General features: G+C 32.3%; 16 protein-coding genes across 17 annotated transcripts; 6 read left to right on the forward strand and 10 right to left on the reverse strand.

The window, feature by feature from the left end:
• Window positions 1-5,787: 5,787 nt before the first annotated feature.
• LOC122600840 (protein BREVIS RADIX-like) lies at window positions 5,788-13,367 on the forward strand. Its single transcript, XM_043773615.1, has 7 exons — window positions 5,788-5,824; window positions 5,979-6,038; window positions 8,153-8,325; window positions 11,351-11,703; window positions 11,892-12,021; window positions 12,437-12,762; window positions 12,952-13,367. Exons 3-7 carry the CDS (start codon window positions 8,215-8,217, stop codon window positions 13,028-13,030), a joined length of 999 nt encoding a protein of 332 aa, XP_043629550.1. The 5' UTR covers window positions 5,788-5,824; window positions 5,979-6,038; window positions 8,153-8,214; the 3' UTR covers window positions 13,031-13,367.
• A 1,213-nt stretch (window positions 13,368-14,580) lies between these two features.
• On the reverse strand, window positions 14,581-15,825 carry LOC122601698 (F-box protein At3g07870-like). Its single transcript, XM_043774438.1, has one exon. The coding sequence runs from the start codon at window positions 15,823-15,825 to the stop codon at window positions 14,581-14,583; it is 1,245 nt and encodes a 414-aa protein (XP_043630373.1).
• An 806-nt stretch (window positions 15,826-16,631) lies between these two features.
• LOC122602432 (cyclin-dependent kinase F-4) lies at window positions 16,632-23,037 on the reverse strand. Its single transcript, XM_043775114.1, has 17 exons — window positions 22,919-23,037; window positions 21,629-22,024; window positions 20,997-21,529; window positions 20,832-20,910; window positions 20,680-20,748; window positions 20,376-20,604; window positions 20,163-20,265; window positions 19,992-20,044; window positions 19,821-19,887; window positions 18,966-19,074; window positions 18,636-18,701; window positions 18,467-18,535; window positions 18,303-18,369; window positions 18,101-18,226; window positions 17,852-17,883; window positions 17,660-17,735; window positions 16,632-17,046 (listed from the first exon to the last, which is right to left on the reverse strand). Exons 3-17 carry the CDS (start codon window positions 21,002-21,004, stop codon window positions 16,856-16,858), a joined length of 1,344 nt encoding a protein of 447 aa, XP_043631049.1. The 5' UTR covers window positions 21,005-21,529; window positions 21,629-22,024; window positions 22,919-23,037; the 3' UTR covers window positions 16,632-16,855.
• An 8,417-nt stretch (window positions 23,038-31,454) lies between these two features.
• LOC122599135 (probable methyltransferase PMT21) lies at window positions 31,455-35,942 on the reverse strand. Of its 2 annotated transcripts, none has more exons than XM_043771592.1 (8): window positions 35,743-35,942; window positions 34,274-34,581; window positions 33,728-33,876; window positions 33,438-33,633; window positions 33,105-33,315; window positions 32,318-32,993; window positions 31,944-32,021; window positions 31,455-31,844 (listed from the first exon to the last, which is right to left on the reverse strand). In XM_043771592.1, the coding sequence occupies exons 2-8, from the start codon at window positions 34,556-34,558 to the stop codon at window positions 31,628-31,630; spliced, it is 1,812 nt and encodes a 603-aa protein (XP_043627527.1). In that variant the 5' UTR covers window positions 34,559-34,581; window positions 35,743-35,942; the 3' UTR covers window positions 31,455-31,627. The 2 variants fall into 2 exon arrangements, with proteins under 2 accessions (XP_043627527.1, XP_043627526.1); XM_043771591.1 differs by having other exon boundaries at window positions 34,274-34,588.
• Window positions 35,943-39,561: 3,619 nt separating this feature from the next.
• On the reverse strand, window positions 39,562-40,967 carry LOC122601699 (glutathione S-transferase T3-like). The gene is made up of 2 exons (XM_043774439.1): window positions 40,733-40,967; window positions 39,562-40,391 (listed from the first exon to the last, which is right to left on the reverse strand). Exons 1-2 carry the CDS (start codon window positions 40,965-40,967, stop codon window positions 40,129-40,131), a joined length of 498 nt encoding a protein of 165 aa, XP_043630374.1. The 3' UTR covers window positions 39,562-40,128.
• A 13,253-nt stretch (window positions 40,968-54,220) lies between these two features.
• LOC122600455 lies at window positions 54,221-56,211 on the reverse strand. Its single transcript, XM_043773167.1, has 2 exons — window positions 56,019-56,211; window positions 54,221-55,888 (listed from the first exon to the last, which is right to left on the reverse strand). Exons 1-2 carry the CDS (start codon window positions 56,125-56,127, stop codon window positions 54,360-54,362), a joined length of 1,638 nt encoding a protein of 545 aa, XP_043629102.1. The 5' UTR covers window positions 56,128-56,211; the 3' UTR covers window positions 54,221-54,359.
• A 2,521-nt stretch (window positions 56,212-58,732) lies between these two features.
• LOC122600737 lies at window positions 58,733-61,015 on the forward strand. Its single transcript, XM_043773491.1, has 2 exons — window positions 58,733-59,058; window positions 59,779-61,015. The coding sequence occupies exon 2, from the start codon at window positions 60,203-60,205 to the stop codon at window positions 60,689-60,691; it is 489 nt and encodes a 162-aa protein (XP_043629426.1). The 5' UTR covers window positions 58,733-59,058; window positions 59,779-60,202; the 3' UTR covers window positions 60,692-61,015.
• An 11,695-nt stretch (window positions 61,016-72,710) lies between these two features.
• On the reverse strand, window positions 72,711-74,762 carry LOC122600565. The gene is made up of 2 exons (XM_043773301.1): window positions 74,672-74,762; window positions 72,711-74,352 (listed from the first exon to the last, which is right to left on the reverse strand). Exons 1-2 carry the CDS (start codon window positions 74,760-74,762, stop codon window positions 72,842-72,844), a joined length of 1,602 nt encoding a protein of 533 aa, XP_043629236.1. The 3' UTR covers window positions 72,711-72,841.
• A 10,173-nt stretch (window positions 74,763-84,935) lies between these two features.
• Window positions 84,936-90,184, forward strand: LOC122601700. Its single transcript, XM_043774440.1, has 9 exons — window positions 84,936-84,966; window positions 85,800-85,853; window positions 86,606-86,650; window positions 86,755-86,802; window positions 89,358-89,399; window positions 89,607-89,657; window positions 89,756-89,812; window positions 89,901-89,964; window positions 90,088-90,184. Exons 1-9 carry the CDS (start codon window positions 84,936-84,938, stop codon window positions 90,125-90,127), a joined length of 432 nt encoding a protein of 143 aa, XP_043630375.1. The 3' UTR covers window positions 90,128-90,184.
• Window positions 90,185-100,898: 10,714 nt separating this feature from the next.
• LOC122601701 (replication protein A 70 kDa DNA-binding subunit A-like) lies at window positions 100,899-105,981 on the forward strand. Its single transcript, XM_043774442.1, has 3 exons — window positions 100,899-101,185; window positions 102,291-104,743; window positions 105,518-105,981. The coding sequence occupies exons 1-2, from the start codon at window positions 100,899-100,901 to the stop codon at window positions 104,710-104,712; spliced, it is 2,709 nt and encodes a 902-aa protein (XP_043630377.1). The 3' UTR covers window positions 104,713-104,743; window positions 105,518-105,981.
• A 1,128-nt stretch (window positions 105,982-107,109) lies between these two features.
• LOC122602156 lies at window positions 107,110-111,776 on the forward strand. Its single transcript, XM_043774880.1, has 5 exons — window positions 107,110-107,423; window positions 109,898-110,028; window positions 110,295-110,417; window positions 110,525-110,652; window positions 111,284-111,776. The coding sequence occupies exons 1-5, from the start codon at window positions 107,222-107,224 to the stop codon at window positions 111,582-111,584; spliced, it is 885 nt and encodes a 294-aa protein (XP_043630815.1). The 5' UTR covers window positions 107,110-107,221; the 3' UTR covers window positions 111,585-111,776.
• Window positions 111,777-113,648: 1,872 nt separating this feature from the next.
• On the forward strand, window positions 113,649-117,582 carry LOC122600451 (basic leucine zipper 9). The gene is made up of 6 exons (XM_043773163.1): window positions 113,649-113,982; window positions 114,741-114,858; window positions 115,449-115,587; window positions 115,907-115,982; window positions 116,168-116,293; window positions 117,085-117,582. The coding sequence occupies exons 1-6, from the start codon at window positions 113,782-113,784 to the stop codon at window positions 117,361-117,363; spliced, it is 939 nt and encodes a 312-aa protein (XP_043629098.1). The 5' UTR covers window positions 113,649-113,781; the 3' UTR covers window positions 117,364-117,582.
• A 423-nt stretch (window positions 117,583-118,005) lies between these two features.
• LOC122600447 (beta-lactamase domain-containing protein 2-like) lies at window positions 118,006-120,588 on the reverse strand. Its single transcript, XM_043773159.1, has 6 exons — window positions 120,287-120,588; window positions 119,953-120,110; window positions 119,595-119,667; window positions 119,215-119,412; window positions 118,934-119,027; window positions 118,006-118,821 (listed from the first exon to the last, which is right to left on the reverse strand). Exons 1-6 carry the CDS (start codon window positions 120,413-120,415, stop codon window positions 118,169-118,171), a joined length of 1,305 nt encoding a protein of 434 aa, XP_043629094.1. The 5' UTR covers window positions 120,416-120,588; the 3' UTR covers window positions 118,006-118,168.
• A 208-nt stretch (window positions 120,589-120,796) lies between these two features.
• LOC122600446 lies at window positions 120,797-123,952 on the reverse strand. Its single transcript, XM_043773158.1, has 6 exons — window positions 123,768-123,952; window positions 123,500-123,657; window positions 122,766-122,838; window positions 122,160-122,357; window positions 121,735-121,828; window positions 120,797-121,636 (listed from the first exon to the last, which is right to left on the reverse strand). The coding sequence occupies exons 1-6, from the start codon at window positions 123,879-123,881 to the stop codon at window positions 120,960-120,962; spliced, it is 1,314 nt and encodes a 437-aa protein (XP_043629093.1). The 5' UTR covers window positions 123,882-123,952; the 3' UTR covers window positions 120,797-120,959.
• A 646-nt stretch (window positions 123,953-124,598) lies between these two features.
• LOC122600448 lies at window positions 124,599-127,346 on the reverse strand. Its single transcript, XM_043773160.1, has 6 exons — window positions 127,168-127,346; window positions 126,820-126,977; window positions 126,412-126,484; window positions 125,862-126,056; window positions 125,447-125,540; window positions 124,599-125,347 (listed from the first exon to the last, which is right to left on the reverse strand). The coding sequence occupies exons 1-6, from the start codon at window positions 127,300-127,302 to the stop codon at window positions 124,701-124,703; spliced, it is 1,302 nt and encodes a 433-aa protein (XP_043629095.1). The 5' UTR covers window positions 127,303-127,346; the 3' UTR covers window positions 124,599-124,700.
• Window positions 127,347-130,707: 3,361 nt separating this feature from the next.
• On the reverse strand, window positions 130,708-133,608 carry LOC122600449. The gene is made up of 6 exons (XM_043773161.1): window positions 133,410-133,608; window positions 132,992-133,149; window positions 132,521-132,593; window positions 131,973-132,167; window positions 131,592-131,685; window positions 130,708-131,489 (listed from the first exon to the last, which is right to left on the reverse strand). Exons 1-6 carry the CDS (start codon window positions 133,536-133,538, stop codon window positions 130,843-130,845), a joined length of 1,296 nt encoding a protein of 431 aa, XP_043629096.1. The 5' UTR covers window positions 133,539-133,608; the 3' UTR covers window positions 130,708-130,842.
• Between the last annotated feature and the right edge of the window lie 7,033 nt (window positions 133,609-140,641).

Raw genomic sequence — 140,641 nt, forward strand, 5'->3', positions numbered from 1 at the left:
TCGTGAATCGATATTGTGGACCCTAACACAAAAGTTAACCTAAGTTTACAAATGAACTATTAGTTACAGAGTTTTGATATATAAAGTATTAGAGCTTTAATTACAGTTAATAGAACGATTATACATTTATCATAACATTTAAAGGTAAACTTTTGATATAAAAAATATAAATTTTTTATGCATATTAACTAGAATTTTAGTGTTATATCTAGCATTTTTCCTTACTAATATTGTATTATTAGATTATTAGGCCGGTCCTTATAGCACGTTAGTCGCGCGTCCGACGCAGTGGTGGTGCAAGACGTTAGTAGCAGCAAGGGCGTCTAGCCCGCGTCTGGGAGGTGTGTTCCAAACTTGGACGTGTGAAAGTGGTGCTCTGTGGGTCCCGGTCGAGTGTGGACGTTGCATTTTAAAAAAAACATTTTTTTTTGAAATTTTGTAGCCGTTGCTAGGCTGCTCCTCCCATTTTTTTTTTGTTTTCCTATTTAAACAACACCACTTCACCACCATTTCTTCACATTTCACTTCTATCTTCCAAATTCTTACTCAAAAACACATATTTCTCTCTACATTTCATCAATTAAAATGCGTAGGAGAAACAAAAATCTTACAAAGCAAAACCAAAACACAAACCAATACCAACAAACCATGGATGATTTTGACTCGCTTCTAGGTTTGGGACCCCTTCCACCAGTGGGATCTCCCCCCTCCATGTCGTCGTCTAATATGGCGGGGACCTTTAGTAGCTTTGGTGAAATGACTTAACCCGAAATACATCAAATTATAGTTAGAAAAATACGGCAATTTTTCGCGAAAAATCAAAATATTCCAAATCAAGAAATGACACTTGTAATGTTCTTAAAATGATGTAAATAAACTACTATGCAAGTTTCAGGACTCGAAAAGGTCAAACGAAGGCTCGAGAAAAATCAAGGTTCGAGGTCAGTGGAGCATGACCTTTGCACAGGGCAAGAGCCGTGCTCTGTGACACAGAGGTCGTGCTCACTGTTGTACACCAAAAACATTCCTTTTGACATTTTTCAACATTTTGACTCAATTCCAAACTCTTCATAACCTTTTACTCATACAAATAAGACTTAATCCCATTACTAAACATTTCAAAATCTTTCAAATGTTCATGAAGGAGTTTTACATCGTAAAAGAGGTCGCTAACCCTTTATATGACCAACTAAAAGATCACCCAATATATTTGAATACAAGGACCATATGACCAACTGAAATTTTTGCAGAAATACACATGACCAATTTTAATAACAACATCTCAAATGTACCAAGAGCCATTAGTCCAAAGAAGTCACTATGGGTTATAGCCACAAACCAATTTTTCCGCAATTAGCTAACTTTTCCAACTTTCATAATCAACTTTAATCTTCAAAGCACAATCTAGTTTCCAAGTTCCTGGACAACCTATTAAAAGGGTAAACAACTAAAAAGTAATCAAAGCTTAGTGAATAATCTTGCATACGTTTATACACACGAAAAAGGGCAAAAACACACAAAGGACTATCACATATAGCCAATGGCATCGTCATACCATCACTTGCATACTCACCTTTGCGCTAACAAGACATACATGGGTCCATATACACTAAACAATATTCTCAAGAGGTTCTTAGGCCTCAAAGGTTCTTAGGCCTTATATCAACACAATCAATATCTCATACATATCATATCAATAACTCGGGATTATTAGGCCCCATATCCACTCAATCAATATCTCATTCATATCGTATCAATAACTCGGGATTTTTAGGCCCCATATCAACTCAATTAATATCTCATACATATCATATAGCCTCTACTTAGACTTAACGCCAAATCGATTATCACACACGGAATCCACCATCGCATATATAAACGTATGCAAGAATACTCACCTCCTTCGCGACAACCAAATCATGATGACCACAAGAACACAAATTACAAGCTTTCAACCTAGCAATAATCACAATGCATATTTGGTCATTTAAAACAATCACAATAAACACAAGGCCAACATGCCATGGTTTACTATCTTTACTAGCATCTCAATGTCCAACCCAACTTTTACGAAATTCACATTGACATTAAGTTTCTATGAGCATCTCTAATCTCAATATTCATATCAATGTGGCTAAAACTTTTTTTATACTAAAAATAATCATTTCAATATCTCATCAACATGGACATACAACATTTTACTCAAAATCATTATTTCCATCTTTGGACCATAAAAGTCTACAACCATATTATCACTAAAATCATTAGCTTAACTCAATGATAACAAAGTTATAAGAATGAAAAATGGGAACAATGACAACAACCAAGTATGGTCTCTAACTAACCAAATTATTAGAGCTCACAAGAAAAATATGTTTTCACTTAAAAATCCCCAATTTTAATCAAATTACATGAACCCTAATTTGAATTAAAATAATATAGCTCATTTTTATGAAAAAGCCTCAAATTTCAATTCTTTCAAGAACCCTAAAATCAAATAACAAATTAAATTGGAAATGGGTAAAATACCTTTAATCTTTGAGAGATTTCACAACATAGAATATGCAATAACAACTTGGTTTTCTTCATTTTTCTCTAATTTTTGTCACACACAAACATACCCACAAAATCTATCAAATTGAAATTTTCTTACTTGATTGTTATTAATATTATTATCACTTAAGGTTTCTTTGATTTAGATATAAACAAGAACATAATCACTAATGAAGAACTTATGAAGATGAAGTAGGTAGAAGAAGAAAGTAGAAAAGCAAATGGAAAGAATGGCTCATCAAGGAAAAAGAGGGAGCCTGGCATTTTCTTCTTATGCCACGACATTTCTCAAATTAAGTGGGTATTATACCGGATAGGCACTAAAGTTCCAACTAGTTGAATCATGTATCTCAAATTTAGTTACTAGAAACTTATTTTAATGTCAAAACTATAATAAAGTTTAATTTTCATTGGCCTTAAAAATTCGGGATGTTACATTTGGTGCGATGAACCAATCGGTTACGAGCTTGTTAGGTACGCCATCGATTAACGAACAGTTTCAGCAGTTCCTGTTGCTGCAACAGTTTAACCAGTTTCAAGTTGCGGGTGGGTCCTACCAGAGACCTGTAGGTGAGACTTCTTCACAACCGGCACGAACTAGTGTCGCATCTGCAGAGGAAGAAGAAACTCAAGAAGTTCCTGCACCGCCTAGGCGCGTGACAAAAAAAGGGGTGGCTGCAGCGGAGAAGGCGAAGTGGTCCATAGACGAGGCGGTTTTGTTGTCTAGAGTGTGGACACATGCGTCAGAAGACTCAATTGTTGGAATTAGCCAAGATAAGACAATGTTTTGGCGTAAAGTGATCGAATGGTACAACCAAGACCCCCAGCCGGAGAACGAAACTGTAGATGCAGATTCGTTGTGACAATCGCAACATAGATTTGATTATCGTTTATGTTTTAGGAACTATGTTTGTAATCGTTTAAATAAGAACTTGTGTTGATATTTAATGATTACAGTTGAACTTCAATATTATATCTGTTTATGTTTTGTATTGTGTTTGTCTGTTATATAATGTTTTGCAGGTACAAGAACATAGAATCAAGGTTTATAAGTGTTGTAGAACACTTGAACGATGATTGGATGTTATGTACGAGCTAAACGAAGCAAAACAAAGAGTCAAGGGTCGTCCCTCGTGCTGACGTCATCAGCATGTAGGAACAACCTCGTGCTGACGTCAGCACGAGGTAAGTCGATTGACTTATTGTTTCGGGCCTAATCTGCGATTAAGGCCTAAGCCCATACGATCCAATACTTAACTAGTATAAATACAAGACCTAATCTACGAAATTAGGTTAATGATTTACGAATTCTTGATAGTTATTCACGAATTTACGAGCTAAGGTTATTTGTTCCTTCGTGTGTTTTTCTACACGACCCAATTCGTAGACCACCGAGTCGTAATGTTAGCCTGAAAATGTCAAGTAGTTCGGATGCCACTTCTAGCCGTGGTGGTTCGAGTGGGTCAGAACAAGCCTTGAACACGCTTGATCGAATGCTCTTGTTGCAAGAAGAGCAGATGAGAAAAATTGATGAGGATAGGAAGAAAATAGAGGAGGAGCGGAAGCTGAGAGCGGATGGTCGCTTTCGCAAGCAAGTCAGGGCCGCTTTTGCACTTCTGCAGCAGCCAATACCCACCGGCATAGATGAAAACGAGTTGGAGTAGATAAGGGCTACGCGTAAAAATCTCATGGATAAGTACGGGTCGTATTTTAAGGATATCTACGTTTAGTTTGTATTTTTAGTTTAGTATGTTTTAATTCTTAGGTTTATGTGTTTAATGTTTTATTTTTAAGTTTTGTAATGTTTTTTTAATAATAAAATGTGTTTTAATTATAATAAAATGTGTTTGTTTAATTTTGTGAAATATAAAAATGAAATAATATAATAATGGATGAATAGTGCTAGAAGTGGGGTTATAAGGCCTCTCCCTAAAGCACTTCATCCTTACCCTCTTCCACACTGTCACGTCAGTTTTTATACTCTCTTCATCCACCTCTTCCACAATCACTCCCGATAACCCATCTTCCACACTTTTTTTTTATTTTATATTTACACAAAACTAAAAACTACTTAATTTTATTAAAAATTAAACATTACAACTAAATTAAAAAAACATTACAATTAAACATTACCACTAAAAATAAAACACATAACACACTTAAAAATAAAATATTGCAAGGAAAAATAAAACATTACGATTATTAAAAAAAAAAACTACTCGTCGGCGGCGGTCTGGTTGTCCTCGTCCTCTTCCGGGTCGTGGTGAAAGATTTTGTTGATATTGTGAATAGAATGAAAGGAATTGTGGAGAAAATGAAAGAAGTAGTGAAGAAAGGTGTGAAGAAGGAGAGTGAAAGGTAGTATATATATATATGTAAAAATAAAAAAAATAAAAAAAACTAGCCGTTTCCTTTGAAAACTTTTGAAAAAATCTTTTTTTTTTAGTTTACGTTAAGCATGGACCCCACATTTCCTCGTCTTCACACATCGATGGATCGAATTGGTTTGAATTATTCGCGGTCTACGAGCGTGCTCCCTAAGGCTTCAACAACGAAGAGCCATCGACAAAGCCCTTAGGGAGGGCCTAAGGAGGAGTGTGTCTTGGTGTGTCTAGAAGAGATGAATAGTGTTAGAAATTGATAGAAGTAGTATCCTATAAAGATAGGCCTTAAAAGTAGGATTAGAAGTAGGATTAATGCCTTAATGGGAGTAATTATATTACTCACTCTAAAAAAAAAAAAAAAATCGAAAAAAAGCACTCGTAACTCCTTAATGGTAAAGAGAGGTATCTCTTAATTATATCACTCTCTCAAAAGAAAAGAAAATACTTACAGTTTCCATCCGTCAACAAACGGAAGTAAAGCACACGCCGTTAAATAATTAATAATATTAAAAACTTCTTGTTCTTTCTTTTCTTTTATTTTTTCATTTATTTATTACTATACAGTATTTCCTTTCTCCTATATAAATACCAGAAGCAGTTCTGTTATCTTGTCTCTTTCGCTATTTTTGGTTCCTTGGCTTGACAACATATTCTTAACGTACAACCTCCCTCCCTCCCTCCCTCCTATCCTATATATATATATATATATATATATATTGTACCACCCCCTATATTCTTTCAAACAAACAAAATACTCACATATCGCCGCCGGAGCTTCACCGGACAACGGTTCTCCGGCCGTGTTTCATTTCCTTTATTTATAAAAAGTCACCTAATAAGAATGTGACACCATTTTGCTTATTTTTGGAAATAGCTACTCTTTCTTGGTAAGTTTTATCTCTACTTTAATTGTATATTAGTTGTCATTCATAAATCATACTCGTAATAAATAATATTTTTTGTACTTTTATAAAGATTTTGAGGTAATTTGTTTATTTTTGCGGTTCTCATTTTGAGTTGTTAATTAATGTGTATTTGCAGGTGCACTTTAATTTGTGATAAACTAAAGGGATTATTTCTCCCAAGACTATATTTCCAAAGGTAATTTTATTTGTATATTATATGCATGATTTTTTTTACGTGATAGAGTGGTCTTGCTGCAACGATCCATTAAGATTCTAATTACGCAACCACTCAAATTGTTAAGATTCTAATTACGCAACCACTCAAATTTTTGAAAGAAAAAGTGACGTAATTGTTTTAAGTGATATAGTGCCTTTGTTGAGATTCTATATCGACAAGTTTTGTTTTGTTTTTATAAAACAAAGTTATGCATGTTTTTTTTTTCTTTCCATTTTGTCTCTTTATAAAATCATCCAGAAACATTTTTCAGTGTTTTAGAATATTTCCAGACACTAATAAAGCGATTGAACATTATGTCTTTCTTTTCTTAAAGAAAACAACCAGAAATAAATATTTTGTTAATAGAAATCATTCTATTTCAAGTGTGTATATATATATATAATACTATATTGTTTTACTCTCTGTCATAAGTCATCAAGTGATGTTGATGCTGCAGACAAAAGCAAGATCAGGTGATCTTCTAGATTAATAATAAAATATGAAATAATAATATATTTTAAGAGGAATAATTATGTCAAAATGATATATACTTCAGCATTTTGCAAAAAAAATAATATAAATGTCTTTTTCCTATCTGCAAAAAGATGAATGAAGAAGGAATTGAAGCTTGATATTATTTGTTTGTATTTAAAAAATTGAGTAAAGTAGAAAAAACAAAGAAAGCAATATTTTCTGATCCCGGAGAGACCTCGCTCTGCACTTTCTCTTTATTTATTTATTCCCTCCTTTCCTTTGTCCCAAGAAAAATCTTGTCTTGGAATTTTCCAAACCATTTTGTTTGTTTTTTTCAATATAAAACTTTTCATTAGTTTTAAATAATTTGTGAAGTATTGAACTTTCAATCTTATGGCTATTTTAGTATCCGTTTAGAGTTTATTTTTGGAAGGTAACAAATTAAATAACCAATTTGAATAAATATTTAAACATAAAAAAAGAAGATAAAACTAAACATTTTTATATTTTCTTTCTTTTTTTCTTCTTCCTACTTTTCCTAACAAGTGTTTAATTTGTTAAGATATGCATATAGTGTGATAAATTATTGTTATGAAGTTATTATGTACCCTTTTTTTTTTCATTTACGTAACGCATCTATGATATTTATGATAATACAATTTTGTGATAGACAAAGTTGATTTGTATGCTTTCGATTGATGTTATTTAGGCTTTTCACAAGACGCAATGTGACACTCTTTTATTGCAAATAGTACTACGAAAAATGAACATTGATTTCATCTCGTACAATTATTTTATATCCTTGAAAAATATTTTGGCTTCTAAGAAAAATGTGGTCCATGTTCTTATACAACCAAGGTTTCATTTTTTTACCCAAATGGATCAAATTTGTATAGTTTTTGAATATATTCTGTCCCCTTTTAATAAAAGAAATCTTGTGGGCACATCCAAAGTGTACATGCGTAATTAAGTGTAACTCTTGATTTCGCAATACTACAAGAGACGTTCATTCTTTCTTTTTCTTGATAAAACTTTTTACTTGTGTTATTCTTAAGCCATATAATATTGCTTGAATTTTGGGAATCATGTGGGCCCTTATGAATGTTCTATAGTGTAGGATGATACTATAATGCTTTCTATCTCTTGTTATTCCTAATACTAATATTGTTAACTTGTTATCATATAACAAATGTACATGAATAAAGAAAGAAGATTTTTCCTAGAGAGATGTTGAGGAGGAATCTCATCATAATAAAATATTGTAGCAAATATTATCTCCATTAAATATCCCACAATTATGTAATTGAAATTACCATTAAAACTACAAACTACAATAAATGGTATTAAATTACAAAAAACACACTAATATCATTCCAGTTAATGCTCACCATTTTGTATTAAAATGGTGATTGTGTTTCAAGTTTAGCTTAAATTTAGTTCTAGTCCAAAATTTTCTTTATGAAAGGCAAAGTGTGCACATTATCGTTATGCACTATATAGTACATTATACATAATTATTAAATTGTATAGTTTTTGGTATTCTTTTAATGATAAGCTTCTAAGTTTGTCAATACCGTCAAAGGCAGTAAAGTTTGATTCTTTGTATTTTTGGTATGCAGGGAATTATCAATTAAGTAAAAAAAGAAACATCGTATTTTAATTTGTGAAGTAAAAAGAAGAAATGTTGACGTGTATAACATGTTCGAAACAACAAATAGAAGATGGAGGTGAGGAAGTGGCCGCGCGTGGGACTCCAAGTAATAAAGAAGCCGTCAAAAGCATAACGGCGCAGGTTAGTTTCAACCCCTTCAATCTTTCTCTATCCTACACACGCTTTTAATTTTGCGACCAACGAATAATGTCCAGCTACTCGAGAAGTCGAGATAACCCAATAGCAAATGACAACCCCAAAACGTCTATGAGACAACTAGCCCAAGTCTACCAAAAAGCGTCAACAAAGAAAAATCCCACAAAATGTGTATGATATGTGTATTAAAATTTGTCTTCATTCTATATACATATGTACATAGTTTAAGTTTAGTTTGGTTTGGGTTGTCTTAATTGGTTTATTACTAGCAGTAGTCTATATGCTTTTTCTTCTTTGTGGCGCCTTTTTTCTTGCTTTGTGAAACAAAACAAAATCTTGCTCAGACCATGCTTATTATGACATTTATTGGTACCCACCTAAAAAAAAAGAATATATGTAGAATGTATATGGCTGGTTTTGGGAAGTATTTTGAGAATTTAATTTGTTTCTATTTTGTATCAAGGTTTTCATGGCTATTTATTTTGATTCATTGCATGAGATAAGAGTTGGAGCAGTCTAATTGAACTTGAGGATTAGTGACTTTACTTATTGTGTGAATTTATATGTTTTGTGTTAGGCAATTTGTACGGATCTAGATGGGGTTTATGGTTAAAGCGTCGAATCTTTTTTTTGTTGTTAGAAACTAATTTATTTGTGGTATTATTGTGTTGTCTCTAGTAATCCACATACTATTGCATTCCAGGCAATACAACAATCGTGTTGTATGATTATTGTACTAGTTTTTTATCAAGGTAAAAATAATGTGCCAAGATCTCTTAGTAAGAAACTAATAATGATGAATGGTTATCAAGTACATCATGTACTAATACTTTTTGTCACCATAATCATTATTCATTAGAATCTTAAGTATAATTCACTGTGTTCCTGGTTAATCCATGTAACTATTTAGCATTATTCTAGTTCTAATTTTACTAACCTATTGTTTCTTAGTAGAAAGCTATTACCATATATCTAGTGTATTATTTGAAATAGGTCCCCATACCTTTTTCCACTCTCAAAGTAAACAACTTAATTTAATATGGGGATCTGTTCAACAATGTGTTCTCTAAAAAATTGTAATTATAACTGCTACTCTAACTTAGGCTTTCTATATTTAGTTTGAAATAAATATTTTCTTAACAACAGTTATTAACATGAATGCCCAAAATTGACATACAAAATTAAATAAATGTTTGAACTGCCCAAGAAAGTTGGTAGGTTAGTTTCTCTTTTCTGAATCTTCTTTCATGTCTTGAAGATTACTTTGCCTCTTTTTTTTTTTTTCACTTTATTACAAGATTTTTTTACAGTGGTTGTTGCAACAGGCGGCTAGCTACATTAAATTTTGATCATTCTGTAGACTTTCATATACTTATTGATGCTATCTACACACCACAGGCTAATGGACAATTTAACATTCAAAACTTCAATACTTACCTTGTCATGATAAAGTGTTTAATCATTTATGGACATTTAAAAACTTTTAACTGCCTTAGTTAGAAATGTTTCTTGACCATAGTTACATATATGTCTATTTAGAGTTTAAAGGATGTATAATAATCAAGATGGACATAATGTATCATAATGTGATTTATGGCTCACACTCTTTTAATCATTTCAAGCATGATCTTATTACTCTCTTAAGTTGATGTTGGGACCGATACGTAGCCCACCATAATTCCTAATATATAAGTAAGCACATATGGCGTGGCGTTTACTGTTTAATCTGTGTTGGCGATAGAGAAATGACCCATAAGCGTATATACCGATATTTGTTTCTTACATTTTCTAACATAGAATTGTGTTTGTATCAAACACTTGATAGTATTTTTGTTGAATAGATTTGAGTTTTTGACATGTCCTACTGTCAAAAAGATAATTACATTGTGCACAAATCATAAATATAGCTAGCATATAGGGAAGAGTACTTAACAAATCTTGTAACATGATTCCTATTATCATAGTCTACTAAATATACCAAAATCTTTACACTTTATGTACTATGCTTATGAATTGAGATTCTTTGTTCCTTTTATTACATCAAAATTTCTACATGAATACTCATAGAGATATGAAAAGAATCTCAAATAATATCAAAAAGTGGATGTGTAGGTTAGGAGTGGTTTGGTCTACAGAGAATGCAAAAAACAAAGACCAGAGTATGATAGGTAGAGTGAATGATGGCTTGAAAACTTATTCCAATCACACCATGCAAAAGTGTATTTATCTATATGAAAGTATATATATAGATCTTAAGAAAAGACAGGACACCCATGTTGGGAAAAGTGATACACAAGTGTCCTATTTTGGGACCTACCCTTGAATTTTTGTCTATTTCACTCTTACCCCCTCAATCTAATGGGGATTCAAATTCTCCATATTTGGTATTGAATCTGTTAAAAGTTTTGTTAATGGAGTATGTTCATGCTTAATGTCACAATTAGCTAGTGATTTGAAGTTATGAACCAACATACTTCACGGTAAGTTGCCAAGTTCACGCATAAGCACGTCTTGCGAGTTTTGTTTTATCTGTTTTGTAAAGATTAAATGATGCTATTTGCTTTATAGCAAAGATATAACAGAAATTTCCTTTAAGTTGAACTATATTACCATGCTTAGGTACTTTATATGTTTAGCAAATATTATATTGTGTTATTCTGCTTTAAGTAGTCACTAAATAAAGAAGAAAGACAAAAGTGAGGCATACAAGTGACGACTTAAACATTTGGCTTTATAGTTTAATCCTTCATTGTTAAGGTAGATATCACTAGGATTATAACTTTATTAACTTGGCCTAAACTTAGATAACCATGTCGACTTAAACCGGAAATATTACAAAAATTAAAGGAAAAGTTTGCAGAATGTCTTGCTGTGCTATATTTTGAATCTATATAAAAGATAATGTTGTTATGGATAATTCTCAAACCAATCATGTAATGGAATTTAAAACTGTGTTAAGCATTTAAGTACTCCATAAGTTTGTTCTCCTGATTCACATTATAATGTGTAGATCAAAGATGTATTAAAAGTTTCGGGTACGTCAAAGGGGAAGCCACCTATAGCACCTAGCAGCTTTAAGAAAGGGCAGAGAGGTTACCCAGACTTTGAGACGATCTCTGATGGGGTACGCTACCCTAGCTATATGCAACCTGGAAGCTCTAGTTCTACTCCTGCTTGGGATTTCACTAGCAATGATCCTAATCATACAAGTGGAGGATATGAGCCCCCGAGACAATCTGGTCATTTGGTGTTGGAGGATGAAGATGAGCCCAAAGAATGGATGGCTCAGGTTGAACCTGGTGTACAAATTACTTTTGTTTCCTTATCTAATGGTGGAAATGACCTAAAACGGATTCGGTTCAAGTAAGACTTTATATCCGACTTTGTCTTATATTAGTAAAGTATATATGTAATATAGTAAAAAACTCATGACAACTTGTTAAGAGGCGGTTTTTTTGGGGGGTTATATTTGTTATCATTTTACTCATGCTTATTGTTACCATAACTGAATTTACTTCACACTGAACTTATGCTGACTTATTATATGAAAGCCGAGAGATGTTCAATAAATGGCAAGCTCAGAGGTGGTGGGGTGAGAACTATGATCGGATAATGGAGCTTTACAATGTCCAGAAGTTCAACTGTCAAGCTTTAAACACGCCATCTCGGTCTGAGGATGGGGTAATCTACTTTCCTTCCACCATTCTTCTTCCATTACCATATAAGTGGTATTACGGTGGACAAATGGGTTGGGTAACTTGTTAAATACTCAGATTAACCTGAAAGAAAATGGTGTGTCAAAGCATTATAAAAACTATTTTAATTAAAATATAAGCTAGCTTCTTAAATATCATTATCTAAGAGGTTGTGTGCATTAAAGTACTTCCTATATGAGTTTCGGTCTATTTGACCCACATCTTTATTAGCTTAATCTTTTTTTTTTTTTGTTAAACTTGGCTCGATAGAGAAAAAATTGACCCGATTTGACCCCTTCATAAATAAATGGGTCAAGACTAGAGATTGCACCTCTAATGTGGATTTATTGTAAAACTTTTCGTGCTGTAAGTTAAAAGAGATATATTTACAAAATATACAGAGAGATTCTACCTACTCGAGGCTTGGTGATGCAAGAGAAAGCCCAATGATGACCCCATCAATAAACAAAGACTGGAATAGGAACTATGGAGGCAATCAACATTACAATGTGGGTCCCAGTGCTTACGGGGCTGGTGTGCCCAAGGGTGAAATGTCATCTATGGAGGCATCAAGAACCACAACATCATCTAGAGATGAGGCATCGATTTCAGTTAGCAATGCTAGTGATATAGATTCTGAGTGGATAGAGCAAGATGAGCCAGGTGTTTATATAACCATCAGACAGTTAACAGACGGCACTAGAGAGCTCCGCCGTGTCAGATTTAGGTAATTATTTCCACTTTACAGTTTGGGCAATTTCTGGGCTGCTCTACTTGTTTGATATGTTTCCTATTGTGCTAACTTTTTTTTGTTTAAATACTTTATCTAATTGACCCGTTATACATAGTACATAACTGGTACTGGTATGTAAAAGTGTTGATAAACACTGTAACTGGATTTCTTGTTTCTATGCAGTCGTGAAAAGTTTGGAGAAGTGCATGCCAAACAATGGTGGGAACAAAACAGGGAGAGAATACAAACCCAATACCTTTAGTTCAACTATTAACAGTCTAAAATAGTAAGATCGTCGCCAAGTTATGGAAAGCTTCAACATTATATACAACCATTGTTAACTAGTCATACAGTTATCGGTTTCTAGAGGGTCAAAAGTATTAGAGAAAAGTATGAGGGATTTGTACATCCCTTTTGGATGTCTGTGATGTGGATTTTTTTATTTATTGTGTTTCGACATTGGCAAGCTGCAATTTGCTATGTTGTATTTATTCTTTATGATGAGAGACTAGTGTTTGTTGATGTTGATTGGGAAATGGTACAGAAGCCAAAACAGTTTAAAACTTAGATTTTTTGCAATTTTGAGAAACTTTTGGTAATAGTTTTGTTTTAATGAAGCCCGGCTGTGTGAGTTTTCTGCTCAGAAAAGATATCGTGTTACTCACCATTTTCACTCAGAGTGAAACAAAAAAAAATGTAACATGATTAAATTTGCTTGGTGAGTTAGGATGAGGTTGTCTTTAAAGGAAAGTATGAGCTCAATAACTCTACAGAATATTTATTTATTTATACATTTTATCGAAATCTGACAATGATTCTGCAAGTGCTTGTTCTCATCATCCCCGGATGACATAAAAAAAAATAGCTATCAACGTTTGTAGAGTGTTCTGTATACTCCTTTTGTGAGAGTTTGGATCGTAATTGGTGATTTAAAATGGTGGTTTGTGCAGAAATTTATCCAAGTTTCTAAATAACAGTGTTTATCTGATGTAAAATAAAGGCTAGTCAAGTCATTACACAATATTTGTGTAATGTAGAATAAACAGAGAAAGGCTGTCCAAATTATGAGCAATTAGAATCGGCTTCCAAGTTAGATGTAAGTTCTGTGTGGTTTGTGATTAGTCCGGTTATTATCATATGCCTTGTATATCTACTCAGACAATAATAACGATAGTCCGGTTAGTACTTGAAATGCCGTTGAGATCATTAACACATCCCTTCAACTCAGCTTATTCCTGTATCATTCTGCTTGAAAAAAAATACTTTCTTGTAAACCTAAATTTATTTTTACTGTGTCTTAGTTGTCACTGTATGATCCAAGCAACTTGTTGGATCGCAGTGTTTAATACATAACCGCATTAGAAAAAAAAGGTACATGTTGCAGCTTGGTCTTATTGACCCGAAGGATGCTACTCAGGTTGTAATGGTCCTAATATAGATAGCACATCATCTGGTGTAACATTATTAACAAAAAACCGACTATGAAGAAAACATATATACTATACTTCTTAAGCAAAGTGAGCATGGCAACTGGAAAAGAGTAGATGCACAAATACTAAACATAACGATTAAAGGTTAACTAAGAAATAGTGCATAATCATTACAATGAAGTAACATTCAACATAACTAATGATAAACATGGATCTCATAGTTAACAAAAGCATAGAGCCATTTGTAAAGAGTTTGAAACTTTCTTAACTTTTAATATGCATGAAACTTGTACTCGAATCTCCAGAATTTTGCTTGCACCTTACCGAAGTCCTCTATTCAAATGCATACTTTGCAATGTGGTCATTATCTTGGTCCTATATCTCAATGACCATGCAAAAGTAGTGTTTCCTTGTAAGAATTGACATAAAAGGTACGACGCAATCCATAAACTCCGATGTAACTGATGCTTTCTGATTTTGGCTCATAGATAGCAAGTGCACGTTCATGTCTATAATAATCTTCCTTGTCATTATCCACTTCAATTATGGGTGCACCACTCTTGCGGAATCCAAGTGTTGAATGTATCGGTGCGTTAATGGAGTATAGCTTATCAAAAGATCTAGTACAACCATGGCCTCTCATCATCCATACATTATAATCTTCTCGACCGAACTCACTATTGAGCTTATAAACAAGAACAGCAAGAGACTCCCTTAGGTTAAATAGCGAAAAATGAGTATCCGGGTTGTGGAGAGCTAAACAATCAGGGAGGTTAACTTTGGTGAATTCTTCACTTGTCAAATCAAATGACATGATTACACTTGCTCCAACGTCCGTATTATTAATCCTATCAACGGCATCCCAATAAATAAACCTGCCTACAACTGCTTTATAATATCCAAACTGAATCGATTTATGAGGAAGGTTGTTACTTAACGGACTTCTCCAAGTCCCTCCCGAACTTAACGCAAATACCTCAACTTGGGTGCTAGCATCATTAACATCTTGTAATTCACTAAAATCATAAACATAAGTAATCTTAACAAGCTTAGGGTCAAAATCCCGAGGACAAACGCCGAAACCGACAACAGTCATATAGTACCGTTCGCATTCGTTAAGTACCGGAATCGCAAAGGTTTTTCTAATAAAGGGATTCCAAATAATAGCAGTATCATTTTCAGGTTCATACAAGCAAAACAAGCCATGACAACTACCGAGTATTTCGGAATCATACCTATATATCGATCTACGACTAAATTCGTCAACTAAATCAGGAACGAACACGCGACTAATGTCCTTTTGATGACGTGGGAAAGTGACGTCGTCATCATCATCATCAAGAATGGAATAATATTTAACAGGTGTGTAATTGCAATGATCACAATGTTGAGAAATAGGAATATCACCTGTGCAATCTTTGCAGTTTGAGCAATCGAGTGTCTTTATAAGTAGATGATGACGATTGTGTGCCTGATGATGACGTAGGGTATGAGCCTTGACAAACTTGTTGCTATCGATCACAGACTTCCATGCTTTTGAGACCGATCTGTACCGAATCAATGATTTTGTATCTGGAATTCTTTGGATGATTTCGGTTTGGACTTCAAATGGGATGTTGTCTGACATTCTTTTGGGGGCGGCTGTTCAGTGCTTCGGGGAGCAGGGTTTGGTTTTTTTTACTTGGATTATTCATTCATTTGTAACTGAAATAAGAAATTACGTTGGGCTGGGCTGGGCTGGGCTGGGCTGGGCTGGACTGGACTGGACTGGGATTAATTATTACTCTTTTTATATTCTTATTCATAAGTATATTTTAATATTTGAGTTTCACTTTTTTTTTCTACAGATAGATACTGACTTTTGAAAATTATAAGTTATGGCCACCACAAAACCACAATTATCCATGGACTTGATGAAATGAAAATTTGAGTACATTCGAACACTTTTTTTTTTTTTTGTTAATATCTAGTCGAACGTTTTTTTTTTTTTTCATCTATAGGTATCCGACTTCATCATCAAGATAGTAGCATTGTCAATCTGAGTGATAATTTATTTAGTTTTAGTACATTTGCTATATTTTTATTAAAGCCTCATATCATCATTTATTATTACTCTTTTTTTAATTAAAGCCTCATATCTAATATCTTCATTCATTTATATTGAACTGTTGCAATTTCGCATTTGTATATTAAAGTCTTGAATCCTTATGGATTTTCAACCGTTTCAAAAAATTAAAAACTCCCTATGCATTAGCATCTTTTAGCATAGTTGACAATCACCCCTATTATGGCATAGAAACTCCCTATGACATAACACAACATTAAGAAAGCATATGGGTCTCTCTGTGTGCAGAAAACAACTATTATTATTTGTAAACAAATATATAAAATTTATTCTTGATTGAGCACATTATTGAAAGTTGCCATAAAAAATAACGAATAAAAACCCCACTTAATGATATAGAAATAAGACTGACAAGACAAACACAAAACACTTCTTTCCAGACCCCTCTCCCTACAGGTGAGGGATAAGGCCAGTTACGATTTACTAACACTAGTACAAGAACTTTCTCACAAGCAGAAACACAAAATGTAGTAAAGTATATTGTGTGTGTTAACATGTTTTGGTAGATTTGAGGCAGCCATATGCTGGAATGTCATCCTGCCACCTTGCTGCTATAGACTTGAGACCTTCCAGCAAACAAGTCTGATCTACCATTCGCCACTCCAGCTTTCATTGGTGGTGGATTAATCTGCTTGGGTGCACTTCTTCCCGTACCAATTGAAATATTTCCCAATCTTTCAGCTGTATCGCCAATCCCCCTTCCCTTTCCCATATACATTCCTCCTGATACATTAAACACATTATTTGGCATATGGATTCAAACACTAACATTCAAATAATAGATATAAAAAAGAGGGCAGGACTATATCTCTTAGATAAAGTCATGTTGAACAAAAACAGTTCTATCACAAATTTCATGTAGATGTGGCAAACAAGGGCGAGACTAAAGATCTTCTACCTGAAAGTGATAATAATAGATATAAAAAAGAACATGACACGAATCAACCTATTCTAAGTAAACAAACCAAAATCCACACATTTGTGGAAAGTTTCCACTGCTATATGTGCACCTAGATACTACTTAAATCGACTATTCTAAAGTAAATGGACTGAAATCACCAGACTACATATGAACAAGGGCTTGTGGAAATGTTGGGAAACTCTAGCACTTTACACCGTCAAGTATACTACGTTACACTTATATAAACTACTTAATCAGATTTAACTATAGAAAATAACAAAAATGAAGGCATACAAAGTTTCACCTTGAAATCCGATTCAACCATAAATCAGCAAGTTATTGTTCTTAAGATTCAAGTTGATATAACAAAGGATCATTAACACACATGGGGAAAATATGTTTGCCACAGTGCTAATAAAATGAAGACATCCTTACTTGGAGTGTTTTTAATAGGTGGCTGGTATTTTGGTTGTCTGACAGGAGTTTTATTTGCCTTTTCATTTGCTCCGTCCTAAAACAAAAATTAATAAAGGAAGAAATTAAAAACAAGATCAATACAAACAAAGAATACATACTGGCTGAGAACCTGAGGTAATATTTCAGGTAGTAACTGGTAATCAGACTCACCTGTCGATTCATTTCCAATCTACGTTGCACGCCTGCAATATATTTCAAACAGTATGTGAGAATAAATGAAGATTGAAGACCAACTAACACTCTAATTATGTACAACAAGACCATATCCATTTGACATGTGTTCCCATTAAATTAACTATTTTGATTTACCCATCTGCCAGTTAGAAATCAAGCACACTGCCCATCCATAGATAAGTCAAAATTGCCACTTCTAACAGTTGCTAACTTAGAAATATGTACCTGTGCTTAGTGATGCATGCACTTTGGCAGATGAAGTAACATTGCTAACTGGCTTTGAGTTCGGCAAAGACCCGGTATATTTCTTGGCACATTTCTGTTCCACAATCCTTCTCCCACTTAAACCAGCTGCAATTATACTAAATTAATCACTATAATGTTCAACATGACACTGAAAAACAAGGTATCAGGCAAATCAACAGACCAGATGGAGGAGGCGTCCTAGCAATAGTAGTTTTGGGGCGAAGAGAGGGTGGAACATAATAACAGTTCTGCAGAGTTCAAGAACAAGAAGTGAGTAATCTTCAAGTATAATTTAATCCTTTAAAACAGTTCCTGAGGGATCTATTGTGATTTGGGGATTTCTACCTGAAAAAAAGGATGCTGAAGAGCTTCTGAGGCTGTTGGCCTCTTACATGGATCCCAAGAACAAAGCGACTACATAGAACAATAAAAGTAACAAACTTTAGCCCCAAACACAGTTATGCTACATGTTGAAAACTTGTAATAGTACTGAAGCATAGAAAAAAACTCTTACTGCAATCAGATTAACTGCATCCTTGCTTGCAGAAGGTATCAATGAAGAAAGATTTACGCCAGCAAGCTGCAAATGATATTAGGAGAGAATTAAAAATCCTGGAAATTATGGTCACAATATGAAACGTCTAAAGATCACATTAGTTGAGCAGCATGAAGGAACCAACTTTTTGATTCATTTCAAAAATCAGAAAAAACCAAATACTTGATTTAGTATTACAAAAAGACATGTCTAACAAAGAAAAGAAATACAAAAAAAGAATAAATTATGAAAATTACAGAATCCTACATGTCCAGGGAGATCCTGATTGCTTGAGAAAGGAGAAATTACCTCTGGAAACTTATAACTAATATTGCTTGCAAGATCAAGTCCCTCGGCCCATGAGTTTTCTGTTGGGCTCCCGATCACACTGCAAACTTTATAAATTTCATCTGCTTCACTACAGATGCAAAAAGGATAATAAGACATATTATCATATAATATTTTAATCAACATACTGTTCATTACACAGTTCTTTTCAACTCTAATTTAGCAAATAATACAATCAGATTAGGGAACCACGGGCTTGCTTCCAGACTTGCAATGAATACACTAAAAAGTTTATTTAAAGATGTGCTTATGTTGTTTATGCTGGTATGTACAAAATATTACACAAAAAAAACATTTGTAGTTACAAGTAACTCTTTAGGGTACACTCGTAAGTCCAACTTACAATAAACGACATAAGACAGCAATCATGATTAGTATGACATGTTTCGGCTTAAACATTATAAGACAACTATGTGACTACTCAAATAGTTATATTTGAACACACTACAGACTATAATACTATAGTTTTAGTAAATAACTGACTCGGTACAACTTCATGAATTGGTATATAAAATCTCAATCAGTATATGCATTGACGACTAGTCAAAAAAAAAAAAGCAGAGCACGATAATTGGCTGAGAATAAAATGTCCTTGAGGTCATACTTGGTAGTCTAAAAGATACATGAATTATGCCAAGAGAACATTATATAAATTTAGGGATTCCCCTTTCTTGAGCCCCTATGTTTTGGAACTCCTAACCTAAAATCATTTACAAGGAAATGACACCAGCAAAAAATCTATGAACCGTTGCTTTTACAATGATGACAAGATTTGCACAAACTTAATGAACTAGAAGTGAAGAACTGGCAACACACCTTGAACCTGGGAAAAGTGGCCGGAGAGTAAATAATTCAGCCATAATGGCTCCCATTGCCCACATGTCTGAGATTGGAAGAACAATAACAAGCTAAGTTCCACATAAAGTCAATTACATTCTAAGATATACTCATATAAGACCTATATGATACATCCACAGATCCACTCACCAACTGCAGAACCATATGTTGGTGATTGGAGAAGAACCTCAGGAGCACGGTACCTGTAAAATTACATTTCAGCAACTAATCACCACAAAGCTTGTTGGCAGAAAATGAAGACTGCATAAATGTATTAGAGGTAAACAGTAAGATATACGGGATAAAGAGAAGATAACTCACCAGCGTGTTGAAACATACTCAGTATATGGGGGTTGTGAAATGATCTCACGAGCAAGACCAAAATCAGCTATTTTTATTACATCTTTGGAGACAAGAAAGTTCTCTGCAGCAGAAACAGAAAATAAAGCATTCAGCACAGAAACATACTAAAGAACACTTAGAATGCATCCACTTATGAGCTCCAAAAATGAGTAACAGATGTGTATTAATCACCTGGCTTAAGGTCACGATGGAAGTAACCACGCTGATGCATATATGCAAGGCCTTGAAACACTTGAAAGCACCAGTTTCTAATTTCTGTTTCCAAGAAAAGCTTCACTCTATCTTTCATAAGTTGGTAGAGACTGCATTCCATGTACTCAAACACGAAATATAAGATGTCATTTTCTCTGATGACCTCCTTGAGCTTCACAATATTCGGATGATTCATCTTACGCAATGACTGCCAAGAGAGCATAATGTTAATTCATTTTCATAAAAAGCATCCGAAAATGAGATAAAAAAAAAGTGTAGTTACCTTGACTTCTCTCAAATTTATGCATTCTTCCCATGAATAATACTTTCTCTTCATTTTCTTAATTGCAACCTATAAAAGCAACAAATCAACTTTAAGAAACAGTCACTCATACATTAGACAAATGTTTCCGCGTTGAGTAATGAAAGACTTACCACTTCACCATTCTGCCTATTTAAAGCTCTCCAAACCACCCCAAAGCTTCCATTACCAACTTCCTTAATTACCTTGTATCTGCACAAATACAAACTTAATGGCTTAATCATGATTTCAAAGTTCAAATCATTAATGAGCTAAATCACAAATAAGAGTCAGCTCACCTATCCATTTTGGGTAAGCAACTGCTTGTAACACCTTATTTACGAAGAAGGGACAAAAACACAGAAGATGAAACCACAAACTTAATCTCTGAAAAAACTATAAGACCTAAATATAATAAACTATTGCCGGGCTCTTCTAGCAGGATATACCCTCAACTTTCTTGATGCATGAGTAATAGAAGGGTATGCTTCTGATAGACAGGCTTCACAGCCTTATTCATTAAAAACACTGGATCAATGACACCCAGACATTGAAAAGGCAAACAAAGCAAAACGAACTGAGAACTGCAGGGCATCTTGATGCTTATTTGAGTATAAGATTTGTAGCCAAAAAGAAAGCCTCCAGAAACTATCTCGGACTTGAAATGGTACCTCCTTTATCCTATCGATTCTGTTGCAAAATCTTTCAGCCAACACTTTTATGTAAATCTAACCGGTATCCTTAAGAAGAGGAAAATCCTTGCTAATGACATAATCTTATCCAGTAATTAACAGCGTATACATAACTCATTATTTACAAACAACCTTCGGCCCTGCACTAAGAAAGCATAGATGAGCGTAGGAACTTAAGTCAACCAAAAAGGAATAAAAAAAATATGTGAAAACATACAGAGACAGTATTAAACCCTAACCTCATATGGTCTTGGATACTTTTTGGGGGCAACTAATGTATAAGCAACGCATCGGTGTTGTTGAAGGAGGACATTAATAGAAACAAGATGAACACTTTCTTATTTAAGCAAGAGAATTCGAGTATGTATCTTGCTTAATAAAGAAATTAGCTAACTTGTCAAAGTTTACTAAAAGATCCAACACCTATCTTATTAAAAACTTGCATCACACCCGCTTGAACGATAGTTTACAGGATACTCACTAGGTGCAGTTAACAAAGGAAAAAAGAAGAAAACGTCCAGGGATGAGAGAACGCCAATCAAGCACTTTGTGGAGGGAGAAAGACTGATTTTCGAAACAATCTGACCAGGGGCATGCTTGATCCATGTCTCAGATGGAAATAAAACCTTTACAAACTGCCAACAAAAAAAAAGATAGCAGTTAGGTTCATCTAAACTTACAAAGACATACGCACAGCTATAAATAAAGAGCAGAGTATCGTCCAACCATACACACCGACTTTCAACTTGTAAAAAATAAACTGATAAGTTTCATAACTACCTCAAAGTTAACATTTTGACGCATATTGATTTATCTTTAAGACGTTACAAACCAAAAATTGATGAGCAAGTAACTATAACAGGCAAAAGAAGTACATGTGTTTTGCTAAAGTGAAGTCCCATTTGAGTTGATCAAGTAAGTCTTCGAGATCACTTAAAAAAGACATGTCGAGAGAGTGTATTGATTTCGCAAAAGATCACTATTAAAGACAATTATACCTAACCGGGCTCCAAAACGAAATCCTAGCACCATAACGTAATGAAAAGAAAAATGATCCAAAATATGTAGAGAATCATGATTTCCATTATTGTTGTCTAGCAAATCTATAAGTGAAAAATAAATTACCTAATTTCGATACGTCATTACCTAACTTATCATCACATCATCCCATTCAACAAATCTTGAATAAAAAATTTTAAAAGATAATACACATAATTCCTAACAATTCCAGCTGTAAATCATATCTAATAACAAACTTTTATCATAATAAAAATAAAAAAAAAACAATTAATACACAAAGTTCCTAATAAATCCAGCTGTAAATCTAATCAAATCAAATCAAATCACAAAAAATTAATAATAACAACTATCAATTAATACAACCAGTTCCTAATAAATCCATCTGTAAATCAAATCACACAAATTTAATAATTAAAAGCAAAGCGACCAAAAAAAATCCAGATCTGAAACAGAAAAAGGAACTGAACGAATATTAATCAGATTGAAAACGGTGAGATATAGATATAGACCTGAAAGGAAAACGGCATAGAAGGTAAAGGTAGCCACAGAGGCGATTGAAATATATATATATAGATAGATAGATATAATAGATAGATATAGATGAGAAGAAGAAGAGACTTGTCTCACCCCCACCGTCTCTTTCTTTGTGTTTTGTTTTTGTGTAATAAATAAGTGTGTCATGTAAATGTAATGTAAGTATTTGTCTTCTTTGGATTGTTTGTTGACGAAGCAAATATAATGATAACCTAATTATTGTACTTATTTTTTTATGAAGGAAATAAAATAATTGTTTATAGTTTCTTATTTTTGAGATCCTTTACTTATTGTTTGGGTTTTCAAGCAAATACAAGTAAACTAAATACCAAAATTTTTTTAACAAAATGCGGTGGTGGTCGTGGCGGCAACGGTGTGGTGGTAGGAGAGACTATTGATGGCGAAAACGGCGTCGATTGGTATAGATACTTCATGTAAAGAGCTAATAGAGACATTTTAAATAACAAATTATTGATAAGATAATTTAATTATTAGTGTTTAGGAGTTATTGAATGTGAAAATATTTTAATAAGTGTTAAGGAATATTACATATTTTACAACATTTCAAAAAATAAAATGTTATTTTCTCTATAATATAGTATAGATAATTAAAAAAAAAACCATTTATTTTTATGAACATTGTTAATGAAAACAAATTCAAAAGTTTTTTTTATTTTGTCATGTTCAAGTTTGCCTATGTATTACTTTAATTTATCAAAAACTTTTTTGTGTATACGTTGAAAATATGCTTTTGTTTAAAAGGATGGTCATTCTGAAGTCTCTCATCTCATAAGTTATTCGACCCAATTACATTCACTCATTCAAAAGATTTTTCTTTTAAATAAGTCTTTTTTTTCACAACATATTGATCCGTCAAAATCGAAAAAATCACTTTTTTTGTTGGATGCATCATTTTGATGAATATGCATCCATGATGGATGCACAAAACAAAAAACGTGATTTTTTTATTTTTACAGATCAATATGTTGCTAAACACTTAAATAATGATAATTAGTTATGCATATGTTACTTTTATGGACTTTAATGCATCAAAGTGATGTTTTTAAGTGTTCTCACCGTTCTTATTTTAAAAGTGTTCTCACCGGAGTGTTACCCTATATATATTCATATATATATAGGGACAGACAAATAAGAACACTGAAAAACTACATTTGATGCATTAAAAGTCTATAAAACTAACATATGCATAACTAATTATCATTATTAAAGTATTTATCAACACACTGGTCTGTCAAAATCGAGAAAATCATGTTTTTGGTTTAGTGCATCTATCTTAGATGCATATTCATCAAAATGATGCATCCAACAAAAAAACGTGATTTTTTGGATTTTTACGGATCAATGTGTTGTTAAACACTTAAATAATGATGATTAGTTATGCACTATGTTAGTTTTATGGACTTTCAATGCATCGAAATGATGTTTTTAAGTGTTCTCACCGTTCTTATTTTAAGAGTATTATTACCGGAGTGTTATATATATATGGGACCCTTATTATGAAAACCCATTTTTTTGTAAGAACTCTTAAATTATGTATTGGATCACATGTTTTTTTTTCCTTCACATGTGAAACGTTATAAAAATATATGTTGCAGAAGAAAGTTTTTTCAAAACCTTATAAAAACCCATTTGTTAACATGTGAGCAGGGTCGGCCCTGATTCCGAGCGAAGAGGGCGACAGCCCGGAGCATCAAGAAAATCGAAAAAATTGCGGGCATCAATTTTCAGTCGAAGTTATGGTTATATTAGATTTATTAGGCATCAAAACTTTAACATATAAGATTCATTTAGACATAAAATTGAAAAAAGCAGTCTACGAGCTTTAATGGCAAAGAGAATTGCAGGCCAGTTTAGTGCGAGAAAGACAAAGGCAATATGATGCCATTTTTCTTTCATTCTTAACTTGTAACCTTGTATTTTTTGAATACGTTAAAATTAACCCTTTACATTTAACAGATTTTCCATTTTAACCTTAATGTTATACTCTTTTAATATGTTTTTGAAATAAAATATGTTGTCATCTATACTTAGTTTTAAAAATCAAATGTATTAAGGTAAATTATATTTGCATATAAGACTATAAGTAGTAATTATAAAATAAAATGGAAATTTTTTTTCATACAAAGCAGTAATTACAATAATGCTATCTTCCAATCAAACTCTATAAATTCATCTTAAATCTTTATTTAACAAAGTATTTACATTTAAAAACATATTAGATACACATAAATCATAGTAAAAGTACATATATAAATTTGTACTACATAATACATACATAGAATGAATATGTTTTCTTGTTATACATTCACATATATACTTTTGTGAGAACCTTTAAAAATTACTCGTATATGAAAACTCTAAATTTTTTTTTGTCTTATATGAAATCAATAATGGATTTTAAAAAGTGTGTAAATATGTTATTCTGTAATTCGATATTTTGTAATATAGTAATATATATTAACTTGATATGACTATCAAATTTATGTTTGTGATTATGAGTCGATCGAATCATGCATCAATCCATTTTGGTTTTATTTCTGTATGGGCATATTTTGCATGCCTAGCCCTGAAAATTCAGGACCGAGACTGTACATATACATATACAGTATATAGTATAATGTTCAATTAATGAATTAATATTCAGTATTGTTTAGTGTTGCATGTAATGTCTAATATCGATTTGGACAGATCTACCATTTAGTGTCGTAATTTTTTTCATTTTGAACAGCGAGATAATAGTTAGTATTTAACATTCGAGACATAATTATGATATGCAATTGGTGAGTATGAGTAGCTTGAACCACCCAGGACCCCCCCCCCCCCCCACACACACACAATAATCCACTCCGAAAAATGTAGGAAGTGTTCGCCGCCGTTTTCGTCGTTTTTGCCGCCATCATCGGTCCAGGCATGTGACTAGTATTTTGCTGGTTTATACTATCACTATTTCTCTAATAATAATTAACGGTAAGTTTGCAAGTTAAGGTCCACTATATGTGAATGTTAGCATGACCGGTAGATATTTGTTCCAAGAAAACTATCCAAAATTTGTTTCGAATAAACGTTACGGTAGGTGTTCCCCACATGGCCACATCCAGCTTCGATTTGGCAAAAAAGGACAAAGACAAACAATAATACAGTACATGACTAGTGATAATAAACATCTAATTCATAAACAAAATATCATAACAATATGACATCCGGATTAATCAAAAAAAATTATATTAAATAAAAGATAGTACAATGAGTTCAACATTTTATAAATTAGTTTATTAGGCGCCTTCAAATCCTCCCTTGAAGATTATTTGTTTTGGTTATTAATTAATTTATGATGTCATAACTATATTTTACTTAACTTATTGCAATTTATGTTTTTGGTATTCATGATATCATAATTTTTTTGAATAAATTTGTTTATTATTTTTTTAAAATTCTAATGATCCGTACATGATGTTTTACAATTCCGTCATCTAAACAATTGTATCATAACATATTTTTAAAGTTATCAACGTATTATGCAGGTTAATAAGCTAGCATGATTACTAAAAAAATTTAGTTAAATGCACATGTAATATTCATATGATTTTAAGAAGATAATATATATATAAATTAATAAAAAGAATGTGATGACATCTATCTTTTTTACTTGTATTTTTTTAAGGAATTTTCGAGTTGAAATTGTAGACTTTATCGTGCGTAGGTATTAAACAAATATATCTATAACGCTATAAGTATGAGGCCTGAAGCTTTTTGAGTTGCATAAGGTATCTATACTCCATTATACTTGTTAAAATTCTTTTTTTTTTTTTGTAAAGTTAATTTTGATTCAGACGTGTTGAAGACAATTTTAACCAGCAATGGCTAGACCTCCAACCTCCTCATCATGAAAAATACCTTGAAATAAGAAACCCCTAATTCGAACCCGAAACCTGAAGGAAAAACTTGAGGCTCACATAGTGAATTTAGAGGATACATCTGACCACTAATTAATTGTTTCCATTTTAATTATTAATTATCTAATAATATGCAAGAGTTAGGTAAAGGTCATGTTGATGGTTAATTGGTTATGCTGTGTGAATTATTTTTCAGATTAAAATTTGTTAGGTCATGCTTTTCTACTTACTATTTTTGTAAGGATAAACTTTTTTCTACTTTGTCATTTAAAAAAAAAAAACAAAAACAAAAAACCAAAAATATGAAGATTATCTTTTGATTCACTAGAAATTCCCGATTTGTGTTTTTATTTTGCATACTACCACTAAGCTAACCTTGTGGATATCTAATATTTTTAAACTCCTTTATAAAGTGAACTCCTCTTAATCTTTCATAAAAGTCTTTAATCTAACTAATTTATCTCTCAACAATTAGTTATATTTTTCCATTTCACCTAATATAATACCTTTAATGAAAACAATTTACAACACAATCACTCAACTCATGAAATAATTACACCATACTATTTTACATCAATTATTTTTTCACTAATAAGCCCATCACCATCGTCGACGTTACCACCTGTCGCCGATACCACCAAAGCATTGTTGTTACCATTATTGACGTCGTATCGTGCGTGTATATATCTGGCTAAAAAGTAAAATTAAAAGACACACATATTTTTAACTTTTTATACATTTAATTTGAACTTGAGATAAGCGAATGATGAAATACCTAATAATTGGGTGGCCCGTCACAAACCAAAATCATCAAAAATCCATGAACCCCACGTTACCTAATTACAACCCAACATTTACAACGACAACACCAAAAAAAACTTTCCACTTCCTTTATGTGTTATGACTATTTTCTTTATCAAATAATTTGACACACCTATTTTTTAATTAATACGGAGTATAGAATACTGTATGTAATATTTAATAAAAAAAATCAAAAAATGGTCACAAAAATATTTTTATTAAAATTATATACATCTTAGTTGAAAACTCATTCGCATCAAATAACTAAAACTAGTACATTACCCAATATACTCTGTATCAAAAATATAGTGTATTACCAATTTTTTTAGTTGATGTAAGTAAATTGTACTAATAAAAAGGTCTTATTTTAAACTGAACGTGTTAGGCCTTATACGTGGTTAATACATTATACATGTAAGTATGTAACTGATTTTCCAAAAGTAAATTTCAAGAAGTTAAAAGCACTGTCACACTTACGGGTTGTTAATACATGTAACCAATTTTATTAAATATTAACTAGTAGAATTTCCATACAAAAGAACTAGTAGTATTTCATTTACATCACACTAACATAGTACCCGCGCAATGCGGCGGCGGTGACGGCGACGACGGTCTAGTGACATCGGTGACGGGTGATGATGACATCGACAATTGTTGTCGAGTAATGTAACTATGTAAGTTGATGTAATGTTCATAGTGGAAATATTTTAAAATATAAGGACTTAAATTATAAAATAGCAAGATAAGGTTCTAAAGTGTAAAGTAATTCATTAAGAGCAAATTTGGTAATCTCTAATAACCCTTTTCATAGAGGGTGTTTATTTAGGATAATTTAGTACTTTTGCATCTAACTATTTTCTAACACTTCTCTAAAGTTGGGGGTTGATAATTATTATAAAGGAATATAGATAAAACCTCTAGTGAAAGCTAACTTTTTTTAGTTACTTTATGAAATAGCTAATCCTATATTATATATATATATATGTATATATATATATATATGAGAACTCTCAGATTATGTATTAGATCATATGTTTTTTTGTTCATTAACATGTGAAATGATATAAAAAGTATGTTGTAAAAGAAATTTTTTAAAAAAACTTTTAAAATAGCCTTTTGTGAAATTATGATTGAATATGTTCACGTTTTCACTCACATTAATATGTATCAATGTATGTATTACTTTTCAGTAAAAATTCACATGAATTATAAGATCCATTTGATCTAGCTTTAACAAGACGGCCCAACATCCAAAAACACACTTAAATTTGTAAGTTATCCATGGGTGAAGATTCGGGCAATGGAAATTTTATTGACGTTGTTAAAAATTAAAATGGAAGAGATATTTATGTAAGTAAATAACTAAACATATAGTTTTGGTTGTGTATAATACTTTGGGTATGATCTTTTTATTGAAATTTGTCATTAGTTTGTAAGTTATACCGAAACAAAATGTAATTTAACATGTTTTTATCTTAAAATCAGATAACCTCAAAATTATTAGATATTATAGATCCTTATTAACAATCCCAATAATGTATCTTTCCAAGGAAAACCTTTTTCAAATTATGATGTTTCTTAATATCTCTTTAAGACTTCTCCCAAGCACACGCATACACATGCATGACGCGCTACCATCACTACCACTACTCACAAGATTTTCACATTTAATCGTTGTTTTTAAAAAGATCCCGTTACAAGTACTCTGCTAGTTTAATTTATAAGTTTCTTTAGTTACAACTAGTTCAATCTACTACCTAAAAAATAGTTAATTGCGTTCACTAACTTAAAACTTTTATATAGGTAATATTTACACGGTAAAACTTTTTATTCTCACACAAAAAATTGAACGTGTTTTGGGTGACATTTAACCCCTTGCAAGTTGCGAGTGATCTCGTCTCTCCCATCCCAATCCTTAGAGAAGATTGGGCTGTCGGTTAAAATGGACATACTGGGCCAAATCAATTTACTCACGTGATACAAAGGAACAAAACGTGATCTGTATCATCCAAAGGCACACATCTTTTGATTTTTATTTTCTTTGTTTTGTTTCTTAATTTTTTAACGACAATTTATCATATTCTTACTTCTAATTACATGAATGCCTTGAATACAACTAAGAGCTTCTGAAAAGCCACTAATAAACTAGGGAAAATGATCCGTACTGCAGACTTTACCTAAACTTAGGTACTGCCACATTAAAAAAAGTTACATATTAAACCTTTGAATTTAATAAACATACATAACCCCCCTTGAATTTTACATAAACTTCCCCTGAATTTTACATAGTCACCCTCTGCTTTACCTAAGATAGGTACTGCATGCTTTACCTAACCTTTCCTCAATAAACTATCCTTACAAATGTGAAAAGTGACACTCAAAAACCCAATTTTCAAGCTCAAAGATCATACTAAACCCCATTGACATCATTTGAATTTTTGTGGGAACTAATCAAAGCTTGTTCTAATACAACATGACTCTATTGCTATGAGGGCCTAATTTCTTGTAATCATAAATAAGTAATTGATCATGGTCCCAGTAACAAGTTTAGAAACGACAATTTATATATTGTTTCCCAGTAACAAGTTCAAGAAACGACAATTTATATATTGTTTATAAACTACATGAATGCGTGAGATACAATCAAGGGCTTCTGAAAAACTACCGTTAAATCATCCCTACAAATATGAAAAGTGAGACTCAAATCCAGTTCTCAAGCTCAAAGATCACACCAAATCCCGTTGACATCTTTTGAATATTTGTGGGAACTAATCTTAGCTTGTTTTTATTATGTATTACAATGAGGGCCTAAATCTTGTGATCATAAACACTCGTAAGTAGTTGATCATGGTCCCAACAACAAGTTCTAGAGATGACAATTCAAGGGTTCTACAAGGTTGGAGCAGACAAATTACATGAGAATCGTGGGCCATCTTCTTGTCTTATTGCTGGGACCATTAAGCCCAACAAAACATTGGTTAGGACAAGCCATGAGCCATCTCCGAGTAAAATGTAGCTAGTAGAAATTCTTGGTATTGTGACTTATGAATGTAAATTGCATATGATACAACTACAGCCAGCCGTAGCAACCTACCAGCATATAGTCTTATTCACTTACTCTAGCTAGTTATCACTCATTGAAAGTTGTATAAACAACTTGCCAAAATAGTGTGTTGAGCACTTGAGCCCCTCGGACTATCGTCACACTGCCATGTCATCAAAAACGTTCTTACGTCTTTCACCACCCCATATCAATGTGTGGATCACACCCTACATTAGTACATTACCCACCTTTCCTCATCCATCACTCGGCTTCATGGGGGATAACCATAACCATGTGCCATTGCACTACCTACGGTATGGTTCACACGCCCACCAGGCCACCACACATGTGGTAGCACGTTACATGCTATAACTCCAAAAGAATGATGATACCCCAGGTGTGTTTAAAGTGACAGATCCTTGATGTGGATCAGTTTATAGGTGTATGTTTGCCAAACCTTATTGTTACTAAAGTTATTTCTTACCTTTTGCAAAGAGAATTATACACTAATCAAATATAAAATGGAAAAATATATAGTCTCCTGGCCAATGCTACAAAATACAGACCAATCATAATTTGTATCTCAAAACAATATGCTATAAGGTTTTACATCTTGCAAGTAGTATAATTTATGCTATAAAAGTTTTACATTACTCGGATATAAATGTGTGCCTTACATTTGTTTCAGCAGCTTTAACAGAATACAACAATAAGAAAATTAAATAAATTTAAAATATTGTTACAACAAAACTATTAAGCAACTATTTCTTTCTCCTGATGTTCATCAAAAGATTATACGTATCGAAAATAAAAATCAAATGATTTTTGTGTTTCAAGATATCGAAAACTTACACTTGTTACGTATGCCCGTTGCAATTAAATCAAATTTATCTTAAGATGAAAAAATAAAGTCGCTTTTTGGACTACTATGAACTCTGCTTTGAGTACCAAAGTTTCTTCTGGCAAATCAAAACCTTCTCGGTCTCTATATCGTACTCTGTGGCTTCTTTTCGACAACCCCATTTCATTCCCTTAGCTAATGTGGCAATTGCATCTACATAATAGCTCGATTCTCTAATGATAGCATATCCGTTTGGTCTTAATATTCGGTCCATTTCCAATAGTACATGTTTTATCTCACACCTACACGAAAAAGTCAAAGTCAATCATGGCAAAAGAGCTATATAAACTTTGACTGAAATCGATATAGTTGAAGAACATAAGCAGGAATCAATAGCTTACCTATGGCTTTCGGTTGTGAAAAGGCCATCCACATGAAGAAGATCATATGTTCTAGGATATGTTGAGAACGCTTCACACCTAAGAAAGGCGCAAACGGGTTAGTTCACATAGAAACAAACAAAGTTGTAAGATTTTTTTTACAGGATGTAGTAATTTCAACCCATTTACTTATGACTGAATTCACTTATATGACTGAGTTGAATTATATGTTTATTTAAGAAGGAAAAGGGTTAAAATGGGCCAACAGATGACCCAAATTAACTTGATAAAATCCTCTGTTTATGTTTTGAGATATGTAAGAAAAAAGTGTTACCAGTCAACCCAACCCACCAGCTACACCTGTTGTGTCACCTTTAAACTCAGTGTGAACTTACCAATCTTGGAAAGTTCCGATGAGACCCCTATCAAATACCACCGGAAGTGTATTGGGGGCATATGAAGAGACGACATTCATAACCCAAAGTGGATCCTCAACTAAAGCTGCAGCGAAACCACCATAAATTGTATTCATATCCATAACATTTCTGATTTTGTTGGTTCCAAGAGCCGGAAGCAGCTTTTTGTAGTGCTTCACTCTACTCTTCCACTTTGTATCATCGTGTTTAAATGCACCATCACTTCCACCACGAACATCAGCTACCCGTTCTGGAGCCACATGCAACCTTTCGGGCCATTTTGCAATTGACTTTAAGCTAGATTTCTTGTTTTTCGGGTCTGGGACCACAACACAAGGTCTCAATGGGGTATACCAGCCTGAATCAGACTCGGTTCCATCATCACATTTTGGTGGGTAGTTGTCAGGAGTATCAAGCTGTTTATAGCAGCTGTTGTCTGAGGACTTTTGCCACACAGCAATATCGTCTTTCTTGTTGTATAACTTAAAGCACATTGAAGTTAGAAGTTCTTGTAACTTCTCGTAGTCAGATTTTTGTTCTTCGACTGTTGTGTTCCACCCTCTCCAACGGTTCTCATAGTTTACTGGAGGGCCAGATAGGACCCAAAAGCCACCTGGACGAAGGATTCTGTGTACTTCAAGAAGGTAAATTCCACCTGAAAACATTTAATCGGGCATTTTATTAACATAAAGAAGGCATCATATAAGCTTCTAGAATAAGTGCAGAGCAAATCTACGTATCAAAAGTTTTCGTTTTAAGAAAGTACCGAATTCAGTCCATGGGATAAGGCATCTGGAGCAATGAGCCATATCAAATGAATTTGAAGGGAATGGAAGACGTTGAGTTGATATGATTCCAAGAATGGCAGGAATTCCACGTTCTAATGCAAACTGAACTTGCGCCTCGTGGTTATCTCTAGGAGCTAGAGAAACGGTAAGAATTCCACGATCAAGCAAGTCACCTCCCCAACTAGCAACCTAGAGATCAAAAGATTCAAGATTTTAGTCCAAAGTCAATTAAAAATAAAAAAATTCTTTGATCTGATCAACATTTCAGATTGGACTAGTCCTGGTGAATATAATGTATTCAATAAACTCACCCCACAACCAGTATCAATGGCAGTACGAACAGTGCCATCTTTCATTCCCGGAATCAAATTTTGCATTAGATCAACATAAGCGCTAACGCCATTAGGAAACATAGTACCACCACCAGGGAAGTAAAATTTCTCCCCTTCTTTCCTTAACCAATGCTGGTTAGATTTTTGTTTGTTGATCCAGTCATATGGGACGTTCCTAAGAATACATTTAAGTTAAACTCCGTATTAATCAAATGTTTATGAACAAGACTACATTTTGATCAAATTTTAGCTAAAAATTGAATCTTTACCTGTACCAACATTCGTTTTTGCTCTTTGGCCATCTGATTGGCTCCTTGTAGCCATCAGGAGGTGGCACCAGGCACTCTTTTCTATCAAAAGCTGGTGGACAGTGACGTTCCATGAATGTAAGCCTGTGTCGTCCGTATTTCATCCATCTCTGTTGAGGGAAACCATAAATCAATTGCTGTCAAGCAACTAACTAGATTCATAAAATTTGACAAGTTTGACCCATTTCACTATGAATGGGTGATTTGGGTTCTAAATAACTCAAAAGGGTCGAATAAAAAAACTAGTTAGGGAATGGGTCAAAATTTGTTAAAGATAACTAAAAAAGAACAGTTCAAAATCTATTTAAAAATTTGCTAATAGGGAACGAGTCAAGCCTCAATCGGCTTGATACTCCTCCAAATGTCTCCTTCAAACTGATCCAAACTTTTAAATCATTTTTAAAAAATGATTATTGTAAGAATATAATCTTTAACATAATAGTTTAGAGTAAAAAATGTTTAACGAGTCAACCCAGCCCGATCTGACCAGATGCAATCATGCAATACCTTAGGATCCGTGCAGGGCGTGTAGTCTTGCATATCAGCACTGCATTGCGGGAACGAAACAGATTTCACTTGCACCGGAGTAGAAGCGGTCTTTTGGGGAGATTCAACTGATTTCACAACTTCCCCAGTACCCATGAATCCATTGTTGTTAGAACAAAAGATCCCACCAAGATAAAACGAAAACCCGCATAAAACAACAAACATAATCCCCATTGGCACAACCTTTGAACTTTTATCATTTGGCCTCGCGGGCTTATCATGCTTATTATCATCCTTTTGCTTCATTTTCGCTTTCTAGTTTTCAAAATCTGTCAACTAAAACAACCTTAAAACGTGAGAAAATGACAAATGCGGGATCCACATAATCAAACCCTTGAGATCTTTTTCTCGGACCGACAAACATCAACAACATTATAAAGTATAAACATGTGATATGTAAGATATTAACTTGGATCTAATCAAGATCCAAACTTTAACTAATATAAGAAATACCCACAAACATTACTCTTAGTTTCATCATTCAAATCAAACATATGTATGCTCTAAATGTAAGGTTACTTCAAAAGTAGAAAGATAGACTAGAATTATACTTTAGACAAACATAGATTGCTAGATCCCAAAGCTTACTAAAAATAGAAACTGTTTTCTTGAATTCAAGTACGGATCTAGCTAGTGGAAGTATTAATATTAGTAGCTAAATTAGACTGAAGTGAAGTCATGAAATCAATGTAGATTGTAGACCTTATGGCAAAATAAATAAACAAATAAAGTTAAAATTAAACGGGTCAAAAAATTCAAGATCTGGTGGCAATTACTCCACTACTATCAACTTGTTAATTAGCAAATGTCAAAGTCAGAATCACCTTTATGAAACAAATCACATGAAATTTGGACCCTAAATTTAAGGTCAATAAAAAAAATAATCTTGAGGGACCTATGTATTTATGTGCACTAATATTGATTTAAGATTGGAGTATAACATAAGAAACTTAGTATTATATATTCTTACCAACCAGTGCAATAAGCAATAGTTAGATTGAGACTGTTTTGGTCTTTTGCAATGATTCTTTGATTAGAATAGCACTCAATGAGCTGCTACTTTATTTTCATGAAAAAAAAGTTGGATCTTGAAGATCACTCAAGTTAAAGAAAAAGCATATAATTCCAAATAAAACACATCAAAATGTTGTCAAAGTTTAGCTAGAAATCATGAATTCAAGTCAAAAGTTATTGCTTTTATTCCAAGATCCAAAAAAAAAAGTACTAATGAACTTCACATTATATATCCATTAAATCTTAGTCATATAAACAAGAAAAATGAAGTGACCCATTTCACTAAATCAGATCTACTCAATACAAAAATGTAAACCAACATGACTAATTATCATAAAGATTTGTGCTTTTTTATTTTTTGTTAGATCTTACAAGAACCATTAAAACAGAGCAAAAAACAGGGGATGAGTAAGTACCTGACTAAATGTCAATAAGTTTCCAAGATATTCGGGACAGATTAGTACACCAAGCACAAGCAAAAGGATTTCAGTGTTCAGAAATAAGATCCAATGAGAATGAATATATATGATGACAAATCTCAGTGAAAGAAAGAGAAAGGAGAGAAGGATGTGAGTGGGGGGGTGAGAAGATAATCTCTGACCTCACACACAAATATGCATCCCTACATGCATGTATATATATATACACGAGATATATGAGATGTGTGTGTATATATATATACGATATATGATATGATTACCTTAAAAAGTTACTGGTTTTACACCTTCTGCTTGGCTGTCCTTATTTTTCCTAGATTTCCCACTTCTATTTTGTTTTTTGTTTTTCTTTTTTCGTTTTTATACTATTGCTATTGTTATTTTAGAAAGTACTCCGTAAATATTTATGGGTTCAATGTTCTTTCTTTTTCTCTCTTTATGTTTGTGCTGTGTGTCTTTAAGGGCTTATCTAGGATTTTTCTGTAGTTGAGAATAAACTTTTATCTTACTTGATGTAACAACTCCACATGTGAAAAATTCTTTTTATTTTCTATTTTTAGAAAGAAAATATAGTACAATTACTGGTAGATTTTGAAGCTATACTATTGCATATTTGACATTTTACTTTAATTGAATGGGGTTTGCTAAATACAACCCTTAAGGCTGTGTTTAAAGTGCATAAATTATTTGTACATTTATCATGAAAATCAGGGGACAGACTTTTAATATGGAAAGTATAAATTTTTTATGCACATTTCCCTACTTGAATCCATCTTCTTTATATGTTTTTTTTAACGGCAAATGAAACTTTCATCAAATGCCAATAACTCCTTGACACCCCTTAGCAAGTCGCTAAGGCAACCACATAACACTTGTACCACAACAAAGTTACACCATTTTTTTATTTAGTATTATTCTTAAAGGTCTAGATTAAACTACGCTAATTATTACAGAGTATCTTCTTATCTGTTAAAAGGTTTTTTATGTATCAATGAACGATAAACAATGATGTCAATTTAATGACCAATTTAAAGTTACAAAGTTTGTCTTATATAGTTATATCCATTAAATCTATTTAAAATATTCATATATCACACTTTTATAGTCATATTATCGAACGTGTTTCAAAATATTGTACAATACAATATTTTAAAATATGTTTAGAGATATACGGTTAAAAGAATGATGTATGGATCATCAGCATAAACTTAGAGCTTCTCGTAACTAGCGAACTGGTGTGGCAATTTACATAGTCCAACTTTTAGTAAAAAAATATCTTAGTATAAAAAAGAAAATTATTTAAGCAAGTTGGACATAAAATTTGGAAATATTCACCGAATCTTGAGAAATTAGAATTGCCTTGTATCAATGAGGCAATATTTTGTACCTAGGAAAGATATATAGTTGATAAATATTAAGAAAATACCCATGCACATTAAAATTGTCAACTCTTTCAAATATTATAATCAAGTGTTTATTTAAAGAATTTGTATCCTAGTACGCTTTAGGTAACAATGAAAGAATTTATTTACTATTATTCATTCATTAAATATGTTCGAGGTATTTTTGAAGAGACGCACCGTTGATATGATGTTATTTTCTCATGAAACTTCATATACCAGTAGAAACAATAAACAATAAACATAAATATATATGCCGGTATTAAGTTGTTCTAAGCTGCTATAGTTTTTAAGAAGTCATACATAAAAATGTATGTAAAGTGTGCAAATTTATAAACATGTATATTTATAGTTGTTCGAAGTTTTATCTCCTATAATTCATTTTTGGCTTCATATTTTGATGTGAGCAAAATATTATAAGGACCGAAAGTAATGGTTTAATATTCATAATTATTTTTTATTTTTTATATTTGGAGTTAAGTTTATAAAAGAAATAATGTTGTTAAACTCAAATTTGCCACTATGATATACACTACCCACAATTAATTATTATCATGAATGAATGCAGAATGAGAAAATTATATATGGCGATGGAAGTTAAATGTCATGATAGGATAAGAATTTTAAAGTTTAAATTTTCTCCATATGCATGTATGCGGAAAATATATAAAGGTTTATGTTATGCACTTATGTAGCGGCAATTACATTAATGCATAGCTATAAAAATATCAAACATTTACATTGTTGTTTAAAGAGTGTGGGACCATTCCCATCACGTCGACGAACACCCTGCCAACGTTTGCGGCATACCGACGAAATTTAATTTTGGATTCTAGCTTTTCACTAGATAGAAATCTTGTAATATAAATAATTCAATGTTAATAAAATACAGAAAATGATAATAACAACCCTAAATTTATCATTAATAACTTATTACATACTAGGCTTATGCCCGTGCAATGCAACAACGGTGGAGTAGTAATGGCGGAGATGATGGTGGAGGCGTTAGTGCGGACGGTGATGGGGGCGACCAGAGGGGGAAAAAATTCTGAGGGGTCAAAGTTAAAAAATTTATAAAATATAAATCTAAAAAGGGGCAAAATGTTAAAAACCTATAAGAAAATTTTTAAAATACATGAAAAATTTAAAAATACATAACAAAATTTAAATTTTGAAGGGGTATTAGCCACCCTTGCCCCCCCTTTAGGCACGCCTCTGGGGCGACGATGGTGGTGAATGTAAAAGTAATTGATGTTAATGGTAGTATTGTAGTTATTTTAAGTGTTGGGATAATGTAAATTATTTCATTAAGGGTTTTATAGGTGTATTAGATAAAAATGTTTAAATTAATGAATAAAGGAGAAAGATATTTTGAGTTTTTCAAAGACGAAAAATTTAAAGAAAAAAATGAGTGATTTATTTTATTAGATAATATAGATATAAAAACCAATACATTATACATAAAAACTTATCCCTTGAACTTTTGCATAAAAAAAATACAATTTTAATACACCCAGTGCAAATTAAAACCCATAAAACATAATTGTGGTCTATATCACAACTAATTCCTAAAAAGTAGCTTTAAGTCATGACCCGATCGAAGTGATAAGAATTCCACTTAAAATGTTAAAAGTGTGATAATAATTCAGAATCAACAAATCTATAATTGCAACAACCCAACAATCAATAACAATTGCACATGTTTGATGTTTGTGTTATCGCTTTCTTTTTCATGCTAGTCTACTCTTTTTTAAATCTCATGGATATGACCGAGTGGTCACACAAGAGCTAGCATATTTGGGATAACAAACCAACATTATTGTTAAATGTGATTTAGACGGTTGAGATTGACTGCTAGCTAGCTAGTACACAATTAATGAACTCAATTACATTAAGATTAAAATTTGTTTGCTATGAAAGTTAAATAAATATAAAAGGTAAAATTTTAACAAACTGATTCATAGTTAGTCTCCTTTAAACAAGAAAAAATAAATACTAAGTAAAATATATGGTTAATTTATGGATGTTGACATGTTGTTATTGCCAGTCTCCTTTAAACAAGAAAAGAAAAATTAATTAATATGCTTTGATCAAGGTATCCATATCATCGTTTTAGGCTATTAGGAGTAAGGGGTTCTCAAGAACCCCAAAACTAGCATTTTTCTTGCCATGTAAGATGTCACCATGGAGCCTTCAAAACTTTGGAGCAAGGGGTTTTCAAGAAACCCCACTTTTTATTTTTTTATTTATTTATTTTACTTTGACTTGTCATTTTTGTAATTTATGTACATTAAACCCCCCATAATTTTAACTTGTTTACTTGGTAAATAAACTTAAAATGATTAACAGACTAAAAAAAAAAAAGTAACCAAACTAAATAAAATACTAATAACCATTACATAATAAACTAAAAAACTAAAAAAGCAAACAAAGTACGTAACATAATAAACTAAAAACACTACTTCCTAAGGTTGGAACGAATCTCGTCTTTCCAAGCCTCAATCGCAACTCGGTCGGCTTCGGGAAGGTTCGAAGTGTCAATCGCCAAAGTTGCCAAATCTTCATTACGTTGCCTATGTTTTCTCACTTCAAGCTTTTCCTTTTGAATAACTAGCTGAACCTTATTAAACTCGGTCCGTTCTTTCCCGACTCCTATCAAACCCTCCAACTTATCGGTCAAATCACCAAAATCGGTGGTATACTTTCCACCACCACCGGACGAAGACGCCTTTCCTTTCTTTTTAGTCACGTCCCGACCCGTAGGTCGTGTGTACCGCACCTCCCTAGTGTCACCCTCTCCCTCGACCTCATTTAAATCAATATGAATTCTCGCTTCCGATCCCGAACTATGAGCACTCGGAGAATCGGAAGCGGAAGTCTTGGACACTTTACTCGACGCACCTTGAGTGGTTAGAGGATCCCAATCGCGAATCATATGGAACTTCGAAGTGTCCTTTAAGTACACTCATTCTTCCATGTAATTGAAAGGCGCCCCCATATCCGCTTTGTATTCGGCCAAGGCATTCGATTGGATGTCGGCTTCGGTAACTCCACTAACATGCCGATTAGTCCAATGAGTGTAAATCGCATGAAACTTAGAAATTTGCAAACGCAATTTCCTAAACTTGGAATTGATGGAATCTTGCATACGGTACTCGCCTTTGTTCATGATGCGATGGAAAATTTCTCTAATCTGGGACCAATACTTTGTCTCCCGTTGATAATTAGCTACAAAACAAATAAAAAAGTTTTAGTTTAGTATATATATTTTTTAATAAATAGAAAACAGTTTTGTTAAAAACAAAAAAAAACAGTTTTAAAAAATAAAAAACATAAAAACAACAGTCTTTTTAAAAAAGAAAGAAAAAAACAGTTTTTTATAAAAAAATTTTAAAAACGAGCTATTTAAAAAAAAACCACATTTTAAAATAAAAAAAAACGAACAAGTTAAAAAAACAGAATCTTTTTTTTTTATAAAAAAATTTCGTACAGTAGGTTAAAAAAAAGTACAGTAGGTTAAAAAAAACAGAAATTTAAAAAAAAAATTTAAAACCGGCAGGAAATTTTACCAACTAGGGGATCCTCGGTCACCTCTAGCCACGCTCTCGCCAACGCCATTTGTTCTTCCCTTGACCAATTAATTTGATTCGGCTTTTCCTGCGGCTCATCGGGATTCTTATTTGCATGAGATCGTTTCTTTCTTGTTGGAGCCGGATCCGGGATTGGAACTTGGGTTTCTTGAACCGTTTCAAAATCCGGTGGAGGTTGTGTCGAAAGAGGAGTTTCCAGTGGAGTCGACACCATTCTTTGAGAATCTATATACATATACCGTAAATATATATACATACATATATATTTATAAATAAACCAAAAAAATTATATATATATCTTTATATATAAACCGAAAATATATATATATTGATATATAAACCCAAAAAAAAAATATATATCTATATATATAAACCGAAATAAAAAAAATTCTATATGTACCAAACATGTTCCCGGTGAAGACAGAACGGCTGCCCATCTGAAATTTTGGCTCGATGAACCAACCCATGGGGTGAATCCGGAACACATAGGAGCACCCATATTCATATTAGCTACCATATTAATAAACCCGGGATTATTATGAAGATTTCAGGTCGTTAATGTCGGGTGTAGATGTCGGATTTGTCGGCGTTTGTGGCCGAAAATTGGGGTTATTGTAGTATGGATACATACTTTTTTTAGATCTTGTGATTGTTATATAATTTTGTAGAAAGAAAGTAGAAGAAGGATATTTGGAGAAGAAGAAAAAGTGGGATTTGAAGAAGATGAATGAGAAAGATGGAAAAAGGAGAGAAAAGAAGGGTTAAAAAGGATTAAAAAAAAAAGAAAAAAGGTTTTGGGTATTAATTTGGTCAAACAAGCCGTTGCATTGCCTTGAGACTCTCAAACTCACCCCGTCCTTCTCGTGCCGTTCTCTTCCTCTTTTCTTCCAAAAACGCCACCCGGGGCAATGTAGACGGGGTTTTCGCGGGGTTCCCAGGGGTTCTCAAGAAAAAAGTGTAGAAGAAACTCTTTGCTCTGATAGCCTTAGAAGCCTTTGCGTTAGGTACCTCAAGATATTACGGAGTATCTTAAAAGTTTCAGTAGAAAAAGAAAATTCTTTTGTTGAGGATTGGCCACCAAGGTTTTGACAACTCAACTTATACGAAGTTGTTGTGGGGTTCTATTATTTATTATTAATGTCCCAAATGTTTAATTTGATTTTTATTTTGATTCAATAACTATTGGTTTTCTCTTGCATATCGATCATGCTGGGAAAAAGTATAAGTCATGTAATCATGACTCGAGAGTAGAGGCCGGGTAAGTCTTTGTAATAAATGAAAGTACAAAAAAATATCCACCATTGTTTTGTGTTAAAGCAAAAGGTGCGGGGAGGAATTTTTAACACGTGTCGATATATATGATTGTTAAAGTTGTTCCTACAGACGTTACTGTAAGAAAATGTCACTTATTTTATACGTACGGAGTATATATTTTACACAAAGGCATAAAAATAAGGTGCAAGTCGTTTTAGTGTTTTGCAAAATGTATGTCAACGATATGTCAATTGACACATACATATGTTACAACTACCACTATATATGTTTAAAGAAAATTGACAAAATGTTTGAGTGTAGAAGAAAATTATAAAAGTCCGGCAATGTGAATTGCGGTTGTTAAGGTGGGATTAGTGGAGGAGCAATAATCCAATCCAACTAGTACGTAATAAAAGAAATAATTACTTTTTGGTAAATTTGGGGTTTCACAAATTACTTCACATCTCAAGAGGAGGTAAATGGTTTTTCACGTAACAATAATACATTGATTTCATGTATATTCCACGCAACTTCTACTTTTTATCGGTTAAAAACATCATTATTGGGAAAATTAAACACTTAAATAATCCAAAAAAGCATAAATCTCTATCAAGTACTACAAATACCTAAAATAACGAACACGTGACTCATGCTTAATTTCTTGGTCTGATTGATCCTTTAAGTGAAGGATTACATCCAATTTTTACCTTTTTATCAACCTTTCTATTTTTATTCTTTTTTATTTTTATCAATCTTTTTGTTTTTAAAATCATTTACTCTATTTACTAACCAATCATCAATAGATGGATTAGTATATAGTGGAGTTTGAGAGGTATTTGGTTTAAATCCTGGTGTGAGCAAAATGCTCACAGGAATAGAGACAAAGGTTTTTTCCCATAATGGGTTTCCTCTGGAATTGGAGTTGGATATATGAAGAGGCATGCCGCTGAGCCCAAATTTATCGTTAAAAAAAAAATTTACTCTATTAACTACTTGAAATTAAACATGAAAAAGTACAGCATAAAACCACAAAGTGACATAAATTAATTGCTAAATTTGATCTTTTAAATTGTTCTCAAGCTCTATTTTCGTTGAAAGTAACTTTAAAGGATCCTTATTCTTCTTTTATATGAATGATATTTGGGTTGTGATCATTTAAAAACTAAAATTTTTGTAAAAACTAAAAAACTGGCAAAAACACACTGTCATCTGAACTTAATACAATGTGTTTTAGTTTCAAATCACAGTATGTTTGACCAGTTATTTTCTGGTTTTTACACGCTATCAAAAACACACTTTGATTTGAAACTTAACACAATGTGTTTTAGAAAACACATTGTGTTAATTAGGTTTAGACCACAATATGTTTTGACTAATTTTCACAAAAATTTTTGTTTTCAAATAAACATTTTTCATGGATATATACATGTCTTTCTATACAAAACAACAGCAATACCTAATTGCTGTCAAAAATAGAATCATGAAAAAGATGAGATGTAAAAAGTTATACTAATAAAGTTAATTAATGATATTTTTTATGGTTGTCAGTATTATTTATTTGAATGCATTAAAATTTATATTTTATTTATAAAAAATTTTAAAAAAATAGTTATTTATAAATAAAAATTTAGTTATTCTGCTAAATAATAACAATCTTTAAAATTGTCATCAATATTTTCTTTTATAGCTTAATATTAATATGATGATGCACATACAAGATGAAATTAATAAAACGTACTGATCACTTGAAGAAGATACGATCTAAATTCTTAGTCAACGAGTCATCAAGTAGTGAAAAGCTTTACTTAAATTTGAAAATTAATCTGGCTAGTAAACTGTGTTTTGATTATTCTATAGATACTTTAGAATTTAATTAACATTGTAAGAGGGTCTGTAATAATTGATAACATGTCCCTGGAAAGGGAATATCACATGGGGTTAAATGCCACGAGCCACAACTTTATCCCTTTCTATGAACAATTAAATTGATTAAAATTAGATTAATATTTAATATATATTAAACTCATCCTTTTCCTTCATAATCAAGTATTTTAAGTTTTTCACTAAATTTTTAGATGTAGAAAATTAGGACAAGTTTTGGATCACCGACACCACCGTCATAATGACTATTCTTTTGTTTTTTTTTTATGCTTTCTTCATTCTTACAAATTACAACTAGATTTCAAATTGGATATATTTCCAAATTTTACACCCCGAATTTTCAATCTGGTTGTATGGTGAACGTGAAACTCGGATAAGAATCATCGGCTTCAAGATGATATATCATATATGATACCATATGAAAGATAATATGTAAATAAAAAATAATCACTCACGTTTAACTGTTTAAGTGACTTTATTTACTAAGGGTATGTTTGGTACAAAAACTTGGAGCTGGGGCTGTAGTTAAGGGCTTAAGGTTAGAGCTTGAGGTTTGGGCTAGGGGCTGGGGCTTTTTTTTCAACTCTCTTTCTGCGAGCTTTTATTTTAAAGACCTTTTGGGGCTTTTTGGAGTTTTTTGGGCTGGGGCTTTTGATTTCTTATGTATTACCAAACAGGACTATAACTTTTAAAGGAGCTTATTTTTAAAAGCTAAGGGCTTTTAAGCCCTTAAAAGCCCCTAAAATCTCCTTGCCAAACAGACCCTAAGTATAACTAAAAATCCGGTAAAAACGTTTAGGCTCAATCGTTATTATATACACAATCATAGAAAAACAAAGTAATTTGAGCAAATCGATCTAGTTACAAATAATGTACAATAAGATACTGAATAATTTTAATAACACGAGAGAAAAAACAAATCATGATCACAATCAAGATTGGTGGCATCTATTTCTTAATGCTACTTATCTAAAAACATCAATATCATACATCATGTTTTCTGGCATCTATTTGTTAATATTACATATCATACAACACTAAAAAGTATATTTGGTAATATATAACTAAATTTGTTAATATTAAATATCATACAACACTAAAAAATATATTTGGTGACATACGACTAAATGTCACTTTTATTGAAGCACTCCAATGAAACCATAGTTATCGTGTTTATACCTTATAAGTTTCATGAAAAATTATTTATATTGATTATGACAGTTAATACCCATGCTTAAATGATCAACTATATATTATAACTATATATTATAAGTTAGGGATAAGTATCCTGGAATGTAACAAACTTTGGACGAATGTCTATAATAGGAAATAACTAAAGTTATATGTATTGTATGTAAACAACTCAAAAAAATGTTTATTGTATGTAAGAAAACATACGTAACAACCATATAAAGGTGTCACTTGTTAGCATTTAATTGGTTGAATACATTTTCTTACATACAATAAACATTTTTTTGAGTTGTTTACATACAATACACACAACTTTAGTTTTTTTCTACTATAGACATTCGTTCAAAGTTTATTACATTATAAGATACTTATCCCTATAAGTTATAGGACATTTTATTTTATAAACTTCTATATTACGCAGTATTAGATAGACTGGATCTTCTTTAAAAATCAATCATGTAATGTACTATACTTCAGTTCAACTATATATCACCCGGTATGTAGATTGATCTTTACAATCTTGATATACATATTGCATTTCTCGATTTCACTTTAATAAATTATTTTTATTTTTAAGAAAAGATTGAATGCGACATGGTTAAGATGACGTCACGATATCACATGGGAGTAAGTGGCACCGAAATCAAGGCTGAGAACATAAAGTCAAAATGACAAAAGTATATGGCGACGGTGCTGTAACGAACGCGTTATTAATCCGTGTCTTATGATCGATGTAAATAAATAAATAAATAAATACACTTTTTAACCCATACTTCGTTACATTACAATTCACTTATTGTTACCTTACTAACCACTAGTTAAACCCTAGTGCTTAGGGTATCTTCTAAATCCACCATGTGAGGTGAGTTTACCCAAGGTCTCAAGTTCGAGTCTTGGGGTTCTCATCTCAAATGAATTTTTCAAGAAAGGGTTGGAGGTCTAGAAAATCTCTAGTTAAAATTGTCTCTAATACGTCTGAATCGAAACTCACTTTAAAAAAACAACCTTATTATAACTTGTTTTATTAATAAATCACTGCCACACTTTGTAATTTTAAGGCTTTTCTGAAACTCTTTTTATTATCATACATAAACCTCTTTGATTAAATTGCATACCTTTCAACCGAAACAATATTTAATCCCTAATTTATTTGATTAGATCGGGTAATGTTGAATGTAAACCTTAGTGAGAGTATTGAAATGAGTTTTCATTTCATTTCATTGTTTCATATTTTTATTTATGGGTACCCAATGAATGTAAGAAACATTGTCACAAGACGAGCGGATTAAAACTCTATACTAAGTATGTAACTATTATTTTGTTTTTGTTGCGAATTGAATCATTTTCAACCAGTCAAACAATATCACTAAATTAAAGGAAATGATTAATTCTCCTAATTAAATAGTCTAAAAATCAAACTAACCATGAGATGATGACATGTGAAAAAATCAGAAGAAAATATTAAAAAAAAAAATTAATGGATACCACATGTCACCTTCTTATAGTTTTAGGAGGATTTTTAGGTTAAGTATTAAGAGAATTTATCATTTTTTAAATTAATTATCACTCTCAAAAATAGTGATTGCCTTCACCCAGCTGTAATCGTACTTTACTTGTATCCTTATTGATAACGTATCCACCCAGTCGATAGCACGCAGAGTACACCCAGGATGATCTAATCTTCGATAAACAAAGGAAAAGATATGTTATTATCACCAATGCTAACATTTAATGGAAGAGATGAGACCATATCACATTATTCTCGTGGAGGTTAAGTCACAAACCCCTTATAAAAAAGGGAGGACGTGATCGACCAAGAGGACACGAAAAACACATACACATTTGGCGTAGAAGAGGCTCTACCTTACCGTAAGGAATCGCCAGATTATAACCACATTCAACCCCATTCACTCGTTCTAGGAGTCCGGATTGGTGTACAAACACTTATTAAATCTCTTGATGTGATCATTCACTTTATTAGTAAAATTAAGTTAAATTTTAGAAGATCTCAATTCATATATGACATACATATTTAATAACATCTCATCTACTAAAATTGCACGTCCATGGTACATTTTTACTAATCCGAAGCATAGTTGAGTTGATACGCTACTAAGCATCACTTGTGAGTTGTGACACCTCCAAATTAAAATGGAAAATGATTAATGTGACTAATTTGTATGCTTAAAAATATGCCTAATAAAGAGATCAAGGCATGTGGCAAGATCAAAGGTAAAAATGATGATAGAGAATGAGTGAAAAACATGTATCATGGAATAGACCTTTTTTTAGAAATATCAGTTAGGGATATATATCATTATCCAAAATCAATTAAAATACATAGTTGGCTAAAAGATCTGTTGCAAGAACATATATATTTTCAACCAAAGTACCTTAAAATAAATCCCATATAAGAACTATTTATGCAAGTGATTATTTGGAAAATTTTCATATATGTCATTGGTAAGTCACAAAATATCATATTTGCTCAATTAAATTTTGAAATATCATATATGTCATTTCTAATTTATCAATATATCAAATATGTCATTATTGAATAATAAAATATCATATATGACATTCATAATCTATCAATATATCAAATATGTCATTTAAATATATCTAATATGCCCGATTAAACTAATTTAGCCAAAATTAAAACATAAAAAATCTTTAAAACTATTAATAAAATACTTAGAAATGACAGTTACACACATTTTTTTCTCTTTGCTTTTATAATTCAATTCATGTTTTTTCCTCTAACCGTGTAAATTTAATTCAATGTTACCAACATAATTAGTTTTATTGATATTCTTAAATCCGTTATTCTATTCAATTCATAATATATAGTTAAGTGTTGCAATCTTGGTTTGTAAGTGACTTAACTATCTGATGCTTTTATTTTTGCACAAGTAATTAGCTCCATAACATTTGATGCAATAAAAACTCATGAATTAAAGAAAAAGAGAATAAGTGCAATTTAATTTTTAATGATAAATTTGAAATATTCAACATACTTCACTGATATGTTACATATATCGAAAATAATGACTCCATATATAATATTTAAAAATGTATTTGGGCACATATGATATATTTTACTTAATAATGACATATTTGATATTTAATGTATTATAAATGACATATATGATATTTTAAAATTTAATTGGACAAATATGATATTTTGACATATATGAAATTTTCTCATTATCTATTGTTAGAAACTTTTATCAAAAAAGAACAGAATCATATATGTTCATCAATTTTTGGAATTAAGTGTGACCGACAACTTTTGGTTATTATGGAGTAAATATAGATAGAGTATTTACATGTAAAGGCTTAGTCAAAATAAAATAATATTCGTACATTTTTTAATTTGATACTTCATGCCTTAAATAGATGTACTTTACGATTCGTTTGTTCTATCAACATTTGCTTGCCACTCATTTGAAGAAAATATTTGAACGCTACAAAGTACAAACATCACAACATCTCTAATCTGTATGAATTCAAATATGATGACCCGTCTTTGTTTGATACCATGCATTACATTACATCTAATCAAATTTAGTCTGAAAATGATAATTCTTGTGTGAAGTTGTTATAGTCAAATTTAATGTTTGAAAAAGAAAAAGTTACGGCAATTTTATATCAAATAGAATCAAATTAAATAATTGGCATGGTATTGCTACTTATCAAAGGGTCGAAGTCTTGATATATATCCAACCCCACACCAAGTGCATATATATGTCTTCATTTAATGTATACCAACAATACAAAACCTATGACAATGTTTGTCTGTACAAATGGTATTATAGTTCATTCTTTTAGGTGATTTTGAAGATTGAAGATTCATTATGAAGTTCAATTATTACCCAGTTTTTCTATTATTATTTTTCTTTTTTGTAAAGTTTCATCAAGAAATACAATGATTGATAAATTTATATGACCTTATGCATATTTACCTTCTTTTTAACGGCTAAATGAGATCGCCAACGAACCACTAGTCCATCCAGTTGACTTCACTCCCCACAAAAGAAAAATCATAGTGAGAGAAAACCTAACGACCCAACATGCAACTTTAATATTTTGTCGCATGTAGCTAGAACACATATATACTTGTGATCTTTTTATATTATTTAAGTTAGTAGGTATCTCACCTCAACCACTTGAAATGTAAATTATTAGTTAAACTACAAATTACTTAATAAACTGGATAGAGATCTTTTAAAATTATTTTTAATTTCATAAGTGAAGTTAAGAATATCTTGACATTTAGATTAAAATCAAATGTCAAGGTTCAAATATGGTTTTTGAATCTTAACCTTTGATTTTAATCGAATAGTCCAAATGACAACTTTATCTGTGAAGTTAAGTTTTAACAATAGAGGATCTCAATCCATAATTTATTACCTAATGATCCTCAACACGACTCAGTCGCTCAGAGCCTCAGACCAGCCCCATTAAGTCCTTTATGCCCTTTTACCAAACTCAATAAGTCATGCTTTAAGTCTTATTGACTTATTTTTTTCTTTACCTTTTACAAAGAATTATTAACTGTTACTATTACTCTAAGAATCAAGATAAACCAACATTTTGTTTTGTAATATATTTCTTTGTATCAAATATGTTTAGTAAAAGTGTTTAAAGCTTGTTAAAATTATATTATCCAAAAGGATATTCTTACAATAATGTTTCTATACCAGATAAATTCAAACATCATCATCGAACAACACATTTCCATTAAGTAACATTATGTATATTGTCATGTATAACTTCATAGTCAGTCATTTAAGAAATTAGTCATTTATCCGCCTATGAAAGCAAAAATTACTTACTTGATAAGTAATTTACTTAAATCAGTATCCTAGAATGTAACAAACTTTGGACAAATACCTATAGTGTGAAATAACTAAAGTTGTGTTCATTGTATGTAATGATCTTTAAATTATGTCTATTGTATGTAAAAAAAGGTATCTGACCAATCAAAAACTAACAAGTGGCAACTATATATGGTTGTCACGTATGCCTTTTTACATACGATAGAGTATAGACATAATTTAAAGATGATCATACAATTAACACAACTTTAGTTATTTCACACTATAAACATTCTCAAAAGTTTGTTACATTCCATAATACTAATCCCTATTTAAATAACCTATATTACTAAGTACTAACACTTTTAATTAAATGTAAGTATTTCCCGGGAAACTTAAACAAATGTTACACTCATTTAGATTTTTTGATAGGAGTACTTATAATACTACAAATCCCAAGCCCAATGGTTCATTTTAAACAATAAACAAAGTCCAGCCCAATGGACCGAAGTTTAAGATTTTTCACTTTACTCCCACTATGAGAGTGTTTGGATACGTTTTGAAATGATTATTTGATTATTGTATTTGTAAAAAACAAATAATTTAAAAAAATGTTTGGATGAAAAAGTAATTATCTGCTATGAAAATGCAGTTTTTGAGAAACACGTACCTACATGTTTTTCCTAAACGCAAAATTTCTTTTGAAAACTCATAATCTGTTTTGAAAATGCAAAGCCAAACACCCCTGATATGTGAAGCCAAGTGTACCTTTATCAGGTTAAATTATCAAAGGGACTATTATATTGAAATGTAAACAACTTTATGTATGAATTGTCATAGTATGTATTGAACTTCAATAATGTGTAGTGTATGTAATAACCTTTTAGATCTTTTGCATTGTAGGTACTCGCATATACGTGGCAACCATATAGGTTGCCACTTGTAAGTTTTTTTATTGGTCGGATACATACAATGCACATGATTTGAAAGTTCATTAGATACAATACACATGATTGAAGATTGATACACACTATGACAATTTGTGGAAAGTTGACTGCGTTCTGTAATACTAATCCCATTATTAGAAAGGGATAAGTGCGTCATAATGTAGATAACTAAGATCGATCGAAAAGTTATAGTGTGCACGAACTTTTAAAAACCTCTATTGTATGCACAAACTTTGTAAAAATGTTTAAATCATGTAACTATGACTGACCAATTAAAAACTTACACCTGACAGCTCATATGAGGTGCCACGTATACTATGTTACATGATTTAAACATTTTGACAAAGTTTGTGCATACAATAGAAGTTTCTAAGAGTTCGTGCATACTATAACTTTTCGGTCATAGTTACATACATTTCGGTGCACTTATCCCTATTAGAAAACAATATAGATTTTTTTCTTGAAACGACAATCACCGTGTAACGACATAGTTGGGCGAAATTAATGGGGTTTGAATAAAATTTAAAAGTAGAAGAGTGATTGTTTTGGATATGGATGGTTGAAATTAGAAGTTACAAAGTTTATATGTAAGGAAAAATTGTATTTGTTTCTAAAAAACCAAAACATCCCCCCGTTATAATAATACGGACTAAAAGATGTATAACATCGAAAGGGGTGTTTTCTTGGACATATGTTTTTTCTAGTTTCACTCTAAGGTGAAAATGCTTGAAGGTCTCAAATCTCAATATCAAATTATAGGAGAAAAAAAATTACCCCTTATCACCACATAGGTTTATCGTGATGATTCCAAATCACCCGCAAGACGGTAGGTTGACCTGAGATTAGCTGAATTCGGAAAATGGGTCATATACCTAGGTTAAAACACAATTGGAAAAGAGGAAGCCAAGTAGAGTTTGGTTTGTTTAATCAACACTATTAAACTAAAAACGGGTCAAAAGTGGTTCAACTGCACTTTAGCGACTCGAAGTTTACAATATTTAAACTATAAATTAAGAAATGGAAAATGATTAATTTTATAAATAGAATAGACTAAAATTCTTCCTAATCATAAGATAGTAAAAAAATTAAAAGACAAGATTAAGAAAGAAATTTAATGAAATCTATCTTCTGATTTTAAGAGAATTTTAAATTGATATATCATTTACCGAAAGAAATTAATTTATTGCTAGATTTTGGATATCGATGGTTTTGAGAGGATATTTATGGTGCGTGTGAGAAAAAAAATAATCCATAGAATGGAGAGAGTTGAGTACTTTTTGCCTTCTTTTGTACAACATGGAGATACGATTAGGCATGGATTAGTGCCAAACGAAATTGGTAATATACCTATAGCCGGTAAGGCGGTAAGACTATCCCTATTTACAAACTAACTCAACAATACTGTTCATTAAAAAACTAATTTTTTTTCTTATATCTATCTAACCCAACCAAACTTCATTTTTACATTCCCATTAACAACCAAACCAAATTACTTTTTTAACATATAATAATTCTTAATATTTAACATTTTGTTTGTTTAAAGTTAATTAATAAAATTTAGAAATAATTTTATAAAAGAAACCAAATTATTAATCATCATAAATAAAATTAAGATAATTAAGTCAAAAAATATTTCACTTTTATAACGGTTTTATACTTAACGTTAATTAAAAGGAGCGTTTTCTCCATTATAACTACCTACTTATTTACCATCAAGAAAGAACAGACATAAATCTTATAAAGTAAAAAAAAAATTTTATCTTCGAATTGCATGTTTTGTTATACATGAGGTTTTGTATAGACACCACACATCAGTACATCACAACTAACCTATCAATATAAAATAAGATTATGCTCACACCACTATATTCACCATATACATACAAAATAGATTATATATTAAATAAAGGGACCGACTATGTTTGACAGACTCAACAAGTCGGATGGGTTTTCGTTTGGGCCCACACAAAGATTTTAATTTTGGCCGACCGAGCAACTACCAATGGGGATGGTCTAATGTAAGTCGAGTTGTCGTGGACATAAACAATGTTACATTTGTTATTACCACCACAGCTCTTCTTCAAGCATACTGTTTGAATAAAAGAAAGTATGATTTTTTTTTTGAACATCAGTTAGTAGTTAATACTCCGTATTTAACAATTAGCATTCTTCGAGATACCTCGATGACATCCAATTGGGTAGTATGCGGTGTTCGAATCACGCAAGCCTGAGACGAAACCCAAGACTCTCAAGAACCCTCATAATAATCCACTCCTACAAATGTGGAAAGTGAGATTTGAATTCCGATAAATTTTCTTAAGATCTAAGACCTTACCAATGAGCCAATAACCAATTGACATGATTTAAAGTTCTTTTAGCCATGTCTGATAAGGTATTCGCTTTCCGATAATCAGGTAAGATTGAATTCAAAGCTCAACATTATTTAAAAATACATGACCAAAAACCATGAAATAGAGACAGATAGATATGTCATAAGAACCATAACTTTGTGCATTTGATATTTTGATTATTTAAGCATGCAACTGGTGTCGTGTATATCACTCTTTTTTTGGAATAATTATTATGTGTACCTATTGAGCTAGTATATGATTTGTTTTTCTATGTCCAACATGCGTGCATACTATTAGCACTACTAAACTTATTTATTAATTATTACCATGATTAATCTGGTTCAAGTAGGCGTTACCTTTGGATAGTAGGAACATTTTTTATTCGACAATTGTGGGTGAATACATGAATGAGCTAACACATACTTTTGACATTTAAAAAAAAGAAGCAAAAAGAACATAAAAATGTTTTGGTGATTTGATGAAATGTTCTATAACTACATACCATTACCACAACATAAAAGGAATGTTAAAACTCAAATGGGTATATGTTAAAACATGTTTATGCTTTGGTCAAATACGTAAATTAACTTACCACATCCATGATTCATCTCTCAAATCCTAATTTTGGATCCATCAAAATCAAAATGGCTATTGGCCTATTGCCAGTTAATTTTAAAATCCATAAAACATTGAAAGATATATATAGTTAATACAATACAATCAGCTCCACATATCCACATATAGTTGGTGTAGAACTTGAAGTTGTGGGGAAGGCTCCATGTGGTTGTAATGTGATGGGTTGATGAGGTTTGTTTGCTAGCTAGTACACTTATTAATATAGTCAAAGGAAAAAAAAAATACTACTCTATGTGACAACATCACTTTCTTTTTAGTTACCTTAAAAAGTCTTACATATATAGTTGATAGTAGTTAAATATTAGGGTAGCATTTTTTCAAAGAAAATGTGTCATTACTTGACGTTTTACTTTGTTTTCCTACCAAATGAATAGTTAACTTTTCAAATTGTGGAACAAGTAAAATCTGTATCACTCCAATCAATCACATTACATCACATCACATACAACAAATAATATGAAAGGAATGGAAATGTTCGATATAATAAATAAAGAGTAAATTGGTCGATAAACTAACAATGTTTTATTCACCTTTCGTCTCCATCCCAATCACCCTTCAGTTTAGGTCCAGTAGGTCCATCCTCACTTGAAAATTCCCTTGGTATAACACTTACCAAACTTCCAATGGCCGATCGTATAGTTCCGGTCGAGTTTTGCAATTTTTCGATCTCGGTTCCGATCTCGTACGTTATTTTTGGTCCCCATTTTCTTTTGTAGTTGACCCATGGCGGCTCAGTTACATTGCTAATGTACTCAGCCGCGATAATTGAATACGCATCTTTTACATCAAAATACTTGTCACTTTTTGCGGCGTCATTTCTAATTCCTATCACTTCGGTTCCTTGGAGAATAAGTCCGGGGGCGGGGTATGTTGCATGGCCATTTAAAGACGGATAAGCTGAAAACTTATTGCTTGCATCTAAAAACTCCAGGGACGTGGGGTCTACCCACATCCCTCCACTGTGTTGTGCAAAATAAACACGATATAAAAGCCCATTAAAATTACTAACTCTAAGTGTCACATGCTCCCAGTCTCCTATATGTTCACCAATCCTTCCAAGTGGAATATCAACCAGCCCAAATTTAGCAGTTGATGGACCATTAAACGGATAGAAAATCCAAATGGCTAGATCGGTAAATGTGGCTCCAAGCATCGGTTTGACATGTATATAAGCCTCGGCGCTTTGTAAGTCACCTTTCTTGACCCTTTCTTTCTCAGTTTCGTCAATCGGGAGGTCCAGCCAGTACGTGCCATCGTTTGAACCGTCTTGAGGAAGGTTTGAGCCCGTAGGTTCGACCAAAACAGGGTTTGATTCCTCTCCCGTGTGGTATAACTGAACCCCATTGGTAAAATACCATTTTGTAGAAGCAAGAAAATAGGTTTCTTTAGGGTGAAAGTAGAATCTTGGTGAGTATTCTTGAATTAATGCATCAATTTGGGCAAAATTTGGCATATAAAAAGTTAAGTTTCCAAAATTAGTATTCTTTAAACAAGACAGAGATAATAAACTTGTACTATCATCTCCATTATTTTTGGAAATTATAAATGTACCTATAGACACCCCTTGAGCTTGTCTACCTCTAACTTTCGGCCTTAATCCATACACATTGACATCTTTCGAGCCCCATAATAATGCATCAAATTCTAGCTCATCCGTTAGATCAGCTCGAACACACGAAATTTTATCTAAGAAAGGTTTTTCGGGTGAAGTAGTGATGACATAGCCAACTGATTTATAACCTTCTGGTGGTGTTGGTAGCCAAAAACAACATGAACCTTCACTACTAGTCCAAACTAAAGTATAGTCAATCGGGTTAGCCAGGGTTCCACCAGAAACATCTTTTCCGACAAGAACCCAACCGAAAAGTGGGTTGTCGTTAGATTGACAATAGCAACCAAGGATGGAAAAACCATCTGGTATTGGTGATGGCTCAAAGAATGTGACATCAATGTCATTTGACCCATCTTGATAAGTAGACCATATTTTATTGAAAGATGTTATTTGACAAACTTCAAGTCCTCCAAGATCAATTGTTCCACTTGCAAATCCTTCACCTATCAAATAATTATAAGTTGTAGATTCGGTCTATTTTACAAATAGTATTTGGATAATCATAATGATTATTAGTAAGTATATAGGAAGAAGTTAATTTAATTCGAAAAAAAAAATTATAAAAAGATAAACCTGGAGGCCAAGAAGGCAATGGAGAAGGAAACTTGAACTTGGTGTCAATGGGAAAAGCTTGAATTTCATCATCACTAGATGAAGTGAAGCAAGACCCGGTATTCCCCATTTTTTTGGTCCGGGACTATTGATGATATATTATTGTGAGTTTCTTTCTAGCTAGACATATAGCCAAGTAATGTTCGATATATGATTATATATGGGGTGTAAATATATATAGTACACACGCATCATGTTGTAATATATATTATCCAAAAATGTATCTGACAATTAATAATATGTGTATTGGTCGTTGGATCGACCAAATAGGTGTCGTCGTCCTTCCTTAGATGTTTTGTACAAGTATTATAGAAATATATACTTAGGTCTATTGTTTTATGCACAATTGACTAATGTTTTTCCATATTGTCGAATTTATAATTTTGAAAATTTCTGTATGTATAAGATTTTGAGTTGTAGATATGATGATAATGATTATTTGTTTATTAATTACATAACGTTTAGATTCATATAGAATGGATAAATTAAATGAGAGTGGAGTAAAATGCTCTCATGTGGTATTCTTAAATCATAACCTTCAGATTCATATGGATTGGATAAGTTTTGAGTTATGGTCAAAGTTAGTCTGTTAAAATGACAAAAAAAAAAAAAAAAAGGTCGCTTAAAAAGATGTAATGACACAAATCATTTTTGGTAACAATATTTAAGTTGCTGACATGTTTGATATAGATATTACAGTAATTTCTTTTAATAACTTATTTTTCACTCCGTCCCTTTTATTATGCTTTTTAAATTTGTGGTGTAGCATTAGTGGCTGAACGTTTTTAAACCTCAAATAAAATTTAGTTTGAAAGTCTAGTTTATTATCATATAAATTAAAGTAAAAGAATATATTAACAAAAAAAGTATTTTGAATTTTATTATTTAACTATTAGTAATAAAAATTTGCAAATATTGATGCAAAAACCAATAAAGATGATACTGCAATGCAAATTATATAATATTCTAAAATCTAAATATTAAGACTAATATATAAAATATTGATGTCTTAAAATTTTAGGGGCCTAAAACGATTGCCTGGTTATATAGTACTGTTGGGCCACATATGATAGCCATCATATTTTAAAATTTTAAATTGTGTCTAAGTCATTCTCGCAGACAAAAAAATGTTATGTTCTTTTTTTGGTCGTTAAGAGATAAATCAGGATATAGGATTTTCACTCTACTTTAATTATCTTAAAGTAGTTTTGTTCTTTGTTGATGTTACTATTTAATTAACCTGGATTCAACCCGGGTATTCTAAACAAGTTTCGTAAATACATGTTTATTATCATAATGAAGCATAAAAAACCGTAATGTAAAAATATCTATAATTTTAGTGGCAACTTATCAATGTTGTTATCATAAAAAAATGTTATTATATATTAGGTTCAATTCATATTAGGCTTGATAAATTATAAAAATACATTCAAATTAAGGGACTAAAAATTAAAAATAAAAAATGATGTCATAAATTAATTAGATAAAAAATAAATAATTAATTAGAATAAGTCTAATGATGCCAAATAAGATATATTATCAATATTGTTATCATAAAAAAATGTTATTATACATTAGGTTCAATTCATATTAGGCTTGATAAGGCTTGATAAATTTTAAAAATACATTCAAATAAAGGGACTAAATTTTAAAATTAAAAAGATGATGTCATAGATTAATTAGATAAAAAAATAAATTAATTAGAATAAGTCTAATGATGTCAAATGAGATTTTCTTAAAATATATTTATGTCATCACAATTTTATTTTATTTATATAAGAGAAGAGATAAGTGCTATCAAATTTAATAAACGATCTCAAATAACAAGCCTTATGTTGTATCTTGTTTTATTATTAACTAGTACTAATATCCGTATGATGTATGAAATTAACATATTGTTGATTTATTATTAACTAGTAATAATACTCGTACATCATACGGAATTAACATATTGTATAGATATCAATGTTTAGTTTGAATCACATACGAAACATGGATTCACATGTTTATATACAATTTTAAAATGCATACGTGTGTATAATTATACTTGAAGTTACCTATGTTCATATTTAAATAGTTCCCACATGAACTTTACCCTATAAAACAAAAATAAGATAAGAAAAATACCTTTTTATGTTAATCGACATGTATAGTTGTCTTTTGTATATTCCGCAATATATTTCAATTAACTTTAAACAGATGGACTATGTTAGTCTTCAAGTATAAAAAGGGACGAAGCTCTTTTGTTTTACCATTATCATTCGAATGCACAAGAGGAAAGAATAATAAAAGTTGAAGAAGAGAAATTCTTTGGATTTGTTTTCAAGCGTCGACGGCCAAAATTGTCACCAAGTCTATAATAATAAATTATCAAATATAATATAGCGAATTCGATTAGTATCAGGAAACAACAAATTAGGATATAGATTAAAAGTAAACATGTCGCTTATATATTACGCCATGTGTCATATAACCTTAGACATCTAACCTTACACATTTAGACTCATCCATAAACTTTAACTATAATGGTTTATCTTATTTTTTACTATAAAGGGTTTATTTTTTAAAATTTGTTTTTTTCATATTTTGTTATTTTTCATATGTTTTGTCATTTATTATGTTGATATTTACCTTTAATATATATATATATTTTAAAATCATCTGTCCATCCAACGTGTTTGGAGACTAGTTTATAATCATACAATATCGTAATTTTGAAAGTTAAAAGGGAAAAGAGAGAGTTTGAAATTTTAAGGGTGTGTTTGGTACAGGGAGTTTAGACCAGAGAAAAGGAAATGAAATTATTTCCCTAATTTCGTAGGCTGAGACTTGAGACGCAGTGAATCACTTTCTATATGATTTAATTTCCATCTTAAAATTTTGTTTGTGGACGTAGCATTGCTGTTTTTTTTTACCTTCAACCGACTCACATGGATTTACTGCTGATGATGACCGCTGCTAGTTATCTTCATTAACCCATCGTCTCCATCATCGATTACAGGTATGTATATAGATCAACTGTTTCTGATTTTGTGTTGGGTCTGTGTTAATTTAGTGTTTTGTTTTTTTTTTTTTGATTTGGCTCCTACTGTTGCTTGTGTTAGGTTCGATTGTTTCTACTTTTTATTTATGCAAGTACAGATCTGATGTTGTTTATACTATGGTCACTTTAATTCTACATGAAACAAATGGAAATATAAAAGCTGCTTATAAAGAAAGAGATCTTTGAACAATCTGAATTTTGGAAATATGCACATAACATAACGTATAGTAAGATGTGCTATGTGTGTTGTACAGTGGTTAAATGTTCATCCATAACTTCATGTTTTGAGCTACTGATGCACTACTAACCATTGACATCCATTATGTCACTTTACTGATAATTAATATTATAAATAAGCAGCAATTGATTATCTCATCCTATCAATGGAAATTAAAATTTTCATATTTTATCCCCAAAACATGATCAAAGAAAACAATCCTAAATCCCCACCCACATTTCTTTCATAGTTCACCTAAATTCATCTTATTACTTAATTATTGTCTAACACTTAAAAATTAAAAAAAATGGACAATAGAGTCTCTAATCTTCCATGCGACGTTTTTAAAAAGATTATTACTAAACTAAATGCATTTGAGGTTGAAGGTAATGGAATAATGAGGTGTTAAATTAAAAAGTCTTCTTTTGGTTAGTTAATGGATGCTCTAAATTTTTGTGCAGGATGCCTCTAACGTATAAGTTCGACCTAGACAAGGTTGATGGCTTTTCGTACGTAAGGTTGATTGATTTTATATTCAGTATTGAACGGCCTGACCGCCATTATGGCCCGGGGTTGTTAACTGATGAACAAAAGGTGGTTTTTGAATTCTATACGGGTCTCGAGAATGTACCGTCTTCGGTTATGCGTAAGGATGATCTTTACCAAATGGGCTACCAGCCTGGAGGTACTGAGATTTCTTGGGAGATACAGGGCAGCAAAGGGATACGCTCTCCTTCAATTGAAGGATCATCTCCATTATATTGCCAGTATCAATATCCTGACTTTTCATCAACCCGATTCAACTTTATAATACTGAAAGAAGAGATTCTATTCTGAAGGGCCGAGCCAAAACCGAACGACAATATAGAGAGGGTAAGTGTAGCAATGATTGTGTTTACATTGTCCGAAGCCCCCCGTTTTCCCTCGATATTCCGTCGGTTTACACGATTAGCTGCTTCTGTTGGTGATCCCACCATCTTCATAATGCTTAGTGATTATCAGCAGCTTGTAAAACTGTGGTACGATTTGTCACGGCTTGCTGAAAATCAGAACATCCGTGACCTAGACTCCGATGATGAGCTAAGCATAAACGAGCTTCAGGAGCTTTTGGAAGGTGATCAAAACGACCCTATTGTACAACGTAAAGCGCGCTTGTGTATAGGTATTCTCTGTCTTTCAAACCCTTCCAAGGATGAGAAGAAGCCTCGCAAGAAAAACAAAGCAAATGGTGGCTCTGATAATAGTTTGAAGTTAGTGTTGAAGGCTGATTATGAGCTCAAAGACAGGAACATTCAGTTTGATGAGGATGTTCGTATCGTTTTTGGTGCCTTATCTGATGGTGGATATTACGTAAAAGAGATTCTATACAAGTAAGACTTCTATCCAACTTTATCTTATAGTATATAGCATGATAAGTGGGGTTAATCCCGCTTATCATTAACCCCGATTATCCCCAAAACATGATCAAAGAAAACAATGTTTGGGGTAGTGATTTAGTTGTTGATGGTGATGAATTGATGGTAAGGGTTGCAATAGGGAGATCGACTGGAAAAGTGATATGTTTTTTTTTGATTGAGGTTTCTTTTTTTGTGGGTTTAAATTTTGATAGAGGAAATTCCGACATTTAGAGGATGAGGTGTAAAATACAATGTAATTAAGGAGAGTATTATGGAAATAAAAAAAAGTATTTAATACCAATATCCTTTATAAGTGTTTATAGATAGATAACTTAATTTTAACCATTTTGATATAGCATTGAAAAAATATTCCGTATTTAAAATATGTATAAATCTGAAAAATATTAACATAATATAGAAATCTGAACTCATATCCTTCCATTTCTTTCTAATCATATTCTCTTTTCACACTCCAATATCATGTTAATTATTATTAATATCACCTCTGAAAATACAGCCATTGAAATCATATGCTTCCATTTTCTTCTAATGACATTCTCTTTTCACACTCTAAGGTCATATTTTTTTTTTTGTGTTTTGTTTTAATTTTTTTTAATCATTATTTTTAAAAATAGAACCCATGACACTGGCTTCTGATTTTGCTTGGTTGACCCTCCTACGAATTTTCAACTTATGGCCAAATAATGAACACAATAGATCAACATCTTCTTGTACAAGGCTTCAGTATATGTTCTATATAAACTTGAATCAATAAGAAAGTCGTTTTTTTGGGGAGGATCCTCCATTTTAAAAAATATCCCCTGGGTCTCCATTGCATCTTTTGATTCGGGTGGTTAGGGTTAGGTAGTTTACTTTCTAACAATCTTTCTTTGTTGTTAAAATGGTGGTGACGACTCAAAAAGCAACCTAATAGCTTATGGGCTCGCACCATTATCTCTTTTCACGGATCTTATAGAAACTGCAACCCGATCCCCCTTAAGTCAAACCTGGTGGGTGCCTGGTGCAATATTGCAAAACTATGCCCCCGCCTCGATGACTTTAACATCTCCTTGTCGTGTTGGAGATGTTTCTTCAATCGGGTTTTGGATCGACAAATGGACTGGCAATGAACCTCTCTGCTCTTCCTTTCCGGATCTCTTCAAGTTGGAAAAACGAAAGGGGTGCTTTATTAGAGATCGGTACACAGGTAACAGCTTAATCTCACAATGATCTTGGGACTGGATTTCTCCCCCATCGACACCTGCGAATGTCTCCAACTCCAATAACTCTTTCTGAGAGTTCATCATGTAAACCTCAAAAACAGCCTAGACACATGGATATGGAACGGCGACTCAATCGGAATCTTCACTGTGAAATCAATGAAAGCTTGTCTCCATGATGCTCTCATTGGCCCAGGTTATTGGACCTTTCCATGGAATCGATTAGCTCCTCTAAAAAGTGAATATCTTTGGATGGCGTTTTGAACTCAATCGATTACCAACACGAGATCAACTCGCTCGTAGAAATATCCCTTTAGCTTCCGTCTCCTGCCCCCTGTGCGAGAAGTTCGATGAATCATCCAACCACCTGTTTTTTGACTGTGAATTTGCATCGCAACTTTGGACTTTTCTCATTACTTGATGCAAACTCCCGCCATAGAAAGCTTCCAACGCTCAAGAACTTTTCTTTATCCATAAAGATCCTGCAATCAACCCCAAGAGATCAAAGTATATAAGTCTCGTCATCCTTGCTTACTGTTTGGTCATTTGGAAAACGAGAAATGAATGTGTCTTCTCTAACAAGCGCCCGTCAATCAGATTCGCTGTCAAAGAGCTCAAGACTTTAAGTTACTTATGGTCATAGTTGTCGACTCGTAACTTTTGACCTGACTCGAAAACATGATTTTTTAACTCATGACTCGGAACGTGATTCGACTCGTAAGAGTCGGGACATTTTTAAGTACTACATAATATTGTATAGTTATATATATGTAACGTCTGTAGAAGTATATTAAGTTCGTTATCTTAATAAATTCTCCAAAATATTACCTATTTAATAGTTTTTGAGGCATAAACTTACAATTTATCTCTAAATTCGCAATAAAATAATAAAAACTACATACATAACACCCAAAATAATGTAGCAAATTAAGTATAATATATAGTATATAACCAAAGTATCAAATTAAAATAATTATAAGTTTGTGACTCGTGATTCGGTCTAAGTTTACATAACGACTCGTAAGAGTCTGGACAAAATGAGTCACCTAACGAGTTTGTTCGATTAGATTCAATAATATTTTTTTAATAAGTGTTTGTTCGACTCATATTAGCGGGATGCAATGTAGACAAGTACCTCCCTAGTGAAGTTAGCACTTCACCATAGTGAAGAGATTTATCACTATTTGAAAGTCATTTGTAAAAAAGATTTAAAAATAAAAAAGTATAAGTTATAGAAAATGCTTACATGAAATTAAAATACGTACAGACTTTTTTCTTTGCATGACTAAACTCCTAGCAAACACACATGGGGAATAAATTTAATAATTTTGCGCACATTTTATAACTAAAACGTAGTACTACTATAAAGCAATGATAGACAAGAAAGTGGACCAAAAAAAATGCTTTTCAATAAATCTTCTGGTTCACATTTGTATTTATTAATTTAGTCATTAAATAATGTATAACATAGAATCGTAGTTTGTCACACAATGTTAGTATTAAGATTATATGTAGAATGTGTCTGGCAACATTATTTTTAGGTACTTATACTTTCTCATTGGAATAAAAGTCTTGTTTATTTAGATCTTGAACTAAAAAAAAAAAAACAAACTCAGTTTTCATAAAACTTTAAAAATTTCCAACAAATGAGAGTTACTTCAATGAAAATTGAGGAGAAAAAGTCAATGAACCATCACCCTTATGACCCATGGATCGATCATTTTTTCACCCTAAATTTTCATCGTAGTTACTCTTTTGTGTAACCAACTCCACTTAGGTGGGTTGATCATAAATATCTTCTAAATACATTATGTGGGTCTCAGAAGTGGGTTTTTTTCAAGGTTTCAGGTTCGAGTCTTTGGTTTATGAACTCAAAGTATTTTCCATGAGATGGGGGATTAGAGGTCCAACAAATCTTTAGTTAAAATTGTCTTCAACACGTCTGAATCAAAACTAACTTTAAAAAAAAATTACTTTCTTTTGTTGGAAATTTTCAAAGTCTTATGAAGATTGTGTTTTTTTTTTAGTTCAAGATCTAAATAAAAAATAGTTTTATTCAAAAGTGAGTTGCCAGTATTTTACAAGTACTAGTAACAAAAAAATGGTTAAAGACTTGAAGCCACTGTTTGTCGTTAATGATTTCCAATTCGCGTTAACTATTTTAGTGATAGTCAAAATAAAGAAATCTTGTCCAGGCTGGTAGTAGGTCGCCACTCGCCATCACATATCACGTTCAGTGTGTGTGAAACTTGTGAATAGCATGCAAACACAACTTTTAACTTCTAGTTTAGATTAAGGAAGTGTGCATTTTATCATTTGCTAAGTACTAGGATTGATTCAATGTGCCATAACGCAAGTGTAACAATCGGACAAACCATGAGGAGCGGATCAAACATCGGTTGTTAAATTTAAACATTAAAATTTTAAATTCCGTTATAAGTTGTTTTTTAGTGGTTTTTCAGTTTTTCATACATGTACATTTTAAAGTAGAACGGTTTAAAATAGTGTACCTTGTTTGGAGGGTGTTTTGAATTGAACTAGTGACGCGTTCGTCGTTGAAATGGTTGAATGGTCAAGCTTGTTGAATGAAAAGGTTGAAAAATGTACCACGAACCGCCTCTGTTGAATAATGAAAATAGTGTCATAATTTGCCATGGTTTGTTGACCTTGTGAGGGACCGACTTCTTTTGCTTTTCTCGCTGGACAATGAAGTTTATAATGTTTTCCCGATTTCGAGTTTGCATTTTCACAAAAAGACGGTGCCAATATTTACACTCAGCCTTAATATCATCATCCGACAACTTAACTAATTCAAAGTGTTCAAACACGCTCGCCGTTCTTTTAGTTGGTAATATAGCCACCACCGTTGCCGCACTTGTGAAATCAATACCGGTGCGTTTGTGAAGCGGAATCAGGCTCCATTTTGTGAGAGATTTGATATATGTGAATAAAATAGTGTATATTTATTGATATATATGTATAAAATAGTGTATATTTATTGGTCTATCAAAATCGAGAAAATCATGTTTTTGTTTTGTGCATCCATCTTGGATGCATATTCATCAAAATAATGCATCCAACAAAAAACATGATTTTTTCGATTTTGACGGATTAATGTGTTGCTAAACACTTATAATAATGATAATTAGTTATGCCCTATGTTAGTTTTATGGAGTTTTAATGCATCTAAATGATATATATATATATATATATAATATATATATATATATATGTTTGTGTGTGTGTGTAGAATATAGTGATTTTGTAAGAGTTTTATAAATATGTTGTTGTAAAGCTAATTAAACTCATTGTAGATATATATACAAGTTGTAGGATGACAAAATGGTAATTAACTGGTCAGATAAACGGCTCTTACCGGTCAAAAAGGACAAACAAATGACTATTTCTAAAGGCTCCTAACGGCTAGTAAAAAAATCGGTTTCGAACCGTTTTTTCGGACCGAATTGTGGAACCGTTGTTGGGGGTAGGGGTGTTCATCGGTTCGGTTTTCGGTTATTCGGTCTATTTGGTTCGGGTTTTTCGGTTTTTTTCTTTTTAGTTTTGAAAACCAAAACCGAACCAAAACCTAATTCAAAATTAAAAAACCAAACCGAAAACCAAATTAGAATTCGGTTCGGTTTCGGTTTAAAACCGAAAAAACCAAATATGAAAAACACAATTTCACCAATTTTTGTCTAAGTTTTGTTCAATCAAAATAGGTTCATGGACTTCAAACACAATATGGATAAATAAGTAAACATAACTGCCAAAAAGTTGTTAGTCATCATTATTAAAAAAAAATTAATCGAGTTCTTCATTGTTTGTCAATTGAATTTTTCTAATTTCAAGAAAAAGTTAACATAATAGACAGATAGACATAAAAATTAAAAAATACATTAATATTTATTCATACAAAAAAATATATGCATTAAATATTTTTAATAATACATAATAGTAATATAAGTTATTCGGTTTTTTCAGTTTAGCCAAATTTATCATCATATAACCATAACCAAACCAAAAACCACATATTTAATTCAGTTTTGGTTACAAATCAAATTCAAAAACGGTTTGGTTTTTTTCGATTTTTTAAACGGTTTGGTTTACAGTTTAACCGGATAAAACCAAACTGCGAACACCCCTAGTTGGGGGGGAAAAAATTGGTTTGGGACTGCTGGTTCTTGAAGAACTGGGTCCATTTCGGATTTGATATCAGATTTATTTGAACTGGTTTATTTAGGACCGGCTTTTTTTTTGCCATGTCTAGTCTCTCGTGTAGTCCCTCTATTTGTTGTATCTCGCGGCCCACAGTCCACAGACAAGAAAGAACAAAAGTTTTGGGCTTCTAGTAGTAACAGCCTAACAGAAAATGTCAAATTGTGATTTTGGGTGAAAATTGATTCCTACAGAGACATAATGAATTCTTGGTCCCACAACCGAAATGAAAATTGGGGTTGTCGTGTGAATGTGGAGCCTTGTGGGAGGTCGGTCAAAGGAAAGTCAACATAAATATAAATTAGTGATTTGTGTGGTAATTCTTGGTCAAAGTCAACAACTCTAAAATGAAAATAGATGGTCCTCTTGTTGTCTTGTGTCCAGCGAACGGCAGCAACATGTTTGCAGCATTTCACTTGTAATCCATTCAATTTTGTCATTTGATCACTTTTTACATCATTTAAACTCCAAATGCATAGAATTTATATAATACTATATCATAATAAGTGACTAAAATTACTATAAATGGATATAAACTAAATACAACTACATGATATTAGCCAACAAATAGGTTTGCTAAATACATATAGTTTGGCTAATATCAATAAATGGAAAATCATAGTTTATATTCATCACTACGAGACATCTTGATCAGGATTTTCAGTTTTGATACCAAATGATATAGACACAAACTTTGTATAGATAATTGAACATGTTGATTCACACGAATATCGAGAATAAATTTTCTAACTATCGTTGATTCAAAAAGAATACTGATAATCAGGATAATACTTCTGTATATGAAGGAAATAACTTTTCTTATCATTATCAAAAAATAATTAAATATCAAAGTCTATGTCCCATTTATAGTTGAGATTTCATACAAATAAACTATAACATTAAAAACTAAATTAAATAGATAAAAAACTAATTTTTTTATCCATTTTTTATGTGTTCGGTGATCATGATAGTGGATGGTAAATAGTTACAGGTAGTGACTATGCCGTGCGTTTGGTGATGTCGATTTGAATAAGATAAATTTTTTATGAATCTTTCTTCTTTTTGCTAGAATTTGTGTTTTCAAAATTAAAAATAACTGGTTATTTTCATCCTTTTTTTTAATCTACTTTTGGGAATAAAAAATATGTCACTTTTTGGGTAAAAAAAGGATTGAACTATAACCCCTAAAAATTATTTAAAAAAAAATACAAAAGATTTGGGGTTTTTAATTAAATTTTATTTTTTATAGCACTTAAAAGCATGTATATTTAGACATTTAGTAAAAATATCATAATAATATACTATTATGAACCGTGTATAATGTTTGGGTCTTACGACTAGTTTATTACATAAATTATACTCAATAGCTTTTGAAGTTTTTGGATACCATCTAATTCTTAATTGCTGAAAGATTTCTGTTGTGGGCAAATTGCTAAAAACTAGGTGAGCAAAAACCAAACCATAAACCACAAAAACCGAAAAAACCGAAAAAATCAAACCACAAAACCGTCCCATAATGAAAAACCGAATTTATGGTTCTTATATTTAGAAAAACCAAATTAATGGTTCGGATTTTGGTTGCATATAGAAAACCAAACCAAAAAAACCAAACCGAACCGCATTATATATTATCAATAAAAATAAATTAAATTTTAATATTAATTTAAATTATATATATATATATATATATATATATATATATCTCAAGATACTGTACCCTAGACTTTCATACTTACATAATGGGTCAGTCCATTACTTTCCTATTGCTCAAGATAATGTACCATAGTCTTTCTTACGTATATATATATATACATATAAATAGTATCAGGTGATTATTAAGTGGTTGAAAATCATCTGGACACTAGCCTGGCTAAGGGATTAGTGGGTACTAATGGTACATGGGATAAGGGGTTTTCATCCAATTACCCTTCTTAATTTCCCAAAATCAACAAAGTAGACTTGTTCATTCTCGGCGGTGTTTACCTTTTTTAGTGGTGCTTCTCCAACCTCCAGTATCACATGGGGTGAGCAAAGTCAAACCATAAACCACAAAAACCACAAAAAAAACCAAAAACCAATCCGAAAAACCGAAAAACCAAACCGCTATAAACCATTTACAAATGGTTTGAAATTTTAAAAACCCGCAATAATGGTTTGGTGTTTGGTTTTAACTAAAAACCGCACCAAACCGCACCATACTCACCCCTACTAAAAACGATGCATTCGAGCTAGAAAATCACTACATTACTATCTCATATTTATAAACTACTGTAACATTTAGAGCTTTTGAAATGGTGGTGGGCATTGAAGCTCACGACACCGGGGTGGTGGTGTGGACTGTCATCGCATCAGGGTGGTTGTAGGATCGATTGTGGTGTGAAAAGCCGGCGTTGGTGTATCGATGTTGATAAAATATGGGGTCGTTCGATTTTTTATTTTTTATTTTGTTTTAGTGTTTGGGTTAGGGGTGGTAATCGAGTCGAGCTGTTCGCGAGCTGCTCGAGCTCGAACTCGTTTAAACCGAGTTCGAGTTTAACTTTTTCGAGTTCGAGTCGATCCCGAACAAAAAAAGGAGCTCGATTAGTTAGACGAGCCGAGCTTTAAAAAGATATTTTAGGCTCGGCTCGCTCGAAAGATCGATTACTTTTTCGATCCGAACGAGCCGGACGAGCTTTACGAGCTACTCGAGTTACTCGAGCCTTGGTATACAAGGTTAAAAATATCACTTATATGTTAGTAAAGAGAGTTGAACCCATGACCTCCAAGTTTAATGGATGACCCTTTAACCACTAAAGACAACCATCTTTTTATTATTATCCTTGCATATATATTTTATATAAAAGCTCAAATCTTTAAGTTTTTAACCATTACTTAAATAAAAATATAAATCAAGACTAAATACTTTAATAGTGTATCAAAAGAGCAAGTGTTAGCTAATCAATTATTTTAATTTATAATAATGTGATCATTTTTATTTCAATAGTTATCATTTTAATCGATCATTTTTATTTATAGTAATGTGATCAAAGTTTCGATTATACACGAATAAGGATCGATAAATGTTTAATGGTAACATAACTGATAACTAATACGTATTAGACATCGTTTAGTACTAAAACGAAAACGAATATCATATAGTTGATTTTGTCAAAAGTTCTTTTTACAAGGATAACATATAACTATATGTATAAAGTCACTAACTTTATTTTAATATTGGACATTTTAATAGATTATTTCCATTCATAGTAATGTGATCAAAATTTTGAGTATACACGAATGAGGATCGATAAATGTTTAATGGTAACATGTACCGTTTTATAACACGGGCTAATCGAGCTCGAACTCCTAAACATGGAAATGAAACTCGAATTAAGTTAATTCTACAAGTATTCAAATAACTATACGAGCTTCAAGCTCGAGCTCGAACACTAATGAGTCGAGTCGAGTCGAGCTCGAGCTCAATTTTGAAAATTTATACGAGCTCGAGCTCAAGCTCGATTCGAGTAATATATAAACAAACAAGCCTAAATATTCTGAAAGTCGACTCGACTCGGCTCGTTACCACTCCTAGTTTGGGTTGTGTACTATGGTGTTTATAGTTATTGTGTCCATAGGTTGAAGCAAAGTGAAAGTTTTTATTAAATCTATTTTACATTTTAAACTCTGCAGTTTTCATATGTTTACAATTTATTACTCCGATTATTATTTAATAAATGTACATATTTGAGCATTGGTTTGTAGCTTTACAAAATTTTTATTTTCACAGTTATATGCTTTATATTTAGTGTAAAATGTTTTGTTTATATAATAAGTGTGTTATATTAAAATATAAAAAGTTAAAAATAATATCATGTGGTGTAGTTATTGTTACAAATATGATGTGATTGTGGTGTGCTAATGTGGCACACCATTTTGGTGTGGCAGTTTGACTATTACTAACACTCGTAGCACGACGTATGTACGGCCACATAAGTAACTTTGTTATTTTTCTCCATTTTTTGGAGCTTATATTATCTCTTTTAAATAGTCTTTTTATTCTTAAAACTTCAATATATATGACGTTGTGTTTCAATCATTGACGTTGTGTTTAAAAATGATTGGTATATATGTGAAAATAAAATATCTTCGGATTGTTGTGTTTTTCTGATATCTGTCTATGTAATTATATGTTTCATTTTATTTTTGTAACGACTAATCTCTCTATATAACTAAGAGAGGATAGTTTTTTTTCCTAAGTGACATTCCTTTTTTCGTGCCAACTAAGTTTTTTTTTGCTTGTGTGTCATTTTCTGGTAATTTTAATGTTTTTTTTAGATATATAAACATTTAAATCTATATTTTTTAGTGCTTATGTGACACTTAATTTTGCCACATCATCATTTGTCTACATGGACATTTATTTTTTTAATCAATTTTAATTAGCAAATAAAAAAGTCATATACAATATTAAAACTCATGACCTCTAACTTTTAATATAATGCACTACCATTTGATCTAACTTAATATTTGTTTATTGTTTGCAAAGTACGATAGATATTTAGTGAATATATTAAAAGTAATTAAAAGACATTGATAATATAGTTATCAATCTTTGTAACTTATCACTTTCTATTTTGCTTTTGTATTTGATTATTATTGTACGTGGAATATAATTTACTTTAATATAATATAAAACTAGATTATATTGATAATTTTATCTAATATTTTACTATCCGATTATATTATCAATGTTAAATTAAATATTTACTTTATCAATTTCACACATATATTTTTGATATTTGTTATTATATATGATTTAATTTCTTATCTTCATCTTTATATCTAATTTTTTTCTCTTATTTTTTTTCTTTATTCTACTTTATATAGGTTCCTTTTAGATTTTACATGCTTAATAAAAGTATAATATCATTAAAAATCCGTTTATTTATTATTATTGTTATTATATAACATTTATTAATACTTTTGACGTATATATGTTAATCGTTGTCTTCAAGTATTATTTCTAAAATCTTATATTTGTAATCGATTTAATGTAATGTGTATATTACCATGCATCGGACGAGTTTAATCTAGTTATTATATAAAACGTTTTAAAAAATATATGTGTTAAACTATACGGATACCCAATATAACTTTTTTCTCTATTTTTCTTTTTGTTATCAACTTCATGTTGTTTTTAGAAGGAAAATGATGATTTATTGTGGAAGGTGATATATACAAAAGTGTGTTCGTGGATGAATCTTGGTTGTTTCAGTATCAATTAATCTATCACATATTTGTTTGGCTAAAATTCGCAATCATGGTTGCATCAACATTGTATTAAGTGCCTCTTTATTTCTTATGTTTTATTTTCTTTGTTATTCCCAGATTCAATATTGCAACCAAAATGGAATCGTATAGTTATGAGTTTTCGAGCACAACAGTTACTTTCAATATCAATGATCGTGATAACTTTCATGCATGCCAATCTTATAAGCCTGCTTAAACGTCGTATTACTAGGTCTTGTGGTATAGGAAAGGGCCGGTAAAGAAACCTTGACCAAGCTGAAATCAATCTTATTAACCTTTGCCCTTTGGGATGATGATGATGTTTGAAGGCGGTATACGTATAATGATGATATGTACATGATTGCAATCTCATTAAAATTGAACTGCAACTGAAAGTCAATTTGGGTCTATGAAGGAGTTGACTGATTAATTACTGGAGGATATTCATTATGGTCCACCAACTCTTTTAAAAGCCCAAATTGACTTTTGGTTGACAAAAGTTCGATTTCAATGAGACATTAATCATGTACAATTTATCATAACGCATATACCACCTTAAACATCAACATCCTGAAGGTCAATAAGAGTGACTTCAGATTGGTCAAGGTTTTTTTGTCGGCCCCTCCTTCACTCCTTGTACTAGAAAACCTATTAATACCGGGTATAAATAGGGTTTATAAGATTGGAACGAAAGTTGTTACAATCATTGATATTGAAGGTAATTGTTTGCTCGAACGGTCATAATTACACGATTCCCATTTTGGTTGCAATATGTGCATAAAGAAAATAAAATATAAGAAATAAGAATGCACTTAATACAATGTTTATGAAGCTATGATAGTGAATTTTAGCCAAACATATATATGATAGATAAATTAGTACTGAACCAATTGAGACTTGTCCACAAACACACTTTTGTACATATCACCTCCCACAAACGACGGTTTTGGTCTAGATGGTAAATCATCATTTTCAGTCTAAAAACAACACGTACTTGATAAAATTTTATAAAAACACACTTGTACTCGACAACACTTTATAGACCTCATCACCTCAGCGATCATGAAGAGAGGTATGTACAAGTGTGTTTTTATAAAATTCCTAAACACTGTCTCATATTTATAAACTAACAATTAGTCACTATTTTGTGTAAAGACTTGTATATAAAATGTCACAATTTATAAATCCATAGACATTCACCATTTGTTGATTACAACATGATGATTAATTAAATTAATTGTAGATTAACGCATACTACTACAGAATCGATCTGTTACAACTTACAAACCATCAGAGTAAATCACGCATTGAATTCCGTCAATAAAATAAAATCAATACCACATATAAGATGGAAGAAACAACTATTTACTTTTGATCAAACAAAAACCAACATTTTATTACATATATTGAAACAAAAACCAAAATTATCTTTCATCTCCATCCCAATCAACCTTCACCTTAGGTCCAGTAGGTCCATCTTCGCTGTAAAATTCACCTGGTAAAATGTCTGCCAAAGTCCCAACTGCCGTTCCCATAACTCCGGGCAACACACTTTGCAAATTCGCTATCTCGACTCCAACTTCATACGTTATTTTTGGACCCCATTTTCTAGCGAAGTTCACCCATGGAGGCTCGATCACATTAGTGAGGTACTCGGCTGCCATGACCAAATAGTTGTCATGTACATTAAAAAATTTGTCACTTTTACCTGTATCATTTCTTATACCTATAATATCAGTTCCTTGCATCACAAGTCCCTCGGCCGGATATGTTGCATGCCCATTTAAAGATGGATATGCTGCAAATTTATTACTTGCATCTAGAAACTCTAGGGATGTGGGGTCTACCCACGTCCCTGTGCTATGTTGTGCAAAATAAACACGATATAAACTTCCATCAAAATTGGAAATCCTGAGTGTCACATGCTCCCAATCTCCTATATGTTCACCAATTCGGCCAAGGGGAATATCTACTAATCCGAATTTAGCAGTTGAAGGAGCATTGAAAGGATAGAAGACCCAAATAGCTAGATCGGTAAATGTGGCTCCATACATTGGTTTGACATGAATATAAACCTCGGCGCTTTGTAAATCACCTTTCTTGACCCTTTCTTTCTCGGTTTCATCAATTGGGAGGTCTAGCCAGTATGTCCCATCGTTTGAACCACCTTGAGGAAGGTTTGAGCCGGTGGGTTCGACCAAAACAGGGTTAGATTCCTCTCCGGCGTGGTACAACTGAACCCCATTGGTGAAATACCAAGTTGTTGAAGCAATAAAATGAGTTTCTTTTGGGTGAAAATAGAATCTTGGTGAGTATTCTTGAATTAGTGCATCAATTTGGGCTAAATTTGGCATTGAAGAAGTTAAATTTTGGAAATTATTGTTTTTCAAACAAGAAAGAGATAATGCACTTAAATCATCTCCATCTTTGGCAACTATAAATGTACCTAAAGACACTCCTTGAGCTAGTCTCCCCCTAACTTTTGGCCTTAATCCATACACATTCAAACCACTTGAGCTCCACAATAATGTATCCGTTTCGGGTTGATCAGTTAGATCAACCCGAACACAACGAATTTTATCCAGAGACGGTTTTTCTTGTGAGGTGGTGATAGCATAGCCTACGGATTTATAACCCTCTGGTGGAGTTGGTAGCCAAATGTAACATGAATCTTTAATATTCCAAACCAATGTGTAGTCAATTGGATTGGCTAGAGTTCCGCCAGAGACATCTTTACCAGCAAGAACCCAACCGAAAAGTTGGGTGTTATTGGATTGACAGTAGCAACCAAGCATGGAGAATCCATCTGGTATTGGTGATGGCTCAAAAAATGTTATTGATCCATCTTCAGAAGTAGACCATATTTTCTTAAAAGATGTTATTTGGCAAACTTCAAGTCCTCCAAGATCAATTTTTCCACTTGCAAATCCTTCACCTATCAAATGATCAAATATTCAAATACATTATATACCCAAAAAGGTCATTAAACAATTTGACGAGAGAACAAACTGAAAACATATTTCTATACACATAACAATTGCAATTGAAGTTGTGACAAAAACAGAACAATTTACTAAAAATACTACTTCCCCTTAGAGTTATAGAATTTTTTTTTTTTTAATAAAATCTTAGGAAAATATACATAATTCATGTAACTTATTTCCCATCAATGAAACTTTGTTATTTGTATATAAAGAATAGATCATATTGGAAACTTTAAAAAGGTGATAAAGAGAAAGAAGGAGGATATATACCTGGTGGCCAAGAAGGCAATGGAGAAGGAAGCTTAAAAGTAGTATCAATAGGAGAAGCTTGGGTTGCATTTGAAGAGTTAAAATTTCCCATTTTTTTTGAACTGTTGACCAAAACTGAACAAGGATATGATATATATATAGGATAGAAAGAGAGACCACACAAACTTACATAGTTATTTACAAACCTACAATAATATATCAGTATAATACAGAACGTGTAAAAGTCAAATCAAACTGGTACATACTTTGGTGTGAAAGACAAAGGATTCAAAAGTACCATGTTTTAAGAGATGCCAAGAAAATCATTTATTTACTTTTATCTCTTATATACGACTTAAGGTTTTATGTCATTGCCACGTGACGCTTTTATTTTTAAGCAACATGTGTTCCTTTTATTACATGAATTAATTTGAGATTTTTTCTTAACCGGAATGTTAAGACTTCACCATATACGAGTAATACTGAAGAGATTAACCTGTATTCTAAAGTCATTTATCAAACAAATATAAAAAGTTTAAGAATTAGATGCTTTATGTAGTGTTTTTAAAATAAACACAAGCTATAGAAAGCCCTTACTAATTAAGATACGACGACTTTTTTCTTTGCATGACAAAACTCCTAGCATATACACATGGGAAATAAATTAGAGAGTTTTGCGCACATTTTATAACTAAAACATAGTACTACTATACTACGTCTCATTAAATATGTCCAGTTTTGAATAGTCAAAGTCTATTTTTCGTAAGTTGGACCTTAAATAACTTTTATCGGATTATATACTACTTGACAAAAATTATATTGAATGAAAACACATTTAAACCTCGATCTATTTATATACAGTAACTTTCATAAAGTATTATGCAATATAAATAAAAATATTTTTGGTTAAAGTCGTAAAGAAAAAGACTTTGAAAATTTATAACGGAACATTATTAATGCGACGGATAGAATATAAAGCAATGATAGACAAGAAAGTAGACAAAAAAAAAAATGCTTTTCAATAAATCTTCTGGTTCACGTTTGTACCTATTAATGTAGTCATTAAATAATGTATAACAGAGAATCATATAGTCTGTAAAACAATGTTTAATGTTGAGATGAGATCTAGAATGTGTCTGGCAACATTATTTTTTGGTGATTAGACTTTCTCTTTGGAATAAAAGTCTTGTTTATTTAGCTCTTAAACTATCTATAATATAACTAAAAGAGGGTGTTGGGGTAGACTTGGCACTCTTAATTCACCTCCTTGAGTCTAATCCTCTATCCTTATTAATCCTCTAATTTTTTAATATTAATCTAATTTAATTTACACTTTTTGGTTTTCCATCACCAATTTACACTTTAACCCCACTAGATTAATTTACACTTTTTGGTTTTGCATCACCAATTTACACTTTAACCACAATCTAAAACAATTGATTTACACTTTTTGGTTTTCCATCACCAATTTACACTTTAACCCAATTTAAAATAATTAACTTACACTCCTTGATTTTTCATCACCAATTTACACTTTAACCTAATTTATATTTAATTATACTTTTATATAATTTACACTTTTAAAATATAAGAAACTGTAAATTTTTTATTTAACTAAAGTTGAAAAAAAAAGGGTAAACTGGAATCAATATTTATATTGAGTTAATTTTCATATGTTTCTTCTTTGGGCGGATAATTTTTGGAGTATTTTGACCGATGGAGTACCTATTTAACTAGCAAATTTCCAAGTTAATTTCGGTATATCTATTTAATATATTTTGAATTCTAGTTTGTTAGCTTTGATTAATGTATTTTAAGACTACCCGTCCAATGGACGGGTCTGAACACTAGTAAAAATAATAAACTAAATCGTCATAAAACTTTGAAAATTTCCAACAAATGAGAGTTAATACTTAATAATACTACAATGAAAATTGAGGGGGGAAAAGTCAATAAACCATCAGGCATCACCCTTATGAGTTGAGTAGTGATTTCTAGACGTGAACAAAAACTGAACTGGAAAATCAAAAATTGAAAAAAACCGACAAAACTGAACCGAAAAAACCAAAAACCGAACGAAATCCATTGGTTTGGTTTTCGTTTTTTAAAACCAAACGGATCGGTTCGATTCTTGGTTTCATATGCCCAAAAACCGAACCGAACCAAACTAAATATATTTTAATTTATTTTATATTTATATCATATTACATTTATATTTATTACTTATAACTTATAAATATGTTAATATATTTAATCTTTTTATCTTTTTAATGTACAAATCTACACAAATTGTATATTTTTAATAAAAACGTGCAGTAAAAACAATTTATTTTATAAAAGTCATATAAATTTTAACAACTAAAAAAATATAATTAGTTAATGAAAAGTTTCCCTGTATTTGAGTTTTTATATCATAGTTTTTTTCTTAACAATTGAAAGTTAAATTTATAACATAATATATAAAAAACTTTTTAAAAAATCATTATTATAAAAACCAAAACCGATCCAAACCAAACCGAACAAAAACCGAATCCAATTGTTTTGGTTTTCTAAAAACCGACTGGATTGGTTCGGGTTCGGTTTTAGGCAAGAACCGACCCATACTCACCCCTAGTGATTTCTATATCATTGACTTGTGTACACTTAGAGATGTGCAAATGGTCCGACCCGGCCCGACCCGCGAAAACCCGATCCGGCCTGCGACCCGCAAGTGCATGAAAATAGGAACCGTGATCCGGTCCGTGAAGGTTCGAGTCGGGTCGGCAGGTCACGGGTTTCCTTAACCTTTTTTTGGTTTTTGGCTTGACCCGACCCACGCAACCCATGACTCAAAAATGCCACAAAAGGTTGACCCGTGACCCGGTGTCGATTTCGAGTCAGGTCACTTTTTTTTTTTTCATCCTTAATGTACACCATATAATATGTATTAATACGTTGTACACTATAATAATATTAAAAACATGTTTAAAACATGTTTCGTGATGTTTACAAATATGACTTTCAACAAAAAGCTGAAAATATAGTTAAATACTTACAAGGTTTAAAGCCACTGTTTGTCGTTAATTTACTCCGTATATGTTTAGAGAAAGTCAAAATAAAGAAATATTTTCCAGGCTGGAAGTAGGTCGCCACTCGCCATCACGTGTGAAACGTTTGAATATTCTTCCAAAAACAAAAAGAACCTTTGAAAGAAAAAGTAGATAATTGAAAACACATAAACGTGTCTTCTAAAAGCATTTCCAAATTTAATGTCATTGTTTATGATTATGTATAGACTTGGAAGTTGGTCACCATAAAAAAGAAAATGCCTCTAAATGACCTCATTACTTAATTGTTCTTTTCTTATAATTTTACACAGGACAAATAAACGAAAACGACTCGAAAAACTTTAAAAGTTAAGTGATTAAAAAACCAATGAGACTTAAATCAACTGAGCTGGTAATTGCTTTAACTAATATGTTTTAGACTAATGCAAAGGTATGAGAGGTTTTTTTTACCCATAAACCAGGATTTAAAACCTGACTGACTTTTGTGAGGTTATTCCATGAAAATAAATGATGTATTAGTATTGGCATCTATCCGAAAACAAAAACATAAAAAGCATTCTTATATAAATAGTCATTGAAATTTTACTCGTACGAGTATAATATTTAACTAGATTTTAGACCCGTGTCCAACACTGGACACGAGAAGTACGACATTATTAGTAATGTAACTTATAAAAACTTATAAGTTCAAAGTTGAGGATATAAGTAGATACTAAACTAATAGAAATAAACTAAGGTAATAAAAGAACATTTAAAGCATATATCATCCTCCATCATTTGAAAGACTTCTTTATATACGAAATTTGTTGTAGTGTTTTTTTTTTTTGTCTTCTCATCTTTGTCATTTATTAAGACGTTAAAGCCCCTTCTCGACTTAACTCGAGATACTGCAATTTACAATTGTTCGTGTGTGAAAAATGTGTTTTATAGATAGAGACCAATTTTAATAACATTGTAAAAATAATTATTTTTGTTACTTGTTTTTTATTAACTAAATAAAATTATGTAAAAAATTAAATGATAACATCAACAAGAGTCATTATGATGAAATCGAACGATATGAATGATTAATAAGTCATTAGTTCAACTCTCTTTTACTCGTGATATATATTAAAATTAGAATTAAAATAGTACAATTACTATTAAAATCTTAATTATATATTATTGGATAAACTAGGTTTAGCCCGTGCGTTGCACGAGATAACATAAATTTCTATCAAATAGTTCAACCAATATTCAATATAAAAAAAAACTGTCATCGAATAACGAAGATATTTTTTTATGTAATGAAGTAAAATGTCAAATGACAAAGTAATAAACATTATTAGAAGGAAAAATTATAAACCTCATGATAAATCTTCACTTTTTTTCATCCTCCCTCATCCCTTCCACAAGCAATGAATATTTCACCATTCTCTCACTGTCTATGTAGGAATTAATCTTAACTCAGTCATATTATCTAACTTGAGTTGGTTTTATTTAAGTGAGTATCTGAGTTGGTTTTAGTGTTGCTTCAAATAAATAGTATAAAGTCATGGGGTTGAACGAATTATATGCAATTGAGAATATGAACGTTATGGGTCATACCCATGACCAATTCCTTAGGTAGAGTTGGTAGTTTATTTGCTTATTTTTAGGGTCACATGAGATGTAGTTTTGCCTATTTAAGGCTTATTCTGTCATTGAATGACAAGTAAGTTTCACTTTTGTTTTCTATATTTTTATACGTATTTATACTCTCTTTTCATATTAACATACATAATATACATACTGAGTGAGGTTGAGAATGAGGAAGAAACCAGATTTACACCACCATCACCACTTTGCTACGCACCACTTTGGTACCTACAGGGCGGGTGATGTTCCAATGGGTCACCGGTCGATCACCATCTTGCGTCCTTACGTATTACGTCCACCCTCAAAGAATTAAACATAGAGTATATAAAAACATAAATTCAACTTAAATTAAGACAACATTTTTTATGTTCCAAGTAATCTAAAGTTTATATTTTTGCAATATATTTATGTTATAAAATAAAAATTAAATATAAATAAAAAAAATTATATCTCAAAAGATATTATATTAAAAAAATTAAGAATCATTATTACTTTTTAATAAGAATTAAAAAGATCTTTAAAAGATGGAAACTTTTATAAATTTGGAATATGTCATTAATATATGTTTTAGGTAAGAAACTATTTACCATATATCTCTTTTATATATATGTTAAGTGTCATTTAATTATATAAATAATATTTTTAATAATTTTCGTGGGATTTTAGACCGAATATCTATCATGTTTTTCAAAATATAAACGAAAATCTCATTAGATCAAGTGGTTTATGTTTCACATAAAAAACTTGAGGTTGTGGGTTCTAATCATGCTTATGACTTTTTATAATATGTTATTTATTTATAATTAATAAAAGTTATGTGGTTGTTGACTAGATGATGATTTGTCAAGTATGTATATGTGTCAGCGTACATGTCAACGTTTAAGAGACTAACGATGTGAGATCGCCACGTAGGAAAAAGATGATATGGCGAGCTCTGAGATATGCCACATCATCAAATTGAGATAGAGAGTTATATATATAGAGAGATATTAGCTATTATATCAATTATATATTATCTATTATTATTTGTTTATTATATTAAAATTATTGGGTAAAAAGTGTAAATTTGTGATGGAAAACAAAAAAATGTAAATTGAAGTCAAAATTAAAAATAAAAGTCAACATTAAGAAATCGAGAGCTGTGATTGGTCGATAAGCTATTAGAATATTGTTATTTGTTTATTATATTAAAATTATTGGATAAAAAGTGTAAATTTGTGATGGAAAACAAAAAAGTGTAAATTGAAGTCAAAATTGAAAATAAAAGTCAACATTAAGAAATCGAAAGCTGTGATTGGTCGATAAGTTATTAAAGCAACTATGTTTTAGTATAATAAAAGATATTCGTAATTATAACAACATTGTTATAAGATATATTTGCAATCTAAAAAATCGCCACACAACAAGTGCATGACCGGATAAAAAGGGTGGTCGACCGGCCGATGTCCGATTTTTAGGGGGTCTGATTTTTTTTTTTAATGTTATACATGTTAGAAGTTATATATTCGTATATGTAATTAAAAAAGTCATTAAAAATTCTAACACTCATTTACATATTAAACAATATAATTTAACCCACATAAAAAACCATTTACACAACTTTTGTAGACAAAAGAAAAAAAAGTTATTTAGAGCGTCATCTTAGAACTGTTCGTCAAGTCGTCGTCTGGCACTTCACTATTTATCACTTTTTTTTTTATTATGCAAACAATCACTTTCCTCTTTATTGTAATCAATATACATGTATATACAATCACTATATATAATATATATATTATCATTAATTAAGAAAATAATAGCATAGCATTTGTTGCTTGTTGTTTTTCAAAAAAAAAAAGTATTGTTGTTTACCTTTTGTTTTTTTTATATACAATTTTTTTTATTTTAAATTTTAAACGGAGTTTTTGATTTTAAATTTTAGAGCATAGATTTGATCTCAAGTTATTAATTGCTTCATAATTTAATCTTTGATTGTTCATTTATTTACTACTCTATAATTTGTTGCATCTAGCCTGTGAGTTTTTTTTTTTTTCTCGACTTAGGTCTATAATTTTTCAGAGCCGGCCATGAACAAGTGCTCGAGCAAATGATTTACCTTCTTTAAATATATACTTCGTAGATTTATACTCGCATAATATCATATTTACACCAATGTTTTTAATAAAGTTTTATCTATCTCTACTACTTTATATAAATTATCACACCCTTTCTCTTAATACTTTTCAAAACTCTCTTTCATAAAAATGTCCCTATGCGAAATGACCATCTTACTCGTAATTAATTATTTCTCTTTTATTTATTGATTTAAACATCTCCACTTAAAATAAGTATAATACATTTAATAAAACAATTACAACACCAAACCGCCGCTACCACCACACCGTCGCCGCATTGCGCGGGTAAAATGCTAGTACTATATTATAAAACATTTCGTGTGTAATATAAAACATTTGGTTCCCTACATTTTTTTCAACTAAGTCGTTGATAATTCTAAAATGTTTTTTTTTATTTACTATTTTAAATATGTCTACTAAAAATACATATGATATCCTTAATCAACTTAATTATTTTTAAATAACCACATTAACTCATTATATCAATTAGTTTTAAATTAATAATTATATTGTTGATGGTTGTCAGTTATCACTGCGTATTTCACGTGTATATGACTAATTTACTAGTATTCACCATTGTTAGGATGGTGAACCTCTTCAAAACCTCAATTCCACTAGACTGATCTTTGATAATAAACAAATGATTTACCCACTTATTCATAAAAATCATTAAAGAACGGTATTTTCTTTTATTGATCCCCAAAAGAAAAATCACACTATATGTAAAATAAATTTCAAGGGAAATTAAAAAGGTCACCAGAAATCGAGCATCAATCACCAAAGTGTCAATACAACTTAAACTGTTTTCTTTTATAAAATCTTTTTACTCTTTCACAAAACTGTCTTTAAACATGCTTTGAACGAGTCACAAATAACATTACGTTTAGTAACATTTTGTATGTCACACGCATGCGTACACACTGATCGACACACATATGTAACCTGATTACAGCAAAACATGCATATTACATGCATAGTTTCTTACATTTGGGGATATTATTTCTAAGGGTCCATGTCAACAAAAATCAATTGGTGACCGTTTAACCATTCAGCTCCTAATTTGTTATATGAATTGGGCAAAAGAACAAGATTTTAAGACAATATGCTACACACAATGTCCATTCATGCTTTTTGTTGATTACATTATAGACCACTAATCCCATATATTATATACTAGAGGGATACCCGTGCGTTGTAGCGGTACTTCTTGGAAAAAAAAGGTGGTTAAATGTGGGGGTATTATGAACAAAAAACAATGGGTTGTATTGGATAGAAATACACGTGATGCGGCTAATAATTTTAATCGAATATAGAAATTAAACTAAGATCTTGTCTTCTACATCAACTAACCCTTATCATTCCAGCGTTATAAAGATTAAAATAAAACTGAAAAAAAAATACTTTCAATCTATATGACTATACATAGTGAACAACTTACAAACATCAACATACCACAATATTCGTTACCTAAACGCACAAAAATCTCTATTCAAAAAAATCAATAATAGATACGTAGATGCATAAGGTTTTTTTAAGGGTGTTTTAGGAAGTTCAGGAATAAAGTGTTTGAGAAAGTGTAAATTATAAGGATAAAATAAGGAATTTAAAGGTAGAGTGTTTAATTTGAGAATGAAGTAGTTTGTTTATATATGGAGTATAGATAAAAGTAATAATTATTTATATACCTAAAAAATGTGATAAAATTATATTTAAAATGATACGTGTCATTTAAATGAAGTGTACGTCACGTATCAATCAAAAGAACCCTTAATCATATTTAAGTTTATTGATAAATAACACAACTAAATTATGGTAATTATTCAAATTTGGTGCAACATACACCTGGCAAAAGAACTTACAAGCTAAATCCCCACTGGAATCTCATCAAATGTTCTCAAAATCATCAATCCCGTCATCTTATTGACAAGTTGGAATGTATGGAAGCTCAAAACGATAACCTAGGACAGATCTTCGAAGATATAAAGCATTTGACCGTGAGGTCAAATTCAAATACCTCGATTTGAATTCTTAGAACTCTTTTTGATATTAATATTAATATACCAACACTTTACCCGCACAATGTGGCATTGGTCAAAATTATTACAAATCTGTTAACATTTTAAAAAATAGTGTAATTTAATCATTAATGTTAAGGAGGTAATGTAGGTGTAAATATTTTAAGGAGTGATAAGTAAAAATATTACATATTTTTTAACACTTCCAAAATAAAACTTTTTTTTTAATAATATAGTATGGATTTAACATATATAATTTCAATGGGTTGGTGGCCTATTGATAAAGTCTTTGACCTTGGGGAAAACCACCAGATTTGAATCTCATTTTCTATATTTGTAGGAGTGGATTATTATGGGGGTTTCCGGATTTGTTAAAAAAATAATAATAAAAAAAAATAAAACTAACATATATAATACATTTATTGCTGTTAAGTTTTTTCTTTCAAGAATCCACTTATTTATTGGGCTTGTCTTATGGGCTTGGTTGATATTTTAATGTTAACTAGGTGGTTCACATGCCGCCCGTTAGGTGGCGTCAATATTTGAAGCGTGTAGTCATATCTAGCCGGATGTTTTTAACGGTGGCGTTAAAAAGAACGCAAAAAGTTTTAAAAAACTTCAAAGGAAAAATTATAAAATTACAAAAAAGTCGTAAAAAATATGTTAAAAAACCAAAATGTTAAAAAAAAAGTACAAAAGTTATAACAATAAGCAAAAAACAAAATTAGTACAAAGTATTAAAGAAATTGTAAAAGAAAACCCAATATTAAAATAAATACAAAAGCCTAAAACATAAATGGTATAAAAAAAATAAAAATTTACAAATTCAAAAACCCAAAAAAAAAAAAATAAAAATTGGGGTTTAATTATATAAAACTAAATTTTATATACATAATTTGAGGGGATAGAAAAATTCAAAAAAGAAAATAGGAGGGGCTGGGAAAAAAAAAGAAAAGAGAAGGGCTCAAATTACCAAAAAGGCAAAACTAAAGAAAAAAAAAAGAAAAAACATAAAGGGGGTGGTGGATGGTTTTAAACTCAAGACCTTTCTTTTGAAGGTTTCGACCATTCCACTATTTCAGTTTTTTTAATTATAATTGCTAAATATATTATATATTGAAACTGCAGAAGAAGACAAAAAGCTCCTATTCACATTCTAACTCCTTCTATTATAGAAGGTAATTAAGTTTAACTCCACATGAGACGCATATACCGTATTTTTTTTTGAACATTCAAACTCTATTAATAATAGAAAACTAGCGAGCAGCTAGTATAACAGAGAGTTCAGGTACCATATTACAGACGGGGATAAACATGAAAATAAAGTAAAGTAATACAGGAATTAGGAGAGCAGATTACAAGTTGAAGTAGCTCCGTTGGGCCCAGTCTAGGTTATATCCGGGGGAGACGCGTATACCGTATACCCGGCAGGTTGGTAACTTGGTCCTACCATTTAATTCAGGCGCTTGTTCTCTAACAAAGGTCTCCTCTCATGGAGACCGTAGTGGTTGGTGAGTTATTCGGTAACAAATACCACCGTATATCTTTTTAATTATAATAATCAATTCGTTATATATGTTTATTATCTACAATTTTTTTTTTTACTTCAACCGATCAATGCCAGGTTTTATTTGTTTATTTGTTAATAATTTCCTTGGTTGAAGCTAACAGAAAAAGCAAAATTAAGAAAATCTTATTCTGATTTGCCACCTTCACATGGTAAAGGTGCATATTGATTTCTATCTTTGTTTTTTTTTTTTTTTTTTTTAATTTTATACTTCAATTAACCAGTTAATTTATTTATGTCTTAGTGGTTTTGTTTTGTTTTTTTTTTATTATCAGTTAATCAATCCTAGGTTAAAATAATTAATTTTATTATTATTTGTATTGTAATATTTTATATATTACATTGTAGCAGCAAGGAAGGATTTCATTCCCAATTAATTAATTTACTTCAGTCATTCCTGATTAAATTTATTTACTATCAAGTTCATGGATGAATTAAAAATGTCAAAACACTTGACGTGTAATATATGCAAAAAATGTACTAAAGTTGTTTAAATCATTTATGTGAATTGGTATTGATGATCACTAGTTTGAAACAATTGCCGGGGGTACCAAAAATCTCTATGACCTGCGGCCTGCCCTTAGTTGCGCCTAGCGCTGAGGCGTGTTTATTAAAACCAAGCCCGTAGCCTGCTTATGCCAAGATTTAGTACAGTTTGTTGGTGTTGCCCTTGCTTATTATAGACATAGAGTGCATAACGTATTTCAGTACTATTTCTCTCTTTGTTTGTTATTTTCACTTGAATCATTCTCTGTTTAATTTATTTATTTACCGGTTCGTGGATTGTAGAAAGCAAGAAGTTCAGTACTAGTTTATTTGAGGTGTCGCCTTCTGATGGTCAAGGTGCATAGTTTGTTTATTACTTTAATTTTTCTCTGTGTATTTTATATTTTTATTACTTACAGTTTGATGGATTGTAGCAGAAACGAAGAACTTTAATCCTGTTATATTTGAAGGATCACCTTCCAGTGGTCAAGGTGCTTAATTTATTTATTTTCTTATTTTCTTTTTCTTAAGTCTTTTCCCGTTTATTTCATTGTGAATTACATGCAAATCTGTAATTCGTAGCAGAAAGAAAGTCTGTTTCTCTGTTATAAAGTGTCACCTTTTGAAGGTGGTCAAAGTGCTTATATGTTTTATTTGTTGGCTTTTTTTTACTTGAATTTTTCCATGTGTTATCAATAGCGGGCATCAGGCAATGTAGCGATCTCGCTATTATCGACGCTATTTTACCAATATCGGTGCTATAGCTGTCCCGGTGCTATAACACTTTTTTTTAATATATATTTTTGTTTTTTTTGGCCTAAAATTTAGACAACATAATAAACACTGATTTTGCTAGAAGTTTTAACAATAATGTTTCGAATATTGACACTTTATGGTTGACATTTTCGTTATATATATTTCTTGTTTATTTTATATATATTACTTACTATTACTATCTGTTGCGTTGTAGCAGAAAAGAAGGACCTCAATCCTAAGTTATCAGAATTGTCATCTTATGGTGAAGTTGCATAGTTTCTTTCTTTTTTGTTATTTTACTTCAATTATTCCTGGTTTAATATATTTACTATCATTTTTATGGATTGTTGCAGAAAAGGAGCCTGCTCCTAATTTTTTAGCATTTTGTAAGGGTCAAGGTGCATAATTTCTTTTTTCTTTTTATTTCTATTTACTAAAATCAATCAAAATGACGAGTTTAATTTATTTATCCATTTATTAACAATTTCATTAATTGTAGCAGGAACTCCAAAGTCCTTTATTGAAGATTTAGAATTGTCAATTGCAAAAGGTACATAATTCTTTTACTCAATTAATTTATTCTATGTTTATTTTATTTATTGCTGGATTAGTCCCGTGAAAAGATTGAATTAAAATTGTCAAAATACTTGATGTAATTAATGAAAAAAAATATACTAAAGTTCAAATTATTTATTTTAATTGGTATTGTGATATGAATCTGCTGGAATGATATGAAATAAAAGTATAAGGGTGTTAAGTGTGTTTTTTAATACTAATTGTTTCTTATTCTTGGTAACTACTTATTCTCCTGGATTAGGTCAAGTCTGTCTACAAATAAGGTTGCCAGCCATTAGGGTAGGTGTGGAGATTATTATTAATTGTTCTTAGGAACTTAGGGCCGTTGTGGCATTAATCCAGACAACCGGGCTACTAGGGCATTAATCCAGATTATCAATAAATCTAACAGCCAAATTTGCCGAGTTTGGCTGGCTTTCTTTGTGTTATCCTCTGTGTTTTCTTGCTTATTTTCTGTTTTATCAGTTGACACATATCAATTGGTATCAGAGCACTTTTCTGGGCCTATTTATCCACACACACACAAAATCACTGTTTATTGACACTGTTCAAGAGGTACTGTTCATCAGAAAAAAGCAAGCTGAATAATGACAAAGAAGGAAGAAACAGGAGCAGCAGCAGATCAGCGACTCACTGCTTTGGAGTCAGAGGTTAGAGCCTTGCGTTTGGAAGTGAATTGGAGACATGCGGAGATAATGAAACTTCTCACTGCTATATCAGCTAATCCGGTTGCTTTAACAACAAAATTATCCTCGCCCGTTGAGCTAAATACACTGAAACAACCTAAGTTACCACAAACTAGAACTCGTTTTGATGATTTAGATTTTGAAATACCTCCTCAAACTGAATCAAGTGTCCAGCCTTTAGAAAAGGTTCTTATACTAGTACATGAAGAGATAGAAGCAAAACAGAAAGATGTCGGACCAATAGACTGTGTGAATGAGAATGAGTATAACGACATCGATGTTGGTGGTCCCGATCATAAAGCTGATCAGAGTACTTGCGGTGGAGGTGGTGATGAGGCTGCATTGAAGGTTGGACAGATGCAAAATCTGTTACCAGAGATTTAACATGGGTTGGGCAATAACAATTTAAATGGGCCTCTTGTTCATACAAGTAAGAAGATGGCAGATGAGGCTTTCAGGAGGATTCAATCTGAGTATGATGTGGCTCTTGTTGGGTTCGTTTCACGTCAAAACAATGCAACAATGTATGGCTTAAACTTTGACACAAGAGGCGATGCTATTATTGAACAGTCATGGCAGCATATCCCGGGTTCTGGTTTGCTGCATTACTGTGTTCCAGAGGAGGCATCACCACATATCAAAACATGGGATCCTGGAATTACTTGGGGAAACTTTTCAAAGCAACACCTTGAGGACAATGTGTTTTTGGGGGAGGGAGTAATGATATGATCTGGATTATTAATAACTTGTTAATAGATAATATCAGTTATATTATTATTATTTATTAGGAAAGTATTATTATTGCTATAGATATCCTATCTTTAATATCATTTAGTTAGCTTGCTAAGCAAGCTATAGGTTTAGTATTTATATAGATCATTAGGGCTGTAATATTATTATGGATGAATTAAATAGAGGTCTTATGACTTTTAGGAGATCCTTGCCTCTCGAATTGCAAGAACCCCTTTTGTTTATTGTGTTTATCGATACGAATCTGATTGGGTTCGTATCATATTGATGATCACTAGTTAACAGAGATCATTCTACTTGCACTTGAGAAATCCGAATCAATATCCTTTCAATAGTTGTGATTTTTCCATGAATCTAACTTTAATGACAATTTATGCTAGCAACTCAACTTAAAAGTAATGTGTGCGTGCGCGTGCTCTTTAACTCATTCAAGTGTTTAAATCCTTTATGTAAATTGATATTGACAATCATTAAATTTAATGAGAGATTGATTAAAATATGGTTAGTGTATGTTTTTTTAACATTTTATAGACATGTTTTTTGGTTCTCTTTCAAGATTAAAGTTTGGTAAATGATAGTTAGAATAATAAATATTGGGAAAATGACTTTTGGTGCAGCAGCAGTACCTAGAAGATGCAATGGCAACTGTTTTTTATTTTTATAAAAATCATGTTTCCTAGAGAAATATTATTAAGAGAGGATTAAATTGGTTTCATATATTTGAAAATCATGTTTGTTTATATAGATTTTTAATCTACTTCTTATAGTCTTTGTTATGTGGATAGATAGGGAAAAATTAAATTAGTGTAATTTTTTTGGATATATCTTGTGGCCGTGGGATATTAAAATATCATGTTTGTATTGTCTGTTAATCTAGTTTGTAGTCTTTTTTACGTAGATGTTTGTATCGTCTATTAATCTAGTTTGTATAGTCTTTGTTATGTAGAATTTTCTTGATAGAATATATATAAGTAAATTAATTAAATGATTTATTTGTAATTTGTTTGCTATTTTTGCGGCAAATTTAGATTTTAACATGTTGAGACTTTCGATTGGTTAACTAACTTTAGATCTCTCCTTTTTTTAATATCAGAACTAACAGATACATGGTCTGCACGTATTGATCTTAGTCCAGGTGCATAATTTTTATTCCTTACATTTTTATTTCAATTTATCAAAGTAGAATTTATCAATTCATTATTAACAATTTGGTTGGATTGTAGATAAAATGGGGAAATTTCATTATGCAAGTCCAAGAATAAAAGGTGGATATATATCTCTGTTATTTTACTTCAGTTTTTTCTGGGTTGGTTTATTTATTTATAAAACAAATTGATTTTAGCTGAAGATATCTGGGGTGATGATGAAGATGATGATAGTTCAGTAGACGAAGGTGCATAAATTTTTTCTTCTATTTTTTACTTCATTTTCCCAATTGGGTGAGGTTTAATTTATCTATTTATTAACAATAACAATTTGATGGATTTGTAGAACTCTTGAATGAGTATCTTGCAAGATTAGATGCAAAGGATCAAACCAAAAAAGAAGGTGCATTTTTTCCATTTGTTACGTTTTTTCTAATCCATTATTTTCTGGTTTCATTCGATCAAGTTCATTGATGTATTTGTATCAATAGAAGTGATGGTGGATCTCATTTTAAAAGATGTGAAGAATTATCATGTCTTAACCACATCAGAAAAGTGAGCATCTTATGCTATATACTGTCATTAGCTCATTATTTGTTTCTTTTCATACGCGTGGTTACTAGTTTAAGTGATAATATTAACCCTGCTTAATTGTTTTTTGTAATGAATTGATTGTAGACGAGATTGGATAGCTTTACAGTTCATATCGAGATGCTAGTGAGTATTCTTTTTTTCTACTGTCGGTTGTGTTTCTCTTATCTAATTTTTCTTATATTCTCATACTTGCCTTTCTGGTATAAAACCCCCCATCCTCACTGTTTTTACACTTCGAATTCTTTGCAGTTATACTTGTGTGAGAGACTTCAAACCTCAGCCACCACCGCTGTCTGGAGAATTAGCACGGCCGTTATGGGTGTGTGAGGAACAATACTTAGATGAATCAGATGAAGAGGAATCAGACGAAGAGGAATCGGATGAAGAGTTGGATTTGAATACTTAGATACGAAGTTAACCAAGAATAGAGAATTGCATTTCGGATCTGAATAGTTGGTTTCTATGCAATGACTAGTAGTACCACTCTATCTAGTTATTGTTTCTTTCTTTCATCATCTATCTATGTTTTCTTGTAATAATACTAATACTGCTTGTGTATGTTGAAGATTTCTAGTTTGCTTTTATGGTTATAGATGTTGATATGGATTCAGTTGCTGATTAGTGATAAGTAAGTGGTTTTATTTCAGATGAAATATATTTTTTATGACCAAAAATAATTGTATTAAAATATTAGACGGTAGTTTCATACATGTATAAAAAAGTAGTCATGTTTGTAGTCTCTAAAATATTAGAAAGTAGTTTTGGTCACTTGAATCGAAGATGAATCTTAACGTAGTCAAATTTCATGTTAATTATTTGATTTAATAACAAAAATAACGGTATTAATTAAATATTTTTTATTTAATACATAAAATTTTTATATATATATATTTATGAGGTTTGCCTAGTCCAAATCTGTCTTTTTGAGTTTTGATCGCCATATTCGTTGTTATGTGGTCTAGGGATAGCTATGTAACCTAAATGGGTCAGGTCGGGGGTTTGATTTTGTTGCTCCGTCAGATTTTGGGTCGGACCAGGTCTAGTCGCTCGGGTTTTGACCAATGAATAAGAAAAAGCTCTTTAAACCCTAGTGAACCCGCCTTTACATGCTTCTGAAATTAGCATAAGAAACAAGAATCGAACATACAATAAATCCCAAAAACTAGGGCTATTTGTTCGGTTATTTTAAAAATTAAGGTTTGGCAATTAAGTGAAATCAAATCAAATCGAGATGGAGAGTGAGAAGAAGAAGAAGAAGAAGAAGATGAAGTTATCATCTTTGGAGTTAGAGACCGTGGAGGTGGATCCGATGTGTAGCATCGAGTCTGATTTTATACGTATGAAGCTCAAGGATAATAATGGATGCGACGGCGTGTCACACCCCGACTAAGGCGGAAATCTCGGGATGCGACGCATAGTACACGCGTCATGGATATTACATAGGAAGACTAAATGAAACCATAAAATATAGAAGGTCTTAGCATAAATTAACACAAACATTCAACATAGGTTCAAACACAAATAAAACATAATTCAACTCCCACGCAGGGGATCAAAGGTTAGGCATATTGCCATACTAACATAACAGGGAACATAAGATAACATAGCAGCAACAAGGAATCCTAGAGTCCAAAGTCTGCTATAAAGGCTCCATGCTACTCTCCTCAGCCACCTCTAACTTGTGCACCTGAAAGGATACTTAAAAGCGTCAACACAATGGTTGGTGAGTTCGTAGTATTGTAGTCTAGGTTGTCAGGTTAATGTGATGCATTTCATGTATAGTCGAGAGGCCATGTCATCATGTTGCCATAATCACAAGTTTAGTCATAATCACAATGTTGTCAATGTCTCAAGGTCGTCATAACCACAATAGTTGCCATGGACTTATCAAGTTTAGTCAGGACTTACGGTTCAACAACCAGCTGATGCATTTAGTTTAGTCAGGCTCACGGTTCAACAACCGGCCGATGCATCTAGTTTAGTCAGGCTCACGGTTCAACAACCGGCCGATGCATCTAGTTTAGTCAAATGTGAGGTGTGCTCCAGAACATATCCAATGCATCCAAAAGTATCCATAATGTAAATCACAAGTATCCAAGTCATGAAATCATATACATATTCAAATCACGTTACCAAAATGTATCCACAATATGTTATCAAAATGTACTCAAAACAGGTTAACAATAGTGTAGTCAAACTAGTTTATCAATCGTTCAGTCAAAATAGGTTGTCACAATATCATATCAAATAAATACAGTTTTACTAGAAAACATTTTGTATCCTTTCAGCTCCGAGAAAACATGTAAAAAGGGGACTACGAAGCTCACCTGACAGCTAGTAACAAGATTAAGTTACGCAAGATATCAAGAAGCAAGTAACCGGCACGCAACAATCTGTTTCAAGTTATCACAATTAAGTATGTGTTCATTATAGTTAAACGTGCTCATAACGTGCCGCCAAGTGTTGACCAAGTTGTCCAAAAGCGTACTAGTTTGACTTTGACCCAATTATACAAGTTTGACCAAAGTTGACCAAATTACAAGTTTGACTAAGTTGACCAAAGTTGACTAAAGTTGACCAAAGTTGACTAAACTGACCAAAGTTGACCAAGGTTGACCAAATCGAGGTAGTAATCGAAGTTCGAGGTCTCAATTGAAAGTTGAGGTCTTAAATTGAATTCGGGGTCTTAATTGATAATTTAGGGTAGTATTTCACTAAAAGACAAAATGAAATTGAGAGGCAAAACTAAGAGGCTAAATTGAGAGGCTAAAATAAGAGGCTAGTAATCTGGGGTAGTATTTCGCTAAAAGACAAAATGAAATTGAATGGCTAAATTGAAAATAAGAGGCTAGATAAGGAATAAGAGGCTAAATTTGAATTACGAGGTCGTAAATTGAAAATAAGAGGCTAAATTGAAATTGCGAGGTCGTAAATCGGGGTAGTATATTGGGGTCTTATTTCACTAGAATACAAAATGAAATTGGAATAGTGACGGGGTCGTAAATTAGATTACGGGGTCGCAAATCGGAGCTGTTCTTCCCCAAATTCATTCTAGAAAACCCAAAAAGTGTACAAAAATTCTTATAACTCAAGATTTTGTTAACGAAATCACACGAAACTTTGACAAAAGTTGTAATATATGATTCTAAACGTTTTGGACGTAAAAAGTTTGATACTTGGCGGGTGTAGTGTGTGTATTAAAAGAAAAACCAAAAAATATAAAAAGAAGAGCATAAAAAGGGTTTTGATTCTTACATCAAATCTGCCCAAAATAGATGTTTGTGATGATGCTTAGAAGGTAGAAAAACAGTTTTTGATACTAAATCTAAACAAAAGTAAGGTTGGATTTCATAAAAACTTGGTTTATGGGGTAGCAAAGGTGAGGTAGTAAAGTGAGGTAGTAAGGGAATATGGGGTAGTAAGGGTATGTTTGTGTTTTGCTTGCAGGCTAAGTTGGTGGAAAACGAGAATGGGTGGAAAATGAGAGTATTTATAGGTAGGGTTAAATAAGGAGGATTCCATACAAGGCCTTAATACTAGGCCGTCACGAATACGAGGCTAGTCACCAAAAATACGATACCGACCAAAATACGAGGCAAATCTTCAAATATGAGGCTACTCTTAAATTACGAGGTCGACTTAAAATACGAGGTTGGGTCCAGATTTACGAGGTCGTATTTACTAAAAGATTTATTTTGACTCGAAATTTTAAATGGTCAATTCACGGATGTTACACGGCGGTCAAGGGATAGGTGTTGCCATCCCAGCCCACACCCTTGTAATGGTTGTTTCCTACTGTGAAAAACGTGCCAAGATCAAGCTCCAGCACCTTTCTCATGATGATGAAAACCTCACCGACGAACAGAAGAATAAGCTCAAGAAAATCGATTCCATATTTGTCCAATATATCTATCGGCATACGGATTACAACCTTGCTTTCCAGATTCTCGATGTATATTCTCTCTTCTTTCTGTTTGAGTGCTATTTATTTTTTATTATTGTTATTATTATCATCATTATAATTATAATTTTAATAATAAAGCATTAAACTTGAGTATTTTAGTATATTTATTTTGGTTTTTGTTTATCTAGGTTATTTTCTCTATACTCAACCTTCAAATTTTTATGATTGAACTCATCTATACACAATCTTGTAAAATTTTTAAAATCCCAGCTAAAGCTTTGATTTTTAAGGCTCAAAACCCCTTTAAAAGCTCGAGCTGGATCTTTATGCATTTCAAGCTTGGATTTTGGGCACTTGCGGCTTGAGCTCAATATTAGCTTGACTAAAAAAAGTCAATCTTGAGCTCGGGCTACTTTTTGTTGTTTTATTATTATATGGATATGTATATATGGGTTGTAAACTAAAATTTGTGTGAAAACCAGCCAATGTGTTTATAGCAGCCCACCACCTGCGCCATTGTCGGAAATTGTGATACGGTACAGGCTAAGCCCTTAATCGAATGATTGAGCCGTTCAGGGGGCTTCGCCTTTTCCAGTAGCCTACCTCGAGGCATTTATAAATGAGTTGGAAGCCGGTCGCATATGAGAATGTTATAGGTTTGATGGATGGCGATCTAAGAGATGGTGTGGTGGTTTGATTTGATAAGGGCACTGCCCTTACTGCCATGGTGTAGTTGGAGGAGGAGGAGGAGGAGGATTGTGTTAAGTTTAGTTTTCACATGCTTATATTCAATTAAATTTCAAGGTTGACCACTTTTATTTTTTTTTATTTATTATTATTATCTTCTTCATTATCATTATTATATCTTTATCATTTCAATTCTCATTTTTTATTTTGTATCTACAGTATCTGGTTTACTCATTTTTTTTGTTTCTAATTAATATATGCTTTTTTCACTTCATTCAGGCTGCAGTAAAGCTGCGTGTCAAAAGCCTCTATGATTTGATCCTTGATGATGTTGTTAGATTCTGCGACCGATTGACTCCTAGACAGCTTAGCAGGATCATCAGAAAGAGCCGCCTTTATTGGGAGCGTGATGAGGATTACAACAGTTACAATTGGGCTTTTATTATAAATGGTACTAATAAAGCTAATGATGGATCAGACACCACTAAACAAGGTTCAACTTGGTTTCTTGTTAGTTATTAGGTATGTTATTTTTTCTATTAATAAATGGTATCCTACCTTATAGCGGGATTTGGGTACTGTATTTATTGTTGCTGTTGCTACCTTATAATTAGTACAAGCTTTATTGTGTTCCAGTCTTTAGTAAAGACTGGAATGTTAATCTGGTATGTTAATCTTCTTCTAAGCATCTTAAACTCATTAGTGCGTGTTTGTACAGCCAATCCGTTAGCCTAGAAAGGAGGAATGGGGGTGTTTGTGGTTGTTCGTTGGCGATTCCCTGCTGGTAAGGTGTGAGAACTTTTTGTACGCCAAGAAAGTATTTATGTGTATTGTGAGTGTAGAGAGAATGATCACTATTGTATATCGCACCCCTATTTATAGGGTGGATGTATCTTGTCCTCCAAGTAGGGTTTCTATGGGCCGTGTATATCTCTTCCGGGAATAGGGGATTCGTTCTGATCTTCTTTCCTAATATATAAGATTCTTGATAGATACAAATCCTTTCCTTGTTTACCGAAAGTAGAACGTACCCTTTAAGCGTACCCTATTGGAATAGATTTCTTACCTTCTTTTGAGGAGATTAGTAGTTATCCGTGTAACTAACTATACTGGAGATAAATGCAGATCTTCACATTGAGAGAATGTATATCCTTCCCATAATTATCGGATTGAGGTAGTCTGCGTGTAGGCTCCGTAATGAGGCTGCGTGTAGGCTCCGTAGTGAGGCTGGGTGGGTAACACCAACAAGCCCCCCAGTTTAATATAAGGAGCTGCGAAGATCGTTGTATTAAACTCGAAGAACCTCTATAGCTCTTGCTCGCCAAAGTATCGCCTTGTCCTGATAATTCCTAACCCTGCTCTCCTACACCTCAACAACTTCGTATATTAAGCCTGTCACGAAGGTTGATCAAGTCTTGTCATTTAAGCCATTACAAGGTTTGATCAGCTGTCGAAATGCAAAGGAACAAAGGTTTCAGAAGTTATATTGTTGGTATTTAAAATACTGGGAGAAGCTCGAGGGCTATCTTTGTAAATGTATCAATAGGCTGTATAGCCAATCCGGTATGTTAATCTTCTTCTACGCATCATCTCGGATCCTGTTCTGCATTGTTAAAACTTGGGTTAGGTTTTGGCGAAATAGAGTGATAAATATAAGATAAACAAGAAGCTTGTTACAAGTCACAACATGTTCCTCTTCTAACTAAGAATATAGCATAACTCATATTGACCAATGTGACCATACACAAGTAAATGGCTGAATTTGCCATCTTGAATATGTTTGTTAACAGTTCATAACCTTGGTGCCTGACTAGAACTCACCCAATCCACGACGCATTGTTGGCCTTTAGGTCGGTTAGGATCCACCGCCTTTGGTTCTGTACGTAACAAGCTCTACCAGTACAACTCCCAAGGAATATGCACCAACCTTCTTGGTGATCAGCCACTTTGTGCATGTTACTCGGGATTAGATGATTGGAATACCCTGGTCTTGGTTCAGTGGACTCGTAAATGGAGCACGTACGATTGAAGTTTATGGTTCAGAAATTACATAAAGATGTGAATCCAGCGATCCGTTAATCAAGCAGCCTCCTTCATTCCCTCTACAAAATTCAATCAACATAACAATGCTCGGCTCAGCTCAACAACTTCAACTTTTGAGCAGAGTTCTTCATCTCCTTTAGAACTTTCTAGTTTCTGTTGTTTAATAGTTACTGTCTGGCCATTCAGAAGTACGCCTCGCCATTCAGAAGTACGCCTCTATGTACTGACCCACATCCTCCTTCAATAAAGAAATCTGCTGGCAAGAATCCTACAGTAGCGAACTACAGCTCAGCATAAGTGGACTACTTTGGTGACATATCGAGGACAGGAAGGTGTGTCAGAAGGTGTACTTCAAGATGAAGACATAGCTATTTCGGTTAAGTATTTGACCTCCCGAACATGTCTTGAGATGTCCAAGTTTGAGCTGACTTTCTTCCCCATATGGAGCCGATTGACAGCTTGATGTGATTGGGTTTCACCATCCATGGCTGAAACCTTAAGTTTGAAGAAGATGATGATGATAGATGCTCACTTTCCGAGTCTGAACTTGACTCTGGGAGATGTCGACTCTTCTTTCCGGCTAAGGATATTCCCTTATTTAAGCACTTGCTGGTTACCGTTAAGAAAATTTGGCAAAGTTTCTAGAGCAGAGCTTGAAACTGATGATGTTCCAGCTTCAGTTGCAATAAATACCTTGGGGCTACTTGTTGGAGTAGCAACCGGTCCTCGAATAGAAACAAGAGATGAGTTTTTTGTTTGTTTTACAGACGATTGTTTCGTTTATGGAATTGGACAATCAGCTTTAGTTCTCTTCTTAAGTGATCCAACTAGATTGAGACCAAAAACTTTTTGGCTGTGATTTCTTTTTTTATAATCACAATGTTGCATTGCATGTCTTCCAGCATCACTTTTGTCCATTTTAAGCTTCTTGCAAAATTTGAACCTTTGACTCTCTTCAAAGACAAAAGGGATTTCCATTTGATCCAACCCAACTGTTTACTATATTATTAATATTTTTTTAATTAAAATTAATCATGTATGAAGAGCTAGCTTGATAATATGAGTATAACGAAATCTTTATACTTTCGTGATAATTTAACTCATCTACACACAAAATTATTAAGGACAAAAGTGTCATAAAAAAATTGTTGTAGTATAGGAAGTAATATGTGTAGTAGAAAAATCACTTATTAAAAAATAAAAATATAGAAGGTTTACATATTCCAAATTTAGAGGTTTGACTTAGTCGCTTCCTTTAATTTAGCCGATGGGAAAGGATATGCCATATATTTTTGGTTCTTTAAATTGAAAAGTCATGCTAAGAAATTGAAAAAAAAACCATAAAAACACACATAAGCCAAAATCATAAATGATAAATAAAGATGAGTGTCACACGATAAAAAAAATATATTTTTTCTTAGTTATATATACCGAAACAAAATGCTACTAAAAAAACCGAATATTAAATTGAAAAAACATAATATAGAATATTGAAAAGTTGTTAATAAATACTCGTAGTTTATTACTTTTTCTAAAATTCTTAAAACAAAGACAAATATAATTTACTCATTTTTTTTGTTAATCTCATTTTTCGATCTTACCAAATATTAATTAGGAGGATTTAAATAACAAATTGTTTATCATTTTCAACATAATATATTCGGAGAAAATAAAAGATATGCCACAACTTAAATTGATACGATGACTGTAGAAATACGAGTATTAATTATTAAACCACACTTGGCCCAATCTCAAAATATATATTTTCATTTCAAATTTTATTTTCGATACACTTTCCCTCCCTACTCATCACTTTATATGAAAACCCCCAAATTCAAAAATCAAAATCAAAATGGCAGTAACGCTAACATCCGGTGCAATAACGCAACTATCAAGCGATGATTGGCAAAAGATCGACGCGAAACCGGTGCTTCAGGTTACCGATATTCGAATGATTCAAATGCAATCACCGGATTCCCAGAACAAAGAAAGATACAGAGTTATGTCATCCGACGGTGTATGTGTTCAACAAATGATTTGGTTACATCTCAGCGCTTGCAAATTGGTTCCATTCTTCAACTCGATGAGTTTGTTTGTACTCAGATTCGTGACCGCGTGTACGTCCTCCTTTATCTATGCATATACGTAATTTATTTTTTTGCGAGTATGACTGGTCTAATAAAAGAATTGTTTTGTTATCTAACTGATTAGAAACGATGAGACTTTTTGGAAGTTGAGTTATTGACTCGGTCTAACTTAGTTTCGATTACATGCTTAATTGGAATAGTTAGGTAAAATTTATATTTGATGGTTAGTATTGGTGTTGTGTTGCTTATATAGAAACCGATAAATGAAATTTAAAAGATCGACTATCTCTTTGTTTATGCAAAATGGTCGCTTATGGCAGTTTTTGACTGTGTATGATGTTATCGCCGGTCAATTTTTATTTTTTTTTGCTAGTGACAGGCGAGGGGAAGAGAGGGTGTTTGGTAACAGAGATAAATGGGATAGAGGGTACGTGTTACTTTAGCTTAAGTGGATAATATCATTTTATAGTACCCACTCAGTACACTGGCAAGAACATTCTTATGGGAGCTCCTGACTTGTAAATGTGGGTAGACTGTAGAGTATATTTTACTCGTATATATTACTCAATCTTTTCACAAAAGGCACAAAGTATCATCTTCAAACAGTGCTTTCCGGCTCACTTGGCTACTTAACTAGTTGATACTATTTAGTGTTGTTGCTATTTTTTCGTTACCTTTGCAAATTATTATGCGTGGACACCCAAAGTTACATTCTTCCTTGTCTGCATTGTTGTTAGAACGATAAACCATATTACTTCACTCCTAAGTCCTAAATTACACTAATATATGGATGTAGCTTATGACTTTTAAAAACCCCTTAATAATCTACGCATACAACTGTAATAAGTGAGACTCGAGCCCTCATAATATATCAAAAGGTCAAAGTTTACCAATAGGCTATATATATAGCTTTTTTTACCGAAAGGTCAAAGTTTACCAATAGGCTATATAGCTATTTTTCATTATCATAGACAATCATTTGGTAGACATTCAACTAAGTTTTTCCAATGTACTTGTGCAGTATTATCATAATTGTGAGTTTCAGTCTGATAGCTGACAACTGTGGCATTATCGGTGATCCAAGGCGAGACCCCATCAAATTTCTTTGGCAACAAGACTTTTTCAATGTAAAGACATATTGTATCACCAGAGTCTTCTATGAATCAGTTTGCAACAACAAGAGATGCTCGATATTCTGTCGAAGGCTCACTCGTGCACTCCTTGTCTCCTTCTATAATATTTAACTAGTTTAATACCGATCTGTGATCGGGTAAAACAATAACTTTTTATATGTATTGCAATAATTGTAATTGGATTTATTAGAAAATGTATTGGAAAATGCAAAAAAAGTCTTATATTATTGGTCGTGTTTATCAATATTTAGTATTATCCATTAAACATATTAGAAAGTAGTTTAATACATGTATAAAAAAGTAGTTATGTTTTGAATTTTTTTATTAGAAAGTATTATCCATTAAACATATTTATTTTGAACTTTTTTATATATATTTCTTGTATACAAATTTACCACATTATTTTTTAAAATTTTAAATTAATAAGATTTTTTTATCTACATTTATTTAATAATTTACTTTAATTTATTTTTTTTTCTTGAACTCTTATGCATTTGAAATGTCATTAAACTTTTATGTATTTTTTTTTTGCAAAGTGAGTTTTTAATTTAGACGTATTCTAGACAATTTTAACAAGATATTTCTGACCTCCAACTCTCTCCTCAATAGAAAATACTTTTAAGATGAAAATCTTAAAACTTATGAGATTTTAGGCAAACTTTTGTGTATTTAACAACGAAAATATCCTTACATAACACATTTTAGTCATACCAACACAATAAAAATCTCAGATAAAAATAGTCTAGATAGGTAAAAGTAAAAGCTTCCAATGTAAACTAAACAAAACTTCCTCCATACTTTTTCTTAGAAATTTAAGTTTCAAACAACTCATGAATGAATGATGAGATATTCGGAGAAAATAAAAGATACGTCACAAACTTAAAATTGATACGGATGACTAGACAAGTATAAAACCACACTTGGCGCAACCTCAAAAATACATTTTCATTTCAATTTTAATTTTTCCACACTTTCCCTCCCTCTCTTCCTCACTATATCACTTTCTAGGGTTTTAAAAAATCCCCAAACTCAAAAATCAAAATGGCAGTAAGGCTAACAGCCGGCGCAATACCGCAAATATCAGGCGAAGATTGGCAAAATTTTGACCTGAAACCGGTGCTTCAGGTCACCGATATTCGAATGGTGGTGACGCAATCATCGGCCGCCCAACAGAAAGAAAGATACAAACTTTTGTTATCTGACGGTGTATCTAGTCAGCAAGGGATGCTTGCTACTAATCATAATGAATTGGTTACTTCTAATCTCTTGCAAATTGGCTCCGTTCTTCGACTCGATAATTTTGTTCGTAATTTGATTCGCGATCGCATGTACGTCTTCCTTTATATATCCATACATCTACATATACATATATATAATTGTATATATATATATACATCTCTTCATATATAATTTAGTTTTAGTCAGTTTATTAATTTTATGATTATGTTCCAGTTTTTGGATTAAGATTGAAGTTATAATATATATATTTTTTTGGTTAAAAATTGTTTTAGGTTTATTTAGTTAACAAAATTTGTGTAACTTTTGTACCTGTTATGGTGATATAATATATATTGGTTTTTAAGCGAATTCGTGTAGTTAGCTATTGTTATATACATTGCATGTCAAGTTTATATTTGATGGTTAGTTACTTAGTATAGCGCCGTGTTGTTTGTTTTTTGCAAAATGGTGGCTTATGGCAGTTTTTGGTGTTTTATGATGTTTTCGGCGGGTTTTTGGATTTCCTAGTAGTTTTTGGTGGTGGCAGGCGAGGGGAAGAAAGGGTGTTTGGTAATATGGATAGAAGGAAGGATGGGGTGGAGGGTGTTACTCTCTATTGGGCGAGAAAAAGTGACAATTTGTTATATTATTGGTGTTACTGTATATTAAGTGAATAATTTTCGTACAACTAATGATACTCACCAATCTAGTGAAAGGTGGTTTATTGATTTTTGGATCTTCTGTTTTTGATGATCTATGGCAGATGTCGGTAGTTGGCGGGAGGGAGGTGATGTAAGAAGGAGGGGACATTCTTATTGAGTGGGGAAAAGAGGGTGATGTGGCAGATTCTTACATATAAATGGGGGTGGGGTATATCATATATGTCATATATTACTTACCTTGTAAGTTTTTTCCACGATGCATCGTCTAACTGTGCTTTTCTGGCTCACTTGGCTTTTATCTTATTGAGCTCCATCTTTAGCATATACTTAACTAGTTGCTACTTTTTAGTGTAGTTGCTTATCTCTTTGTTACCTTTGCCAACTATTTTACATGGACACGTAAAGTTATGTTCTTTGTCTACATTCTACTTTTTTATGTAATAACTAAAATAAAATTCTATGTGTATCATCTTTACATTCGTTGTGTCCATACAGATTTTTCTTATCACTGCATAGACATTCAACTAAGTTTTTCCAATATATACTTGTGCAGTATCATTTTACTTGTCAGTTTCGAGATACTTGATAAGTGTGACATTATCGGTGATCCAACACCAGTCCCAACTCCTCCAATGGCTAGCCATGTAGTACCATCACAGTCTTCTCTGAATCAGTCTGCAACAACAGCTAGAGGTGCTCGGTCTTCTATCGAAGGCTCACTTGCGGGCTCTGTTATAAGGCCGGATTCGAATGTCAGCCCACAAATTTATACTTCAGAACGTCAACATACCACGGGCTTACATTCTTATGGTACCTCCTTTAATAATAATTATGGGTCAGGACAATATATTACAAATCGTGCTCTTTTTCAGCAGTCTCCTGCAAACAACCGTACACAGCCAATGCAGCAGACATATAATCAACAATCTTCAATGTATGGTAACAGGGCCCCCATTGCTAAAAATGAGGCTCCTTCAAGAATTATACCCATTGCTGCTTTGAACCCTTATCAAGGTAATTGGACCGTTAAGGCCCGGGTGTCTGTAAAAGGTGAACTTAGACATTACAAAAATGCCAAAGGAGATGGTAAAGTTTTCTCATTTGATCTACTTGATTCTGATGGTGGAGAAATACGAGCAACCTGTTTCAATGCTGTGGCTGACCAATTCTACAACCAAATTGAAGTTGGAAAGGTGTATTATATTTCAAAAGGAAGTATAAAACCCGCTCAAAAAGCTTTTAATCATTTAAAAAATGATCATGAAATTACACTTGACTATTCATCAACTGTTCAGCCGTGCTTTGATGATGATACTTCAATTCCTCGTCAGCAGTTCCATTTCTGTTCTATTGGTGAGATAGAGAACATGGATACCAACAATATCTTGGATATAATTGGTGTGGTATCTAGTATCAAACCTTCACAAGCGTTAATGACGAAAAACAACGTTGAAACTCAAAAACAGGTTCTTACCTTAAGGGATGGCTCTGGAAGAAGCATTGACTTGACTTTATGGGGTAACTTTTGCAACGTAGAAGGTCAAACACTTCAACAGCTGTGTGATTCTGGTCAATTCCCCGTTCTAGCTGTAAAGTCTGCTAAAGTTCATGATTTTAACGGGAAGTCAATCGGGACCATATCCTTGAGCCAGCTGTCTATTGAACCTGATATCCGTGAGGCGCGTAATCTTAGAGCATGGTTTGACAGTGTCGGGAGGAATACCCCTTCCATTTCCATGTCAACCACACATTTAGATGTATGTAAGACACTCTCTCAGATTAAAGATGAAAAGTTAGGGACATTTGAGAAACCAGACTGGATAACTGTTAAAGCCACCATCTCGCAGCTAAAACTTGACTACTTTTGCTACACAGCATGCCCGAATATGGTTAATGGTAGGCAATGTACCAAAAAAGTTGTGGATAATGGAGATGGAAAATGGCGATGTGACAAGTGTGATCAGGTTGTTGATGAATGTGATTATCGATATATCCTTCAGCTGCAGATACAAGACCATACTGGTTCCACATGGACAACTGCATTTCAAGAAACTGGTGAGAAGATAATGGGCGTTTCTGCTAAAGAGCTGTATTTCATTAAACATGAAAAGCAAGATGATGATATGTTTACTGAAATAGTTCGTAACGTCCTTCTTAGTGAATTTACTTTTAAATTGAAAGTAAAAGAAGAGGTATATGGTGATGATCAGAGAGCAATAAAATCCAATGTTCATTATGCAGAAAAGATTAATTTTTCGTCAAAAGCAAAATCACTACTTCTGGATCTTCAGAATATGCATAAAAAAGAGGACCCTGGTTCCATACCTCCATATCTTGGACTCAATCCCCCATCTGGGAATATGGTTCATAAAAATACTGCTCCAATGAATTATGCTGGAGGTGATACTGCTGTTGGCCAGCGTAATGTTATAAATGCAAGTCACCTGGGTCATTATGGGAGTCAGTATGGTGGGAATAGTGGTGCATCTGGTGAGTGCTATAAGTGTCGTCAACCAGGGCATATTGCACGAGACTGCCCTGGTGTGGGCAATGCAGTTCCACCGTATGGAAGCGGAGCTGTTCCTTCAGGCAGATTTGATAGTGGTTTTACTTCAGGAGGAGGAAGTAGTGGAACATCCGGTGGTTGCTTCAAGTGTCATCAACCGGGGCATTATGCACGAGACTGCCCTGGTGCGAGTAATGTTGCCTCACCTTATGGACGTGAAAATGTTGCTTCAGCAAGATTTGACAGTGGTATATCTTCTGGAGGCGGGAATAGTGGTGCATCTGGTAATTGCTTCAAGTGTAATCAATCAGGTCATTATGCAAATAACTGCCCTGCTGTGAATGGAAGTGTTGCTTCTGGACGATTTGGCAATGGTATGGCTGCAGGAGGTGGAAATAGTGTTGCATCGATCGAGTGCTATAGGTGTCATCAGTTTGGCCATTATGCAAATAACTGCCCTGGTGTCTAAGCAAACATCTTGGTGGTTATCGACACTTAAGGTATGGTTTTCATAGGAATAAAAGAGGATAAATTTTGGTTTTCAATCCTTTATTCTTTTTAACTGTCCACAAGTGCGGGGAGCTCACAGGGTTTGGTTATGTTTTAGAATAAAGGAGAATAGGCTTGATACTAGTTGAATATAATAATAATATAGTTGAAGGATCAGTTCACCAATGTAAGGTGCCTTTCTTTCAAAACCCAAAGGGAGTAGTTTTTTTTTATTTTTTCCTTCTGTTGTAGTCTGTCCAAATCAGAGCTACATATAACTATTTGATGTCAAAAGACATAATCTGAGTGACGGAGAAAGAAGAAAAAAATGATTTTTTTGGTTAGGTTAAAACTGCTGGAGTGATGATTTTACAAACTAGCAAGTAGTATGTCATCGGCAAAAGATGAGATTCCAATCATTTTAAAAGTTTCTTAGAGTTTGAATCTGTGTAGTGATGATTTTACAAACTAGCAAGTAGTATGTCATCGGCAAAAGATGAGATTCCAATCATTTTAAAAGTTTCTTAGAGTTTGAATCTGTGTAGTGATTGCTCCTTTAGTAGTTAACCTGGGATTGAAATAAGAAAAGATGTATTGTTCTACCTCCCAAATTGCAATAAAAACGATTAGCTCGATGAAAGTTAGTACTTAGTAGAAAATATCAGTTCCAATATGACACATGTAGTTCACATATAATTGTATCGTAACTTTTTCCATCTGATTTAGCTGATAGTTTATGGGGTTATTGTGGGAATTTACCTCAAATTCTTAATGTTTGTCTGCAGATCTGTTACGCGGGTGCTTCTATGAAAGCGATATTATGCTTATATGCTATATGGAGCAAATCAGCCAGTCTTTTAGTTGCCGTCAAAGTAATTTTCAGTAGGTTTTTATCTTGTGTTCGTATTATCTAATTCTTGGTTTCTCCGTTATGTAACTGAAGGCTGCTCCAATTTTGCGTTGGCATGTATATAAGGCAAGTGAAACAGATTTTTTGATCAACAGACATGTCTAACATGTTGACGGTTAAACTTTATCCCCTGCACTGAATGGATTTATAACAATTAGTAAATGAGCCTACGGAACTTTTTGGTTAAAGAGATGGAAGATGACCAACAACTAAACCCTGCATTTTACTTCATTGTCACCATCAAAATTTATGAAATTGAAACCAAGCAAAAAGGCAGAGATTTAGGAAACTGTTGATAATACCTAGATATACAGGGTTACTATTATGCAATTTGATATGTATGGCTTGATGAAATGTTATTATGCGAGATAATTGAGAACTTTTTTAAGCATAATCCACTTCCAATAACAATAGCCACGAGCATGCATTAGATTGAATCTAGAAGTGTAACAAGCTATTGAACTATTGAATATTGATATCTAATGCTGTGTTCTCGAGTTTTTTATTAAAGAGAAAGGAAAAGAATATGAAGGATTTTTAAAATATTTGTGTTTTTGAGTTTCATTAAAGAGAAGAAGAGAAAAGAAAGGAAAGAAGTTGGAAGGATAGTTTAATACATTTTGGTTACAAATTTTTCCTTCCACTTTTGGGATGATTTGGAAGGAAAGAAAATCTACCTTTTCTCTTCCATTCACTCCTCTTCTTTTCTTTCCCCTTCCTTTAAAAAAGAACTCGAGAAAAGAACTCGAGAACACAACGTAAGTTACGAAACAACCTTGCATAATTTAGACTAGAAAACCACCATATGATTGAACTTAAGACTTTAATGAACTTGTAAAAGACATGTACATGTATATACTAGTACTAGTTTTGTACTCGGTGTAAGGGTGGATTCTATTTTATACATATTTTGTCTGAAAAATATTTTTCTTATTATCATGTCTGGTTCCCACAACTTTTGGCTAGACTTGGTGACAACTTAATGAATTTGTAAAATATATGTTACAAGCTAACGTTCAAAAACGATTTTTAATAAACAAATCAAACAGTTCAACCGGATTCACTAACCAACTTATATTTATATAAAAAAATTACAAAGCTATTCCTATCCAACTAAAGAGAACTTAAAATTCCCTTAGAAAATAATACTACTAAATAGCTAACAAAACGAAGTGATGATAAGAAAAAACAACGTGCATTTGATATTAGTTTTGTTTTCAAACTCGATACAAATCATACAATACGAATGAATGATTTTAACTCGCTCGAAAAAAAATTTATAATACGCAGATAATTATTAAATAACTCAATTTAAGAATACTAATCCATCTTTTTTTATTAAAACAAAATTGCAGTGCCATATACAATGTATCTATCTATTTTATTTTTAAAAATTTTTTTCGAATAAAAACTTTTACAAATTCTATCCCCAAATAGACAGCGGTGCCCCATTCACGTGGGGTTTCTTGTTCCATTTTATTTAACAAAAATTACATATACATATACATACATATTTTATACATATAATATACATTCCGATCACCGGGAAGTAAATTCTGGTGATCGGATAGTAAAAAGAATGAATTCACCGGAGCAAATAGAAAAGATAAAAAATGTTTCAGTTGTATATTTAATCCTCCGTTGTTCAATTGCCTTTTTATTTCCATTGATTTTTATACTGTTAGTTTCATTTACCGTTATTATTTTTACCGTTTTTATTTCCAATTTCGACATTTCTTATCCTATTTCTGTTCCCTGCCACTGTAAAATCGTCTCCAGCAGTAAGTTTTTTTTTTTTTTTCCTTTCATTCAATTTTTCTATTTATTTTTATGAAATATATATATATTTTGGAAGTTTTATATGAGCTGATGAATGATTTTAGAATTAAAAAATAATTTATAGTGTGTTTATCAGGCAAAAAATTGAATGTAAAGTTAGGGCATGTTATATTTGTGTGTGTTTGTGTGTGTGTGTGTGTGTGTATATTATATATATATGATTAGTATATAACTTGTAACAAAGGTTTAAGTGGACTGTTTGTTATCGGTATCAAGGTGACTCGGCAACCAAAAATGTGTGTGACTTGTTTGCCTCAAAAAAATGGATATGGAGGAATTTAGCGCGTAAATGTGTCGTTTTCCGTGTTGCTAAGTAGTTACTGGTTATGAAGGTTAACGATCGTGATATGTTTGTTATAAGATATCAATGAGTTTAGCCACGTAGTTGGGATCGTTTGGTAGTTTTTATTACATTAACTGGTGATATGGTGGAAATTTTGACGGACGTAGTGAATTTGGATAGAAATCTTGTTTGATCAAAAATGTCGTTCTCTCTGTAGTTCTCGAAATGGGAGTCTGGTTTTCTTCACATATGCTTCAACAGTTCAACATGTTTTGGCCCTTAAATATTACTAAATAATATCTTCTGAAAGACGGTGTGAGTAATTTGTTTCAAAATTTGTTGAATAAGCCTACCATATAATATAGGACTGGTGAAGATGTTTCTATTTTGATTGATGGATATAGTTTAACTTAATGTCCCATGTTTATGACACAATCTAAATGCGGTTATATTTAGCTTAGATCTTGTGACAACTCATATGATCATGCTGACGCAGCTGGAAGCGTACTGTCAGTTGGAGTGTGTGTATTATTCATTTTATCCTTTAGCTTTTATTTTTTGAATTAATAATTTTCTCCTGATTCTATTTTGGTGCTTAATCATAGTCATTTTCAGTTTGTGGAAAGCAGTGTTTGTAACTATTCTGCTATGCATGTACAGAATATGTTTTTATGAGTTTATGAAATTGTAATTTTTTAGAATAGATCTAAGTAGTTGTTGGTCATGAAGTGTAATAAACACCCAAATTTGATGGTTTTCTTTTGTTTCAACTGAAAAAGGTCTGAAGTTTTGATCCGCATATTTATAGAAAAGCTATTAAATCACCTGATTATGATGGTTTCCTTTCGTAGGTTTTAATAGGTTAACACCAACTGGTTTTTAGGAGGGTATCTTGCTGATGGTTGCAATTTTTGATTGAAAAATAGAAACCCTGATGCGATGCTTTCAATGGCCTCATTTTTATTTTGAACGAATTATATTGAACTCAAACCATTGTATCTGTTAGAACGATTTGGCTCAGGAAAAGACTATTAAGTTGAAAAGGTAACTTAAGCCTTATTTGACAATGGCCTCTAAAACTGGACTTAGGAGACACCCGTTACTTCCACCTGTCAATTTAGGTAATTCACTTACGAAGGCAGAAGGTTCTAGCAGAAGCTATACAGTAACTGTGATTATAGGTTCAGTTACAACTCTTAGATCTTGCTTGAGTTATAGGTGAAAACTGAAAAGTATGTGTAGTTGTGTAAATCCTTCTGTCAAGTTTGGCAATTGAAGTCCGTATCTTCCAAAAGCCTGGGAGTGATTTGCCTTTATTATTTTATTTTATCTTTTGATAGAGTTTTCTTGGTTTCAGTTTTGTGCTTGAAGATAACTTTGTTGGTTGTAAAGCTAATATTAGTGTAATATAGTTATGGAAAACCAATTAGTTTAGCCACTTAGACGGGGCGGTTTTGCAGTTTTCAGTAAGTTCGAAATCAACTGGTTTTGGACATTATGGTTTTGTAAGCTGAAAATATAGCTTTAACTTAAATGATAGTAACTGGAGATTGGAGAGAGGAGATATTCGTAGCTTCCACCTGTCAGTTTAGGTAAATTTACTAATGAAGTGAACCTGTATGGCTGTATGATTTAAGCATTGCTACTCTACCCTAAGAACAGTAACTTCGATTCTAGGTCTTGCGTTCAGCACCTAGGTTTTGTCTGATTGGTAAGGTGAAAGCGTGCCTGTGTTTGTGTTATCTACACTTGAATGATCAAGCTTGGTTATTTAAAGTTTACATATACCATGCATAACAAAATGTAACAGTTTTTAGTTTGACTTGTATTCCTTACTTCACACTTTTAATAAAGTTGTATCAAGTGCGGAATTTAGAAAAGCTTATTTGATCACAAAGTTGAAAACATGTACCTAGTTTTGGAACTGTGGACTGTCCGTTTTTATTCGGTCTATGTGGGTTCTAACTGGTTAGTAATGTCATATATGTCTTTTATGAGATGGTGACTATATATGTATCTGACGCGTTTCAGGCCTTGGATAAATGTATATTTGAAGAATTGTTTATTTAGTTATTCGTTATGGAACTTATTAGATGAGCATAGCATATATAACCTTTCTTAAGTTCATTGCAGGTGTAGATCTTAGGTCAGCAAAAGTCTGTGAACTTGGACTTCTAAACTATAAAGCAAAGCATGTATTTTATCCATCTGAGAAGAAGAAATTCAGATGTCGCTATGATTATTATTGGGCTTCTGTATTTGAGGTCTGTACTTCAAGCTTCTATAAGTAATCAAGTAGTAGATATTCTTAGAAAATGGACAACAAAGTGTTTATGGGTCAACCTAATCAGATCTGGCTCGGTTCGACCCATATAAAAATGAACCATACCAAACCAAACTTCATTTTGAACTGGTACACAAGCTGTTCATTTTTCCATCCCTACTTCTCGAGATAGGCAGCTGTTGATGATGGTTTTACTATTGAGACGGAAGCACTGTTATAGATTTTAATTGCTTTGTTCTTGCCCAGGTAGAATATACAGACCATTCTGGTCACCCGCATACTGCATTTGCAGAAGCACCTAATGAGGCCCTCCCGGCTGATTGTAGACCTACTTTCAATGCTGCATGGATGGCTAAAGATATATTCAAGGTATTTCTGGTGACTTCTTCTTTCATATGGTTTCTGAACTTTTGGAACGTTGGAATTCTTTAACTATAATGGAATTTTCACTCACGTTTCTGCTTTTTACATCTTAGGTGAACGAAACTTATGATTGCTGGTATACATTGGGAATTTCCAAACTAAACTTGCATTATGATGATTTTTTTAATTGCCAAGCTGACCACCCATCTATGATGGAGATGCTTAAGCGCTATCTTATCCTGTGAGTAAATTAACTATCCAACTATTTTCTTATGCACTATATGTTATTGGATGTTTATCTGAAGATTTTACCCTTAGGTGCAATTTTGAGCTGCTCTTCAGTGTGTGTATGTGATTATTTTATGCAAGTCCATTTGTAGTATGTTTTGACGTCCCTTTGTGGCGGGCATTTGTTATAAATTGCATGAGTTCCTATTTTGACGTCCTTTTGCAAGTCCATGCTGACAATATATCTTTCATTACTTACATTTTCGCTTCATATATGTACATATTATGGGTGTGTCAAGGTTTAGCCGTTTATATGTTATTTCAACACAAAATCCCCCCCCCCCCCCCCCCCCACGCACACACACACCCTGCAGGAGCATTAATTACCGTGTTCTTTTTTATTAGAGTTAAATATGTTTACAGAAGTTTTACTGTATGTATGCAACCAACACATCAGTTCAAAGTAGAGATTTGGAGAACATGAGGGTTGGAAGATGAAAACAGTTCAAAAAAATCACCGTAATTCTTTTTTATTAGTGTATTAAAAATGTTTATAGAGGTTTAACTGTATGTATGCAATGTAGAAATAGAATAAAGGTATGAGCTTTTAACACCTATTTTTTTTCCCCCTACCAATGCTGCAGGTCAACAGATATGTTAATGACTTGGCTTTCTCAAAAGGGTGGGAAAGGCAGGTATGTGACATGGGAAGCCATAGCTGGAGTTATTAGCGGTTTCTTGACTTCTGTAATGACCGTTGTATTCGGTAGAATGTTGTATCTACTAAAGTCTCGTATTGCTGGCATGTTTTGGATGAGGGATGTCTATCTAGTCCGTTTGAAGCGAGCTTGTTTCCTTGTAGCATATTTTTCTTTTGTGAGCTGGTTAGCAGTTCAGTATTGGGGAAAGCTTGGTCTCATGGATATCTTTGGTGCTCATACATAGAAGAAATATATATGCAGCACTTGTAATTTTTTTTTGTAGAAGTAGATTATTACAAGAGATATAATATAAGAGTAAACTTTTTTGTGCTTCAAGAAGAATCAACTATCAGATGTACAGATGTAGAACCAATGATTTGAGAAAGTTATTTGATGCACACACTTACATGTGTATGAATAAAAGGGCATTTAAGTACACATATTTAGAGGCTTCTTTAGCGAGTCCTTTTGTACATTGGATTATCTACAATCTATCTAACTTGGTGATACATTGTGGTAAGTTTACTTGACCAGTTTTACTTCAAAGTATGGTGGTTTATGAAAGTTATATAAGTATATGTTTTGAAATAAGGTATAGGCTAGCATCTACAGTCAACTATATTATTTGGTCTTAACTTTTTCATGACTACTTTCAGTTAGGAAGGGCAAGCCTTTGGTATTGTAATGGATGTTTCATGGTGGTTTAGTGTATACTTTTTGAATGGATGTTTCATATTGCCGTTTAAAAGATGCTGCTTACAGGGATTAAGAGTGTAGTTGTTTTAAAAGTCATTTTCCATTTTTTTTTTTAAATTTATTTAATACAACTTGTGATTAAGGCTTCAAAAGCTTTGATTGATTTTGAATGTTATATTTTATTGAACTTGATATAAAATATTTGAAATTTTTTAACATCACATGTCCAAATATTCTTAAGAATTTGATGTACAAAGTGACATCAAAGTTATAAGTGATCCTTGTCATTTTTCTATGTTTCTTTTATTTTACTTTTACAAAGATAGTCAAACTTTTTCTTTTTCATATCTTTTCAAGTCCTTGAAGGATAAGAAATTGTAAAGCAACATCCAATGATCCATATTCCAAAGTAGCATTATATCTAAACATTCATCGTGTACATAAATATTTAGTAACAAAATATAATACATAATCACTGAAGTCGACCAATGAAGAAAAATAATGCTACTCGTAATAACGTTTATTTAACACTTTACGTAAATTAACAAAACTATATATAGGGCAACCCAAGAAGTTAAGCCCAGTAACTCTAAGTTTAAAATATAAAGTAAGTAGGTAAACACCAAACGGTTAGTCCCAATACTTCAATGGTATATAGGAGAGATTAAGATGTAAACAACCTTACTCTTGTCATAACAGTGTAAAACTGATTCCTGGTTCTATTTAAGATGGAATATGACCTTCAACCTTTTTAAGACATGAGGATATAACCCTTGACCTTTGTTTCAGAGACAAAAATGTTAACCACTTATCCAACCTTAATAATAAATTACAACATGAGTCCTTAGATTATAAAATATTTTTATTATCTCTTTAAATCAAACACTTTACATTAACTATTTACATTAGCATCATCACCATTCGTCATAGCCATCATCCCAACGACATTGTTGACGCACTATGCGAGTACCGTACTAATTGACTTTAGAAAAAATCCACTTGAGTTTGACTTCTAAATACTCCCTCCAGCCCATTTTAGTTGTATGTTGACTAACTTTGACCGTAAATAACTTTGTTTGTGTCATGTAACACTTGATATAAAATATATAAATGAATTGGGTTTTTAATGTACTTTTCGTTCATATAAGTTTCATGAACTAACATATAGTACAAACAAAGTTATTTACGGTTAAAGTTAGTCAACATGACATTTAAATTGGAACGGAGGTTATATATTTGTTATTTTAGATAGATCAATGGGTTTGTTGTAAGGTAAAAAGTAATTCCTCATGCATTAAGTTCTACTCGATTTTTCCAAAATAACCCAAATAAAAAACCAAACCCGAATAGAAAACCTTATCGACTATCCGTTTGTAAATATTAACCAAACATTAACAAAAGACACTCTTAGAAAAAGGTTGAAAAGTAAAAAAGTTACAAAACCTCAAAGTGGTTAAAGTGGCTGTCCAAATGAAGTAGTGACACTGAACTACATCTCCTTTCACTATTTCACTTTTCACAAAGCCCACTTCAATCTGTCTTCTTCCTCTCTTTTTTATAATTTTTTAATTTTTATCACATCATAAAAACCAAATCCTACTTTCTTTCCCACAATCTTTATCAAATCCTTAATGGTGAAGAAACACATAAAGATCCAATCTTTTTCCATTAATATATATGGGTCTTCTTTAATTCATTCATTTCACTAATACCCACAAATTATTTCATCATCAAAATCAATTATCATGAATCATAATAATAATTTCAATAACAAAAAACAAGAACCATTTAATGCGCCTTCTATAATGAGTGGAACTTTGTATGAATATGATATTTATGAGTATTTAAAACAACCAGTTGGAGATGATTCCGATCACCGGACTACTCATCATGTTGCCGGAGATATATTCTCCGGCGTCGGCGATGGTGGTCAATTTGGAAACATAGTTTGTCCTTTTTCTTTCCTTTTTTTTTTTTTAATTATAGTATGCTCCATTATTGAATTTTGATGATGTTTTCTTTTCAATGTTGAATCATAGTAATTTGGTTGGTAGGTAGGTCCCAAGTTAGGCCAAAATGTTTTTTTGTTGTTGTTTATTTGTTTTTATTGTTCCTTTTTTGTCATTATTATAATGAAATTATTGTTAGTGTACTTGTGATTATGTTGTTATGATTGCAATTATATTCATGTTATGTTTTGGATATGTTTTTGGTTAGTGAGTTAATTATCAAAGATAAATCTCTAAAATGGTTTGTTGGTGTAAGTTCATTTTGATCGTCTATTTTGTGCTACTTTTTCGTGTATGGTGTCTGGATCATAGTCGGTTTTTTAACCTGTTTTCGTGCTTTTTACCGACTGTTTGTCCTTACGTTAGATTTATGTGTTTGTTGGGTTTGGATATGGATGCAACTTATATTGTTTGTAGCTGTAACTGTTTAGTGTCCGGTTTGGTCTGAAGGGTTGTTTTAGTGTTGTTGAATACTATGATATGAACTTGCTAGTGTATACGTATCAATAGAATTGCTTTCAAAAAAATGAATCATTTGATACATGTTATCTGTCAATATATGTGATGCTCTATCATATTTTTAAGTTTTTATTTGATCTCGAAATGTCTTTTCTTTTGTCATATCAGTTTGTGGATTTGGTTCCTGGTTCTTGTTTAACTAATGACTTTCTGTTTTTTAACTATTTGGGTTACAGGATAATTTATATAGGTTTTCAAGTGGTGGAATAGCGGGAGACCCTTTATGGCCCCAAAATCTTACTCCGAAGAACTCTGGTGTCACGGTGATTATGGACTCCCAATCCTCGATATGTGGTACGTTTGGAACGGATTATCTGATTTTGTGTTGGGATATTTTGGTAAACTGATTTTGCTTTATATTTATTTATACTAATATCTGTCGGTTTGATAATTAGTTTCATACTAACGCAGAACTAATTGTCAACAGTTCAAATAATTATACCTATTTTACCCTTATTTGGCATAAATTCAGAGGTTTTACGTTGTTCTGTTAAATGATTTGGTCATTTTGTGTATTAGCTCCTTATAGAATCAGAATGTCCATAACACTTAAACAATGAATGACTACAACTTCTAACAAAATAACCGCATCCAAGAGTTCCTACTAACTGATTTATTACAGTTGTATATGATATTATGTATGATATCACATAAATACTTTCAAAATGGACATACAAACACCATCTGGTACAACCTGTTTGATGACTTGTGTTAAAGAAATTATGATTGCTCTGCATTAATTATTATATGAACAATTAAACGCTTATGACCTGTACTAGTCACATACATATACCACCATAGTTGAATGTTGACTCATTGTCAATATAACAAAGTTGTAGCGACTTATATTGAGGTTAGTTGATGTCCTGTTCATATTTGGTCAGCTGAGAGTCCCACTTCAGATAACAAACCTGGTAACAATGTGATTGGGGCGACTAGTGAGGATGAACAGACGGATGATGAAATCGAAGCTGGTCAATGTGTACAGAGTAACGACCAAATGGATGTTAAGCGGATTAAAAGGTAATGACTTCTGTCAAGAATTTTATGATATTGAAACAATCTAATGTGAGAATTTAGCTACTATGTGTTTTTATGGTGAAGTGTGGTATTGAGAGCATGAAAGAGATGAAGTTGAATGTTAGAATTAAAATAGGGAAAAGGTTACAAGCATTCATGTTGAGAGGGTATTTATACAATAGGATTAGACTTTACTAATACCTCTCAACTTAGTCAAAAACTTACAATCAAGAGCATAAAATCAATGCTAATATTTATATCTAACAGATATATCAAGGAAGCTTATTCCATCCTACTTACATATGATTGCCCATGTTTTCAGGATGGTTTCAAACAGAGAATCTGCTAGGCGCTCAAGGAGAAGAAAACAAGCTCATTTAACTGATCTTGAGCAACAAGTACGTACTTACTAACATGATCGATCTACATAGACGTTATTTATTAACATGATTTATCTACTTAGCCATTATTTACTAGCAATACGCTTTCCATAGCTTATACATGAATTAATCAAATTTTGATCTAGCTCCAAGCCCATTACCATTCTTTTCAAGAAAATATGTGAACCAAATATGTGTTTCAGGTGGAACGACTGCGAGAAGAGTATGGAACGTTGTTCAAGCAACTCACCAATGCTAGTCAACAATTCAAAGATGCATCAACCAACAACAGAGTGCTCAAGTCAGATGTGGAAGCCTTGAGAGCTAAGGTTATGTCTATTATTAACCATGAATGTAAAAATAAGAATCGAATATATGGACATTTTCGTTCTAGGCTTATGGGTATTCCGTATTCGTATGTATATATGACATAGGCTGGAAGGGAACACAATGTTTACACACATCATAGAGAAACAGAGAACTTCTTGTTTACCTTAGTAATTCTGAAACTTATAGAGGATCTTTATAAGGGCAGATAGTAGGTTTGGCCAAAGTTTGAACGAAGAATCGGCAATCCTTATCTGAACATGTTGGGTAGTAATATAAGATTTCATGCCATTTACCTGAATAGAAGTCACCAATAATTAGAACTCTATAAAGTTCAAAAAGTATGTTGGATTCGGATTTAATAAGTTCAAAAAGTATGTTGGATTCGGATTTAAAATAAATTCAAAGTTTGGTCAAGGTTGGGCACCACAAACACCCTTTATTCTTTTTTAGTTGAGTTCATAAATAAATAACTAGTGTGTTAAAAAATGATCACCAGAAGTATATTACTAAGTTTATAATTTAACTTTTTTATATTATTATATGATATAGGTGGTGGTAAATATTTGAATGCACAATAAATAGGGTTTGTCCTGCTCAACCTGTTTCTCTTTCATTACTATTTTTACTGCTTGACCTTTTATCAATAAGCCACAGCCCAGCTTGACCCATTTCATATAAATGGGTTGAAAGCGTCTTCTCTAGTCGAACATATCGTTCCGCCAAGACTTAAAGCTAAAAAATTAATGATCACTAAACCAATGTTGCTAAAAGTTGTGTCCTTTGTTTACAGGTGAAGCTGGCTGAAGATATTGTTGCTAGGGGCTCATTAACATCAAGCCTTAGTCACCTCATTCAGAACCATTTAACCACTCCCCAATTGTTCAACAGTCAAACCATGTCTAGAATGGGCAACGTCTCTCCAACCATAACCGTACGTGGTGATGACCATGGTCCCCACCCAGGTGTAGCCCTACCGGGTCAACACGTGATGGGTGGACTGGGGATTAATACTGATGCTGGAAGCTGTGTAACTGACATATGGCCTTTGGATACTCATAGTACCATTTGAACATAAAATCAACGGGTTTGGTGCTTTAGAACACTCTCGTAAACTATCCCTGTTATCTATTTTCATAGCTCTGCCGTAATTTATGTACTACTTATATGATTTGAATGCTGTGGCAAAATCTTGATATGATATAGCTCTGTATTAGATTTGAATTATGATATGATTGTGTATGGACTCGAAAGGCATATGCTCTTATATTAGTCTAAATTCTATGCTGAATGAGGTCATTCCATGTTTATGTTGCACATCATAATAAACATTACACATCTGGTACAGTGGTAGTATAAGTTCTATTTTGGCTTTTCGTCTGTTTAATTCGCCTTGTTACATGGAGATACTTGTATGTTGCAAGATAGAAGGATCAAATGCGCTGGTAATAGGTCAAAGTCAAAGTGGTGGCCCTTTTCCCGCATATGTAACCCTCAAATTTAAATCGAAGCCAATGAAGATTTTAAAATGATTTTCTTTCCGAGAGGATCATGTGATTGGTGGTTTTACTTCTGTAATGATTACAAGAAGTATTTTGTATTGATTTTCAAAAGAAAATGTAAAAACAAAGGGAGATGATATTGATACCATTCGTTTTGATGGATGTGTCAAATGTGCAATCCTGACTTAGTTAAACCTATATGATGTGGTATATTTATCAAAAATGATCGGTTCTCTTATTAAAAAGGTGCATTCATGCATAACTAGAATCAGAACAGTAAACATTCCTCGCGTTTTGTTTTGTATATATAAATACACATAATTATGAATAATACTTTCCAGATGGCCTGTGTGAAACAACTTAGACTTAACCCATTTAATTGATCACAGGTTTGTGAGTAAACCCCGTTGATCTTTTATGTTGATCTTGTGGTACAGGAATATCAAGATTTGAGCATACAAAACGGACAATCTCTTCAGTCACTGCACCGGAATGTAACTTGTTAAAAGTTACACCAATCGCAAAGCGAGTATTTATGTCACAGTATCCTGTAGATCCACCTAAACCCGGGTGACCAAACCCAATTACAGAACCATCAGCTATCTTAAACTTTTGAAACCCGAGCCCGAACTTCCCATTCGGAAAGCTTAAGTCCTTGTAAGCTCCATGTCCAAAGAAGGCATTGTGAATGTTTTCTTTAGAGTTAATAAAAATTTTAGTGTCGGTTTTATTGGAAGGGAATGTGGGGTTGTTAAGTTGGCTATCGAGGGAAGAGGAATGGCGTGGTGGGACTATACCACCGTCCACCAGGGTGGCATAGTATCGGGCCAATGCACGTGCTGAGAAGTGTCCGTTTGCAGCAGGTACTATGGCACGACGGACATTGAGGGTGTTGGATATGGCAACAATGGTGGAAATCATGTTGAACGTGTATGTTGAAGGTAGATAGGTGATGGTTTTGACTTGTTCGGCATACCAACTTATCACATTTGTATCTATTGTAAGAGTTGCAAGTCGAGATTCCACACCTGAAACGAGTGCAAAAACCAAACCTTTTATTAGTAATTAGAAAAAAATGCATCTGGATTTTTAGTATTTGGTAAGTTGTTACAGTGAAAACTGTGGGGATCATAGTCATACCGGGTGGAATGCCTATATAAAACTCGCCTTCAACATTAAGAGGACGAACAAAAGCTTCCTCAAGAATCTCTTGAAACTTCTTCCCAGATGCTTTCTACTCATTCAAGAATATAGAATATAGTGATTAAACATGCCATCATTCCCATCATGTTTAAATCGGGCAGATCACAAGGAATCGACATGGAATGAGAAGAGGGCAAACAAGTACTAACAAATTTACTAATTAAATCATGTAATATATATATGGAAGGGGCATAATATATACATGTATGTAATGTTACCTGGATGATTCCACCACATAGCCAACCGTATGATAGATAATGATATAACTCGACTTGACCAGGTTGAGTTTCAGGTGCAGCCTCAACAATGTGCTTTAGACACTGTTCAAAATCACAAAATAACTTTGGATCGTCTTCTTCAGAAATGCCAGCAAGCGCATTATGCAGACCGGCTGTATGATTAAGTATATGATTAACCTATGAGAGAAAAGACCCATGGCATCAGTTATACTAGTTTTAATAGCCTGCTTAAAAGGATAGAGTGCTTGCATAATTGAATCTGATTTTTATTGTTTTCATAATCAGGTTTCAGGATGCAATTCCATATATATATCTTCCATCAAGACAGAAAATTGAAAGATTGAAATTGTAATAAGAACCTGTATTTGGTCTTTTCCGTTTGTACCAAATTCAGGCCAAAAGTTTGCGACGTTTTCGTCAAGCTTGAGTTTCCTACAATGAAAATGAAAATACACATTATCATTTATTTATTCCCTTCCACTGTTCCATGACATATCATTTCATGGGTGTTAAAAAACATATAATCAGAGAATATGTTAATACTAACTGAAATTTTTCGAATTATTTGGACAAAAAGTGTTTCAGCTCAACTCAATAATCAACTGTACCAAATGAACTTTAGTCACCAAAAACCATTTTGATACTTGATACATTACCTGACCCGGAAGTTCTCACTAACTTTCCATATCTAACTACCATGAAAATACGAGAACATACCCTTTATCTGCCAGCCAATGTATCATTCCTGCAGTGACACCCTTAGTTACAGAGAAACATGAAAATAGGCTATCGGGCTGAACGGGTCGTGGGTCATCTTTACCAAGAACTCCAGCCGCAGTATCAATGATTACTTCCCCGTCTTTGTAGGCACATACCTAATACAAACAATAACAAGAATTTGTATAAAACACAACTACAGAAACCAGAGCTCAATACATGTACTCAGAATAGTACCTAGCAGGCTAGTACGTATCTATTTATCTAAAAACTGATCATTATCTAAAAGTGAATTATTGTGTACTAGTTAGTTAGATAGTTAAAAAAGTCGCACCTGGATTCCAAGTATTTTATCAGCATTTCCCAACTCAACCAAAAATCGTCTCAGTTTTGCCTCAACATCAGAATTTACTGGACTGTCATATAACCAGTTTGCATTCAAGGCCGATCCAATATTACTCATGTTGCTGAAAAATACTTTTGAGTAAAGTGTAGAGCGTTTTTTATTTAACTAGAGGGATGTTTGGTCCTTTACTCTTATCTAGCTGTATAGATTAGCACACTCAATTTGTTTTTTTATTGTAAGATTATGGCACAAGTTTATGTGATTGGGATTGTTTTGGCAGGATCTGAAATGATGTTATTGCAATGAGCATTATGAACTATCATTGTTTTGGTTATGTCTGCACTATATAGAAATGGAGTCATTGTCTTGATGTGTCAAGTTTGCAATGAGAAGTTCATGTGCATGAACTTTGTAACAAAAAAAATAAAATGGGCCCCAAAACTTTAATCTTGAGTGGTTGGTAAGGATTGGAGAGGTTACTTTATTAAATATGATGGGTTATGAAAAGCTGATATGACAAGATTAAAGTCCAAATAGCATTGGATGTTACAAAACAATAATTATAGCTTATGTAACACAATGATATTATTTAAAATGCAGCAGATTAATAATAGTCGGTTGAATATAAAGTTTCAACTCAAACTTATGCTTCAAACCCTCTCTAATTGATCACTGGTTTCTCAAGTTTCCCACTTGACCCTTTATAGCCTTGTGGTACAGGAAGATCAAGTTCTGAACAAATAAAATGGATGATCTCCCCGGTCAAAGAACCCATAGATAATTTGTTTAGGGTGACAGATATCGCAAACTTGTTGTTTATGTCACAGTATCCTGTTGATCCACCTAAACCACCATGACCGAACCCAATTATAGAACCATCGGGTTTTTTGACCCTGGTGAACCCGAGCCCAAACATCCAATTTGGTGAGACTAAATCGCTGTAATCTCCATGTCCCAAAAAAGCATCGTGAACTTTCTCTTTAGTGTTATTAAAGATTTTAGTGTGGACTTCATTAGTTCTTTTGGAAGGGGAAGTGGGGTTGTGAGGATGGCTTCCAAGTGGCGGCAGGGTAGAGGAATGGATAGGTGGGACTACACCACCATCCACGAGAGTGGCATAGTAGCGGGCCAAAGCACGAGCTGAGAAGTGTCCGTTGGCAGCAGGTAATATGGCACGGCGGACATTGAGGGTGTTGGATATGGTTATGAGGGTGGAAACTGTGTTGATAGAGAATGTGGATGGCAGAAAGCCAGGGGAGGAGGTGGGTGAAAATTGTTTAGCCATTAAACTTAGTTCAGCTGCATCTATTGTTAGAGTTGCTAGACGGGATTCCACACCTAAACAAGCATTGAAAATAAAACTTACTACTAACTAGTGAACAGATTTTTTATAACTTTTGATGATCTGTGAAAGTAAAGTTTAATGGGAATCATACCGAGAGGAATCCCTATATAAAACTCGCCTTCAACATTTAGTGGACGAACAAAAGCTTTCTCGAGAATGTCCCCAAACTTCTCCCCTGAAGCATGCTACACATTCAGTAACTGTTAGTACATGACTGAAAATAATATATAGATGACGCCACTTTCCCTCCGTGTTAAATCAAGTAGAACAGCTATGGCATAGTAGAGGTGCAATTAAGTCAACCTTTTATCAGGTTATATCAGCAAGAGCTCATTCATAACAATGACGCTTATCACATCTTTAACCCTAATTACTTTGTTGCTATTCATCTTAACTTTCTGCACTCTTTAAATTGGACAGTCACAGATCTAGGATTGAAACTCACATATTGAATGGGTCAAACGGGTCAGGTCATTAATGGAGAACAAAATACAAACACACACATAAAAATGGTACCTCGATGATTCCACCACATAGCCAGCCATATGATAGATAATGATACAACTCTACACAACCAGGTTCAGTCTCAGGTGCGACTGCAGTAATGCGTTTTATGCACTCAGCAAAATCACAAAATAAAGTTAGATCATCTTCTTCAGAAATGCCAGCGAGCGCATTGTGCAGACCAGCTGTATGATTGAGTATATGATTAACCTGCGGGAAAGGAAGATATATGATGTCCTTTAATGAGGTCATAAAGTTACAAAGTTATAAAGAACATATATAAATAGAAGGCCATCATAATAAAAACATAGTCTGGATAACCCGATCACTAATTACAAATAATTTCCGATAATCCTTCCATCTAGTGATCTCACCTAATCTTAGTCGTTAGTGTTTGCTCTGCTGCTCAATTTATAACTTTAAACTGTGTTTGGGTATGCATTTTAGTAGTGGTTTTGTTCCGTTGAATCCTCAGTATTGGACAATCAGCTGAATACGCTGATCATGAAAGTGTTTGAGGATGAAGTCTTGAAGATGTAATAATCAGGATAATCATTTTTTTAAAACACAAGTATAAATATCTCCTATGAATTCAAGAAGAAATAGGATTGCAATAACCTTTATTTGGTCTTTTCCATTAGTACCAAACTCCGACCAAATATTTGCTACCGTGTCGTCAAGCTTGAGTTTCCTACAATGTAAAATACATTATTGAATTAATTTCCCTCCTTACATAAAGTACATAATAGCATATAAATCCTTTTGGGTACAACAATTTACTTTGTGAAATGCACGTCCCAAACAAAAAAACGATATTTCGCAGTTATTTTGGGAAAATTCCAAAGTAAGATAAGTTATTTGGTCATTAGTAATGATCATGAGAGAACATTTACAATACTAATTGTGATTTACTTCAAATACTTTTCACACCAGTAAACTTAAGCTAATGAATCCGAAATGACTATATAGCCATAATGCTTGTTATATAGAAAAACAAGCTCTGTCTATTAAGTCACAATTCAAGGCGTCCATTTTGACTTATTTATTTTACATTTGGTCTATTTGGGCCGTATATAGGTTAGAGACGAACAGGCTGAAGGTCACTTGAAGTATAAATGTTTATGCAGACATCCCCTTTTATTAAATTATATTCAGGAAATTGGAATACTAGTAATCATTAGATAGCTTGTATAACTATACTAATTCTGGAATGAAGTAAGTACTAATTTAACAATCCTCAAAACACTTGGACAATGAAGCATTTGGGCTCAACTGCTTAACCGAATTTCAAGACCTACAAATTTATTTGTCCACCATTAGCTGCCATGGAAACAGGAGAGCATAATACATACCCTTTATCTGCCAACCAATGTACCATGCCTGCTGTGACGCCCTTAGTTGTAGAAAAAACAGGAAATAAGGTATCAGGCTGAACCGGACGAGGATCATCTATTCCTAACACTCCAACTGCTGTGTCAATAATCACTTTACCGTCTTTGTAAGCGCAAACCTAAGACACACAACAACGTATCAAAACTACAAAACCCAAATTCATTTACTGATCATATAGCCAATTAGCCATTTTGTCAGCACCTGGATTAAAAGAGTAAAAGAGCGGACCTGGATTCCAAGTATTTTATCAGCATTTTCAACCAAGAAACGCCTCAGCTTCGCCTCCACATCAGAATTCACCGGACTGTCATATATCCATTTTGATGACTGCTTAGTATTCATGTTGCTGAAACAAAATTATGAGAAGACTTTTCTGAACTAGAGAGATGCTGCCTATACACAATAATTGGACTTGTTGTCTTGTTATGTATGTTTTTGACGTTTACGGTTGTTTTGTACAGATTACAGAATGTCATTATAATGGCAGTGCCATTTGTCAAGTGACCCAATGAAAAATAATCAAGTGTACGTGAGTCTTTTTATTTCTTTTTCATTTTATTTTCTTTTTGTTCGTATATATGTTACATAAATATATAATGTGTCAAACTCTTTAGCAAATAAATTATAAATCTACGATAAGGTGATATTGATTTTTGTCTCAACCTGTGTTTAGCAAACTTTTGAACATGGTTATCGTATTATCTATAAATAGATATATATTCGATATTCAAAACTTTTTAGCAAAAATATATGGTAATACTACATCAAAAACAAAACGTAATGGCAATAGTTGAAATCGCACTACACGCAGACAAAACCTAAAGTTTTGAGCAAAAGTATCTACAGTTTTTTTTATCTGATACAAGTACACTAACAAGTTAAATGAGGTCCCGCACCTCTGACCCTGAACCCACTAGTTATTTAATATTAGCGGGAGTTTCTTTGCTGTAACATTCCGTCTTACCACAACAATATTTCTCGCTTTTAATAACACATAATGCGAGCATTAGGCCAATTTATCTGTTAACTAATTATTATTAATTATTGAAAATAGTGATGTTTAAAATCTTAAGATAAATATGTTGTAAAAATAATATATAAATAGATTACAGATGGTATAAAATGGTACAGATAATTAGATGATCAAACCAATCTAATTGATCACTCTGGTGATCCTGCAGCATACTCTTGTGGTACAGGAAGATCAAGTTCCGAGCAAAGAAAACGAACGATCTCTCCTGTCAAATCCCCAGAATGCAACTTATTGAAAGTCACACCAATCACAAAACGATTGTTTATGTCACAGTATCCTGTAGATCCACCAAAACCCGCGTGACCAAACCCAATTATAGAACCATCGGCTGTCTTAACCCTTCGAAACCCAAGTCCAAACATCCCATTTGGAAGGATTAAATCTTTATAATCTCCACGTCCCAAGAAGGCATCGTGAGTATTCTCTTTGGAGTTATTAAAGATATTAGTCTCAACTTCATCCGTTTTCCTGGAAGGAAACATGGGGTTATGAGGGTAGCTTCCGAGTGGTGGAAGGGAAGAGGAATGGCGTGGTGGGACTACACCACCGTCCACAAGGGTTGCATAGTAACGGGCCAATGCACGAGCTGAGAATTGTCCATTTCCACCAGGTATTATGGCACGACGAACATCGAGGGTGTTGGATATCTTAACAATGTTGGAAATCGTGCTGAACGACCTTTTAGAAGAAATGGCGTCTGTAGTTTCGAGTAGTTTGACATACCAACTTATCACATTTTCATCTATTGTTACAGTTGCCAGACGAGATTCCACACCTAAAACAAGTGCAAAAACCAAACTTCTTATCAGTAATAAGCATTTGGAGTTTTTGTTATTTGGCAAGTTGTGAAAGTGAAAACTGAGGGGAATCATACCGGGTGGAATGCCTATATAAAACTCGCCTTCAACATTAAGTGGACGAACAAAAGCTTCCTCAAGAATCTCTTGAAACTTCTTCCCAGATGCTTTCTGCTCATTCAATAATATAGGTAAATTTCCGAATTCTTTGAACTCTAGGTCAAACATATGATCAACCACAAACTTGTTTTGACCTCAACTGGAATGTCCATTTACAGGGGAGTATTAGTGAATATATGTTTGGTTAAGTATGACTCGGCCCAATTGCATACATGGTCCTGTCTCAATCTGGGTTTAACATATTGAGGAATGTATATGTGATTCGCAGTATTTCATATAGATATAATACTGAATATATATAAATATATATGGGAGTTTAACTATTCTACAAAAAGAGTTGCTCTAAATAACCTAAAGAAAATATAATGGTACCTCGATGATTCCTCCACATAGCCAACCGTACGATAATGAATGATAAAACTGAAAATGACCAGGTTCAGTCTCCGGTGCAGCCACAGCAATGTGTTTCAGACACTCATCAAAATTACAAAATAATGTCGGATCATCTTCAGGAATGGTAGCAAGAACATTATGTAGACCAGCCGTATGATTAAGTATATGATTAACCTGCGGGAGATATGTCCCATGGCATCCTTCAATGTGGTTATAAAGTTACAAATGTAAGATATAAATAACATGTATAAAATAAGTTGATCGGATAAAAACCGCTGTTTGGATGTTCCTTCCACCCCTCGATCTTGCATAATATTTATCACTAAGTTTAAAATTGATTATGTGATTTTGAACAAACAATTTTAGACAATCAATTATGTTACGTAATTTTAGTCACCAAAGTGTTTGAATGTGTGTTCTATCTCCTAAAATAGTGAGTACTATATATTAAGATAATCGGTTTTTAAAGCGCAGATCCAAAAAACTAAATACGAAGAGGAGATACATAAGAGCTGGAAATCGTGAGAACCTTTATTTGATCTTTTCCGTTTGTACCAAACTCCGGCCAAAAGTTTGTAACATTTTCTTCAAGCTTGAGCTTCCTACAATGAGAATGCCCATTATCATCATTTCCTTTGATGACATAACTAGATATCTACTTTCATTGATGTTAAAAGCATACAATTGGAGAAGCTGATACTCCAAATTCTGAGTAAACAATAATGTCACAAAAATGTCCTAAAAAGTCCCATGTGTTTTGCGAGGTGTAGATACCACAATTTGGACAAAAAGTACTTAAAAAAATAATCAAAATATTTGGACAAAAAGTGTCTCGGGCCAACGCAGAAGTTATGAACCCCTTCAAAATTACCACTTCTATTAAACATATTTAGATACATTACCCGACCCGGAAGAGAAGGAGAACAAACAAATATACCCTTTATCAGCCAGCCAGTGTACCATTCCTGCTGTGACGCCCTTGGTTGCAGAAAAACACGGAAATAAGGTATCGGGCTGAACAGGACGTGGGTCATCTTTTCCCAGCACTCCAGCCGCTGTATCAATGATTACTTCCCCGTCTTTGTACGCGCATACCTATAATCAATGTGAACAATAACATACCTAGTAAACTTACAATATACATATTTATATACGTTCATCATATGCAAAAATTAATAATCATCTACTTATCTTATATCTGGTGGATTATCGTCTAACATGTTACCTTTTTTTTTTCTTTATTAATAAAAAAAAAACGAACATTGGAAAGAACACACGCACGCACCTGGATTCCAAGTATTTTATTAGCATTTCCTAACTCGACCAAGAAACGTCTCAGTTTGGTCTCTACATCAGAATTTACTGGACTGTCATATAACCAATCTGAACTCGCGGACGATGGCTGCAGGTTATTATTCATGTTGTTAAAAAACGAATTATGACAAGACTTTTCTCAAACTGATCTAAGAGATGCTGCTTATATATGCACAAACACGTATTTATTGGACTTATATTATATATTTGTTTTGACGTGTATATAATACGGTCGGTAGATTATGTATAAAACATAATAATTTAATGTCATTGCATTTCTTTGTTTTGAATTATTCAACAAAGATATAATACTATAACAGTGACTTTTTTTTTGGAATATATAATGAGTGGGAGAGGTGTAGTGCCACTAAATTGGCTAATTGGCAAGTTTGGTAAGGTATCGGCGAATCATATATCGCCACTATCGTTGCCAAAAACTAGCCAAAAATTAGTCAAAACATGCGGTATGGTATACGAAAAGTAACCAATTTGCCAATTTCAAAACTAAATAAATGTAACCGGAAATAGTTGCCGGAAAACTAAAAAAAGTGACTGTTTTTTGTAAAAAATAAAACTTGAGCTCAGAATTTGGGGGTCGGGAATTTCGGAAGTCGGAGACGCCATGGCTGCTAACCCGAAGGGTTTACCCCGCCAAGATACGCCCCGGATCATCCGAGTCCCATTTTTACTAACATTTGTATCATCATCGCCCATTTTTTCCGGCAACCTAAAAAACTGTTCAACAATATCATCATCGGCTACGAGCTACTTTTTCCGGCTACCTATTGCTTTAATGGAACAAAATCCAGCAACGCCGCCAAGGAAAAATCCGGCATCGCTACCGTAACACTACCAAGGAAAAATCCGGCAATGTAAATATATAAATATACATAAATATACATATATAAGCAGGAAGTCTAACCGGAAACCCAAAAATGGGTCACCGGAAAACATCCCACAGTAGCAGAGCAGCAGCAGTTAACCAAGAACTCAGAAAGGGATCGCCGGAAAACCACAAGCCGTCATAGCAACAGCAGCAGCAGCAAAGGGCTCACCGGAAAACCCAAGAAAGGGCTCGCCGGAAAACCGATGCAACATGCAAGACCACAGGATGAAGCAACAGGAAGCACATCGGAAAACCGGAAACCCCAAAAAGGGATCGCCGGAAAACTGAAGGAACAAGTAGTAACATAGCCAACTACACCCCTGTCAAAGCCAAACAAAGTTTTGGCCGTAAAAGTGAACATTTTTGGCCGGCGATGACCGGAAACCCCAAAAAGGGGTTTCGGATCTCACTGGAGGGGTGATATATCACGTTAGGAGCATCGACAAGTTTTATCGGCATGTATTCCGACAATAGAAGCCAAGAAAAACGTAAATCGAGCCTCAAAATCGAAAACCCCCAAAAAAAATTTTAGATTTCCGGCAAGCACAAGAACCCAAAAAAAGTGATAACAAAGTATACGCTCCCAACGTTCACAAGGATCGCCCAAAACTAGCTGATATATATAGCCAATACTAACCAATTAAACTTGCCGATACAAGCCGATGGAGATACTATAGTGTAGCCGATTAGCCAATGCTTGCTGATGGTTTTTGCCGATAAAACTAGCCGACTATACCTCTCCCCCTAATACATTGTTCTCACACGCAATTTTGAACTTAACTTTAATGTTAAAACCTTTTTAAAAACCAGATGGTTGTAATATGTGAATGTTTTCCGAACAATAAATCGGCCTCATGAAATTTTATCGGCCCGATCGGTCGGACCAAAATCAGACCAGGTTTTTGACAAATTATACATTCATTCATGGTATACATTTTCCGTCTCAATTTACATATTTAAGTTTGATTTTTTTTAAAAAAATAATTTCAAGTGTGACTGAGTGCATATATCTATATAATTATTAAAACAGTAGGAATCTGAATGATTATAAGGCTTTAAAAACTCAAACTATTTTATAATATTGCCACATAAGATTATAAGCTATGTGACATCTCCATATTTTTTTTCAAATTAAGTAATTCATAATATATTGAAACTATATGAATATTAAATGAAAATTACGTATAAACAACTAAATTTATAAGTTAAAAGATTACTTCGAATCTCATATACCTTGACATTATATTATATTTATTACACTTTGATTATATGTACCAAATTTAAATAGTTTAATTTATAGACAATATCTCTATGCATAAAACTATAGGTATTCAAACGATATATGAAATTTAAGGCACACAAATTAAATTAAAGTAATTGTAAATCTACATTCATTCTACATCTTTTGAATTAGATTAAACAAAAATTAAAACATTTTGTATGTATCAAGCCCTGAAAAATAGAACAACCAACAATGATGGTAGGCGTTTGTACACTATTTATTTTTCTTACAGTTTTTAACTTTTTCCCCGTTGGATCTTCAGATGTATTTTATTTGTTTTTTGCATTATTAACTTTCTAGGCATTTGTTGAACTCAAGTTCATTCGGTTTCGCTTTTGGTTATGTAAAGTGTGCAGTTAGAGATTGCATGTTGGACTCAAGTTCAATCAATTCATACTTTTGTCAAACTTTTGGCTGTATATATATGTTTGCATATTACTAAACTATTTATATGGTTCACATTATGTAATTTTAATGAAATATGTTCGCTACCTCTTCTTCATGTATAAAGGTTATTATATAGTTTTTTAGTCAACTCGCGCATCGTGCGGGGTCAAAACCTAGTATATATATATATATTTATATATATTTGATGAAATATTAAATTATATCAATGTAAAATATTTTTATTACTTAATTTATTTATATATTTTAAATCAAAGTCATATATAACACAAAACAAAATCAGTGACAATCAAAATTTAATTAGAAAAAGATATCAAAATATCACAATAAGACTTTCAAAGTTGATAGGGATAAGGGAGGTGGCACTGTGGACCTGTAGTATAGTTTATTACGAGTAGTATAGATTTTGGAACTATTCGCAAGTAAACAGTCAACACATTTAGTCAAAGTCAACTATCTTATGCAAAAGTAAAAGGAACTTTCCCGCATGGCATACAAATACACCACATATACAAGATTAATTTTTATTTTTTTTAATTTTTGTTATGTCCGATTAAAAGGTGCTAATACAAATACAAGAGCTTAATCTTAATTTTAGTCTTAATATATATAAAAGAGATAATTAATCGCTTATTAACCAATCCTATTATTTATACTTTTGTAATATCCGTTTATGTCATTAACCTATTTACAGTATAATATTAAAAATCTATATTTAATAGCTAAATTTTTTTTGTATGTGTTTTAGTTGCTATTTGACATGGACATCAACTGTTTGATTAAATGCCTGGGTGAGTTGAGTAAAAGCGCTGCCATGTTCGACTCCAACTACCAACATACATTTTATTTTAATTCTACTGTTTTTATCAACCTTTTCATTTTATTAATTATTATTATTAATAATAATAAAGTATATACTAGTATTAAATTCGTGCAAATGATTTAACAAACGTTGCTTCACAAAAATAACAATACCATGTCCAGAGTTCAGTTGTAAAAATAATATATAAATAGATCACATAGATGGTATGAAATAGTATAAATAATTAGATGATCAAACCCATCTAAATTGATCACACTAGTGATCCTGCTGCATACTCTTGTGGTACAGGAAGATCAAGTTCCGAGCAAACAAAACGAACGATCTCTCCTGTCAATTCCCCGGAATGCAACTTATTGAAGGTCACACTCATCGCAAAACGATTGTTTATGTCACAGTATCCTGTAGATCCACCAAAACCCGCATGACTAATCCCAATTATAGAACCGTCGGTTGTTTTAGCCGTGTTAAACCCAAGCCCAAACATCCCATTTGGAAGGATTAAATCCTTATAATCTCCACGTCCCAAGAAGGCGTCATGAATTTTCTCTTTGGAGTTATTAAAGATTTTAGTCTCAACTTCATCAGTTTTCTTGGAAGGAAACATGGGGTTGTGAGGGTGGCTTCCGAGTGGTGGGAGGGAAGAGGAATGGCGTGGTGGGCCTACACCACCGTCCACGAGAGTTGCATAGTAACGAGCCAATGCACGAGCTGAAAAGTGTCCATTTGCAGCTGGTATGATGGCACGACGAACATTGAGGGTGTTGGATATCGTGGCAATGTTGGAAATCGAGCTGAACGAGCTTTTGGTAGTCACGAAGTCTATAGTTTCGATCAGTTTGACATACCAACTTATAACATCTGCATCTATTGTAACAGTTGCAAGACGAGATTCCACACCTGAAACGAGTGCAAAAACCAAACATCTTATCAGTAATCAGCACTTGGATTTTTAGTATTTGGTAAGTTGTGACGTACAGAGAAAACTGTGGGAAGTCATACCGGGTGGAATGCCTATATAAAACTCGCCTTCAACATTAAGGGGACGAACAAAAGCTTCCTCAAGAATCTCTTGAAACTTCTTCCCAGATGCTTTCTGCTCATTCAATAATGTAGAGTAATAATCCAACCCAAATCCAGGATGATAAATCTTAAGAACAAAGATATTAATCATCCATCTATATCTTTATTCATCAATTGCTCTTCATCTTAAATTTCCATTTACAAGGGAGTGTTAGTGAATATATGTTCAGTTAAGTATGACTCGGGCCAATTGCATACATGGTTCAGTGTCAATCTGGGTTTAACATATTGACGAATCTAATTGTGATTCGCAATATTTCATTATTCTACAAAGAAGACAGAAGGGACATATAATGGTACCTCAATGATTCCTCCACATAGCCAACCATATGATAACGAATGATAAAACTGGAAATGACCAGGTTCAGTCTCGGGTGCAGCCACAACAATGTGTTTTAGACACTCGTCAAAGTTACAAAATAATGTTGGATCATCTTCAGCAACGGTACCAAGAACATTATGGAGACCAGACGTATGATTAAGAATATGATTAACCTGCGGGAGAAATGTCCCATGGCATCCTTTAATGTGGTTATACAGTTACAAATGTATAAATATAAATAACATATACAAACGAAGAGGATCAGATAAAAAAACCCGTTTGGATGTTCCTTCCACCCCTCGATCTTGCATAATATTTGTCACTACGTCATTTTGACATGGTTATGTGGTTTTGAACAAACAATATTAAGCAATCAACTATCTTGTGCAATCTTAGTCAACAAAGTGTTTGAACGTGTGTTCCGTCGCATAAAGTAGTACTATTAAGATAATCAGTTTTCAAATTGTAGATCCAAATAACTTATACGAGTATAAGAAAAGGAGATAAGAATTGGAAACGTGAGAACCTTTATTTGATCTTTTCCATTTGTACCAAACTCGGGCCAAATGTTTGTAACATTTTCATCAAGCTTGAGTTTCCTACAATGAAAATGCGCATTATCATCATTTCCTTCGGATGACATATAACTACATAGCTACTTTCACTAATGTATAAAGCATACAAATTGGATATCGATCTGGATAAGATACATAAATTTCTGATTAAACATAATAGCTAATGTCGTAAAAATTCCCAAAAGTCCCTCTAGTTAGCCCATATGTTTTGTGAGGTGAATCTATCTATAGAAAACTAACTTTTGAATCAAGTACCAATCAATACTCATACACAAAAAACATTCCAAATATTTGGACAAAAAGTGTTTCGGGCTATCACAATATGAACCCCTTCAAAATTAGTCCTATACTCGTATTTTTTTTACCTAACCCATTTAGATACATGACACGACCTGGCAGAGAAGGAGAACAAACATACATACCCTTTATCAGCCAGCCAGTGTACCATTCCTGCTGTGACCCCCTTAGTGACAGAAAAACATGGAAATAAGGTATCGGGCTGAACGGGTCGTGGGTCATCTTTTCCAAGCACTCCAGCTGCAGTATCAATGATTACTTTCCCATCTTTGTAAGCACATACCTAATATACAAATAATAATTAACAAGCACTTGTGTAAAATAAGCAAGTGTATAGTAGCATGGGTTCAAAGTCTGTCCGTTTGGATGTTACTGTAAATTTTCAAATCATCTAACAACTAACTCGTCACCCTAGAGGCCTAGACTAACAATGGTCATTCAATTTGAAAACATATACATATAATAATCAAAATATTCATTTGTTTATCTAAACATTAAAAAAGTGAAAATTATTGTGTACTAGGTAGTTAAAAAAAACCGCACCTGGATTCCAAGTATTTTATCAGCATTTCCTAACTCAACCAAGAATTGTCTCAGTTTTGCCTCAACATTTGAATTTACTGAACTGTCATATAACCAATTTGCATTTGAGGCCGATCCAGTATTACTCATGTTGCTCTCCGTGGCTGTATAACAAAAATACAATTTTGCTTCTTTACTCTTTTTATCTGCACTATTTTTGGTACTACTTTATGTTATCTTGTTTTCACTATTTATGTTGCTGTCAGACTGTTAGTGATTGTGACATGCATATAAATTTGCTTTCTATCGTCTCATCTCTATCTTTATTTATTGTTGCACCACTCTACTTTATATTGTCTTGTCTTCACTATTTTGTATCGGGTCTTTTTAATCGTCATTTTGATTTTTCTGTTGTTATCATTCACGAACATATAGAGTTTTTAACTTAAAAGGTGTTTTGTAAAGAAAATAATTACCAAAATAGTGTATTTAGAAAAATATTTTATTTAAGTATTTTAACACTATTAAACCATTTTTTATAATATCTGTCATTTTTTTCCCATTTTTCCCTTAACTCATCTGCTAGTCCTCATCAAAATTACTTAATATTAATGTATACAAAAAATTTTAACATCAAGCAAATTTCACTGTATAATTGTCTGACTCCAATTATAGACTTTGAAGATTTACCAACCACTTGTCACGCGTATAACTCTCGTCACTATATTCGGAACCCAAATGTAACATCGGTTGTTCGAATATAAATCTTTATATTATATTAAATAAAAAATAATTGTTGTAACATATCATTCCATAATTATTGCTTATTTGTCACATCCAAATTATTTTTTAATATTAAGTTTTTTTTTTCAATTTACTTATGATGTCATAAACACTCTTATTCTTAAAATTTATTGCATTTTTGTTTTTGTTATTTTATAAAAAAAATTTAGAGATATATATTTTTTAATTTGTTTAGAAAATAACTCATTGTCTTATAAGTTTCATCGTCTAAATAACTTTATCATAACATATTTTTAATTATTCACATATTATGCGAGTTAATAAACTAATTATAACTTATAAGATATACTATTTTGAGGAGACAAGTGTTCTTATACTATCGTAACTTCGATGGCGAAGATGCGATTTTATAAAACTTTGATTGATATGCCCAGGTTAAACCCGGGTTAATTAGCTAGTAAGGCATCTAAACACCCTCTTTGGCAGATCGAATACAAATAAGGCTTCTGCCTTCTTGCTTGTTGTTCCTATTTCGACCATGCCACAAGATCGAAAAGAAACTGAAAGATATTAGAGATATAAAGACCTAATTGTCTTGGCTTTAATTCTAAGTAATTATTTTGATGTTATTGTTTTGGTTTCTTTTTTCTTAGTCAAAAATACATTAAAGTATCGTAAATAATATAAAAGTCATGAAAATGTGTTTGGAGTCATGTTGAAATCACAACAAGTTTTCTCACATATAGCGGTTTAGATTTGCTTTCGAACTTTTATTATAAGATGTGATTATAAAGAAAATTTTGAAACGGTTAACTTAAATTTTTTAACAAACAGAATGTTCAATGTGCTGGAATAAAACAAACATTTGGTAAGAAAGTCTTCGAAATAAAAGTGGGGACCGCTACTTGACCCGCCTCTGGTCAAACGAAACTGGTTGCAATTGACTTTACGTGGATGTGACTAGTGTTCTTTTCGGATCGAGATGGGTTAAATAATACGGAGTATCTACCAATATATATATAACAAGGTCTTAAATTATATTATGGAAAACAAGGATAGTTAGATGAGTTTAAACTTTTGATTACAACCCTTAGATCTAAATAATAGTACCATTACCAAATTTAATATTAAATAAACACAACATTAGTTCATCTACTTTGGATAATTTACACTTTTTTGTTTTTCATCACTAATTTACAGTTTCCATCATTAATATTTAATCACTAATATTAAGAAAACACAATATTAGTCCTTTTATTTAAAATAATTAAATTTTGTATATTTAATAAAGTATGTATATACTTAGGAAGCCATAGATCGATCGATCAATGTAATTTATAAACATAATGAACTAATATATATACTCATGCATGTATGAGTTTATATTGTAACCGTATTATTAAGTTATCAAATCGTTTTCAATTATATTATATACATTAAAGGTCTTTTAGATTATCCGACTATTATTTAACTAATATAGATAATTATTAATTTTATTAATAAAAGAAAAAGCATGTCATTCACTATATATACTAGATACTAGATTAAACTCGTATGTTGTGCGGGATAATTGAAAACATAAATATAAAAACAATAATTGATAGTTACATTATTATTCATAGTTATGGTAATATAAAGAACTATCAGATTACGACTGATAAAAAAAAATAAAAATATAGTTTATGAATATATTATACACGCCAAGTATAAAAGCAAGACTAATGAAACATAAATATTTAAATCATAAAAATCTTTCTCATGATATATAATTATTAAATATAATATAATAAATACTTTTCAAAAAATAAACATAATATAATAAATAATCTTATTTGATAAAAGATAATTATCATTGAATTAATTTTTAAAAAAAGTAGTATATATAATCTTTGTACTTATATATAAAATGAAAAATTAAATATTAATGATTAGGATTATGATTAATGATTATGATCAAAATTGATGATAAAGATTGTACATGGCAACATAGATATAACAATTTAAATAGAAAATATGACACCTCATTAAAAATTTAATGTGACAAAAAAACTAAAAATGTCACCTATGAAACTATCATCTATTAGTTACATAGAGAGATTGAATACATGATATATAATTAAAAAAACATAATGAGTTTGAATTTTTCATTACAAGCCTTAAATTTTTTGTTAACTTAGTTGAATTTCGTACGCATATTTAAATTTCAACGCAAGAACAATTACCTTTTATATTTTGACAAAATATTACAAGAAAAAAAATTAAAAAAAGAGTTATAAAATACGGAAAAATACTAGAACAAAACACAAAAATATGAAAGTTAGATTGTCTAATTTATTATTGGAAGTTAGATTATTCGAACAAAACACATAAAATAAATATGTTATTTTATTAAATAGATACATAATGTAGTTTAAGATTTATAATCGAGTATTTGATTTTATATAAATAAGAAGATAGTATTTTTTTGAAATTTCATTTAAATCACTGGATAGATTGAAGGGAACCCTTTGATCCCATGTACCGAATTGGTACCTACGAAACCTCAATGTTGAGTTTTTTTGCATCGATGATTAGCTATCATTAGCAGTCTTATCCACGACAAGAATTGAACATGCGTCCCTCACGACAACAGACTCTCAATGATGTCATGGTGGGCAACCCACCTAAATGAGTTGGTTTGAAATTTAATTATAGTAGATAAAGTGTTTTGTTTATATTTACTTTTATATCGTCATTATACAAATATAAAACAACCATATTATAGAAAACAGCTACACTAAAGAGCAATTTTGAATATTACTGTATTCACCAGTATTAGATGTATTAACATTACATTGTCATTATACAAAAATCTATATATCTTACTAGCCATTTTTGATACAAATAAAACTTTAAATAACAATATAATTGTATTTTAGCATGTTTTTATCTATAATTAATAATTATGTTATTCTTAAAACTTATTGTGTTTATTTCGCGTATTTATATTGTCTCCCGTAATATACAGAAAATATAATTTTACTTTTATATATACAAAAATACGATCTTCTTAAATAATTATTAACCAATTGAAATGTCTTATTTCATTTAATTAACATTTGCTTATGTTGTTGATCCTATCAAATTGAAAAACTTATTACTTGACACTTTTTAATAAGTTATTCATTATATGTTTTTCCTAATAAATATAGAAGTTGAAATTTAGGGTCTCTTATAAGATTATATTATGAACTTTTAAATCTTAATTATTGTATTATAAATTATAATTTGCTTTTACATAAGTTGTGTTAATTAAAGTAAATATTAAAAGTTTAAGATTTTAATTTCTTAAATATTTTAGTTTTTAAATTTGTTACATAAACCCAATATTTGTTTCAAATATTATTAATATTAATAATAAAATTCAACCATGATTTTAAAAAAATATTTTGAAAGTTTCTAAAAAATTTAACTATAATTACATAATCCGAAACCTCAATATATTGATGTGAAATTAATTTTAAAAATTTCAAAAGGTTAACTATAAACACAAAAAGTAAACTTTCAAAAGGAATTGTGAGCTACTGACAAGGTTTTAAACTTCAAGGAAATTCATCAGGGTATAAATCACACTTCCGAAGTTTGTATGAGTGGATAATTAAGAGGGTTTTCAATAATACTGGGTTTCATCTCAGACATGCGTGGTTCAAATGCTAACTACTTTTCTTTTGTTAAATTTTCTTTATATGTATATTTATATAAACATTAAACTACGTAAAAATTATAAAAATGACTAATAAAGTTACACTAATTAAAGAGAAGTCAAATCCATATAAAGCTCTTATTTATATTCCGCTAAACAAATATGTTTATATTGAATTTCAAACTATCACTTGACACAATAATTTGAAGTGTTACTAATTGTTTATAGAAACATAAAATCATGAAATTTTATGTTTTTTTTTTCTATATAAAGACATACATTAACAATAAGATACTTATTAATTTACAACTTTGGCACTATGATACTAATTAATCTATTTTCAACATCTTTTATATATGGTTGTCAATGTATGATATTGTGAAACGATAACTTGTCACTAATTAAATATGATATCTCGCGTATTACGCGGGACAATAATCTAGTTACCTATATACTAAAAAGTTATATATCGTTTACCACTACTTATGCATAAAGTACAATCTACGTATATTTATGCATGTTGTACAACTTTATTATGTATAGATTTATTTAGATTACTTTTTAGTTTTTTTTTACCTATTATAATATTAGGTCTTCATCTTTTTCTGGCATCTTCTTTTACGAACTTCTTCTCATAATATTTCTTCCCTAAAATTAGATCACTCTCCAATCTACTACTTATCTTGCTTTAAATTCAAGGTATATTCTGTTACTCCTTTACCTCACTTTCTTACGTGATATATGAGGTTCGGTCGGTGTTTGCAGCGTTTGTAAATCCCATATATATTTTTTGATAATGATCAATCCTCCTAAATTATTAGCCTAAAAATCCTCCTAATTAATAGGATTGTGACATGTGGAAAATTAGATGGTGAGATTAGGAAAGAGAATTAGTGGATCCCATGTGTTATACAATTAGATATATTAGGAGGATTTTTAGGAGGATTGGTTAGGAGAATTTATCATTTTCTATAATTTTTTAAGACACTTTTAGTAATATCTTCTATATGAATTCTTTCTTTCTTAACTATTTCTCTTTAGTTTTTTTTTTCCCTAACAAATAGTGCTCTATAGATTACTTTGAACCTAAGGCCGCTCACTAAGCGGTCGTCGACCGCCTCTTCCACGCTTCATCGACGAAGACTTTATAAGGAGTGAGCTCGTCGACGACTCCTTCTTTCAAGTCGTTTCGTTCGATCGATGAGTGTTGACGAGTTGCTTGGTCCGCAAAACGCCAAAAACAAAAAAAAAACCTTTTTTTAAAAAAAATATATGCAACGGTCGACTTGATTTTGTATTTTTTTTAAATCCTCCTCTATATATATTATCTTCACACTCCATTCCATACATCATTCATCAAACCATTTCAAAAAACAATTCCATAACCATTTCAAAATCCATTCATAAAACCATTCCATAACCATTCCATAAAACCATTTCATAAAACCATTCCATAAAACCATTCCATAACCATTCCATTTCAAAATGCCGAGACATTTGTGGACTGAAACCGAACTTCGTTTGGTGGTCATGTGGACTAGGAAAAATGTCAATCAAAAATGATGAAGAGTACTCGTAGCTTTATTATCTATTTCGTGTTTTAATCATGTAGTGTACTTTTTTAATTATGTATTGTAATGTTTAATTTTAAATAAATGTTGAATTATTAATATTTTGTTTAAATATAAAATAAAAAAAATAAAAAGTGTGGAAGAGGGGTTATAGGGAGTGATTGTGAAAGAAGTGGATGAAGAGAGAGAAAAGTTGATGTGACAATGTGGAAGAGGTAAAGTTAGATCTAGCTTAAGGAGAGGCCTAATATGATTATCAACATTTATATCAATAAATGATTTTTCTTGCTTTTATATTATGTCGTTGGCTACTACAGTATCTTATTAGTTCTTTTTTTCCTTTAATTGTTTAGTTATTTTATTTTATACTGTACTAAAAACCAATATGTACAAGTCTCTTTACATTAGGTATAACTCTTTTTACTTTTATCAATATTGATATTTTACCTTTAAGTTTGTAACTTTTAACTTTTACCCAATTATAATATAACTTTAACACTTTTAACTCATTTCATTTTTATCGCTCAAAGTTTATCTTTCAACTTTAAGCCCTTATAAAGGATTTCGTTTTTAATTTTTGACACTAAACTTTTGAATTCTCATGTTTCTATCCAATTACTTTCACACGTTTATGTTCTTTTTTAAGACATCTGGCTATACATAACATTTTTTAATATATTATATTTTTCGGCATTTTACATTATACGTTCATGTAACATTAAATGGAAGACACTATATTACACCACCGTCGTCAGAATGTAGTTATTTGTGTTAATATAGTAATTATATTATTTAATGCTTTTATACACCCTATCATTTTTATTGTTCTTATTGTATGTTACTTTTATCAATGTTTTAAAAACCGGTATTTTAGTTATACTGGCGTGGAAAAATTTTCCGGTATTATCGGTAATACCGGAAATACCGGCCGGTACGACTATTTTTAATTTATTATATTTTTTGTGTAAAAATCCTACAAAACTTGTTACAATTTAACAAAAATAGTCAAAATGCAATTATAATTTACTCAAAAATAATACCAAATATGTATTTCATAACAAAATATAGGTTTTAAAGTTCAAAAATAACAAAAAATAATATTAAAGTATCATAAAAATAATTTTTTTAAAAAATCAAAATTTATTTTTTGAATATACCGGAAATATCGGTATGGTAATACCAGAAAACACCGGGAATACCGGAAATACCGGCCGGTATTGAATAGTGAAAATACCGGAAAAATACCGGGCTTAAAA

The sequence above is a fragment of the Erigeron canadensis genome, chromosome 5 (genome assembly GCF_010389155.1).
Source record: "Erigeron canadensis isolate Cc75 chromosome 5, C_canadensis_v1, whole genome shotgun sequence".
In the NCBI taxonomy this organism is placed as follows: domain Eukaryota; kingdom Viridiplantae; phylum Streptophyta; class Magnoliopsida; order Asterales; family Asteraceae; genus Erigeron; species Erigeron canadensis.

Coding starts and splice junctions, on each gene's coding strand:
- LOC122600840 (XM_043773615.1), top strand. CDS start 8,215: ATGTTGACGTGTATAACATGTTCGAAACAACAAATAGAAGATGGAGGT. Junction 11,704..11,891: donor CTAAAACGGATTCGGTTCAA/GTAAGACTTTAT, acceptor ATTATATGAAAG/CCGAGAGATGTTCAATAAAT. Junction 12,763..12,951: donor CTCCGCCGTGTCAGATTTAG/GTAATTATTTCC, acceptor GTTTCTATGCAG/TCGTGAAAAGTTTGGAGAAG.
- LOC122601698 (XM_043774438.1), bottom strand. CDS start 15,825: ATGTCAGACAACATCCCATTTGAAGTCCAAACCGAAATCATCCAAAGA.
- LOC122602432 (XM_043775114.1), bottom strand. Junction 19,075..19,820: donor CCACTTTTCCCAGGTTCAAG/GTGTGTTGCCAG, acceptor TTGCATCTGTAG/TGAAGCAGATGAAATTTATA. Junction 18,536..18,635: donor ATGCAGTTAATCTGATTGCA/GTAAGAGTTTTT, acceptor TGTTCTATGTAG/TCGCTTTGTTCTTGGGATCC.
- LOC122599135 (XM_043771592.1), bottom strand. CDS start 34,558: ATGAAGCAAAAGGATGATAATAAGCATGATAAGCCCGCGAGGCCAAAT. Junction 33,877..34,273: donor CGCCCTGCACGGATCCTAAG/GTATTGCATGAT, acceptor TTCCCTCAACAG/AGATGGATGAAATACGGACG. Junction 32,022..32,317: donor ATCGGAACTTTCCAAGATTG/GTAAGTTCACAC, acceptor CGCCTTTCTTAG/GTGTGAAGCGTTCTCAACAT.
- LOC122601699 (XM_043774439.1), bottom strand. CDS start 40,967: ATGGTGTCGACTCCACTGGAAACTCCTCTTTCGACACAACCTCCACCG. Junction 40,392..40,732: donor GACCGAGGATCCCCTAGTTG/GTAAAATTTCCT, acceptor TTTGTTTTGTAG/CTAATTATCAACGGGAGACA.
- LOC122600455 (XM_043773167.1), bottom strand. CDS start 56,127: ATGGGGAATACCGGGTCTTGCTTCACTTCATCTAGTGATGATGAAATT. Junction 55,889..56,018: donor ATTGCCTTCTTGGCCTCCAG/GTTTATCTTTTT, acceptor ATTATTTGATAG/GTGAAGGATTTGCAAGTGGA.
- LOC122600737 (XM_043773491.1), top strand. CDS start 60,203: ATGATTGTGTTTACATTGTCCGAAGCCCCCCGTTTTCCCTCGATATTC.
- LOC122600565 (XM_043773301.1), bottom strand. CDS start 74,762: ATGGGAAATTTTAACTCTTCAAATGCAACCCAAGCTTCTCCTATTGAT. Junction 74,353..74,671: donor ATTGCCTTCTTGGCCACCAG/GTATATATCCTC, acceptor ATCATTTGATAG/GTGAAGGATTTGCAAGTGGA.
- LOC122601700 (XM_043774440.1), top strand. CDS start 84,936: ATGGAGACCGTAGTGGTTGGTGAGTTATTCG. Junction 89,400..89,606: donor ACGTATTGATCTTAGTCCAG/GTGCATAATTTT, acceptor AATTGATTTTAG/CTGAAGATATCTGGGGTGAT. Junction 89,965..90,087: donor GTCTTAACCACATCAGAAAA/GTGAGCATCTTA, acceptor AATTGATTGTAG/ACGAGATTGGATAGCTTTAC.
- LOC122601701 (XM_043774442.1), top strand. CDS start 100,899: ATGGCAGTAAGGCTAACAGCCGGCGCAATACCGCAAATATCAGGCGAA. Junction 101,186..102,290: donor AATTTGATTCGCGATCGCAT/GTACGTCTTCCT, acceptor ATACTTGTGCAG/TATCATTTTACTTGTCAGTT.
- LOC122602156 (XM_043774880.1), top strand. CDS start 107,222: ATGAATTCACCGGAGCAAATAGAAAAGATAAAAAATGTTTCAGTTGTA. Junction 110,418..110,524: donor TGGCTAAAGATATATTCAAG/GTATTTCTGGTG, acceptor TTTACATCTTAG/GTGAACGAAACTTATGATTG. Junction 110,653..111,283: donor CTTAAGCGCTATCTTATCCT/GTGAGTAAATTA, acceptor CCAATGCTGCAG/GTCAACAGATATGTTAATGA.
- LOC122600451 (XM_043773163.1), top strand. CDS start 113,782: ATGAATCATAATAATAATTTCAATAACAAAAAACAAGAACCATTTAAT. Junction 114,859..115,448: donor CTCCCAATCCTCGATATGTG/GTACGTTTGGAA, acceptor ATATTTGGTCAG/CTGAGAGTCCCACTTCAGAT. Junction 115,983..116,167: donor TAACTGATCTTGAGCAACAA/GTACGTACTTAC, acceptor TATGTGTTTCAG/GTGGAACGACTGCGAGAAGA.
- LOC122600447 (XM_043773159.1), bottom strand. CDS start 120,415: ATGAGTAATATTGGATCGGCCTTGAATGCAAACTGGTTATATGACAGT. Junction 120,111..120,286: donor ATAAAATACTTGGAATCCAG/GTGCGACTTTTT, acceptor TGTTTGTATTAG/GTATGTGCCTACAAAGACGG. Junction 119,413..119,594: donor ACGGAAAAGACCAAATACAG/GTTCTTATTACA, acceptor TTTCTCTCATAG/GTTAATCATATACTTAATCA.
- LOC122600446 (XM_043773158.1), bottom strand. CDS start 123,881: ATGAATACTAAGCAGTCATCAAAATGGATATATGACAGTCCGGTGAAT. Junction 122,358..122,765: donor ATGGAAAAGACCAAATAAAG/GTTATTGCAATC, acceptor CCTTTCCCGCAG/GTTAATCATATACTCAATCA. Junction 121,829..122,159: donor TATGTGGTGGAATCATCGAG/GTACCATTTTTA, acceptor CTGAATGTGTAG/CATGCTTCAGGGGAGAAGTT.
- LOC122600448 (XM_043773160.1), bottom strand. CDS start 127,302: ATGAATAATAACCTGCAGCCATCGTCCGCGAGTTCAGATTGGTTATAT. Junction 126,978..127,167: donor ATAAAATACTTGGAATCCAG/GTGCGTGCGTGT, acceptor CATTGATTATAG/GTATGCGCGTACAAAGACGG. Junction 125,348..125,446: donor TTATATAGGCATTCCACCCG/GTATGATTCCCC, acceptor CACTTGTTTTAG/GTGTGGAATCTCGTCTGGCA.
- LOC122600449 (XM_043773161.1), bottom strand. CDS start 133,538: ATGAGTAATACTGGATCGGCCTCAAATGCAAATTGGTTATATGACAGT. Junction 132,594..132,991: donor CACTGGCTGGCTGATAAAGG/GTATGTATGTTT, acceptor TTTTCATTGTAG/GAAACTCAAGCTTGATGAAA. Junction 131,686..131,972: donor TATGTGGAGGAATCATTGAG/GTACCATTATAT, acceptor TTGAATGAGCAG/AAAGCATCTGGGAAGAAGTT.